Source organism: Phocoena phocoena, chromosome 11 (assembly GCF_963924675.1).
Source record: "Phocoena phocoena chromosome 11, mPhoPho1.1, whole genome shotgun sequence".
Classification (NCBI taxonomy): Eukaryota; Metazoa; Chordata; class Mammalia; order Artiodactyla; family Phocoenidae; genus Phocoena; species Phocoena phocoena.
Genome location: NC_089229.1, coordinates 8,901,141 through 9,028,139, shown reverse-complemented (window position 1 = coordinate 9,028,139; position 126,999 = coordinate 8,901,141). Strand labels below are relative to the sequence as shown.

Genomic DNA, 126,999 nt, shown 5'->3' with positions numbered 1-126,999 from the left:
TGGGGGAGGGGCTACCTCTGCCCCCTTCCTCCCCACCCCCGTTCCAGGCGCTTCTGAGAGGGCATCTTCTAGGCCCACCAGGGGGCACCAAGCAGCAGTTCCATATCCCTGTGCCCTGACTCCCCTTGACCTTGGGTGGGGAGGTGGCTGCCAGAAGCCCTCCTCTCCCACTTGCTGTCGCTGGCTCCAGACAGCCTGACCCTCGTGAGCCCGCAGCCAAGCTGGGAGCAGCTTCAAGGACCGGAATGGCTGCAGCCTCTCTGTGGTCCTGGACCCAGACCCACATCCTGACCCCGTGGGGGGTCACCTCCGACTCTCCTGCCCTTGTCCCCCTCCACTGCCATCTCTGCCACCCTCACCCTGTGCCCGAGTGGGGCTCCCCAGGAAAGTCCGCTTCTGGGCACCGCTCTGTCCCACCCCCAGCAGCTTCTGAACATGGTCCAAGTTGGTAACAGGCTCTTGAGGGCTCCTTGAGTGGCGCCTGTCTCCCCCTCGGCTGCCTTGTTCTCTGGGCGCCCAGCCCCCAGCTCAGGGTGCTCAAAAACCATGTCTGGAAAGAGAGGCTGCTGGGCTGGGCTGGGGCTGCAGGGGAGCAGCGCCCTCCTCCCCTCTCCCCCATCCTCTCTCCCCCTCTTCTCTTTTGTCCTCCTTTCCGGCCCTCTGCTCTCTCTCGTTCTTTGCTGCAGAATCTTTTCTTCCCGCTCGTTCCTAGGATGTGCTCTTGCCTTGTGCCCTCAATCCTTATGCCCCCAGGAGTGCTACGGCTGGGTTGGGGGCTCAGAGACAGCCCAGGGAGCTGGGAGCATGGTCTGTGAGCCCATGCTCCATGATCCGTGGTCTGTGGATCTCTGAATGTGTGAGTGTGTAGGTCTGTGGGTCTTTAGGTCCGTGGGTCTGTGGATCTATAGATCTGTGGGTATATGTTTCTGTGAACCTGTGGGTGTGTGGATTCATGGGTCTGTGGGCATAGGTTCGTGGGTCTGTGGCTCCTGATATCCAGAAAGATGTGGGCTGAGTCTCTCCCCCTTGTGGCTGCCAGTCTAAGGAGGGAAGAAAACAAATCTGATTTCCTGATTGCCTTCTCTCTCTTTCTCTTTTGTATTTGTTAAGCACCTACTATGTGCCAAGCTCTGTTCTAGTCACTGGGGGACATAGCAGTGAACAGAAGGGAACAGACAAAGTCTTGGTGCTTCTGTGCCCCTGGGAGCGGCCTGGGGTATCCCCTGTGCCAGGTGCCGTGTGGGCACATGGCCATAGGGCCTGATTTCTTCTTGTGCTCTCAGAAAGGAGAACCAGGGCTGTGTTTGATGCATGTGGGGAGGGGTGCTTTGGAAGCACGAGGTGTTTGGATACCCTTGGAGCAAGTGCTGGGAGCTTCTGGGGCTCCTTGTGCAGGAGAGGATGAGAGGGAAGTGGTTTCTCCAGGGTGGAAGCCACAGTCTTTTGGGGCCAAGGTCAGCACAGGCCTGGCCCTGCCTTGCAGACCTTCTTCTTTCATCTTGGAGGCCCTCCGTCTACCAAATCCCCCTTTCCTGCACTCTGGCCTGGGCAGTCTCGCTGATGATGCTATTTGAGAAGAGCGTCAGGGTTTTCCCTCTCCTCAGCCCTGACCACCGGCCCTGATGAGCAGTCAGGGCTGTGTTTCACTCATCGTTGGTCCAGGGACTTAGGCCTCCACCCTGGATCACTCAGCTCTTGTCCTGGCCGGGAGGCACATGAGCCAGTCCATGGTCACAGGCCTGGCCCTGAGGGGCAAGGCACTTAGCATCAGGGGAGCATCGGCTTCTCGTAAAATCGGGATAATAACTTGCACCTTAAGGGATTTTTGTGAGGCTTAGAAATGTCTCTACAGTGCCTAGCATGGGGCCTGGTACAGGGAGGCCGTTTTTCTTGCATTAAGGTGCTTTCTGAATCTCTTTTCCCATCTGCTGCCCCTTTTGTGAGGTCGAGAAAGGGTCCTGCTCTACATTTTGTACAAGAGGAAATGAAGCTTTGCTGAGACTCTACGGTGCAGAGAGGGTAGAGCTGGGACTCGAACCTGGGCCCTGAGGCTCCTGGCCCAGTGCTCTTCCTGCTAGAATACTCTCCCTCCGTCAGGGGCCATGTTCACCCTGATCTGTTCGCTGAAGTAAGACCCAAGGTCCTAACTGCTGCAGAGCGAGTGAAAAATGATCAGCAGAGTCACGTGCTGGGAAATTTTCAAACACACTGATCAAGATTCAGACACAGCCTCACTTGTCATGAGGCGGAGGGCCAACAAACAAATGATGATGTCTAGTGACAGACACATGGACAGGTACTGGGGGAGGGGGAGGGGGCTGCAACCTTCTGTATACAGCCTGGCCTGGACAACCCTTTAACAGGGAACCTTGGATTTGGACCTCTGAGATCCAAATCCCAGCTCTTTGACTAAGTAGCTCTTGACCTTGGGAAAATCCCTTAGTCTCTCTGTGCCTCAGTTTCTTCACCTATAAATCGGAAAGGGCAAAAGTGCTTACTTCACTGGGTTGTAATGAGGTGCCTGGCACATAGTAAGTGCTCAACAAATAATGTCGGCTATGAGTCTTGTTAGCCATCATGGGAGGGGTTGCCGATCCAATTCATTTAACACCGCAAGGCTGGGAGGGTGAGCTGTTGATTTTGGTGACAGAACCAAGGTGGCTGCAATACGTGGACAGGCTTAGCTGGCCAGACCAGAGCAAGTTTTGTGTCAGGTTCTGCACTTAGAGGCCAGATTTCAGCCATTCCTCTTTAGGCTAGAGGAGCCTTGACTTGGCTGCAGCTCCTCTGAAGAAGATCAGAGGGGACCAGTGGACCACATGCCCCATAGTTGCTTCAGTCTGACTGGGATGCCAGCTGGGCTCTGGGGCTCCCAGACTGCATCAAGAGAGATCCATCTCTGTCCCTGCAGAATCAGGCAGGTGACCTGTCTGCTCTACTCTGGGTGACTTGGTGCAAACCTGTCCCAGTCCTTGCGGAGGTAAGAAGGCAAACTTGCACATGACTGGGGAGAGGCCCCAAGGAGCAGATGATCTGGAAATTGCCACCCAAGGAGTGGATGAGGGAGCTGGTGGCAAGAGGCCTGGGGCAGATGAGGCTTGGGGGTGGGCGGGCTGTCGTCACGCATCTGCATGGCTGTCATGCAGAAGAGGGAGCAGACAGAGGGTTCCAGGGGCTCTGAGACACCGGCTGGAAGATTCTGGGAGGCAGGTTTCCTGCAGCCTCATAGAGACTTTTCTCCAGGCCTCTAGATGCAGGCTCTGCATTGGTGTGTGTGGTGTGTGAGTGGGTGCTGTGGTGTGTGTCTGTGATAATGAGCGTGTGAGGTGTGTGAGTGCATATCTATGTGAGTAAACGTGTGTGTGTGTGAGTGTGTGTCATTGTGTGTATCTGTGTGTGAGTTTGATCGTGTCTGTGATAGTAAGATGGATGTCTGTGTGACTGGGTGTCGTGTGAGTGTGTAATTGTATGTATGTCTCTGTGTGTGCTTGTGTGTGTGAGGGTGTGTGTGAGTGTGACTGTGTGATCTTTGTGCTGGTGAATGTGTGTGGTGATGACTAGGCCACTTCAGGGGTCCCAGTCTTTTCAGAGATTCCCTATGTAAAGATCTGGAGCCCACAGGGCCTAAAACCAGATGCTGTGTTTCTGGGATGCCTACGTTCCAGGGTTCTGGAATTCTGTGGCTGACGGCGCTCACAAGCGTGGGGGACCATCACAGGCTTATTGTATGCTGGCCTAGTGGCTGGTGGCGTGGTCAGGTGCCGATGTGTTACCCCAGTTCATCCTCCCAGCGAGCCTGCCGCGGGACAGCCGCCACTGTCATTTTATAGACAGGGTATCCGAGGTCCCTGCCAGGCTGAGCCATGTGCCAAGGTGGGCTGGTGTCAGAGCCGGGACTCTGACACAGGTCTCGGTTTCCAGTGCCTGTGCTCTGAAACGTACACTATAGAGTGTAAGGTGACCGTAATTAATATCTTGGGCCTCTAAGGTGCTGGGTGATTCTAAGATATTCTGATTCTGAGATTCCTGGATTCTAGAATTCCCAGATTGAATGTGTAGCTTGTTCTTCGAGCTGTGACATTAGCTGGTGTGTGGTTGTTGGCAAAGGGATAAACAAGTTGCTTATTACCTGTGTGCACCTGTGAACACACACACACGCACACATGCATACGGCCTGGGGTGACCAGGCCAGGCCTCAGCAGACACAAGCCTTCCCCATACCACGCTCTAAAGGCTCTGGAAACTCTGGGAGGCAGATTTCCCCATAGACTTGGGAAGACTTGGAGGGTCTTTGCCCACACTGGGGGTCTTGGCTGGACCAGCAGCTATATCTGTACTGCCTGGTGACTTAAGTGGGAGGGAAGGACTGGTTCCAGGGCACCTTTCCTTGTCCCAAAGTGGTGTCTGTGATGGTTCAGCGCTTGGGCTCAGGGGTTGCAGACCTGGACTGGGACCTTGACCCTGCCCTATACTAGTTGCGTGGTCTCGGGCACTGCCGGACTTCTCTGGTCCCCAGTCTCCTCCATGAAGTAGGAATAAGCATGGTCTGTACGTCATGGGACTGTGTTGGGAATCGACATAAACAATGCATAGAAAGCCCTCTGCCCATTGCCTGGTACAGGGTCAGACTCAATCAGAGCCTCTGTGATGCTGTGATGATGGTGGCGGTGGTGGTGATGGTGGAGATGACGGTGACGGTGGTGATGGCGGTTCTGGTGGTGGTGACGGTGGTGATAGCAAAGAGAGGGCTGGGTGGCAGCCCCTGGGGATGGCACAGCTGGCCCCATACACGCTTGGGCAGCCACCTTCGTGGGTCCTAGAGAGCCTTTCCATCGAGGTTACGTCACCTCTTCACAGGGGCCTGCAGAGGGAGGCAGGAGAGGAAGGCTGAGGCTCCAGGAGGCCAGTGGGGTCAGGAGTGGGGGCGGGTGTTCTAGACACAGTGGGGTCCTGTCCCTGCTCTTGGAGGCCAGTCGAGTTACGACACCACTGCCTGCGGGGCCCCCCAGGGACCATCTAGAGGGAGGAGGCTCTGGCTGTGGAAGCAGCTGAGACTCTGGGGCCAGATGGGCCTGAGTTGGAATCCACCAATGCTGCCACCTAAGGCACGTCCTCCGCTCTCTCTGAGGCTCCATCTGCAGACAGGTTGGAGCCCAGGGGGCCCCAGCTGCCAAATGCCCAAGAGCCTTCCGCTGTAGGCACATGGGCAGCTGGGGCCAGGAGCTGGGTTGCAGGCGTGGAGCAGAGGGAACTGGGAATGGGGAGCAGGCCCGAAGGCTGTCGCCTGGGCTGCTGCGAGGGGGCAGGTCAGCGGTAGAGGCTGGCTGGGCCCTGGGGAGTGGGTTGGTGGCTTTGGCAGTCGTGGTCTCTAGGAGCCCCGCAGCGTGTGGGGAGAGGTGTGAGGGCAAAGGACAACACAGCGTGACAGCTTTAAACGGGGCCGAGCGAGGCAAAGAGCAAGTTAGTACAACGTGGATGGAGCTTAGAGGGAGGAGAGGAAGCAGCTCTGTGTGGTCCCAGAGGCCACAGCAGCTCTTTCCACCTCTGCGGTCGCAGGCAGGACTTCGGCAGAGCTAGGTGCGGTGGCACGGGGGCCCAGGCGAGGCCAGGCTCTTCTGCCCGTAAAACATACCTCAAATCCACTGCCTTCCTTTCACCTCCACCAGCATCCCAGGCCAGCCCAGCCCATCTCTCCGGTCTCCTTCCGGCCGTCCTTGCTCCAGCCCTGCCCCTCCACCCTGTCTCCCTTCAGCCCACAGAGGGACGGCTTAAAACCAGAGACCAGAGCAAAGCACTCCCTGAGTAAAAACCCTTCTGTGGCTTCCTGTTGCGCTTGGACTAAAACCCGAGCTCCTTCCGTGGGCTCACAGTGGGCCCTGCTGAACTCTTCAGTTTCATCCCCCCCTTGCCCCTTGCTCAGCCACACTGGTCTCGTTTCCGTTCCTTAAATGCACTGAAGGTTCCAGCCTCCCAGCCGTTCCTGGTACCTGGAGGGCTCTTGCCCGAGACCACCCATGGCTGGTGACTGCTGATTCTTGTTTTTATCTTAAAAGGTCTTTCTTTAGAGAGGGCGAGGTGGGTTCTCCCCACTCCCATCTTTCTTCCTTGTTTATTTACTTCCCAGCACTTTTTATTTATTCACCAAATATTTATTGAGCGCCTAGTATGTTCCAGGCACTGTTTCAGGCTCTGGGGGATACAGCAGTGAATGAAACAGACCACAGTCCCTGCTCTCTTACAGCCTCCTTCCAGGTCGGGAGACAGACACTGAATCATAAATACATAAATTATACGGCATGTTCGGTGGTGATAAGAACTATGGAAACCCAGAGAGAAAAATGAATTGACCCGTGTGCCTCTTTCCCTTGCTGGAGTGAAGGCTGAATGAGGGCTGGCGCCCAGTCTGGCTTCTTCACCAGCCTAACCCCAGAGCCCTCACAGTGCCTGCACACAGTAGGTGCTCAGGAAATAATTGTTGGACAAATGAATGAATCGTCAGGGCCTGGGAGAACGGTGGATGGGAGATGGGGAGAGGGTGCTCCCGGCAGAGGGAGCCGTGTGAGCAGAGACCTAGGGGAGGCAGCCGCTGCCCTGGGACCTGACGAGGTGGAGCTTGGCGGGAGCGAGGGCCGGTGCGGGGAGCGGCGGACTTGGGCTGGCACAGCGGTGAGCACACCTGCAGCCATTCCGGGGAGGATGTTTTCCCTCCTAGTGGTTGACACGTGGAGGGCCGGGGTGCCTGGGAGCTTATGTAAGGCCCGTGCTGTTTTTCTAGAACCAAGAGCAAAGCCCTGAGCTCAGGAGAAAACTCTGCCTGTCTGACCAGCCGGGCGAAGTGGCAGGAGGCACCAGCTCCCGCCTGTTGCCCCCAGGAGCCAGAGAAATGTCCAGATGTACCAGCTCTGGGCAGCTCAGCTGACTGCCCAGTGGCCGCGGGCAGCAGCCGGGTGGGTGCCAGGGATCTCTTACTCTTAGTGCCCAGCCTGGCACTGCCAGGGTGCCAGGGCCCAGGAGACCCCAGTGGGTGAGGATTCAGGGATTGGTAACCTCTTGGGTGAGGTGCGGAGGGGCGGGCCCTGCCGTTGGCTGGCTGAGGAGGGGGCTAAGCAAGGTCACAGTCGGTCATCACTGAATCTGGTGGGCTGGTGCTGGGTTCTGGCCCCTAGACATGCTGTAGTTCAGTGTGTAGCCTTGGCATGCCCCTCCCTTCTCAGTTTCTCCATCTGCTAAATGGGCCTAATAAGGCTTCTGGGGTTGTAATGAGCATTAGACGAGGCCAGGATGTCAGGGTACCTCTGTGTTCAAGTCACGACCAGCCACGTGATTTGCAGGGCCCAGCGCAAAATGAGAATGTGGGACCCTCGGTCAAAAAGTATTAAGGATTTCAAGTCGGTGACAGCTGGGCTTTAAACCAAGCAAAGGGCCCTTCTGAGTGCTGCCGTGGGTGGGTGCCCAGGTGACACACCCAGGAATCCAGCCCTGGTGGAGCTCTGTCTCTGCTGTTACCTGGCTGTGTGTCCATCCTGTCCCTTCTCTGAGCCTCAGCTTCTCCATCTGTAAAGCAGAGAGGTTGGTGTGTGAGGGCTCTGGGTTCTCAGCTTTGTGGGGCAGTGGGTGGGGGTGCCTCTGGGCTCAGCTGTAAGTCTTGTCTCAGATGTCACTTCCTCGGGGAAGTCTGCCCTGATTCCATCCTGGCTTGCCCAGGTACGCTGGTATCTGGTCCCACGGCACCCCAACCTCTGCTTTGTAACACACATCACCCTGGCAGTAATGTCTGTCTTTACGATCACTTTCACCTTTTTCCTGCAAGTTTTCTTTACTTCGATGATGCAATAAATACACAACTCTAGTCTCATTGAAAAAAACCAACCAACCAACCAACAACTCACAACAATATCACAAGTATACTCTAAGAATGTTTTGTTCTCCCCACTTTTCATCTCCCCAAACTGAGGCTCAGCAAGGTTGACCAGACCTGCCCCAGGACCACCAGCTTTTTCCTAATCCTCACAGCCAGAGTGAGGCCGAGGGGCCTGAGGCTGGGCTGTCTGAGCCGTGTCCCCTTGTCGGGGGAGGAGGGTCGCGGAATGGGTGCCAAGCTTGTCCCCCGCCAAGTGCCATCTCTTTTTCTTCCGCAGGGCTCCCTGCTCAGTGCCGACATGGCCGAGAGCTCCCCACTGCCCTCCTCCCCTGCCGCAGCCCCGGCAGCTGAGCCAGGAGTCACGGAGCAGCCCGGGCCCCAGAGCCCCCCTCCCTCCCCTCCAGGCCCGGAGGAGCCCCTGGACGGAGTCGATCCAGACGTCCCTCACCCAGACCTGGCGCCCGTTGCCTTCTTCTGCCTGCGACAGACCACCAGCCCCCGGAACTGGTGCATCAAGATGGTGTGTAACCCATATCCTTTGTACGGCCTGGGTTTGTCTGGGTCCTGCCCCGGGCCCCGCTGCTCCCTCTGGTCAGGAGGCCTGAGGCTGCAGGGCTCTGGTGGTGGTGAGCCAACTCTCGTGCTGGGTCCGGGGACACCTCGCTCAGGCCGTGGAGCTCGGATGCGTGAGGACCTGGCGTCCTGCTGATGTGAATGTTCTGGGCGTTGCTGATGACAGTGGGGGTCAGTGCAGTGTCTCGCTGGCTCAGGAAGCCCTCAGGTGTGAACCTCAGGTCTGCGCCGGGACTGAGGAGGCAGAGTTTAGTCAGACCCTGGCCCGTGACCCAGCTCCCAGTGGCTGAGCCATTTGGTGGGTGGTGACTACAGGGGTTATGAGAGCCTGATGGGGAGCCCAGGGGCCTGGACCGGAGACAGTTGACCCCAGCACGCAGGGCGAGGCTCCACCCACCTTGCCTCCTACAGTTCTTCCTGCCTCCACCTGCTGCCTCTCATCTGCTCGGGTCACCCCTGCTCAAGACCCTTTCCTGTTTCTGTTGCCCTGCAGGAGCAGAGCAAAGTCCTAACCAGCCCCCTAAGCACGGCCTCGCTTACCTCGCTCTGCTTCCCGAGCTCTTCCAGGCCTCAGGGCCTTCTCACATGCTCTTCCTCTCGAAATGCTTTCCTGTCCTCTTCACCTGGCTAGGTCCTTTGTTGCATCCTTCAAATCACAGTTAAGTGCCACCTCCTCAGGGCAGCCCTCTGTGATTCCCCCTTAGCCCCTCCGTTTTATTAGCCCTTCCGTTTTAGCCAGTATGTGATTCTGAATCTAACACTTGCCTCCTCCAGGGTGCTATCAGGTGACCAGGACACAGACCAAGCCTGTCTTGTTCATTGCGGGACCCCAGCACCCAGCACAGTGCCTGGCGCACCACGGGTGCTCCTGTAGTGTTCGCTGGGGGCGTGTTGGCAGTGTCCTCACTGGGTCTCCAGTCGTGAATGGAGCGGAGGCTTAATCATGGGGCACTCAGGCTGGGCTTTCAGGTCTTGGGGTCGGGGGGGAGGGGGATGTCATTGATCAGGTGCTGAGGGTTCCAGGATTCTTCCTTGGCCAGAAACCTCCCTCCTGCCCCTCGTCCTTGGTAGGGAGCTCAGGGAGGGGGCAGTAGTACTCCTCAGTGCGGGCACGGTTGGCACTTTGGGTGTGACAGTGTTTTGTGGTCTGAGCTGTCTTGCACAGTACAGGACACTTGGTGTTCTGTCCTGGTCCCTAAATATTGGTAGGTAGTGGCCCTCAATCATTGTGACAACCAGAAATGACCCTTCGCATTTCCAGATGTTGCAGGATTCTGCTCCCCATCAAGAACCCGAAGGAACATGGGTGGACACGTAGGCATCGGGGTCAGGCCAGCGGGAATGGCTACCAGGACCAGCAGGCCTGGGAGGGGGCAGGGCAGTGTGGGAGGTCTGCCCCAGACAGACTGTCCTGAGCACCAGTGTCCCTGGAGCTGAGGGGCCCTGGTTCAGAGGTAGGCCCTGAGTCACCACCTGACTCACTGGAGAGCCAGGAGGCTGCTGGGACCCTCCACCACCTGGTGAACTGGGGTGGGAAAGGTCCGCTCACCCAAATGTCAGCACCACTCCCTGCCTGCCCGGCCTGGCCCTTGAGCATTGCACTGTCAGCAGGGTTTCAGCAGGGAGGACACTGGGTCTGAAATGTCAAGGGGTCCATGGTGCTCTTTGTTTTTTTTTCCCGTGGTGCTGACTCATGGGTAGGTGGCGTGTGGAAAGCATTGGGAACCGGGGTGAGACAGTCCCATGGGCTGGTTCTGCCTGTTGTTTGCTGTGTGACCATAAGCCAGTTTCTTAGCCTCACTGATCCCCAGTTTCTCCACCTGTCAAACGGCGGTGGTATTTACCCATTTCACAGGATTGCACTGCAGACCAAAGCAGTACGTAATGCGAAAATGGATCTCTGTAAACTCGAAAAACTGCCACACATGTGGTTATCACTCTTATTACCTGTGCCCAAAAGGTGAACAGAGCCCTCACATGCAGCTGAGTAAACACTGCTCGTGGTAGATTCAATAAGACATTGGGCATCAAGTCTTTAGGTAGAACATAATGCCTTCAGAGGACGTTGTTTCCAGGGAAAATCAGATTCTATCTCTGTGATTTAGGTACATTTGTGCCAGTTACGCTGCTAGTACCCATGCCCTCATCCGTGCAGACATTGCTAATCGATAACAGCATCCTCCAGCAGGGCACCCGTGGCAGCATGACCAATTGTTGGAAACCTATTTTCCACCCTAGATTAGACTTTGAGAGCCTTTCTTAGGCGTGTAACTGGCTGCATGTGGGAGAAGGGCCAGTGGGCTGTACTCACTCTAGTTCCCCTTCCCCGAGCTTTAGTTTTCTCATCTCTATAATGGGACGATTAAAGATGATTAGAGATGATTCCTGCAAAGCACCCAGCCGTGTGTCCGGCACAGAGGAGGGCTCAGGAGCGACGCTAACAAGAGCTGGTACTTACTGTGCTGAACCCTTTGCCTGAGGTATCACCTTTTAACCCTTATAACCACCTCAACAGGTAGGTGCTGTCAGAGGCTCAGAGAGGCTGAGTAACTTTATTTATTTATTTATTTAGGGCTGTGTAGGGTCTTCGTTTCTGTGCGAGGGCTTTCTCTAGTTGTGGCAAGCGGGGGCCACTCTTCATCGCGGTCCGCAGGCCTCTCACTGTCGCGGCCTCTCTTGTTGCGGAGCACAGTCTCCAGACGCACAGGCTCAGTAATTGTGGCTCACGGGGCTAGTTGCTCCGCGGCATGTGGGATCCTCCCAGACCAGGGCTCGAACCCGCGTCCCCTGCATTAGCAGGAAGATTCTCAACCACTGCGCTACCAGGGAAGCCCGAGGCTGAGTAACTTTTATCCAGGTTGTGCAGCCAGGATGTGGTAAAGCTGCCGTGAAAGCCTCAATTTCTCTGAATCCCCAGGCTCAGCTTTTATCCAGGACACGGCTGCCCCCTGCGGAGCCTGGAGACGAGGTTCTCCGCCCTCCACCGGAGCAGGGACGTTTGCTTTGCAGTCCCAGGTGGCCGGGCAAGGGTCTTCCTGGGTTCCAGTGTCTACCTTCGGGAGCCACCTCACTGTGCCCTGCCAGGGGCTGCCCGCTGGAGTAGTTCGCAGCCCCCTGCCTTCCGGCATGCTCCTGGCTGCTGTCTCCCCTGCGCCAGCCAGCGCTGAGTCAGCGCTTCTGCTGAGGCGCGAACCAGCCATGCACGGTGGAAGCCGGCGGGCTGTGAAGGCTGCCTCTCTGCTGGGCATGGGGAGGGCGCCAGCCTGGGCTGGGAGCAAGGAGCCGCCAGCTGCCAGTGACCTTGGATGAGTCACTTCCCCTCTCTTGCCCTCAGTCTCCCTGTCTGCATGTTGGGGATACTTGGGCAGTGAAGTCAGGAGAGGCTGCCTGGGGTGCCCATTTCCCTGCCGCCTTTGTCAGGCAGCATCGCGGTGGTGTCTGTGGGGGCGGGGCTCCGTGTTCCTGTGGGTGGGCTCAATCGCTCTGTGCTTTCATGGCTGTGATCCTGATTCTCATCTGCCGCTCTGACCCACTTCTGTTTGCTTCTGGTCCCCTGCCGGGGGACCCTCTGCTGCTAGGATGGGGTCTGTGGGTGCTCTTGCTTTGAAGTCCATCTGGCTTGCAGACCTTCTGACCTGGGTCATCACTGGGCAGGAAGAGAGCAGGGCACAGGGTCTCATCATAGCCCTGTGGTGCCAAGCCTTGTGCTGTTCATTGTGAGGGTTCAGTGTGTTGGTTCTGGGGGTGAAAGGGATCTTGTTCATCCATCCTTCACTCACGCATTCATGAGCTTGGTCAACAAGCCTTTACTGAGTGTGTGCTGTGTACCAGGCACGTGCAGAGGACAGCTATGGCCATTTGGGGCAGGAGAGGGTCACTCTGGCTCCCTTGGAGAGACGTCAGCCAGGAGACCATCATTGGAGGGGACCTGTGGGACGGTGACAAGGGATGATGGTGGCCCAGGGTGCTGGTGGGGCCTGGAGAGCGGGATCCGAGTGGAGGTGTGGCTGCTTTGGGGTTGGTGTTGGAAGGAGAGGACTTTTTTTTTTTTTTGCGGTACGCGGGCCTCTCACTGTTGTGGCCTCTCCTGTTGCGGAGCACAGGCTCCAGACGCGCAGGCTCAGCGGCCATGGCTCACGGGCCCAGCCACTCCGCGGCACGTGGGATCTTCCCGGACCGGGGCACGAACCCGCGTCCCCTGCATTGGCAGGCAGACTCTCAACCACTGCGCCACCAGGGAAGCCCGGAAGGAGAGGACTTTGAGGTGACCGCCGGGACTGTGGCTTGGTTGAGTGTGAATGATGACCTGCTCCTGGCTCCTTGGCCGAGAGGCCTTTGTCTTTGCTGACCCTCTGTTTGCTCATCTGTGAAATGGGAGCCTCTGTGACACCCCCGCCCCCCCTCCTCCCACCAGTTGGGAATGTCAGGGGGTCCACTGAGAATTCCAGGGCAAGCAGTGACCGACCGGGCAAACTGTTAAGTGCAGAGTGACAGCTCTGTGCACACTGGAGCTGATGATGGAGCTTTCAGAGTTAGGGTGGCTTGGGTGCCCTGGCTCAGGACAAGCGTCCTGAAGGCTGGCGGGGGACCTGGGCCCTGCGTCTTTGACGATGGTCTGAGAAGTTTGTGGGCTGGGCTGCCAGGGAGAGCAGTGTTGGTGGGGGTGGGAATGTGCGGACTCCTGCAGGGTGGAGGTGGGGAGAGGGCATGATGGCTGGGGAGTGAGAGGGGGGAAAACCTGCAAAGCCCTAACCATGGGGAGAGAAACGGGCCCGTCACCAGCAGGAAGTCCCCTCTCCCATCGCCCTGCTCCCCTGCCCTGGTCATTTAGTCCATCCCCCTGCCTCTGGCGGGCTACCTCTCAGTCCTGCTGCACCAGATGGGACCTTGGGCCTCCTGATAAGGACCTTTAGGGCCTCTGAGGGCTCTTGACTATCAGGAAGTCCTCCTTAATCTAACCCCCACCCCTCCTGTCCTGAGCCCTTTCCTGGTGTCTGGGCCCTTGGGAAACCTGGCCTTGTGTTCCTCTATCTCTTCCTGCCTAAGCAGGTGGCTCCGGGGATCTCACCCCTCCTGCCCCACTGACAGCTGGCGTCACCCTCCCTTTTCTTCCCTGCTCAGTGGAAAGAACACCCAACCAGGAGCCTAAAGCTCGGCAACCTGGGATGAGAGCCTCTCCCCTGGACCCCCTCTCTCCTCCCCACTCTCCTTCACCGTCGAGGGTCCTGGGGCTCCCAGCATGGAAGCGGTCCGTCAGGTACTGTTTCCTCCCTCCCCGCCTGCCTGCTTCCATTTGTTTGCTTATTCATCCCTCACTCGAAAACCTTCAGCAGCTCCCTGTCACCCCCAGCATAGTTTCACTTAGCTTGGATTCAGGGCCTTCCACGATCCACCTGGTTGGCCTCCAGCTGCCTTTCTGCTATTTCCCTTCACGCACTCTGCCCTGAAGCCCAAACAAGCTGCTGGTGTTTCCTGACACCCCTGCTTCCCTGACTTCGCTTCTGCTGGGTCTGCCCCCACAATGCCCTCTCCCCCATCTCCATGGTGCCAAATCCTGCCAGCCCCACCAGCCCCAGCTTCTTGGCCGCCACCTACAGGAAGTTTTCCTGGATCTCAGCTTTTTCCTCTCTAGGCTCCCTTAGCCTTTTATCAGTCCTTCCCTATCTTAGTTTCCTCCTGCCTCAGGGAATTGTTTGTTGCTGGCCTTGTCTCCTCCTCCAAGCGTGAGGCCCCCGGGGGCTGGACCTGTGGCTCTCACTTTACTCTGTGCCTCCAATGCCCAGGCCTGGCACAGATGGGCTTGCTCATCACTTTCCGGTTTACAAAGTACTTTCCCACTCGCCATGACCTCTCAGATACTCTCAACTCCTCCCATGCAGTGGCAGGGCTGGGAGTGTGCTAACTCCCCATTCTACAGCTGGGTAGACTGAGGCCAAGGAAGGGAGCGTGAACTGCCCGAGGTCACATGTTGAGTAGTCGGCAAAGCCAGGGCAGACCGGAGCCCAGGACTCTCAGGCCAGGGGCTGCTCGCAGCCAGGGAAGGGATTCTTTCGGAGAAGGTGTCCCCTTCTCCTTCAGCCCTGGCCCAAGCGGAATGCCCAGAGAGACGGCAAGTGTTGCTGGAAGAAGCAACACATGTCTGGGAAATTGTCCGTTTCCCTCCATCTGGTGTAGAGAAGGTTGTTTTTCTCAGAACTAAAAGTCAGCATCAAATTATGCCCTGGGGATGTTCACGGTAGTCAGAGTGGATGCTGCACGCTCATTGGTCAGCAGGGTAGACTGGACGGCCAGTTAGAGGAGCCTGGCTGGGCCAGGGAAAGCCTGACTCACAGGACAATCTCAGATACTGTCACCTGGAGCTTCATATATAAAGAGAGCTACAGGGGGCTTCCCTGGTGGCGCAGTGGTTAAGAAAACGCCTGCCAGGGCAGGGGACATGATCCTGGTCCGGGAAGATCCCACATGCTGTGGAGCAACTAAGCCCGTGCGCCACAACTACTGAGCCTGTGCTCTAGAGCCCGCGAGCCACAACTACTGAGCCCGCGTGCCACAACTACTGAAGCCCACGAGCCTAGAGTCTGCTCTGCAACAAGAGAAGCCACTGCAATGAGAACCTCACGCACTGCAATGAAGAGTAGCCTCCGCTCACCGCAATTAGAGAAAGCCTGTGAGCAGCAACGAAGACCCAATGCAGCCAAAAAACAAAAAAAACAAAAACAAAGAGAGCTACAGGTGCAGAAGCTGCCCCTGGCCCAGCCTGGGAGCATTAGTGAAGCCTACCTGGAGGGGGGACATTTGGCCTGGGTCTTGCTGCATGAGTAGGAGTTTTCCAGGAGAACAGTTGAGGGATGGTATTTTAGGCAGAGGGAATAGTGTAGAGAACAGTGAGGAGTTTAGTGTGGTTGTAACAGTGTGAGGCAGGGGCTGGATAGCCGGGTATGAAGTGTCAGGTTAGAGCTTGCTCTCCGTCTTGTGGGCACTGGGGAGCCATTTAAGGGGGTCCAGCAGGGATAGGACATGGGTAATTTCATTTATTAGAATGGTCCCTCCTGGAGCAGAATGGAGGATGCTTGAGGGAGAGAGACTAAGGTCTGCAGACCAAGCAGGAGGCACCTATAATGAAGATTGATTGATTGATTGATTGATTCAGCAAGTGTTTATCGAAGCCCAGCTTCAGTAGTGTTGGACACTGTTCCAGACTTGAGCGGAGGTGCCCCCAGGGCTGTTCAGCCATGTTGGGTGGGACCATGGTGTACCAGGCCTGGAACCCAGCAGTGACCCCTAGGAGTCCCCAGCCTGATGGGAGAGGCAGAGCTGCACCCAAATCATACTCCAGTGAAGAAAAATGGGGTAAAGACCGGGCAGAGGGACCCTGAGGGGCTGAGGGCACCAGGAGGCTGCGGTGGTCAGCCCGTCCTGACCGGGGATGCAGCAGGTGCCGTCAGTGGAGAAAAAGCAGGGCAGGAGAGACTTTGATGGGAAGTGGGCAGAGGGGCGTGGCAGCCCAGTTGTGGAAACAGCCTGGTCAAACGCTCCAAGCCAAGCTGGGGTCGCCAGGGCTGCTGATTATAGCCTGGGGTGTGGGTAGGGAGAAGACAGGAGTGGGAGCAGATTGCCCGTTTGCTAGTCGAGGCCAGCTCGTGCGGGCCACCCAGGCTGGCAGTGGCGGAGGCGGGTTGGGGGGCAGCCTGTGCGCCGGCCCTGTGAAGCCCGAGAGCCCAGACCAGGGGAAGCCTCCTCGTGACTGGTGCACTGCAGGAGGGTTGGAAAGAGGGCCGGCTGATGCAGAGTCAGCCCCCTCCTCGGGCATTTAAAACGTGATTGGATTTTTACTCGTCCGTCCTGCCTGGGCTGCAGCTTCGTGTCAGAAGCCAACTTTGACCTGTCGCCTCCCTCAGATCGCGTCATGGTCCCGTGGGGAGACAACTGGCCCTGTTTGTTTCCCTTGGAGAGAAATCGATATGTCTTTTTAATCAGCCAGAATGTCTTCCTGCTCAGCTCCCCTCCCTCCAGCCCCCCTATAGGGCTGCCTTCCACATTTCCGCCCCCAGCTGCCCTGTGGAGCTGTGCTCTGCTCCCCCCGTCTCCCTCGTCTCCCCCCAAGTTCAAACCCTGACACTGGTGCTTACTGCTGTGTGATGCTGAGCAAACAGCTGGATCTCTCTGGGCGCCAGTTTCCATCTGGCTCATCTAGATGAGAAAGCAGGAGGAGAAGGCTCGGCTGATGGTGAAGTGCTGTGTGAATGTGGAGGCGCTGGGCTTGGGAGAGAGGCCGAGCCCACGTGCAAGCCCCGTGACCTCAGGCCGGCCACTCCTCCTGTCTGCGTCTCAGTTTTCTCATCCCTAAAATTGTTGGTGAGGGAAGGTGGAGCTGTATCAACTGTGATTTTTCAGTCGGGAGTGATTTTGCCCTCGGGCCACATTTGGCAATGTCTGGAGATGCTTTTGGCTGTCACGGCTTGGGGAGGGTGTGCTACTGATTTCCAGTGGATAAAGGTCAAACATCCTACAACGCACAGGACAGCCTCCCGCAGCAAAGAATTATCCAGACCCAAATGTCAATAATGCTGTGGCTCAGAAGCGCTGGCCCAGGTGGTCCCTGAGATCTCTTGAAGCCCCAAGGAAGAACGGAGTTGAGCGTCTTGTGAGGAGGAGGGCTGAGACTGAGGGTGGGAATCCCTCAAAGAGGAGTGGAGGATGGTGCTGGGTCCCAACCGGAAGGGTTTCCTGTGGTCCCGTAGACTCGGGTTTGAGTCCTGGAGCTGCCATTTACTAAAGAGTCACATTCCCAGTCACCCTCCCATATGCCCACCCATCCATCTGTCCCCCATTCACCCATGCACCCACCCACCCATCTCCCCACCCACCTTTCTTTACTTCATCCATCCATCCATCCACCCATCCATGCATCCATCTTTTCATCTCGACATCCATTTATCTGCCCACCCACCCCCCATCCATCCAACTCTTACATCCGTGCATTCATTCACCCATCTTCCCAACCATCTACTCATTCAATCATCCATTCGTCCAGCTACCCAAAGGCCGCACCCCACCCTCCCACCTAGCCATCTGTCAGTCCATTCACCCATCCATCCATTCACTTGTTTGGCAGATGCTGGGTCCCCAGCTCAACCCTGTGTTGAGGGTTGACCCTGACCCTGTCAGGGTCCCTGACCAGGACCAGACAGGACCTGGTCAGCCCAGGGATGGTTGTCAAGGCTCTGGGAGAGGGTGTGGGGTCAGAGGATGGAGAAGGGACATCGGGGACTGGGGAGCCTGAGAAGGGCCAGCATTCAAGGGGTGGAGTCCACGAAGCAGGAAGGGCATCTGCTCAGGGGCTTGTGGTGTCCCCAGCGCCCAGGAGGAGAAAGTTTCTAGAACGAGGGTCTTAAACTAAGGTTTGTGAACTTGGATGGGGACAAGTTGCATGTTTGTTTTCGCTGACTTCTGACTGAAATGGAGCATTTCTATCTATTATGAATGGAGACAACCAAGCACGGTGGGGTTACTGGCAGTTCCTGTGACTGTCACCAGTAGCAGTCACCGATATTTAATGTTTCCGTGCTACATCATGGTCGTTGTAGAGCTCTCGGAATGTCATTGACATTCATCCCTGCTTCCCAGGCAGACGGTATCAGACCCGCCCCAGCTCTGTTTATCCGTTGTTTTGATAACGAAACACACCCCCATCACAAATTTGTTTTTCTAAAAAATATTTTGACAACTATTTTAACAGAGCTGGCTTCCTTCCTTTCTAATACTAAGCATTCTTTTAAGAACAATTTTGCACTTAAAAACATTACTCAAAAAAAAAAAAAAAACATTACTCTGAGAAAGGGCTCATGAGCTTCCCCAGGGAGAGAGTAGGTCGCTGTGCCCAGGGCTGCAGCCTGGGGGGCGTGGAGGATGGTGTGCACGCGAGTTAGCGCGTGTACGTGCGGGAGGGGCTACGGGGCTCCATGGGAGTGCACACGTGAACGTGTGTACGTGGGTGGTCAGGGGCAGGCAGGGGAGATGTGTGGTGGGGACAGGCCCCCAGGAGGCTGAGGGAGATTGTCATCACCCTCTGTCCAGCCCTCACTTTCTCCGTCTGTGTCTCCACGAAGTGTTTGCTCATGGTTTCTGGAGGGCAGGGACCATGTCTTCTTTATTTGGGGTTCCCGGAGCCACTGTGGGCCAGACAGAGGGGACCCTCAGTGAAGAGGGGCTGAATATATGAATAGTGAGTGATGGATATTAGAAAGGAGAGGAGGGGGAGTTCAGGGTGGGGAGGGAGGTTGCAGATCCCTCTGGTGTAGAAGTCCCTCCTTAGCCTCCTTGATGCCTCCAAGTGACGGGGACCTCACTCCCTCCTGAGGCCGCAGATACCCCTGAGCTGCTGCTCCAGGTGGACCTCTGGGCACAGAGAGGGTCGGATATGCTCTGCCCTTGGAGAGCACAGCCTGGTTGGGGGCGGGAGGCTAGGACAGACCACACCGTCATCAGGGGGACGTCCAAGCTGCCGGGAGGGCCCAGGGGAGGCATCCACACCCACTGCCTAGGACTCCAGGAGCCTCCCCTGCAGTACACCTTCTTTGTGGATGGGCTCCTGAGGCTGGGGCAGCTCACAGACAGTGGGGCCCTGGACCACCAGGGGCCTTCCCTGCCCTTCTCTTCAGCGATGGCTGAGGTGTGACGTCTGGAGAGGGTACTTGGCTGGAGCTTCTTTCCTGTGGACCATCCATCCCAGGTTTTCTTCCAAGCTGACGGCCCCAGTTCCCTCACCATTGCCTCCCCCACTCCAGCTGTCTGCACTGGGCACGGAGGCCTGCTGGGCATCTGGGAATCAGAGACTTTGGCCAAATTCAATGAGTTGTCAAATTACAGGGACTCTAAGAAGTGGGCTTGGGGGCAGGGACAAGGAAGGGAGAGCTCACTCCTTCTAAGGGATCTCAGCCCACTGAGACTCCATAGCTTAGAACCAGAACCAATCAGCCTGGGCAGGGCTGTGTGTCATGTGAGGAGCTCCCTGTTGCTAGAGGCATGTAAGTGGAGAGAGGCCTAGGACCATCTGCCCAGCGGGTCTCTTCACTTTGTGGAACAATTTTCTGCCTCAGCTCAACAACTGTGACACTTTGGGCAAGTCCTGCAGTCTCTGGACCTTCATTTTCATATCTGTTAAGTGGGTGTGTTGATGTCTGCCGTGCCTGTCTCCCAAGGCTGCCGTGGATTTGGACAGAGCAAATCTTTAAACAAAGACGGAATGGAGTGAGGTTCAAATCTGGTTCTGTCCCTTGTTGTGGCCTTGGGCAAGTCTGTGAAACAAGGATGGCACCCTTCTCTTGCCGGGCTGTGGTGAAGGTGCCCTGGGGGTCCATCACAGCTGGTGCCCCAGCGGGTGCTTGTGTTTTTTTAATTGTTGCATTTTATTTTTCCTTATAGCTGTGATTCTTTATCACTTTTTGTTACACTTTTTATTGAGATAAAGTGTGCTTGCAGTAGAGCTCACAAATCTTAATGTCCAGCTCAAGGCATTTTTCCATATACACACACTCCTGGGACCGCACTCAGGCCAAGAAGAACATCTCCAGCCCCGCAAGCTCCCTCACCCCCACCTGCGATGGACTCTCCCCCAGAGTTACCGCCGTACTGACCTCCTTCCCTATCGGTTTGCTTTGCCTGGGTTTTCACTTCGTGTAATTGGATTCAGACACTCTCTGCTCTTCGGCATCTGGCTCCCGTTGCCAGCGTTACGCCTGGCGGCTCCATCCATGCTGCTGCGGCAGTGTGCTCTTTTTCATCACTGGGTAGTATTCCACCAAAAGGACGTACCACAGGGTTTCTCAGCCTCGGCACAGTTGACATTTTGGGCTGGATAATTCTTTGCAGTGGGGCTGCCCTGTGCATTGTAGGATTTTGAGCAGCGTTCCTGGAATCCACCCACCGGGTGCCAAGAGCATCCTTTAAACCCCAGTTGTGACAACCAAAAATGTCTCCAGACATGGCCACATGTCCACTGGGGGCCAAAATCATCCCCAGTTGAAATCTCCTGCCCGACTCATTCTCCTGTTGACGGACACTTGGGTTGTTCCCAGGTTGGGGCTGTTAAGAATCGCATGTGCCTTTTTGTGGACTTATTTGGGCATTTCTCTGGGGTATGGACCGAGCAGTGGCACAGCTGGATACTAGCATAGGCTTATGTTTAGTTTGGTTTTTTTTTGCGGTACGCGGGCCTCTCACTGTTGTGGCCTCTCCCGTTGCGGAGCACAGGCTCCTGACGCGCAGGCTCAGCGGCCATGGCTCACGGGCCCAGCCGCTCTGCAGCATGTGGGGTCTTCCCGGACCGGGGCACGAACCCGTGTCCCCTGCATCGGCAGGTGGACTCTCAACCACTGCGCCACCAGGGAAGCCCACAATGTTTAGTTTTAATAAATGCTGCCAAGCAGCTTTCCAGAGTGGTTGCTGCTCATAAAGACCAGTCGAATGAATGAATGAATGAGTGAATGGATATCCTCTTTAAATCTCAGGACCTGGAGCATAGTTGACATTCAAAATGGTAACCACTTTTACGACGTGGCCTCACACCACGGCCGGTCCTGGAACGTGGAAGCACTCTGGACATCTCCCGGGCAGGAGTGAGCCTGGTTCATCTCAGTACAGTGATGCACAGGCCAGGTATACAGCAGGTGCTCCGTGGATGCTTGTGAACCTGGCCTCGGAGGATCAAAGAGCTGGCCCAGGAACAGGGATCTGGAGCCTCAGGCCCTGGTCTATGAAGGGCCGAGGCCTGCGTGCCCATCCCTGGACTCCCTGGGGATGTATATGGGAGGGATCCTGTATAAGGGCTGGCCCACTTTCCCTGCCTCCCTGGTCCAGGAGGATGCAGTTCCCGGCCCCCTTCCTCCACTTGATTTATTTAGACAACTGAGGTGCACCCTGGGAAATGGATCTGATTTCAGATTTGACAAAAATTAAAACAAACTTGGCTGCCCCAGACAAACCCAGCACTCCCACCCCCCACCCACCTTCCCAGAGCCCCCCAAATTACGGAAACCATGACTGTCAGCTGGGCCTACAGGATGGAGGGTGGTGGTTGCCATGGTAACTGTGCAGACCTTGGCTCTGGCTCCTGGAGAGGGAGACTGCCCTGAGGGGCCTGCTGGGGCTTTGGACACTGCCCAGCTGGTCGTTCTTCTCTTTGGGAAGTGGCAGGTTTGAGGGGGCCCCCGGCATTGTGGCTTCCCTGGTGACCCTGTCCTCCCAGATCGCACCCCGGCCTTCTTAAGACAGCAGCCAGGCATGGGGTGGAGATGGTACTGATCTAGCTCGGCTCTTACTGGGGGCCTTGAGGCCAGCACCCTCTCCTCACTGGCTTCCCCTCCTGCCATCTCCTGCGCACAGGTCCTTCCTTCCCAGCCATGGCGGGGGTGGACTGTCCCCCTTCCTGACCCCGCACTGCTGACCCAGGCCCAGTCGGGAGGAGCCAGTGTGGGCGAGAAGGGAAAAGCAAATACTCCACAGAGCACATGCCGGTCCAGGCCCTGTGCTCGGGGCCAGAGAGCATGTGGCCGAGAACAGGGGGTTTGGAGCCAACAGAGGCAGGTTCAAATCCTGCCCTTGCCACGTACCAGCCATGTGACCCTGGGTGGCTGTGGCTGGAGCCCTGGAGCCAGCACTGGTGCCTCAGTCTCCTTATCTGTAAAATGGGGGTAACAATAGTACCTGCCAGCTGGGGGGAGTTGGCTGAAGTTGCAGGGCGACTCTCCACGTTGTCAGGCCTGAACTGATTGATTGTATTTAAAGGCTGTGCGCGAACATTCAGCACTTGGAAGACAGCCGTTGTCTAAAGGGTTTGGGATGGGATCTCTTATTCTTACTCAAGGTCATGTTAAGTAAACCGCAGATAACAGCAGCCTGGGATTTTCAGTCCTTTGCTGGTGAGGTGGCTTTTTAAATTTTCCCCCCAAAGCCAAAGAATGGGAAACTCTGGATCCTGTTATAGAAGAGGTTGACAAGGACCGGGGCTTCCCCTGTTGCACACAGATGACAAGCCCCGGTCCTCAGTCCATGGCTACATGGGCTCTGTGTTCTGGGGCCCTGGGAAGAGGGCCTGGACTGGCATGTAAGGTTTAAGTGAGATAATACATGCTGTTTGATTAGAAAGCTCCTTGGCAGACAAACACTCAAGAACACTTGAGATGTGTTTGCCATCGTTACCACGATCGCTGTTGTTAACCTGGTGCTGGGCACACAGCAGGCGCTCAGTAGGTGCGCGTTAAGTCACTGCTGGGCTCTGAGGCCCCAGTTCTGAGGGCCATAGGAGGCACTGAGAGCAGAGCAGGGGGTGCGGGGAGATGGGCCTGGTCCTATCTGGCAGGATGGGGCTGGCAGGAGGTGGGGCTGAGATGGGGGCAGGGGTGGAGCTGGGAGGGGAGTGGGGACCTGTGCCTAGTGGCTGCTACACACGCAGATTTTTTGGTAGGGTTTGGAATCCAGCCGTGACTCACGGACCCCTGTGGGCGGGGAGTCTCTTGTCAGAGGGTCACTTCTGATCCAGGCTCGCCGTGTTGCTGGATGCTCTCTGCCCCTCTGTGTCCCCTCCGTGCAGTGGAAGATGGGATCAGGGGCTCTCTGCGGACCTGGATGGGGTTGTTCTGTGACAAACGTCACCCAGAGAGGGATGCAAGTCTGGGTGACGAAGTGGGGAAGGGGGCAGGGTCCTAACTGCAGAGCCTCAGGTGCCAGACAGGGGCCCTGAGCCTCGCTGTGGGAGGTAACGCAGGGCCGTTGACAAGCCACTGCCCTCGTGGAGCTGGCACTCAGGCCCCCTGCCTGCCCTGTTCCCCGGAAATCCCTTACCACCCTCTCTGGGCCTCTGTCCTCCCTCACATTGTCCCAGAGCCCCGGAGCTTTGCCTGATGGCTTTTGGAGCTCCTCAGTGCTTGTGACTAATGATGGCAACATTGGGCGTTGGGCCAGGCCACCAAGTTGCTCAGCCCGCGACCTTTACTCCCTCTGACGTTCTCCGATCCCGCACCGTGCGGTCTGGTTTAACTTCAAGGAGGGCCGGTGCCTTTGATCCCCAAGCCAGTGGGGAGCGTGTCAGGAACCACGGGCAGCGATGCCAGCTCTGGCCTGACTTCTGAGCCTCATGGTCTCCTGGAAAGGGCCCAGGCTGTGCCATCTGGGATTTCCCCCAGCGCCTCGGGGCAGGGCTGAGACTGTCCATCTCTGAGTGTCTGAAGCTGAGCAACCTAGAGGTGAAAGCCGTTCCATCGGCCCCTTCGAGGGATGAGCCACAGAGGCACCCCCGTGGCGGCGGCTCCCGCACCACTAAGTCAGACCGTTTGGGCCACTTACTGACTGTGTGACCTTGGACAGGTCACTCCAGCTCTCCAGACCGTTTCTCCACCTGCCCCCAGTGGGCTGTGATGAGCGTTGGGGCCGTGCCCCTAGGGGCCTGGCATGCAGTCGTCGTGATTACTGCCAAGTTCATTACTGTGATACGAGCTAGACCAGGTGGGTGTGAGCACTTCCGGAGAGGGTGCTGAGCCACCGCTATGTGCGTGGGGAAAGGTGCTTCAAGGGAAGCTTCAAGAAGAGGTGACAAGTGACCTGGGCTGTCACCTGAAGGATGAGTAGGAGTTTGCCTAGTAAAGATGGTAGAAGAAAATACATGCAAAGCGTATGCTTGGGGACAGCAGGAAGTTCAATGCATGCAAAGGCTGGTGGGAGGTAAGGCCAGAAGAGTTCAGTGAGGTCAGAAAGTAGGAGGCCTTGAGTGTCAGACCAGGGAAGGTGATGGAGAGCCATGGAAGTTTTCTGAACAGGGGAGAGGTAGCATCAGAGTTGTGCTTCAGCCACATTAATCTGGCAGAGATGAAATAGCTTGGGGGCAAGAAAAGCAGGCTCTGGTTTTGCATCCCAGCTCTGCCTTTTCCCAGCCGGGGTCCTTGGGCAAATTGTGTTCCCTTTTGTGGCTCAGTTTCCTCACTTGTAAATGGGGCTTATAACAGTGCTGGAGGATTAAATGAGGTGACACTTGCAAAGAGCTCGGATAGTGTTGGCCACACAGCAAGTGCCTGGGGATTGTGTGCAGGGCAGATTGGAGGGGCAGAGACCAGAGCTGGAAGCTATCGGGGACACTGTGCAGGGTCCAGGTGAGAGACGCTGAGGATGGGCTGAGGCCTCAGAGAGGGGTGGTGAAGACACAGGCAGAGATGGGCCCTCCGTTACAGAGGAGAGCAGGCCTGGTGTGAATCTCAGCACCGGTGCTTTCCAGCTGTGTGACCTAGGAGAGGCCCCTTGTTTCTCTAAGTCTCAGTTTTCCTCATCTGTAAAATGGGCCTGCTGACCTCCACTGCTCAGGGCCTTGGTGAGGAAGAAGTGGGAGTGCCAGGAAGACACCTGCCAAGTGCACTTTGAACATGAAACTGGTGGGAAGGGCAGAGGGAGCAGAAGAGGTGGCTGGAAGGAGAGCGAGCACAACAGGCAGGGGGGAAAGGCAAGGGGGTGGGGGACGTTCGCTGGTAATTAGAACTTTTGAACTTCAAAAAACTTAATTAATGATGAAGCTGCTGCTGGAGCGATGCTCAGGCTAGAAGGGGGCCTGGCAGCGACTGAAGTTAATTACAGGCTGTAGCAGGAGAGTGACAGAGGTTTGGGGGGGCAGGAAGGAGCAGGGCTGGGGCGAGGATGGTCTGAGGGGAAGGAGGGAGGGAAGGCAGCATCCCAAGGTGAGCAAGGGCCGGGGATGGGCGGGAGTTCGTTGCCAAGGAAACCAGGTCAGTCTTCCATCAGGCAAGAGGTACTCCCCGCCCCCTGCACTGGATGGGGTCTGGCTAAGGGTCTGGCCTCCGTAGCTACATCTGAGCTCAGGGCAAGGGCTTTGAAATTGAGGGTCCAGGGCTTTCATATGAGGACTCTCAAGAATCTTGGGTGTCAGAGTGGGCAGTGCCTAGAGAGATTGACTTAATCACAACAGACATTTACTGAACTCCTCCTAGATGCCTGTCCCTGTCAGGGCTGTGAATGTAACCCCCCGTCCCCCTGGAATGTCGGTTCTAGTAGTCGATAAAGACCATGAGCATGTCAGCAAGATAACTTATGAATGACCCAGGCCCTCAGGTCCCTTCGAGCTCTGGCCCCCCCGGTTCTAGGACTCTAGGTGGATTGGGAGGGGTGGGGCTGAACATCAGTGGGCTGTGTTCTAAGACCGGGCAGGAGCCAGTCAGGAAGGAGGAGGGTGTTAGTGAGGAGAGCAGCCTGGCCTGGGGAGCCCACTCATCTGGGTCCAAGCACGTGCCCCTGAGGCCCTGCCCAAGGCTGGTGGCTGCAGGAGACCTTCTGCCCGGACAGGCCGGAGGCGGCTGAGCTCCACCCCGCCTGGTGCAGGGACTGGGGAGGGCCTAGGCACAGACGTGCCTGAGTCTGGTCATGAGTTGTAACGCAGCCACAGGAGAGGAGAGAAGGACAGGGTGTCCCGCCAATCTCGGCCACACTGGGCGGGCCCTCTGCAGGCTTCAGCTCCAGGGGTCGGGCAGAGATGGCGGGGCCGTGGGTTGTGGAGATGAAGGATGGTCAGAGAAGGGAGGCAAAGACAGTCAGAGGGAGGTGGTCAGAGACAGAGTGGCTGGGGTAGTCCGGAGATGGCTCGCCAGCTGGGCCTCTGGGGACCTCTCCCTTTCTGGGTCTGAGGGGAACTCTCAGGCTGGGGCAGGGTGGTGGGGGCGTCCCGGCAGGCGGTTGCTTGGTGGGGTTTGGGTTCCCTGGTGGATTTGGCACATGTGGCCCTGTCTGTTGTGAGAGGGGTAGGCTGGCTCCAAGGCCTCCAAGGTCTTTGAAAATGTGGGCATTGACCCATCAGGGGAGGCACCTGTAGGGAAATGGGGTGGCCCTGTGTTTGTGGTGGGTGGTGCACCACGGTCCCCCAGCTGTTTTGTCCTTGACTTGGTGCGCACGTGGTTTGAATGTATCAGCATGCTGGTGATCCTGCTGAACTGCGTGACACTTGGCATGTACCAGCCGTGCGACGACATGGACTGCCTGTCAGAACGCTGCAAGATCCTACAGGTGAGGCCGGCTGCCATGCCCCGCCCCTCCTGCCATGCCCCGCCCCTCCTGCCATGCCCCGCCCATTCTTGCCATGCCCCGCCCCACCCTGCCCAGCCACATCTTCACCACGTGGCCTGCCCTCTCTCTTGTCCTCTTCTTCCTCACTCCCAGCTGGTCTTACCCGTTTCCCTTCCATCCTCTCTATCTCGAGGTCTCTGCCCTAGTCCACGCGCCCTTTATCTCCCACCATCAGCTTCCTCCTGTTCTCCCCACCCCTACCCCCCATCCAGTAAAGCACAAGTGACTGGACTCTCCTTGCAGAAAGCCTGCCCTTTGCTCTCAGTGCTCATGGAATAAAGGCCAAGCTTCATAACTCTGTCTATGCCTTTAGGAGTGGCCTCCTGGACCTCTCCTGTTCTCATCTCACCGAGGTTCCAGATGAAGGCCTGACGTTTGGTCCCTGTGGCACACGTACACCCATAGTTCCAGGTGGAAGCCTGACGTTTGGTCCCTGTGGCACATGTATACCCATAGTGCAGGGTGTTAGGTTTATACCCATTTTACAGATGTGTAAACATCCAATTCTGTCTCCCTGAGAAAGTCAGATTCCTCCTGCGAGGAATTGCCCTCTGCTTTCTGTGTTCCCACAGGACTCAGTGGTTCCCAAGTAGCCCAAAGCCTCAGGTTCCCTTGGGGCACTAGTCAAAGATCCAGACCCCTGACCCATCCCAAACCTGCAGAATTAGAATTTCTGTGGTGGGTCTGGGGTCCAAGTGGGTAACATGCTCCTCAGCGAGCCCCAGGGCCCTGGGTAGAGTGAGAACCAGTTAGCCTCAGTGGATACTAGGCTGGCTTCCCTACCAGGTGGTGAGTTTGCCGAGCACTCACCTCTGTGTCCCCAGCACCCAGCCTGTGTGCTGCCCACAGAAGGTGCTCAGCACCCATTTGTTGAATTGACTGTAGCCCTCATTGATCTTGGGAAGAGGAATTCCACCCAGGCCCCGTCCTCAGGAAATACACACTCACCTGAGCCCATGACTAGGGACATATTGGGGGCCTCCTTTCTGAGCGGAAGAAGGCAGCACCGAGAACTGTGCCCACTGGGGTGTCAGGCCTGTTTTGAGAAAGCTCCTTCCATGTAGGTTTTGGAGTCAAATAGACCTGAGTGTCATTTCTGGTCTGCCATTCACTGCTGTGTGACCTGTGGCAAGTTGCTTAAACAATCTGGCCTCCAGTTTCCTCATCTGTAAAATGGGAGCATTCATGGGGTCATTGTGAGAATTGAAGAGGTCAAGTGTCTAGCCCAGGGCATGGCGATTATCAGGGAGACCCCCTTTGCCCCACTCCCATCTGGGTCCCTTGTCATTACGCTTGTGTTTAGGGAACAAATAGAGTGGGCTGGATGACCCTGGGCAAGCTCATTCCCCATTCTGGGCCTCAGTCTCCTCGTCTGTGAAATGACTCCATTGGACGAGGATCTCTGAGGTTCTCTCCCTGCCTAGGAGAAGAAGTTTCCAGGTCTTTCCCTGGCCCCTCGTGTCCGTGCCCATGTTCCCACCTCGCAGCATGGCTCTGACCCTGGGTCCTGCTCCAGAGCCTCATGCTGTCCCTTGCTTCTTCCCTTCCTCCTGCCCCTGCAGGTCTTTGATGACTTCATCTTTGTCTTCTTTGCCATGGAAATGGTGCTCAAGATGGTGGCCCTGGGCATTTTTGGCAAGAAGTGCTACCTTGGGGACACATGGAACCGACTGGATTTCTTCATTGTCATGGCAGGGTAGGTCCTAGCCTCTGGTACATGCCAGACATAATTTGAATAATCCCTGGGGCTTCTTGGTAATATTGATGAAGCTGTGTGGTATTGTCTGGGTCCTTCCTGGACGCCTGCAAAGAAAGGAATTATGTCCCTTCCCTGAATGGCCTGGACAGACAGACATTCATACCTCCCCACTCGGGTAAATCATGCGTCTTCCTGCACTGTCAGCTGATACTGGGTCTGTTTTATACTAACTATGACCTTGAGAAAGCCACTTAACCTCTCTAAGCCTCAGTTTTCTCATCTGTGAAATGGAGATAATATAATGAATAGTAGCTACATCAAAGTGAACACCCAATAAATGTTAGCTATTATTATTTAAAATATTTATTTGTTTATTTGGCTGTGCACACGGGAGCTCCGTTGCCGCGTGCAGGATCTTTAGTTGCGGCATGCGGGATCTTTAGTTGTGGCATGCGGGATCTAGTTCCCTGACCAGGGATCGAACCTGGGACCCCTGCACTGGGAGCATGGAGTCTTAACCACTGGACCACCAGGGAAATCCCAGCTATTATTATTATTATATCAATCTAGATCACTCGGCAAGTCAGAGATCCAGCACAGACTCAAGTACTGTCTGACTCCAAACTGTGGTTATTTCTGCCAAGACTTAAGCTATAGTCAGAGAGAGGCCAGGTGACAACTCAGCTTGTTTGGAGCACTTTGGACTCTGCTCTGTGCCTTGTCCTTGCTTTCCTGGGTCAAACCAGGCTGGTGGCCCTTTCACACATTCATCCAACAGCCAGGGGTTGACTGAGCTCCTACTAAGTGTCAGCGCTGTCCTTGATGTGGGGTATGGAGGATGGCAAACCCAGACATAGGCCTTGTCCTTCCCAACTACCGTCTGGAAAGAGGCATCCAGCAGCCACATGGGTGAACGTGCCACACGCTGAGACCAGAGCTCTGGGAAAATGTTATGATTTTCTGAGAGCATTTCTGGGCCAGGCTGCAGGCTCGGGAGCTTGAGGACTTGCCTGAGGAGGTGACACACACATAAGAGCTGAAGGATGAGCAGGTGTTAACCATGCCCGGTAATGGTCAATATGGCAGAGGTGAGAAGGGGGGAGGCAAAAAGGCTGGAGGCCCACGAGTGTGTGTGTGAATGTATACACGTGTCAGTATCTGTGAGAGCATGTACATTTGCATATGTGTGCATGCCAGCATACGTGTGTGATGCCCTTGAGAAGGGGCAGGGAGGGTGGCCAGGCACATGGCTGAGATGGGGAGTTGCTATCACCAAGTATATGCTGAATTCCACAGATGAGTCCTGAAGGGCAGTGGTCCACTCTCTGGTGTTCTTTACAATGTGGCAGCTCTTCTGAGTATCCTTTCCTCAGAGCTGTATTCAGTTTCACAACCACATTATCAGCGATTATTTAGACCAAACTAGAGGTTAATGCTGGGGTTCCTATGCTGGGAGATGTGTCACCCCTTTGTCAAATTCTTCATTCTCATTCTCATTTTGGTTTGGCTGGAGGACATCCTTAAGTAGTTTTTTTTAAAAAGAAAAGGTGTTTGGATACTGTCAGTTTTCAGTCTTGCCTGTCCGAACATACATTCCTTTGATCTTTGTGGGTGAAGGGCAGTTTTTGTCTGTACTGTTCTAGAGTCATAGTTTTTCTCCCTCAGAACCCTGCCCATGATACCAGCCAAATCAACACCATAGTATTGCAGCTGAGGCCACTATAGATCTGGTTCTTTTTTCTTGGGAGACAGCCTGCTTTTTCCTTGCTAGAAGCTTGTAGGTTTTCTCCTCACCTTCAGAATTCAGAGATTTCACAAGGGCAGGTGTAAGTGAAGAACTGCTCCCTGTGGGGCCTTTTGGAACTCAAGACTCATGTATTCCTTCAAGTCAGAAAAAAAAAAAATCTTCTGTATCTTCTTTGGTGATTGCCCATCCTTCTCTGCTCTCTCCTGGAATTCCCAGTAAGCGGTTATTTCCCTCCCCTATTCTCTGCATTTTTCCTCATTTCTCTCACAGATTTCATCTGTACTTGGAGAGAATTCCTTGACTCGGCCTTCTGAATCTCTAACGATGTCCTTTTCTCCATTTACTGCCCCTAATGGAAGCGTTCCTCTCCTCTGTGTCTTTTTAATTCCCAGGATTGCTTCTGGCTCTTGCATTTATTTTTCAGAGCAGCTTATTTTAATGGATGCCTTATTTGCTCGTATCTCTTTATAGATACAAGTCAGCCTTCTTAAAAGTCCTTTCCTGATCCTAAAGTCAAAGTGTAATTTTCAAAAAGTTAAAAAAAATTACCCTCACACAAATCTTAGAAGGAACATGTATCACAGATTTATTCAACTCATTAATGAGGAACAAGCAGGATGGTAATCAGCAGAATTAGGAAGACAGGCACTGGAGAAAAAATGTGGGGACAAGAGGCAGTTAGAATCAAAGCTGGTTAACAGCCTTATAAGGTCATAAAACATAACCTTTGGGGTTATCTTTCATATTGGGCAGAAATCACTTACATGTTTGATAGAATTCACCTGTGAAGCTATCTGGTTCTGGACTTTTGTTTGTTGGAAGATTTTTAATCACAGTTTCAATTTCATTACTTGTGATTGGTCTGTTCATATTTTCTATTTCTTCCTGGTTCAGTCTTGGAAGGTTATACCTTTCTAAGAATTTGTCCGATTCTTCCAGGTTGTCCATATTATTGGCATAGTGGCGCTTGTGGTAGTCTCTTAGGATGCTTTGTATTTCTGCGGTGTCTGTTGTAACTTCTCCTTTTTCATTTCTAAGTTTATTGATTTGAGTCCTCTCCGTCTTTTTCTTGATGACTCTGGCTAATGGTTTATCAATTTTGTTTATCTTCTCAAAGAACCAGCTTTTAGTTTTATTGATCTTTGCTATTGTTTTGTTTCTATTCATTTATTCTGCTCTGATCTTTATGATTTCTTTCCTTCTGCTAACTTTGGGTTTTGTTTGTTCTTCTTTCTCTAGTTCCTTTAGGTGTAAGGTTAGATTGTTTATTTGAGATTTTTCTTGTTTCTTGAGGTAGGCTTGTATAGCTATAAACTTCCCTCTTAGAACTGCTTTTGCTGCATCCCATAGGTTTTGGATCGTCATGTTTTCATTGTCATTTGTCTCTAGGTAGTTTTTGACTTCCTCTTTGATTTCTTCAGTGACCTCTTGGTTATTTAGTAACGTATTGTTTAGCCTCCATGTGTTTGTGTTTTTTACATTTTTTTCCCTGCAATTCATTTCTGATCTCATAGCGTTGTGGCCAGAAAAGATGCTTGCTATGATTTCAATTTTCTTAAATTTACTGAGGCTTGATTTGTGACCCAAGATGTGATCTATCCTGGAGAATGTTCTGTGCACATTTGAGAAGAAAGTGTAATCTGCTGTTTTTGGGTGGAATGTCCCATAAATATCAATTAAATCTATCTGGTCTATTGTGTCATTTAAAGCTTCTGTTTCCTTATTTATTTTCATTTTGGATGATCTGTCCATTGGGGTAAGTGAGGTGTTAAAGTCCCCCACTATTATTGTGTTACTGTCAATTTTCTCTTTTATAGCTGCTAGCAGTTGCCTTATGTATTGAGGTGCTCCTATGTTGGGTGCATATATATTTATAATTGTTATATCTTCTTCTATAATTGATCCCTTAATCATTATGTAGTGTCCTTCCTTGTCTCTTGTCACATTCTTTATTTTAAAGTCTATTTTATCTGATATGAGTATTGCTACTCCAGCTTTCTTTTGATTTCCATTTTCATGGAATATCTTTTTCCATCCCCTCACTTTCAGTCTGTATGTGTCCCTAGGTCTGAAGTGGGTCTCTTGTAGACAGCATATATATGAATCTTGTTTTTGTATCCATTCAGCAAGCCTGTGTCTTTTGGTTGGAGCATTTAATCCATTCACGTTTAAGGTAATTATCAATAAGTATGTTCCTATGACCATTTTCTTAATTGTTTTGGGCTTGTTTTTGTAGGTCCTTTTCTTCTCTTGTGTTTCCCACTTAGAGAAGTTCCTTTAGCATTTGTTGTAGAGCTGGTTCGGTGGTACTGAATTCTCTTAGCTTCTGCTTGTCTGTAAAGCTGTTGATTTCTCCATTGAATCTGAATGAGATCCTTGCCAGGTAGAGTAATCTTGGTTGTAGGTTCTTCCCTTTCATCACTTTAAGTATATCATGTCACACCCTTCTGGCTTGTAGAGTTTCTGCTGAGAAATCAGCTGTTAACCTTATGGGAGTTCCCTTGTATGTTATTTGTCATTTTTCCCTTGCTGCTTTCAATACTTTGTCTTTAATTTTCGCCAATTTGATTACTATGTGTCTCGACGTGTTTCTCCTTGGGTTTATCCTGTATGGGACTCGCTGCGCTTCCTGGACTTGGGTGGCTATTTCCTTTTCCATGTTAGGGAAGTTTTTGAATATAATCTCTTCGAATATTTTCTCTCGTCCTTTCTCTCTCTCTCTCCTTCTGGGACCCCTATAATGCAAACGTTGTTGCGTTTAATGTTGTCCCAGAGGTCTCTTAGGCTGTCTTCATTTCTTTTCATTCTGTTTTCTTTAGTCTGTTCCGCAGCAGTGAATTCCACCATTCCGTCTTCCAGGTCACTTACCCGTTCTTCTGCCTCAGTTATTCTGCTATTGATTCCTTCTAGTGTAGTTTTCATTTCAGTTATTGTATTGTTCATCTCTGTTTGTTTGTTCTTTAATTCTTCTAGGTCTTTGTTAAACATTTCTTGCATCTTCTCGATCTTTGCCTCTATTCTTTTTCTGAGGTCCTGGATCATCTTCACTATCATTATTCTGAATTCTTTTTCCGGAAGGTTGCCTATCTCCACTTCATTTAGTTGTTTTTTGGGGTTTTATCTTGTTCCTTCATCTGGTACACAGCCCTCTGCCTTTTCATCTTGTCTATCTTTCTGTGAATGTGGTTTTTGTTCCACAGTCTGCAGGATTGTAGTTCTTCTTGCTTCTGCTGTCTTCCCTCTCAGAAATAACTTACAAATATTTCTGAGTTTACATGTAATTGCACAGCAGCCAAATTGTTAATTAATGGTAAAGAGTGAATCAAACAAAGGTATATTCCCCTAGATGATGAAATAATCCTTAGACAGGTCTGTTAAATAATGCTCTAAATGACATTGTGAGAAATACTGCCCTCCCTTTGCTGTATTTCCATGTTTTAGGATAATTTTTCTTAACTCCTGTTTCAGAGAAGTCATTTTTTTTTTTTTAAGTCAGTACTGCATGATTTATTTATTTTGGCTGTGCTGGGTCTTCGTTGCTGTGCACGGGCTTTCTCTAGTTGCTGTGAGCAGGGGCTACTCTCCTTCGCGGTGTGCAGTCTTCTCATTGCGGTGGCTTCTCTTGTTGCGGAGCACGGGCTCTAGGCACACGGGCTTCAGTAGTTGCAGCATGTGGGCTCAGTAGTTGTGGCACACAGGCCCCAGAGCACACGGGCTTCACTCGTTGCGGCACGTGGGCTCAGTAATTGTGGCTTGTGGGCTCTAGAGCTTGGGCTCAGTTGCCCCGCGGCATGTGGGATCTTCCCGGACCAGGAATTGAACCGGCGTCCCCTGCGTTGGAAGGCAGATTCTTAACCATTGGGCCGCCAAGGAGGTGCCCCCACTACGCCCTTTTGACTTGAAGAGTCTCCGCTATTGCTTAGTGACTCCCCCTCGCCGTCTGCTCATATTTATAAATAAAGACAAGGAAGATCTAAGCTGAGCAGAGTGAGGAGCTGGCCTGGCTTCAGCATTGTGGCGAGGTCTCCGTCTGATGTCTTCTCTTGGTCCTTGGGGTGGGGGTGGGATGGGGTGGGGTCCACAGGCCAGCATCCTTCTGGGAGTCAGGGAGGGCTGGGTGCATATGGAGTCCCCTAGGGCCCCATGCTTGCTTTAATGCTCTGCTTTCACCATTTTGAAATTCTTAATACGTTTTGAACAAGCGGCCCTACGTTTTCGCTTAGCACTGGGCCCTGCAAATTATGTAGCCAGTCCTGGCTTAGGGGGCGGGTTCAATGAAGACATTTTGTGAGTCATGAACAGCCCCGTGTGGGATGCTGGGAGCTCTGGTGACCCAGACCTACCCCTGTCCTGGGTCCTTCCTGTCCTTTGTGCCTAGGGATGGTGTGGCTGCAGAGGGCAGGATGGGAAGCCACAAGCCTGGACTCCAGAGCCCAACCCCCCTCCCCAGTCCCACCCAAGCTTGCAGCTATAAATGTCCTGTTTCCCGAGTAACCGGCCTGTCATCCTGAGGCTGATTTCTTCCTTCCTGCTCCTCCTCTTCCCCAAATTACTGGCTCCTTCTTCAAGCGATGGAGGTTCTGTACCCCTGTACTGGAAGGTTCCTTAGAGGTCAGAGCCTTCACCTCCACATCCATTCGGCCCCTGCTTGTGTGCTGCCACTGGGGGCAACTCACAAGGCAGCCGATTGCGAACTGGGACAGCCTAATGTGCTAGGAAGTTCTTTCACGAAGCTGAAATTTGTCTTCCGGTAGCTCCCACCTGATGGGACCATTCATTCACTTACTCATTCACAAAATCAGCATTTATTGAGCACCTACTACACGCCGGGTGCTGTGCAGCGGGGACACGAGAGGAACAAGACAGATGCTGCTGTGATTTCATGGAGCTCCCGATTTAGAAAATGGATACAAAACAGATAATAAAGTTCTAAATAACTTCGAAATTGGGACCAATGTTGTTGCAAAGAAGTATAGAAGGGCCATGAGGGTGTGGAATGGGGGCCTGATTTAGATGGCGGGGGAGGGTTAGTGTACGGCTTCCTGAGGAAGAGAGGCCAGGCCGGGGGCGGGGTGGGGAGGGGTGTGTGCAAGAGCTGACCAGGCAGGGGGTGGGGGAGGGTGTCTGTCAGAGCCCAGGAATCTGGGGCATGGGTGGGTGCTGAGAGATGAAGCCAGAGACGGGGGCAGTGGCCTGATCACACAGAGGGGCCTGGAGCGCGTGGGCAGGTGCCTCCCCGCAGACTCATGACAGCCTTCACTAATTGGAAAGCGGCTCATATCCTCCCTGAGTCTCCCCAGCATCTCCCATCATTTGTCAAAGGACAGGTGGGTGGCCTCACCTGCTGGACATACTTCAGGCTGTCTTGGTCCCTGGCTGGCGAGCAGGACCCCAACTTTCCAATGATGACTTATGGGGGGAGAGAAGGGACTGCCCTTGCCCCAGGGTCATGTGGGATCATGGTGACCTGTGAGGGGCTGTGCTACCTACCACCCCTGGGTCGTGCTCACTTTCCAAGCCAGGTCTCTCCCACCCTGGAACTAAACACAGTTGATCTTTTTTTAAAACCACAAATACTAAACTTTGCATTTATTGTTATTAATTTCATCTTATAGTGATATCTTGGAGCCTTGATTCAGTCACTCATTACATTTATTTCCTGTGTTTGATCAGCCCAGGACAGTGAGCCCTGTGGCACCTCACTAGAGCCTCTCTTCCAGTGTGTGACGAAGTCCCACTAATCCGTGGGTAATAGGTGAACCTACCTCACTGTCTTGTTTAAGCTACGCTTTTCTGCCTTATAGTCCATGAGGAGGCAGTGAAATATTCAGTGACGTTCTTGTTGAACTTGAGGTTTTCTTTATCTGTATATCTCCCTTGCTGCGTCAAGCTGGTAATACTACCGCCTCCCCTAACCAACAACATGAAGTGGCCGTTGACGTCTGTGGGGAGGGGCCTGGGTGCGTCTGTTAAAACCTTCCCCAAGAATTCTGATGACTGGTGTCTGTGGTGGGGTTGAGCCAGGGCTCTAGGGCTGGGCTGTAGGGACCTTTCCAGAATGAGGCTGAGCCAGAGCCCTTGCCAAGGGCATGGCTGGTGTGGGCCCCACCTTGGAAGAGTGCAGGGGACAGTAATGGCCTTGAGTCTGATGTCCCTTGAAAGCTTCTGACTATGATGGTATCCTGGAAAGGACCTCGGTGTAGAAAATGGAGCAGCTGAGGGATGCGCAACCTCCCCAATCCTCAAACATACGTTCAGCCTTGTACCCCTTCTTAGTGCTCCTCAAAATTCAGAGAGTGACAGGATTACTGGGGCACATGTTAAAATATAGATTCTTGGGCCTCACCCAAGGGATCTAGACCCAGCAGGTACGGAGAGCCTAGGAATCTGCATGCAAATGCCCAGGTGGCCCTGATGCAGGTGCGTCTAGTTCATTTGACCCTCACAGAGCCCCTCATCGGGAGTGCTTCAAGTGGAGAGCATGACTCCTTCTGGAAGCCGCAGGAACGGGGAGAGGCATGGGGAGGGCTCCATCTCTGATCTGTGTCCAGGATCTGAATTAATGCTCATGACAAGCAGATGTGCTGTGTCAGCGGAACAGTGGGGACTCCTTGTAAGACTTTCTATCATTGTTAATAATATTAGCACAAATAGCAGTAATGTCTGGAACTCTGCACCTTGGCCAGGGAGGGAGAAGGAGAAGCTGGACCAGGATCTATCCCACCCTGGAAACAGCCTCTCCCGAGAGTACGTGGGGAACAGCTTCTCCAGCCTGACTCTTCCAGGCTCTCGGGAAACAAAATGTCAGTAAGAATTGTTCCTTATCCCTGGACTAGAGCTTTCTAGGAAGATCAGGCAGACGTGTCCCCTCTGTGGCTGCTTGCTGGGAGTTCCTATTGTCCAAAGTGCCCCATCAGTGGGACTTTAAAAAGCAAAGGGAATTGAATCCTCTTAGGCATTATCCAGGTGATAAAAATAAGAGCATCTACTGCTTGCTGAGTACTCACCTTGGGCCCGATGCTGTGCATTATCTGGCTTAATCTTCAGACCAGCTCTGCAAGGGAGGGACTGTGGTCAGTTCCATTTCACAGATGAGGCACAGGGACAGGGAGTGACCTGCCCGAGGTCATGGACTGGCAAGGGGCAGAGTCAGGAGTTGAATCCAGGCAGCTTGGCTCCATGGGCTGGGACCAAATCCTGGTTCTGTGTAACTTGCTGGGTGTATTTGTCAGGGATGCATTTGGCTGCAAGTAACAGAACATATGAGCAACAGTGACTTGTGCAAATCCTGGGGTGTTTTGTCTGACATAGCATGATGTTCTGAGCTCAGTGGTTACCAGTGATGGCTCTGTGATGTGGGGGCTGATGTCCTTGTGATTTTCCAGGTCTTTCTCTCATGGTCACAGGTGGCTGTTGAAGCTGTGGGCATCGTGTCTGCACTGAAGGCAGGAAGGGTGAAGGGAGACAGGGCTATGCCAGCCGCACCTGTCTACTTGGATCTGGAAAACAACATTTTCTTTTCTAGATCCTTCCCCTGTCCCAGCATACTTGGCCAGAACTGGATCTCATGGCCATCCTTAGCTGCAAGGGAAGCTAGGAAAAGAGAAAACATCATTGAATTTGGGTAAATCAACCAAGAATCGTTCCCTGGGGCCAGACAAGATTGGAAGACGAGAGAATGCGTATTGGGTGGGCAGCTCTCCGGGTCTGCCACACGCCTCTCCTAGGGCCTGAGTTTCTTTGTCTGCTCTTGGCCAAAGCTGTGGCCCTACCATGTCTCCAAGTCCTGGTTGGAGCCTTGGGAGCACTACCTGGGCCGACTGTGGGTGCACATGATCTGTTGAGAAATCTAAAGTCAATTACCAACCTGTGCAAGCTCCACAGGGGCCCATGCCCGCCAGCAGACCCGCTGTGGTTACCAGCATCAAAGAGTCACCACTGGGCTGTTTCCAGAAGCCTTTGCTGCTGGCCTCCCTCCTGCATGGCTCTGTGTGCATGATCTCTGGGTCAGGGAAGCGCTCCACGTGCCAGCAGGCCCAGGGCATCCTCCTGGCTCTGCCACTGACTTTACACCCTGCTTTATCCTGGGCTCTACAGGTCTGTCTGCTCCAAGGCCTGCATGCTGTGGGGCAGGGCTGAGGCTGAGCCATCGACCTGGAGTCCCTGGAGCCTGGCCCTGAGCCAGCGTGGCGGAGAGGCTCCATGACATGTTTGTTTTGTATCTTTGTGTCCAGTCACTGCAGAGCTGGGGGATCTGGGGTCATTTTCTTGTAGCCGAAATGGCCCTTGGGTGGGTGTGGACCTGGGAAGGTTCCAGGGAGAATCCTGGTGTGGATGATTTTTCATCTGCATATGGAGAAAAGTGGGAGGGAGGGAGAGAGTGATGATCGCTGCTCTGGTCCGTTTCCATGGAAACAGGATGCTAGATGTCATGGGGGGCGGGGTAGGGGGTAAATCACTAGAGATTCTCAGGCTACAGGTTGACAAGCCAGACACCAGTCGATCATATATCATTCAGAATTCTCTCAGTTATATGGACAGGAGCCTGCCGAACCTTGTTTAAGGGAGTTTATCATCTCCTTTACTGAAAGTCGAGGGGTCTCTGACTTCAGGGCACGCTTAATCCAGAATCCTGAAAGATGTCACCAGGCAGCATGTCCTCCCGTCCCACAGCTCTTCTCATTCCTCTGTGTTGACCTCCATCCCTGGCAGCTTTCCTCTCAGTGGGGGGATGGCAGCGGACAGCCCTGAGTGCCCAGCCTCCTCCCTCTGGTTTAACAGAAAGACACCTTTGCTTTCTCAGCCACTCCAACGAGGGCGGAACAGAGCCTCCTTTGCTTGGATTGGCATGTGCTCATCCCTGAACCAATCACTGTAGCCTAAATGCGGGAGCACTCTGATTGGCCAGACCTAGGTCAAGACCCATCCCCTGGCGCTGGGTGTGGGGTCGACGTCTCTCATACCACGTGGCCTAAGAGTGGGGAGGATGGACTTGGAAAATCCCAGGACTGTTACCCTACAAGCAGAGAAGGGTGCTCTAGGTAGGCACAAACCACTGCTACTTAGGTGGGTTACCAGAACTAAAGTGTCCTGACTAGGCTGGGCTCTCTTACATCCCCACAGTCCAGAGAACTTGGGGTTGTTAACCTCATTTCCCAGATGGGGAAATGGAGGCTCAGAGAGATTAACAGCCTGCCTCAGGTCACACAGCCCGTATGGACCAGATCTGGGATGTGTTCAGGTACAGTCGTCCCCAGAGCCCATGCTCACTCACAATATGAAGGGTTTTACCTTATCAGAGGCCAAAATATTCTAGTTGATCTCCCGTGGAGGACTTGGGCAGCCTCACCGGCTCTCAGAAGGATGTGGGGTGAGTCTCGGAAGAGGGACCTTTCCCTCAAGCTGTGGTAGAGCCGAAAGAATCTCTGTCTGGTTTCCAGCAGCTGCGCCCAACTACCGTGGTGCCAAGACTACCCTGGAGTAAGGGAGCTGAATTTTGTGGGAGGCATATTTGGGATGTATGCTAAAAAATTATATTTCGTTGTTTGCCTGAAGTTCAGACTTAACTGGGCATCCTGTATGTATCTGGCAATTCTACCCAGAGATAAAGTCACTGGAGTGTTGTCACCTGAGTGGAGCCTTGTCAAGAGATGGTCCAGGGTCTCCTACTGCTGAGGTCCCCAAATTCTTTTGTGGCCCCCAGTTCCCCCTTTACTCTGAACTTGGCCTGAGCTGGTTTCAGTGCATCAGTTTCTTTGTCCAGCAGGCTAAAGAAACCCTGTTCTTCTGGTCTCATAGGATTTGTGTGAGGCTATATGGGTAAAAATGACCCATAAATCATAACACGCTGGCCAAAGTCAAGGGTTAATGTTATCACTCCCTAATTCTCTCTTTCCATTATTTCCTTCCTCTCTCCCTCCACTGAACACCTACTATGTGCTGGGTACCAGCACAGTAGCATAGGCTGGTGGTCTAGTTATCAAGCAACACAAGCCTGAGTCATCACAGAACTGCCTCCTGACAGATGATCTGCCATTTCCAGCATCTCAGCTTCCTTTCCATTAGCTACATCTTACGTTACATTTTAAGAAAGCCCCTGTGGGTCCCTTGTAAAGATTGAGGAAACACCCTATTTTTATCAGCAACACATAAGAATCATCTCCTGGGAGGGGTATTTCCTGGAAATATGTTAAGTCTCAGTCATTTTATGGTGCTTCTTGTCAGCTCCAAGCTTCTTTTTTTTTCTTTTCTGATCTTGTCCCTCAAGTTATTTGTTTGACAAGCTGGCAAGGGAGCCGCCTCCAAGCCAGGTCCTGGGCGGGGGGCTGGGGACTCGGCTAGGGCTCTGAGCTAGCCCCTGAGGAGCAGGGGCAACGACAGCACCCCTCAGGGCCAGAGCTGCCCTAGTAGAGGCACAGTGGGCCACAGAGCAGGAGAGTTCAGTTCTGCCTGGGGGTGGGATCTGGACAGCCGGGAAGGGCACTCCAGGTAGAGGGACTGGAGAGTGAAAAGGCGTGTCAGCTGGAAACAGCATGGTGCACTCTGGGAAACTGAGATGGTGGGTGTCTCTGGACTGCAGGGCAAACGGTGGGCAGTGCTGGGGTCATGGTCAGAGAACTTCCGGAGGCCCTTCCTGCCTGGGCTTTCCCCGGCAGGAGGTGGGATCCAGGGAGGGGTTTAAGCAGGCATCATGCGATTCGTGGGCCAGTGTGAACCGAAGCAGCAAATGAGGCTGTGATATAATAATAGCTGGCTCTTTCTTGTGCCAGGCCCTGTCCCAGGCACTGAACCCATATGTGAACGCATTTCACCCTCCCCACACCCCCATGAGGTCAATTCAGTGACTTGCCCAAGGTCACATGGTGCGCTAGCAGCAGAGCTGGGACTGGAAGTCAGGCTCCATGCTCTAACCGTGGGACAACACTGCCCCATGGATGTTGGCTCCACTCCACGTGCTGCTGAACCAGTTTACTGGTACTTACTGGCCACCTGGCCAGCTGTGGGAGGTGCTCACGCCTGGCCTGATGACTGATGAGGTGGGGAGGGGTCATGCAGAGCTCTTGGGTCCCCCACTACTCAGCTGGGTGACCTGGGTTCTGTCTGAGCCTCAGCTTCCTCATCTGCATTGGGCGCCGTCATCCCACCGTGGGAAGGGGTGTGAAGTGCTTGGCGCATGGCGAGTGCTCTAGAAACCCCTCTGAATCAGCAGGACTCTGAGTCGCCAGTGACAGAGACCCAACTCAAATGACCCCCAAGGCCCGAAGGGCAGGTACTGGCTCACGTGCCTGGGAAGACTACAGGGCAGCTCTTGGATTCGGGTGCAGCCGCAGGGAGCGCTCGAACCGTACGGTCAGGGTCCTGCTTCTCTCCAGTTCTGGCCTCGGCCTTCCTTTGTGTTGGCAGAACTCTCGGGCCACCACGGAGGCAGGATGGCCATTAGTGTCTCCGGGTTTCCTGGCGGTGGCTTAGCCAGGAAGAGCACCTCTTCCCTGCAGTCCCAGCTCAAGGACTGGCTGCCCCTCATGGCCCATCCTGAGCCAGTCGTGGTGGCCGGGGAATGGTTGTCCACTGGTTGACCAGGCCTGGGTCTCCGGGCCTGTGCCGGGAGCCAGGGGAGCTGGCAGTGGGGCAGGGTGGCCTCTCAGCAGGAATCCATGGGGAGGGCCCTGGAGAGCAGATGTCCACCCTGCCTGCCCACCCTGGCACGGTCCCCACCTCAGCACGGCCACATCCGAGCCCCTCTCTCCAGATGACATGCCACCCAGGAGCTGGGTGCAGTCAGCCTCCTCCTGGGGTGATGTCAGGACGAAAGTGCTCGCTTTAAAGCAAAATTACTTACCTAATTAGGCACTTGGGAGCTGGCAGGAGGCAGTGGGGGTTTTTGTTGATTTTGTTTTTAGACTTTTAGCACTGAAGCTGCACCATAAAGTAACTGTGTAATTAGGGATTAATTTCTCGCTCCCGCAAGTGATGTCTTACTTGGGGCCTAAGGGGAGTCAGCCGGGTGGTTATTCACCCGCAGAGTGGCCCTCTTCACCCTCTTTGTTTTTTGGAGGTGGGGGATGCTCCCTTAGCTTTCATCCAGCGGGGAGGAGGAGGAAGGAGGTGGAAGGTGGCTGCTTCTGTCACAGGCGTTCTTCATGCTGCACAGATTCCCGGGGCGCCGGCTCTGCGTGGCGGGCCTGGAGCGGGGTGCGTCTGAGGAGAGAGGAGCCGGTCAGCATCCAGCATCCAGCCGATCAGGCGATGGATAATGCTGCAGCCCCGCCCTCGCCGGTCCGTCTGAGGCACACAGCCCATCGGGGCCCCTGCTGGGACTGCAGCCCAGTTGCAGGGTAACCTGCCCATGACCAGCCCCTCGCTGGCTTTTCCCTCTCTGCTGTCTCTCTCTGTGCCTCCTGGGATCACCCCCCAAATAAGCGGCTGCTCCCAGGCCCTTGGCTGAGTCTGCTTTGGGGGAACCCAAACTAGACAGGAGGTGTGAACAGAGTGTGGAAGGAGCCAGAGCAGAGAGGGTTGAATTCAGCCTGCTGTGCAGGGAGGGCGTGAGCAGGGCTTCATGGAGGAGGGCGTCTTGAAGGATGAGAGCGAGGAGAACAGGCAACGCGCAAAGCAAAGGGGGCAGAGAATCGCGTGTTTGCTGAGCTCGGCGGGACTGGCCTGGTGCCCGAGGTGCATGGAGTAGGGGCAAGGGGTGGGGGGAGGGGGCCGAGGCCAGACCGAAGGGCCTTGAAGGGCAATGGGGAGCCATTGAGGGTTTAAGGCCAGGAGTGACACAACTAGATTTGAGGGGTTTTTTTTGGCTGCGTTGGGTCTTCATTGCTGTGCGCGGGCTTTCTCTAGTTGTGGCGAGCGGGGGCTACTCTTCATTGTGGTGCGTGGGCTTCTCATTGTGGTGGCTTCTCTTATGGAGCACGGGCTCTAGAGCACGTGGGCTTCAGTAGTTGTGGCTCGCGGGCTCTAGAGCTTGGGCTCAGTAGTTGTGGCGCACGGGCTTAGTTGCTCTGCGGCACGTGGGATCTTCCAGGACCAGGGCTCGAATCTGTGTCCTCTGGATTGGCAGGCGGATTCTTAACGAGTGCACCACCAAGGAAGTCCCTAGATTCGAGTTTTAGGAGGTTTGGACTAACGGAGGATGGGCCGTGTGGAGAGGAAGCAGGGGGCTGCTGCAGCTGTCAGCAGAGAGGGCTGGGTGCTGGAGCTGTCAGCGACTGTCCCGCGTTGGGCTTGTCGGTGTATGGTCACCGTCAGGACAGCGTGATCCCAGGGCAGAGACTTAAACCTGCAGTTCCTACCTCCCGGCTACTTGCTCAGCCCCTCTCTCCCCGGCCTTGTCCAATGTCCAGCTTTCTATCCTCTTCCTCTCAGGGAACGAGAACTACTGATTCCTCACTGCGCACTTGCTATTTGCTCTTTTTTTTTTCTTCTGGTACGCGGGCCTCTCACTGCTGTGGCCTCTCCTGTTGCGGAGCACAGGCTCTGGACGTGCAGGCTCAGCGGCCATGGCTCACGGGCCCAGCCGCTCTGCGGCATGTGGAATCTTCCTGGACCGGGGCACGAACCCGTGTCCCCTGCATCGGCACGCAGACTGTCAACCACTGCGCCACCAGGGAAGCCCCTATTTGCTCTTTATCACTGGAAGTATTTACAGCTGGTCTCGCTCCCCCAGATGGGAGACGCGGCTGCAGCAGGACACCCTCCCCCGCCACCCAGATAGGTTCATGAAGTATAGAAGAGAGAGTTAGGACCTGGGAGAAACGTTTAGGAACTGAGATCCTGCCAGCAGCGTGGTGCAGCCAAAAAACAAACAAACAAACAAAATCCCCCAAAGCCAAGATCGTTCATGCTGCTAAGAACTTAGTGACTCATCACATTTCTCTTTTGGACTCAACCGCCAGGAAGCTCAGAGCTAAGATCTTGACACTAAATTCTCCCAGAAATTTCTCTTGAGGGCTTTTCAGTGGGGACCCTGAGGGCTGATTAATTCTTAGGGGAATTTTTGTAGTAGAGGATCAGGTCAGAGGTGAAGGGAAGGGACTGGGTCACTGTGTCGCTCTGGGTCTGTCAGGCTGTGGCTGCTTCGTCCCCTTCAGAGATGGGGACAAGAGTCAGATCAGCCTCCCATGAGGTGGGGTCTAGGAGGCGTTCAGACCCTAAAGCTTACTAACTCTGGGTAACTGTGGGCCTCGGTGACACCCAGCCATAAGTTGTATCTCACTCAGGACCCAGAGGCCGGCCCCCCGCCCCACTTATTTTAGAGAAAGGAAGGTGAGCCTGAATCCTCACCACGGGACCTGACTACACAGCGCATCTGTAGTTTCCCATTCTTGCCTCCCAGCCTATCCTGGGGCAAGGGCCATGGTGGGTGCCCCCAACTTAATTAAGAACCAGTAGTCCCAGACGGTGGGCTATGGGTTCCTTGAGGGGAGATGGAGGGGCACAGAGCCCGTGTGGCTGAGTGGGGCGGGAGAGTCAGGGACCAGGCAGGGTTGGCCTGAGGGCTCCTGCAGCAGGCAGGCCCTGGTGTGGCTTGTAGCCGTGGGCCCGGCCTGGTCCAGGGCAGCAGAGACAGGGATGAGGTGGGATCTGAGAAATGTAGAGGGGGCTCGAGCAGGCTAACGCAGGTAACACACACAAGAGGCCCTCAAAAACCATTCGCTTTTCTGTCTACCCATCGTCTGTGAGGCATCTGTTTATCTCTGAGGTGAGACTTCACGGGATGGGAAGAAATCCTGGGCTGGGATTTGATGGATCTCGGCAAGTGTGCTCAGGGGCTCCTGGGACGCAGTACCTGGGTGGGTTCAGTCTGGCGTGGGCTGGGCTCTCCTACCTCCAGCACACCCAGCAAAGCATAAAGCGAGCCCACTGGCAGGAGGGAGAGAACCAGGCAGAGAAGGAAGAGGGTCTGTGTTTGAGAGGCTGGGGCCTGGGGGAGGGGCTGCCTGCCATGGGGTGGCTCTCCTAGGCCTGGTGTGTGTGTGTGTGCGTGCGTGCGTGCCAGTGTGAGCGCCAGTGTGAGAGCCTGTTTGTGTGCCCGTGTGTGCTGCCCCCGCAGTGCCTCCAATCTCCCTGGCTGCCTGGAGAGCTCTTTCTACCAAATACGAACATGACGGTGTGGCTCACCCACGCGTGGAATCCTTACGCCGCCCCACGCCTTCGGCGCCCCCTTCCCAGATCACCCACTACCCCTGGGCGCCTCAGCCCTCACCCTCTCTGCCTGGCTGCTGCCCCCACTGACCCTCCTCCTGCCCCCTCCTCGGGACCCCTGGCCTCTGTCTCCAGTTCTTAGGTCTCTGTCACTTTTTTTGTCATGTCCCTTCATCTGAATTTGGGCCCTGGTAGGAGTGAGTGTGGCTGAGGGTGTCCAAGGAGTGAGTGTGTACCTGTGTGCGCACCAATGGTTGTGTGCAGGTGTTTGATTCTGTGTTGCATTTGTGTGTGTGTGTGTGAAAAAGGAGAGAGAGAGAGCACACAAGCATGGGAGCCGGAGCCTGTGCCCCAGAAAGCTGGAAGATGGATGGAGGCATTGCAGGGAGACGGAGCTTTCACTCACTCTTCAAGCAGCGGGAGGGGGCGATGGCTCCACAACAATCGGACAGGTTTGCATGGTGTGTAGGAAAAGCCTTCACTTCCCGCTGATGGCGGCGACGGGTGGAGCTGGCGGCAGTGCCGGAGTCTCAGGGTGGGGGGCCCAGGTCCGGTGACTGGGATGTCTGGGGTCAGGCTGGGGCTGCAGGCCCCTGGGACCTGTCTTTCAGAGGGGGAAACGGGGGGCAAGAAGCAACTGAGCAGGAAGGGTCTGACGGACGTGCAGGAAGCTATAGAGGGGACACCGGAGATCTGCCTCCCCTGGAGATCCGGGAAGGCCTCCTGGAGGAGGCAGACTGGAGGGGGAGGGGACCTGTTTGGTGAGGCCCCGAGGATGAGAACTGAGGCAGTGGTGAGGGCTCCAGTGCTGTCTTTGCTTTTCGGTCTCTCGGCTGCCTGAGTGTGGACGCCTGAGGGTAGGGGCCGGTCTGAGTCAGCACCTAGACTGGCCTGGTTCATCATGGACACAGGTGTGGAGAAACTTCCAGGACTCCAGGGGCATCTGCACAGAACCTGAGGAAGGTTTCAGTGGACAGAGATGATGGAGGTGTTGCAGGCAGAAGGGACAGTGGGAGAAAGGCCGGGAGTGGGCCCCGCGAGGCTGGAGCCGGCCGCCTTGAGCGCCCAGGAGAGGGGTTATTCCTGCAGACCAAGTACAGTTTGCGCCTGGCCTCGTTGAGCCGGCAGCGGAGCTGGGAGTTGGGGAGTGGGGGATGGGTGTGAGGGGGTGGAGGGGGGCAGAACTGGTGTGACTCCTGGCTTGAGCCTCTACCCGTTTGCTGGGTGACCTGGGACATGTGATGTCACCTCTCTTACAGCCTCATCTCTTCATAAATCTGGGCGTCTAACCCTGGCTTGGGGGGCCCCTGGGGGCTTGGGGAGACGGAGGGACTGGGGCTCCACTCCGGCCTCTGCCCTCAGCAAAATCTTCGCAGATGCTGCTGCTGCTGTGACTGTGATGTCCAGTCACCGTCTGGGCTCAGCCTGGGGGTCTCTTGGCAGTTCCTCCATTCTCCCCTCTGAGGAATGGGGCGAATCCTCCCTGTTTCAGAGGGTGCCCTGGAAGCGGGGGCAGGAGCCGCCTGGCACAGTGCTGGGCATGCGGTGGGGCCGCAGGGTCTCTGCCCCTCCATTCCCTCTGCCCCTGGCCGCATCTACCGCGACCCTCAGGGCAGTCCACGAGGTGGATGTCACCTGCTCTGCTTACAGAGAAGGAGACGGGCCCACGGAGACAGCCCAAGGCCAGAGGGCTGACTGGGGCTTAGCCGGGTTTCTGACCACTTTTCTTACCCTGTCCAGGCAGGCGTGGGCGTGGTTGGCCTGGCCGTGGCCCTGCTGTCCCCGTGCTCTGGGCCTCACTCTTCTCCCCTCTCTTCGCAGGATGGTCGAGTACTCCCTGGACCTCCAGAACATCAACCTGTCGGCCATCCGCACCGTGCGTGTCCTGAGGCCCCTCAAAGCCATCAACCGTGTGCCCAGTGAGTTGGTGCCCCCTGCCCTGCCCCAGGGCACTCACTCACTCAGCAGAGACTGACCGGCATCTCCCCATGCCAGGCCTGTGCTGGGCACGGGATCCTTCAGTGACTGGACAGATGTGGGCCCTGATGCCAGGGGTTCAGGGGGCACTATTTGGGCCTGAAGATGCTGGAAGGTGGCCCTGGCGCCTCTGGGTCCCAAAAGGACTCAGACTGAAGCAAATACTGGCTTTTTGGGGACAAGGTTCCTTGTGGGAGGGCTGTCAAGGTGGCAGGTGTGTGAAAAGAAGCTGCTTGGTTTGAGGGAGGGCGTCGTGCGGCATTCCACTGGGGAGGGGCTCCCAGACCCCCCACTTGTGCTGACTTGGAGCTCAAGCTCCCGACCCACCCACTGACCCCCTCCATAGGTTTATCCCCCACAGGTCCATCCACCCACTCCCCCATCTGACCGGCTGCCCGTCCATCTGTCCGCCCACCTAGTATTGAGAGAGGTTATCTGATAACAAAAAACCCTGACACCTGCCCAGAATCATACAGCTTTCAAAGCTTTTCATCTCTGTGATTTCTTCGGAGCCTTACAGTCCCCCTGGCGGGAGGTGGGTTAGTCTCATGAAAAACTGAGATGAAAAAACTGAGACTTGGAGACTTGAGGTTACTTGCCCAGGAGGTCTCCTGACTCTTTCCACTGCCCTGTGTCTCAAATGGGATGGGGATCTAGGGAAGGAGAGGGGGAGGGCCCTGCCTGCAGGGAGCTTCAGGCCTGATGGGGAAGGTCGGGAACTTTTTTTTTTTTTTTTTTTTTGCGGTACACGGGCCTCTCATTATTGTGGCCTCTCCCGTTGAGGAGCACAGGCTCCGGACGCACAGGCTCAGCGGCCATGGCTCATGGGCCCACCCGCTCCGCGGCATGTGGGATCTTCCCAGACCGGGGCACGAACCCGTGTCCACTGCATCGGCAGGTGGACTCTCAACCACTGTGCCACCAGGGAAGCCCGGTCAGGAACTTTTATGAGCATCTACTCACCTCCTGTGTGCCAGGCTCTTGACATGCCGCTGGCTGACTTAACCCTCTGAACAACCTATGTGAGGCTCAGAGAGGTTAAGTGGCTTGCATAAGGTCACACAGCAATTCAGGGGCAAGGCAGGGATCTGAGCAGAGTTATGTCTGTCCTAAGCCCAGCTCTTTCCCTGGCTCTGTCTGACCCCTTGCTTCTCTTCCCTGCCTGAGCCTCAGTTTCCCAATCTGCAGAAGGTGAGAGGGCTCCTGGCACCTCGTCCTCCTCCACAGTCACCACTGACCCCACTCTGCCAATACCCAGGCTTGGGGCCTTGGGGGTCCCTGCCACTCGCCCTGCCCGCCTCTCTGCAGCCATCCGCTGTGAGTGCCTGCGGGGCCAGCCTGACTCTGGGCTCGCAGAGCGTGTTGGTCAGCCCGGACAGGCCTGGCTGGGCAGTGGAGGCTGTGCTCTGGGATATTCGTGGAGCAAGGTGACCTGGGAGGGCAGGTTGGCACAGGTTGGGTGAATTACATAGGGGGTCCTGGAGTGCTGGAGTCTCAAGGTCGCATATACAAGGTCACCTCCCCACACATGAGCCTTGACGTGATGGGAAACTCCAGGGGCCCCTGAGAGTTGCTGTGAAGGTCCTGAGGGGGGGCGTTGAGAGATGGGGGTGGGGCTGGGGGTGAGCGGTGAGAACCAAAGCTGTGGGAGAGGGGGGAGGGGCCGTTCAGCTATATCACCTTTGCCCCTCCCACTGTCCTGGGGAGACTCCCTCGGGGGCAGGGAAGGGACATCCAGAGAGGCCATCCTAGGTGGCAGACTGTCTCTGTTCTTCCCACTTGCCACCAAGCCTAGAAGTCTCCTTAAAGATTAACTTGTTCAAAACCATCTTTACCCCTTTTAACAAATGTGGAGAATGAGACCCAGAGAGGGCCATGACCAGCACAAGGTCACACAGCAGGTTAGTGGGAGGGACTAAACTGGAGCCTGTTTCTAACCAGCCCACCTTGCCCAGGGGTGCATGTTCCTCTCTCTCAGGCGCCACCTCCTACTGGGAAACTGACCACAAGGCAGACTTTGTTCCCTCAGCGCCCAGAATTGTGCCTGGTGTGTGGAAAGCGCTCAGTAAATAGGTGTGAAGTGGACCCGCTGGCCAAGTTTATCGAGTAGCTGTTCTGTGCAGTCAGTGCTCAGACGGAGGGGTGCCAGGCATGTGGAGCTTATGGGGGTGCAGGGAGGGGCAGAGTGGGGGGCACTGGGGGTCTGAGGTGGAGTCAGCTGAGACCCAGCGGAGCGTGGGGATTGACCTGGCAAGGGAGTGTTTTAGAAACGCCTGGCAGAAGTGGAGGAGTGGACACAGAGGATTGCTCTGGTAGTGTGGGTGAGCCGTGCCCGGGCCAGGCAGGGTGGAGAGGAGCAGGTGGGCAGAAAGAAGCCCTGGTCCCCACCCTGGAGAGTCACGGAGGAAGCCCAGCGTCTGGCCTGGGCAACCTCAGCAGGGAAGGCACCGGACAGGGGTTGCATCTTTCCTGGGTGCCCCCTTTGTGCTCCCCATTTCTGTTCCAGGGGAAGGCAGGGGTTGCCCTCAGGAAGCAGCCACCGTGTGGCCACTGTCATGCTCCTAGCCATGCAGCCCACAGGCCCGGTACCCTTTCCAGAGAGGCGGGTGCATGTGCCGGGGTCACACAGGGGCGTTTGTACACGATCTTGCATTCTGCATCCCCCGTCAGGTCTCGGGATCTGACAGGCATGGGAGCAGCGATGTGACAGGACATTTCAGAAGAGATGGTCTGGGTGGGGGGCAGACAGAATACACGCACAGGGTATGGGCCTCTCTCTCTCTGGGTGGGTTTCTGTATACCTGTGCGTGTGTGTGTGCGCGTGTGGGTGTTAGGGTCTCTGTATCTATGAGAGACCATGTGCTGTATGTATATGTGTGTGCACGTGTGCGGGGTGTGGGCCCATGTGCCTCTCCTCCCTGCCCTTTTTGCCCTCTCTCGCTGCCCACGTGAGGAGCTCATTTGCAGCTCCTGGCTGTAGGGGTCACTTCCAAGTCCCCAGAGCCAGTCCATTCACTTCTCTGGAGAAGGGCGGGGTTGGGCCCTGAGCTCCTGGAGGTTCCGATTTTGGAGGCTGGGTAGCCCCAAGGGCCCAGAGAGGAGTTCGGGTCTTTCCTTAGGGGCCTCTTTCCTTCTAATAGGCTTCGCCGGGAGGTCCAGGGTAGCCTGAGGTGGGCAGTTCTGTTTCCACTCTGAGCTGATTCTGTCTCTCAGCTGACAAATGAATCTCGAGTCTTGCTTTCTCAGAACCTGGAGGCACAAGGCTCCAGGATCCAAAATATAACCGATGCGCCCCCCTGGAAAGGGACCTTAAGATAAATCCATCTTCATGAACAACTTGATTAACAGGATCCTCAGGCTGTTGGAGCAGGTCCTCTGATCCAGACCCTCATTTACAGAAGGGGCAGCGTCCTTCCCAGGTGCCAGGAGTTCTGCCCAGGGTCACGGGGGAATGAGTGGCATGGGGGGCGGGGCACAGAGTCTTAGAAGTGTCTCTTTGAGAAGTTTGGTTGGTTGCCTTCTTTTTTCTTAGATGTTTCCGTGAACATTCCAGGTCCTCCCATTTACTTATCTTTAGAGCTGCTTCTGCCCTGGGACTCCTTTTCAACAATAGCCTGTAGCTTTCAATTTGGCCACTAGATGGCAGGCTAGAGAATTGGGACTAAGCAAAGTGAAATTATGGGTTATTAATCGCAAAGCTGTGGAGAGGGGCGTGGCTGCCTGTAGTTTAAAAACACGACCAACGAGGAAGACTCAGTTGGGTTGTCAGGGAATGTCATTTCTACTTCTTAGCTCTGCAGGGAGCCTGCTGTGTGACCTGGGAAGCCCCTGGGTGTCTCTGGGCCTCAGTTTCCCTATTTGCACAAAGGAGGAGGAGGGACTGATTAGATGTGTGGTTCTGACTTTGTCCAGGATGGTTGGGGCACCTGGGAGTCATGGTGCTCTTTACAGAACCTCGTTAAAAATATGTCCCTCCACCCTACTCCTGCCAGGTCTGTCCTGGCCACTGAACCATTGGTGGATAAAGGGCAGGAGATAGTGCATGGGAGGAGGTTAGGGAGGGAGGGAAGAAGCACTAGACTGCCAGTCAGGAGGCTGGGTTCTGGTTCCTCGCTGTGTGACCTTTCATAAGTTGCTATCCCTTTCTGGGCCTTGGCAAGATGGGGCTGGATTATCTCTGAAAGCGCCCCCTCCTGGCACCAGCGGACTCCAGGCCTCACCCAGCCTATACACCCCTCAATCAGCTGCAGTGCCTCCCAAAGCCCATTGGCCAAGCCATTTAAATATGAAAAGTGCTTTTTTTCTCCAGTAAGAAACTAGGACAGTTACTGCTAAAGCCTGAGCCGGCTGAGTCTGAGCTGCTGGCCCACATCTGCACCCTGCCACTGCACATCCCTGCCCAGTCTGTGGAGGGGGTTGGGAGGGAGGCCTGGGGAGCTCAGGGGCAGCTGCTGGGGATGCTGATCCTTGCCTGGGCCCCTGCCCCCTTCCTGGAGCCCAGTCCAACTAACAACCCCTGGGTCAGCAAGAAGCCACCTCTGTGCAGGGACCTCTGGGATGGGGCTGGGCTGGGCAGGGCCCAGGGACAGGGAGGCAGAGCTGACAGTGCTGTGGGTGAGGCTCCTGTCCGGCCCCAGCTGCAGGCAGAACTGGAGACTTTGTGCTGACAGGCCCCAGTTCTAGTTCTTTCACCTGCCTGTTGTGGGATGCTGGGCCTCTATTTCTCCAACGATAAGATGGGGTTAATAATAGCAATTTCCATATGGTTTTGTAAGGATGAAATGCCCTCAGGTGTGTAGAGAGCTTAGCACGGAGCTGTGTATGCAGTAAGTGGCCAACAGGTGCTACTATTATGAAGAAGGTGCTGGGAGCATTGGGGGTGGAAGGTGGGGGCGTCAGGACCTCTTTGCAGAGGCTGGTTTTGGAAGATGCTCAACAAGGACACAGAGGGCTGGGGAGGGTGGTCCCTGCAGATGGAGTGGAATTGCATGTGCCAAGGTGGAGAGCAGGAGCTGTCCTGGGTACAGTGGGGCTGGGCAGAGGACTGCGTGTCATGGGGAGGTGGAAGGTGAGCATTCCACATCTTCTAGGGATTTCCTAATAATGATAAATGGCTAAAATTTATCAGATGCTTTACATGGGCTGTATCATTTCACCTTCATAAGAGCCCTAGGATGTTGGTACCATTGTGATGCCCACTTTACAAATGCGGAAACTGAGTGAGAGAGAGGTTGAGTAACCTGCCCAAGGCCACACAGCTGGCTAGAGCTTTTTGCTCCTTTTCACAACCTCCTTCCTTTCCTTTTAGTGTGTAGCCATCTCAGCCGCCCACTCCATCTGCAGGGCATCAGGAAAGACCCCTGCCCACATCCAAGGTCAAAGTAGAAAGGCCTCGTGGGCTGAAGTAATGCCCTCAAGGCCCCTTCTCTTCCCATCTACCCCCAAGTTTGGTGTGCCCCAGACCTCCGAACGCCTTTCACTGTCAGGGTGCAGAGTTCTTGTGGTGCCAGGCCCCAAGCAGCCCGAGGGGGATGAGTCAGGGCAGGAAGGAGGATGGTGCAATGGTTAGTGCAGAGCATGGTGTCTGAGTCACCCTGCCAGCATTCAAAGCTTGGTCCTGTGTTAATTAGCTGCAGGACCTGGGGGAAGATTCTTCTTTTGTTTTGGACCCCTGTCTGCACAAGGGGGATGGCACACAGCACCATCATGTGGGTTAATCTGCAGTGCCAGGTGTAGAACATGTGCCCTGTGAACTGCCCCATCCCTGCCCTTTTCACAGAGGGAGGGTCCCAGTGTTGAGGCTACAGACTGCTGCATCCAGAGCAGTTAGACCAGGGCTTGTGCCTGGGATCTTGGCCAGTGGCTCCACCTCTCGGACCTCAGTTGCTCCATCCATAAAATGGGGTCCCAGCCCTTCCTCGCTAGGCTGTGGGGCAGCAAAACATCCTTATGACATCTGCTCCTAGAAGGTGCCCAGTGAAGGTGCAAACACCGTACGTTGATCACGTGGGGGTCTCATACTCCGCATCTATTGGCAGTGGGGCTGGGGGACTTTGAAACAGAGCTTGCATGAGAATCTCAGCACTTCCACTCTGTACGTGTGTTTAATGGGACTTGGGGTGCAGGACCTTGGACTTCAGACTGTCTGTCCTTGGATCCCACAAGGGTCCCCCAGCTGCCCTGAGGAAGAAAGGTCTGGCAGCCCCCAAGGAAGGAAGGGAAGGGAGGAGGAAGGTGGGGAGAGAAGAGAGAAGAGGCAGTGGAGGGGCCCAATTTCCCCAGGGCTGCTGCCTTTCAGAAGAGGTGGGGGTGGGCGGGAGAGCATCTGGCCAGAACATCTGATGAGAACCTGGCTTGCGAACAGTAAAGAGCAGCCAGGACTGTGAGAGGAGAGACGCTTGGGGTGGGGGTGGGGTGAAGGTGCCCCCACCCTCCCCACTGCCACCTCCTCCACCGGGGTCAAGTTCTGTTCTACAAATCAGGAAGGAGTGATTCGTGGACAGGACACAAGATGAAGGGAGAGAGGCACTGTGTGTGCATTCATTCATCCATTCATCCAATCATCCGTTCACCCAAAGTAGCATCCACTAAGTGGTAACGGGGTCATAGAGAAGACTCAGATGCCGCCCCGTCTCTGTAGGCAGACAGTCAAGCCAGGAGCTCTGGGCCGGGGGACGTGTGCTCTAATGGAAGCATCAGGGCCGAGGGGAAGGGCCACCGACGTACTTTGAGGAGGCTTCAGACAGGAGGGGGCACAGGACGTTTGAAGAATGAGTAAAAGGGCAGGAAGGTACCCAGTGGGGGGGTACCTTCAGTGGCACAGGACCAGGCCCACCCTCTAGGGAGTGAGCCCTGACAGCCTTGGGGAGGAAACCAAGGCCTCCCCTGAGGTGGAGGGTGCAGGGCTGCAGACTCCTTGCCTGGGGATTGTTTCTTATCTCAGGAGTGGGCACTGAGGGCCCTCTTCAGCCCACAGGCCCCTCCCAGGCTGGGCTGGGGCCAGTAGCTGTGTCCTCGGCAGCCCAGCCATATGCTGCCTGGCCCGGCCTCCCGGTACCCACTGTGCCCCTGATTAGTTGGCACTGGCCATGGCAGGGGCAGCACACGGCCTCTCCCGGCTGCTCAGCGCCCTCCGCTGACCTGGCCAGACCAGGGAGAGAGGGGAGCCCCCAGGCCAAGCACAGCCTCGGCGCCCCTTGCCCCGGGCCTGGCAGAGCGGCCCCGCTAATGTGGGCTGACAGTTCCTGTCTGCAGAGAGCACCCCGGACCCCCAGGGGAGATGCCTGTCAGAAAGCACACCCCCGTCTTCCTCCTGGCCCCCTACTGCCACCAGGGCCCTCTGCCTCGCTGCTGCCCAGCTTTCCTTAGGGCGGAGGGTCTGGTCTGGGGGGTCCCCGGAGAGAAGGGGTGAAAAGATTGAGCAGCTCCATCAGTTTGCCCACCTGTCATCCATCTCCCCCAGCTCCTGGCTTTAATTGCCACCTAGAGACCATTTCTACCCTGATGCCACCCACATGACGCTCCAGGCCATACTTCTCTCTCCTGAACCCCGGACCCTGAGATCTTACGAAGCAACTTCACATGGATGTACACCACGCACCCCAGACCCCACCCATCCCCGCGGACCCCCATCTTTACTGAGGGCCGCTCCGTGCCTCTAGTCTCGGAGATGCCTGGGTTCCTCTCTACCGCCCGCATCCACATCCCACCCCTCGGCTCAACCTTCAAGAGGTCTCCTGAGCCCAGCCACGACCCCCTCCACTGCCATGTCAGGACCAGCCACTTGTGCATTATCAGGATGGCAGGCAAGCAATGGCTGGGCCGGGCCAGGCAGGGTGGAGAGGACAGGTGGGCAGAAGCCCTGGTCCCCACCCTGGAGAGTCACGGAGGAAGCCCAGCGTCTGGCCCAGGCAATCTCAGCAGGGAGGGCACCAGGCAGAGGCTGCATCTCTCCTGGGCGCCCCCTCAGTGCTCCCCATTTCTGTCCCAGGGGAAGGCAGGGGCTGCCCTCGGGAAGCAGCCACCATGTGGCCACTGTCACCCTCCTGGCCTTGCAGCCCACAGGCCCGGTACCCTTTCCAGAGATGCGTTCTCATGTGCCAGGGTCACACAGGTGTGTTTGTAGACCATCTTGCAGGCTGGTGCCTCCTAACGGGCCTCCTTCCTCCTCCCTGACCCACACCGTCCATTTTCTCCCCAGCAGCTGGGAGACCATGTCTCTCTTCTGCCCACAACACTCAGAGTGAGTCGAAGCCAGAGTTTCTCATTCACCTGCAGGCGGCCCCGTTTCCCTCCTGTCTTTGCCCTGGCTGTTCCCTCTGCCTGGAGAGCTCTTCCCCCAGCTGTGCACACAGTTGCTCTATGCATCTTGCTGGTGTGGCCTTTCCTGGCCCCCATTTTATACCAGCCTGACCCCCGGCCCCAGCCTGGCCCTCCCCATCTGCTCCCCCATTCTACTTTTTGTGTTCGTAGCACTTACCACCCAACAAATGAGGAAATGTACTTACTTATTATGTTTGCTGTTTCTCTGTCTCTCCCTACCCCTACCTAGAATGTGTGCTTCACAAGGGCAGGGGATTTGGGGTGTGTGTGCGTGTGCGTGTGTGTGTGTTTCTGTGTTTCAGGCCGTGCCGCGTGGTGTGCGGAATCCTAGTTCCAGGACCAGGGATGGAACCCTTGCCCCCTGCAGTGGAAGCTAGGAGTCTTAACCACTGGACTTCCAGGGAAGTCCCTTTTGTGTGTTTTTTTAAACTGATGTATCCTTAGAGCTTAAAACAGTGCCTGGCACGTAGTAGGCCCTCACTAAACATTTGTTGAAATGATCCATCCACTCAGCCATCACTCCTACTTTCGTTCAAGCTGCCCTCCTCGGAGGGACCGCTCTGTGCCAGGCCCTGGGCTGGGTTGGAGGATGTGGAACACCCCGGTGGGCCTTGCCCTCCTGGTTTCCGGCGGGGAGAGGAGGGCAGAGCTGCGATGAAGGTCGACAGCGTAACAAGTGCTGTGACGGAGGGAGGACGGGGCTGTGGCAGCTCATTGCGGGAGCACGAGCTCAGCCTGGGGACCAGAAGAGGCGACCACGCAGCTGAGTTTTAAAAATGGAGGAGAGATGGACTTCTGGGCGACTTTGAGGGCCCGGCGGTGACCCAGAACCTGGGCTTTCCAGGGACTGAAGTGGGTCAGTCTGGCTCCAGCATGGACCCCGTCCTGCCGTGGGAAGTGCCCCCGGCATTGCAATAGCAAAGGAACCCCTGTGGCGGGGGTGGGGGCAGAGTGTGTGCGGAGGTGGGGAGTCAGGGTGCCGGGCGCGTCTGCTGTCTGGCTGGAGCAGCAGGTTCAGGTGTGGCATGGAGGGCGTGGGGGGCGAGGCTTGGGAGATAGACTGGAGCCAGGTTGTGGGGGCCTGTGAAGGGGGCATGGGGGGCAGTTGGGATGAAGATTTACACTTTCCCCATGGGGGTGGCTGGGCTGCTGGAGGCTTCTAACTTTGGGGGCACCCCACTCTGAGGTGTCCTGGCCTTGGGGTGTTTCTGAGGCTGGACAGGAACCACCGTCCTCTTCTGTAGATGAGGCCTCTGGGCCCCAGAGAGGGCAAACTCTGTTTCAAGGACGCCCAGCCAGAACTGGGACCCACATGTCCTGTTGTGGGTTGATGCTCTGGGTGCTCATCAGGGTAGGGGCTACATTGAATGTTCTGAGGACTCTGGGGTCCTCTTTCCCTTCTTAACTAGGGAAGCAGGGCCCTCAACCATGCTTGTGGGTCGCCTGCAGCCTGCCCTCACCAAGGCACACCTGGTCCCCACCCCAGGCTGAAGGCCTCAAAAGTCACACTAAGAGAGCAGAACCAGGTAAGCTCATCCTGAGAGAGGAAAAAGGAGAGCTATGGGGGAACTAGATGCAGGAAGCCTTCCTAAGTATCTGGGAGTCAGAATCAGAGAAGACTGCCTGGAGGAGGAGGCTTTGGCTGGGGGACGGTTTGGAGGGAGACAAGCAGGAAGGATGGTCCGAGGCAGATGGTGATGGGTCTTAAAGGCAGTCTCTCTCTGTCTCTCTTTCTCTCCATCTCTGTTCTGTCTACAGTTCTCTCTCTGTTTCACTTTCTGTCTGTCTCTCTCTCTCTCCTGTACACAGTGCCAGGGGAAATGAGGGCAGAGTGGAACCATCGGATTTGCCTTAGCTAATTACTTACTTGACCGTGGGCATAAAAGGAGGATTAGCTGGGCTCTCACGGGGTCCTCCCTGGCTCCCTAATCGCGTAGCCCCTGTTCCCTGGCACGGAAGTGATGAACTCGTTCTGAGCCCCTAATTAGCTAATTATGTGGTGGCTCTGTGGCCCTGGGACTCCCTGGGCCCCAGGGGGGCTGTGAAGTGAGCTGCGGCCCAGCTCAGCAGAGGGTGGCAGGAGGGGAGGAGGGACCAGGCTGCCATTCAGGGAAGCCAGCCTGGCAGGTTCTCAGGAGCATTTCAGAATTTCAATGTCCTGGAGAACTGAGAAATGTAATTAACTGAGCAACACAGGCTGGGCCCGGGGAGTAGACATGGAGAAGCGGGGCTGGGATGGTGCAGAGCTGCCTCCTGCAGGCCTTTCTGATCTCACCCCTTCTCACAGCTGCCACCTGGCCCTCCGTGCTTGCCTCCTGTCTCTGTCCTGTCCTCCAGGATTACTCCTTCCCCTTTAAAGCCCAGAGCTGACCAAGCGCTCGCCCTGTTTAGAAATCTGCCCATGGACCACCCTGACCAGCCACCTAACAGAGAGCCCCGCCCTCCTTAGACCCCCAAGCACAGTCTGGATGCCCTCTCTGAATGGTCACCCCTCTGCAACTTTGCCACAGCTCCCGGCATCCTGCAGGGCCCAGCTCGAGTCAGCCCCTCCAGGAATGGGCCTGGAGCTGCCCTCACTGCCCAGGCATGGTCCGTTTCCCCAACACTGTGGTCCCCTGACCCCCTGCTGGTAGACTGCAAGCTCTACCAGCAGGGGTAAAAAATGAGGGCGTAAAAAAATGAGGATTTTGGTTTCCCCATGTGCCCAGCACTGTGCCTGGTATGCAACAGTATTTATAAGTGTTTGATGAATGAATGAATGATGGGGCATCAGAAAGGCCTGCAACTGAATTAACATTTGGATGGATTGCAGGGTGCTTGCTCTGTTTTCTCGCTTCCCTCTTCTGCACACCCGCTGGCTACCCTGCAGTGGCGGGGGGTCAGACGTGGCGAGGTGGGGTATTGAGCCTTCACTCACCCTGGCTTGCTCTCAATTAGAGAGCAGGAGCTTACAAAGGAGCCCCACTGCCTTTCCCAAGAGGAGGCTGACCTAGTTTTGTGGGGAGGGAGGATGGGGGTGGGCATTAATTATTGATTGGAAATCACTCCATACAGAGCTTGTGATGCAAATCCCAAATAACTACCCTCATGAATAACCACCTCAGGGGCTTCCCTGGTGGCGCAGTGGTTGAGAGTCCTCCTGCCGATGCGGGGGACGCGGGTTCGTGCCCCGGTCCGGGAAGATCCCACATGCCGTGGAGCAGCTGGGCCCGTGGGCCATGGCTGCTGAGCCTGCGTGTCCGGAGCCTGTGCTCCGCAGCGGGAGATGCCACACAGTGAGAGGCCCGCGTACCGCAAAAAAAAAAACCCCAAAAAACAAAAAAAAAACTGCCTCAGCCATCACCCCTGGAATAAATAAAAATCTGGACAGGGCCACTGTTCTCCTTGTCACCATCCTTCCATCCTCCCCTCTCCAATATTCCACTCCCTCCCTATGACTTAGCACATCATTCATTCACAAGCAGTCATTCAATAAACGTTGGCTGAGCCTCTGCTCTGGGCCAGGACCTGCTGGGTTCCAAGAACACTGAGGTGACATAGACACAGGCCCTGCCCCCAGGAGGTTAGAGCCAAGTGGAAGAGACAGGAGGGTAAACAGATGACTACACACTAGGGTTAGAAGAAGATTGGATGTTGGTGTAAGTGGCGCCCCCAAGGTCGTGCAACCTGCACAGCAACTGGGCGTCCTAGGCTGGGTCAGAGGTGCTGAGGTTGCCCAGAACAGAGGAGACGGAGAGGGGGTAGAAAGGGCATGGGAAGCCTTCACAGAGAGAAAGCAGATACTTCACCGAGCTGTGGTGGCTGAATAGAGGTTTGCCAGGCACAAGAGAGACAGAAGAGTGTTCTAGAAAGAGGCAGCAGCATGAATAAAAAAGCATGGAGGTGTGAAATCCCATGGTAGCTTTATGGAACTTTAAATAATTTGATATTGCTAGACATAGGATGCACACTGGGGACGGAGGGAGGCGGAGAGGAAGATGAGGCTACAGAGGTAGGCAGGGTTCACAGGAATCACAGGATCTTGGGGGGGGGGTGTGCGCTCAAGGGTGACCCAGCAGCTCTTGACACTCTTTGGGGCCACAGACACTTGCGTGGACCTTCTTCCCAGAAAAATTCATGGCATCATACTTGCATACTTTACAGCAATTCCATAAGGTTCATGGACCTTCTGTAGTCCTTCCACGGACCTCCCCCAACCTGCCAGGGGTCCACAAACCACAGCTTCTGTAACTGATAAGAATGCCAGCACTTTTCATACATAGTGATGACATGCCCAGATTTGTGTTGTAGATTGTGTTATCAGGAATCACTACCTCTCTGTCCTGGGCTCTGCCTTCCTTGGGCTGGCTTCAACCCCAGGCAGGCATTATTCCCGGGAGGCAAATGGCCCCAGCAGCTCCAGGCTTAACTCCTCCCAGCTTGTAACCTCTGCAGAAAGAGAGCATCTCTTTTCCTGTAGTTCCAGCAGAAGTCTCAGTGCAGACTCTCATTGGTCCTGGATGGAGTCACGTGCGCATCCTGGACCAATCATTGAGGCTAGAGGAACAGGCTATGCTGATTGGCCAGGCCTAGATCATGTGATCTCCATGTCAACCCACCCAAACCACAGGACTGGAATGGGGGAATTGGTGCTGTTTTCTTAGGACTGGGAAAGGGAGCTGGGCAAAGCTACAGAGGTGACCCACCTGTCTGGGGCTTGCATTCCTGCGGATTCTCCAGTGACTGGGTTGGCTGGATCTTCCTGAGGAGTCAGGAGGGAGTGGGCGACATGTAGACAGTTACTGAAGCTGTGCAGATGATGTCACCCAGACTTGGGAAAGCTGGGTCCTTTTCACAGCTGGGGTACTGAGCCCGCGGGGAGAGAGAGGGCATGGAGGGTGCAGATGGGTCAGCCCAGGGCAGGAGGGGCAGAAGGGAAGGATGGGGAGACAGACGTGAAGGGTGGTAAGTGTGTGGAGCAGTGCCGGAAGCTGAGCATCTTCACTTCCTCTGTGGGGCAGGAGCCCCAGAGTTTGCTGAGAGTTGGGTGTGGGCCCTGAGCTGGGGAATCTTTGTAGAGTGGTTGCTGTCTTCTTGGGCCTGTCTGATGAGGGGCCTTATCCTCCAAGAGGGGAAGGGACTGGTTCAGGTCCCACAGGTCCCAGAGGCTAGCAGGTGAGGATTTGAACTCGAATCTCTCTAAATCTCTCTCTAAATCTCTCTAAAGCTCTCTAAAGCTCTATGTGCTTTCCACAGGCTTTCCCTACCTGAGGCATTTCAGGATGTCAGACCTCCCCAGGAGCACACATTCTGCCCCCCTTCCCATGCCTGCCTGAAGCCCGCTTCAGGTCACCCCCTCGCCCTCCCTGGGGATGTCTGTCTCCACTTCCATTTCCCCACCTTCTGTTTTGCCTCTGCCTTGGGTTGTTCATTACAGCTATTTCTTAGGAAAGGAAAAGTCCTCTTCCTCTGGCATCAGGCCAGGTCTGAGTCCCTCGGCTGGCCAGGGTTCTTCTGTAGGTGACTCTGAGAGGTCTGCCTGGTTCCATCATGCAGTGGGCGGGTCGGCAGGGTGGTTTTGGCTGGTACTGATGTGTCCTGGCAAGGTCAGGGAACCACTGACTGCCCCGGAGATGAAGGGCACTTATTAGTCTCCTACTGTGCCCATTCTGGGTGGGTGCTGGGCATAGGGAGATGAGCTGGCCTCAGTCCTAGGCCTCCGGGTACTTGGGGGTTGTGGAAAGAGTGCTAACTTGGTGTCAGGACACCTGGTTTAAATCCAGACCCTGCTGCTTCCTATCTGTGTGACCTTGGGCGAGTAGCTTCAGTTCTAGGAACCTCCAGTTGCCTCTTCTATAAAATAGGGATAATATTACCACCCTCACGAAGGAGATCATATTTGTGCATTACCCAGAAAGGCGATGGCACATAAAAGGTGCTCCATAAATGCCTGCCTATTCACCCAGAATCTAGTGTAAGTGTCGTGGGGCCCAGAGCCATTTCCATGGCCTCTGGGAGGAGGGGCAGGTACCAAGGAGGAAGTCTGTCTGGTGGCCACTGAGCAGGCTGAGGACAGTAAGGAGCCCCTGCCCACATGTCCCACCTCTCCTTTCACTGCCCCCTCTCTGTTCCTCTAACCCTGCTCTCCCTCTGTCCTCTCTGGGACCTCTGCCCCCGTCTGCCCATCCCTCCACCCTTCCCTCTCTCAGGTATGCGGATCCTGGTGAACCTGCTCCTGGACACGCTGCCCATGCTGGGGAATGTCCTCCTGCTCTGCTTCTTTGTCTTCTTCATCTTTGGCATCATCGGCGTGCAGCTCTGGGCGGGCCTGCTGCGCAACCGCTGCTTCCTGGAGGAGAACTTCACAATGTGAGTGCAGTCCCACCCCCACCCCGTACCCACCTGCCCCGGGCTCCTGGCCAGCTTTAGCTGGGGGATCAGTGGCGCTGAATGTTTCAGGGCTAGGAAGGTCTCCACATTGAGACCTGGTCCCGATCCTTATTTCCAGTGGTGCAGGGAGATTAAGGGATGTGCCCAGGTGAGTTGGTGGTAGGTCTCTCATGAATGGCTGGACACCAGAATGAGCACAGAAGCCCTCTGGGCTCTCAAAATTGGTATCCAAAAGTCCCAGTCCAAGATAGGCCCTTAGATGCTAATTCAGTACCTAGTGACTCTTACTTAACACCTAGTTTTAACTTACTTGGGAATTGGGACCAAAAGAGTGGAAGCAGCAAACGAGAAGGAGGTTGGGTAAGAGGAAAAAGGGCAGTTAAGATCCCAGCAGAAGTGAGGACAACAAGGAATAAAGAGACAGAAAACCTTCAAAGCAGACATGGAAACTGGCTTTCTAATTACAGCACAGACGTTCCTATCAGTGACTCTGAGTCATCAGGGAAAGGTCAGCTCGCATTCGGCCCACTTGTGTCTAAAAGCAGTGGGGCGAGCAACTCTTCAGAGAGATGATTGTCCAGAGCTATGTAAACAGAAATCAAGCTTTCGCTCTTGGAGGAGCTGCGTTGAGTTATCTGAGAAATGTGACATCTGCAGAATCTCAGCGACGAGGGATAAGCAGCGTCTCTGAGTGTACATACATGCCCATATGTATTTGGACATGGCTATACTTTCATTTTGTTTCACTAATATGCGTTAGCGCACTCCTGCTGTGTGCCAGGCCCCAGGGAGACTGAAGTAAAAAAGCATTTTCATTCATCCTCTCACTCGACAAACTCATCCAAGTGGCAGCTCTTGCCCAGCCCGTGCTCGGGCCGAGGACACAGCAGAAGGTGGAGTTCCTGCCCCTGGGGAGCGAGGACTGCAGGAGGGACAGTTCTTGTCCCTGGGGACACTGCACAGGCGTGGGCTGGGCCTCCCTCTTGGCCTGACTGTTGGTTGTGGGGATGGAGCTAAGCTGGAGAGCCAGGGGGAAGCCTGGGGAAGGGACTGACCCGCCCATCACTGTGGGGGAACAGTAGGGTACCTGGGTAGATCAGGGACAGGGCACCCTTGTGGGTAAGAGCCCTGTGGGGGGCAGGGGTGCCCTCACTGTGTCAGTCATTTGGAAGAGGTAGCCCCTGAGTCAGGGCCTGGGGCAGCAGGAGAGGAGGACCCTGCTTCTCCTGGTCTGGCCTTCAAAGATGGAGACGGGTAGGTATGAGCTCTCAGCTTTGGGTTCAGGTCTCATCCAGGCCCCTCCGTGCCATATGGATCTTTCTCTAGGTCATTCCAACATGGCCCCCTCCTCATTATCCCAGCTCAGCCCCGATGTCACCTTGTCCTGGAGGCCTTCCCTCACCACCCCCCTCCCCCAGACCCTCTATTGTCTTATCCTGCTTGATTTTCTTGGCACTATCTCTGTCTGAAATTATGTCACTTGTGAGTTTATTTTCTTGGTTGTTGGGTATCTCTAGACCAGTTTATTTACTTGGTTAGCAAGGATGAAGCGCTTCTGTGTGACAGGGGCCGTGGAGGTGATGCTTGACTTTTGATCCCTTGTGGAGACCAGGAAACGGAGGCTGAGAGAGGAGAATCTTGCTCCAGGGCACCCAGCTTGGCGAAGTGAGAGATAGAATTAGAACCTGGGTTCCCCTGACTCTAAAGCCTGCTGTGACTGCCCCCTAGGGAGTGTGCGCGAAGCATCCCTCCAGGCACATAAGCCCCTCAGGAGACCCCAGATGGTCACTTGGAGCGTCCGTGATGAGTACAGAATCAGGACGATGTCACCCAGCTAGGAAGTGGCAGGGCCCGGAATCTGAGTCCTGGTCTGGTGTCCTCTGCAAAGCATCTGGTCCCTTCTTGCCGATTCTGTCTAGGCATTAATGCACACACACGACTGTTTACACCCCAGACAGGTTTTAAAAATGAGAATGGCTCTGGCAGCGTGTCTTGAGTGTGTTTTTCATCAGTGTTTCTTATTCCACGAATGAATAAGAAGCTGGCGAGCCAGCTTCTGTTGATGGACCTTGCGAGGTTTCCAAGTTTTTGCTCTTACATACAAGCCTGCAGGGAGCCTCGTGTATGCTTGCAATCTTTGTGATCAATGGCTAGACTCATAATGTCTAGTCAAAATGTAAGGCAAAAAAAAAAAAAAAAAAAAATGTAAGGCATTCCTCAGAGATATCGCGGGTTTGGCTCCAGACCACCACGATAAAGCGAGTCATACGACTTTCTTGGTTCCTCAGTGCGTATTATGTTTACACTATACTGTCGTCTATCGATTGTGCAAATAATATTAAAAAGAGAGCATACCCCAATTAAAAAGTACTTTATTACCAAAAAATGCTAGCCGTCATCTGAGCCTTCAGTGATTGTAATAGTAGCAACAAAGATCACTGATCACAGATCACCACGACAAATGTAATAATAAAAGTTTGAAATATTACAAGAATAATCAAAACGTGACAGAGACACAAAGTGAGCAAATGCTGTTGGAACAATGGCGCCGACAGACGTGCTCGATACAGGGTTGCCACAAACCTTCAATTTGTAAGAAGTACAATAAAGGAAAGCTCAAAATAACCGAGGTATGCTCCTGTGTCCATTTCTTTTAGATACTTTTTTTGGTTAAGGTATAGATTACACTCAGTAGCAGGCAAGGCTATTAAGTGCTCAGTGAGGTTTTAACCTGGGTTGCACATCACTGTAAATCTACCCTGAGAAACTCACTGTCCCCGGCAAGGCTCCCTCCTGCCCTTTCCCAGTCACCTTCCCCCTCACCCCAAAGTAGCAGCTATTCTGATCTCTATCACCATAGATTCCCTTTGCCTGTTTCTGAGGTTTCTTTAGATGGAATCATATAGGCCGTTACCTTTTGTGTCTTCATCTTTGTCTCAGTGTCTGTGAGGTTCATCCAAGTTGTTGCTTGTGTATTTCCTTTTTTAAAAAAAAATCATCTCTGGATTACTTATTTTTTTTAAAAAATATTTATTTATTTAGGCTGTGCCAGGTCTTAGTTTTGGCATGGGGGATCTTTGTTGTGGCATGCAGACTCTTAGTTGCAGCATGCATGCAGGATCTAGTTCCTTGACCAGGGGTCAAACCCGGCCCCATGCTTTGGGAGTGTGGAGTCTTACCCACTGGACCACCAGAGAAGTCCCTCCTTCTTTTTCACTGCTGTGAGGATTCTGCTGAGTGAATATACCACTATGTGTTTTTCCATTCTCCTGTTGATCTGGGCAGTTTCTGGTTCTTTGGCTCTATGACTGAGGAATACTCTTGTCCATGTCTTTGGGTGGATATTGCCATTCCTTCTCTTGGGTAAATTCTTAGGGGTGGAATTGCTGGGTTAAGGGAGTGCATATGTTTATTGGCTTTAGTAGATTTTTTTTTTTTTTTTTGAGGTACGCGGGCCTCTCACTGTTGTGGCCTCTCCCATTGCGGAGCACAGGCTCCGGACGCACAGGCTCAGCGGCCATGGCTCACGGGCCCAGCCGCACCGCGGCATGTGGGATCTTCCCGGACTGGGGCACGAACCCGTGTCCCCTGCATCGGCAGGCGGACTCTCAACCACTGTGCCACCAGGGAAGCCCAGGATCTAACTTTTTTATTTTCCACATGGATAGAAAATGTCTTAACACCATTTACTGACTAGTCCTTCTATTCCCCATGGACCTCAAAAGGTGTCTCTATAATATACTAAGTTCTCTTCTATACCTGGGTTTGTCCCTGTGCTCTGTGATGTTCCACAGTTCTTTCTGTTCCTGTTGCAATACCACACTCTAATAATAATCATACTTGTAGAGTATTTTGTTCTTCTGTAGGGCTGTGCTCCACTCATCTTTATTCTTTTAAAAAATTGTATTGACTGTTCTCCCGTTCATATAAATCCTAGAACCATCTGGCCAGGTTTCATAGACAAAAGCATGTTGAGATTTTGATTGGGATTGCAGTGAATCATAGATCAGCTCTACAGGATGGGCAGGGCAGGCATTGTCATCTCTGTTTTACAGATGAAGAAATTGAGGTCCAGAGAGGGGAAGTGACCAGCCCAAGGTCACATAGATGGGAGAGGGTGGGGCAGGAAGGTATCTTACCTTCATCTGTTGAATCAGTAAAATTTAGCATTTGTATGTTAAACACCTACTCTGCTCCGACCACAGTGTGTGGGTGCTTGGGATGCTGAGACCCAGTCCTTTCCCTAAAAGAGCTCCAGCCTCCCAGGGGAGTTGGGTGCACTTTTCCCCAAGAGCAATAATGGGGGTGAGTGCAGGGCCCAGTCTTCCCTGAGGCTCCCCCAGGGAAGGCTCCCTCTTGGTGTTGGGGGGGACCCCGAAACTGCCCACAGTGGGCAGGTGGGAGTTTTGGTGACCACGGCAGAGGTGGGGAAGGGTGTCCCAGGCAGGGGGAACAGCCTGTGCGAAGGCCTGGAGGCGATGATGGCATGTTGGGCCAGTCTTGCCATGCTGTGTGGCAGTGACCCCTCCCCTTCTCCTCTTTCCCCACCATCACCTGTGGACAGACAAGGGGATGTGGCCCTGCCCCCCTACTACCAGCCGGAGGAGGACGACGAGATGCCCTTCATCTGCTCCCTGTCGGGGGACAATGGCATCATGGGCTGCCACGAGATCCCCCCGCTCAAGGAGCAGGGCCGCGAGTGCTGCCTGTCCAAGGATGACGTCTATGACTTTGGGGCGGGGCGCCAGGACCTCAACGCCAGTGGGCTCTGTGTCAACTGGAACCGCTACTACAATGTGTGTCGTACAGGCAGCGCCAACCCCCACAAGGGCGCCATCAACTTTGACAACATCGGCTATGCCTGGATTGTCATCTTCCAGGTAGGGCCCTCGGGCCTGGCACCGGCCCCCATGCTGGGTGGGGTGAGCAGCTTCACCTGGCAGGCGGGGCTCTGTGCTGGGGGTTTGCCACCCGTGTCATTGAAATCTGCCCGTCCTGCCGGCACAACAGGCGCTATCAGCCCACGTCAGAGCGACTGAGATTCGAAGAAAGGGCTGTAGGCCCTCAGGTGTATTGCCTGCTCTGTGCCTCAGTTTTCTCATCTCTAAAATGGGGGTAATAACAGGTCCCCCCCCGCCTTGAGTGGCTGAGAAGAATAAACCAGACGATGCCAGCCGAGCCTAGTGTGCAGTGAATGCTCAGTCAGGGTTGCCTTCCTGCTGTCGCCAGAAGGAAGGACGGGGCAGGTGCAGAGGGTGGTGGCTGAGAAGCCGCTGAGGGGTCTGCTTGGCACGCTTTGCTCCGGGGAGCAACAGGATCACAGAATTCAGAGCTGCAAGGTGTGATGTGATCACAGCCCAGCAGCTGCGTTTTGGGACCCTTCGGCCCCGAGAGGGTGGGTGGCAGCGACCTGGCAAACGCTCTGTGCATTTGCCAGAAGCGAACAAGACTGCGGTGCTGGGGGCGCCGGGCGTTCGTCTCGCCCAAGGCTCCTCTGCTTTCCTCTCTGGGAGAGCGCACGGGCGACAGAGTCACACCAGGCTTCTCACAGCCCCCGTCCCGGGCTCACCCGAGCTGCGCCCCGACCCTGCCAGGAGGGCTCTGTTGATCCCACACACTGAAGAAGCAGCCGAGGCTCAGAGAGTGGCCCAGGGGTGAGCTGGAGCCGCAGCCCAGGGCCCCCTGCTTCCAGTCCTTCTGCCTTGGTGCGGAAGACTGGAAGGTGGGGGGCTCTGGAGCGAGAGGCACCAGGTTAAGTCCCTGGTCCATTCCTTCCTGGCTGTGTGACATTGGGCAAGCGTCCTAACCTTCTGAGCCTCGGTTTCCCCACTTGCATGTTGGGGATGAGGATGGCTGCCCCGTGGAGCCCTTGGGAGAAGTACGAGAGGGGACGTGTGTAGAGTGTCCCGGCACGCGGTGGGGCTTCTGTCTGGGGCAGCTTCCCCTGTGCTGCCTGCCTTCCTGGAGGCTCAACCGTCTCAGGCTCTCTCTCTCCTCTTCTGCTCTGTCCTGCCTGCAGGTGATCACCCTGGAAGGCTGGGTGGAGATCATGTACTACGTGATGGATGCTCACTCGTTCTACAACTTCATCTATTTTATCCTGCTTATCATAGTAAGTGTCGGGGGAGCTGGGGCTCTCTGGGCAAAAGCTCAGGGACCCATGGGCCAGGGGACCCCAGGTTGGGGGCGGGGCTCTTTGGGAGTCCCCAGGGTGCCCCTGCAGAGCCCGAGTGCTGAGTGGGAGAGAGCGGGAGGGGCAGTTTGTAAATGCAGCCGAGCAGCCGGTGGCTGAGGGAGCTCGTCGGGGTGGCTGTGGAGGCATCCATCACTTCCGATTGCCTTCAGTTCTCATTTCTGGGCATTTAAGTCCACCCGCTGCTCCTGCCTGTGTTTCTCTGCCTCGTAGTCTCTGGGAATACATCCTTTTATGACCATAGCAGGGATGCAGCCTCAGGATGGAAGCGTCTCAAGGGCTCCAGCACCTCCCTCGTTTCCTGGGGCGGGAAGATGAGATGCTGTGAAACAGAAGCCCAGGGCTGCTTCCCGGGCAGGGTCTGGAGGGGAGGCTGAGCCTGGTTGTGAACCGGTAGAACTCCCTGAAATTCTCGGAGGGACTCCCAGCTCTCGGGCAGCTCTGTCTTGTGGGGGAGACCTGGAGATGAAGGGGTGTTCTCTCTGGCCCCAGAGAGGGCCCGCTGTCTGGCCGGCCCCTCCCGCCTTCCCCTGCACAGTCTCCCCAGAACGAGCTCATCCGCCTTGTCACGCCTGGGTGCAGCTTCAGCCACAGCACAGTCCCCAGATGTCAAGGTGATTCACTCCTGGGAGAGTCGCTGCTGGCTCCCTGCTGCTGCAGGGCTGGGATCTCTGGTTTCCTGGCTGTGGGAGAGAGCACGCTTGGGACTCCGGGGCAGCACCCCATCCTGGGCTGCTGGGACTTTGACCTGGGGGCTCAGAAGCCGACCTGAGACACCCCCGCTGTTGGCTTAGCTTTGATGCCTTCCTGGGGGTGCTGGGGCCTTGGACCCATGAGGAGACACCCTAGATAGAAAGAGAGGGACCCAGGCTTTGTTCAGCATTGCCGTCCATCCACTGGCTTGTTCATTCCCTAGCACATTCAGGGAAGCCTGCTCTGCGCCAGGCCCTGAGCCGAGTACTGGGTACTGAGCAGTGAGTCAGGCCCTCCCTGCCCCCTGGGAGCTCACAGTCTGTGGGGGAAGATGGGCTACAGCAGACAGGTACCAGACTGCATCTTAGGAGCCACCACCGAAGGAAGTCCAAGAGGCTGAGGGAGCCCACAGGAGGCCTCTCACCCGGCTTGGAGAAGGGATAGGGGAAGTGAGAGGCTTCCTGGAGGAGGGGATGCCAGAATTGAGCCTTAAAGCCTGGAGGGGGAAGAGCCAGAGGAAGAGCCTTCTGGGCAGGGGACGCCTCACAGAGACCCTGAGGCCAGACGGAATCCTGCAGTGGGGGGACTGTGAACCACTGAGGTTGCGAGAGGAGCCTTGAGTTCCAGAGAGAGGCTGGAGGACGCTTCATCTGCTTCTGATGGACTTAGGGGTGGAGTCTGGGGTTGGTAACTCCCAACATGACCCTGGGCAGGACCCTCAGCCCCCTGAGCTCACGGTGAAGCGGGAAACAGTGACGGCACCTGGCTCACGGGCCCTGGGGAGGGTTAGAGGAGACAGAGCCTGCGACTGCACAGCCCCTGGCACACAGTACATGCTCAATAAACATGTCCTGCTGCTATGATTGCTGCGATTATTGGGCCCCGGGGGGCCCTGTCACAGGAGAAAGGGTGAGGATGCTGAGTTTTCCAGGTGCTGGGAAGCACCCAGTGAGCAGAGGCTGAGTGACCGTGCCATTCTTTTACCCTCACAACCCTGGCCACGCAGGGTCACCTGCTTGTTTCCCAGCTGTGGACCCTGAGCCCCAGAGAGGTGAGGTGCCTGGCCTGGGCCACACAGCCGGTGAGGGGTCCTCAGACTTTGCACGCAGGTCCCCAGTACTCCTTCTGAGTGCAGAAGTCCTAAGCTCATCCGAGCCTTATGTTTTTGATGGGGAAATGGAGGTCCAGAGGGAATGGGGAGCTGCCTGGTCACCCAGGGACAGCAGCCACAGAGGCGGGCTGGGTAGAGGCTGCCAGGTGTGAGCTCCCAGCGGACGGGGTCCGTGACCCTCACACAGGCCTGCCGAGCGGGTCTCCAGGAAATGCGGAGAGAGCAAATGAGTGAGGCATCTTCTTACTTTAGAGGCAGGGGTTTTTCCCAGAGTCCTCTGGGCCAGGAAGCCCCCCCGCTCCCGCAACCCCTCCTGAGCCCCAGCTCCCCAGCTATGCTGTGGGGGAGAGGAAGGAAGGGAGATCAGTGACTGGGGCTGCGGCCTACAGGAACCTTCTGGCAGGCAGCCTGGAGTAGGGTGAAACGCACACTGCCCCCTTCCTCTGGCAGGTGAGAGTCTGCCGCTGAGTCTGTTCAAAGGCTTAGCATGTGCCTGGGAGGTGCCTGCCTCTGGAAACTGGGGCTCTTCTGCCTGCAGTGGCCCCTGGAGCTGGGCCCTGGGACTTGAGGTGGCAGAATTCCTAGCACTAGCCAGGTAGCCTTTCCCCATCCAAGCCCAGATAAAGATGCCCAGCTAAGCCCTTTCTGAGGGAAGCTTGTCTTTTCTTGTCTGGAGGCCCAAAGTCAGGGCCGTAGTGAGGGCAGGGCTGGGGTGCGACTCAGGGCTCGGGTAGCCTGAGGGGGGCTGTGGCTCCCACCCTGCCCTCAGCGCTGATGTCCCAGGTGGGAGGGCAGCCGTGGCCAAGGCCTAGGGGCCTGAGGGGAGAGGGCTTGAAAGCAGGCCTCAGGGGGGCCTGGGGAGCTGCCTGGGCCACCGCTGTCCTGAGCCCCGGCCTCCTCCCAGAGCAAGGCCTCAGCGCTCTTTTCCTGTCCCTATTTGTGCCCGTGCCTCTCCGTCTCTCTGGGCGCTCCGCCCTCCCCTCCTCTCTCCCTGTCTCCACCCGCCCCTGTCACTTTGTGCTTCCCACACCCTCCGTTTCTGTCCTCTCTGAGCCTGTCTCACTCTCCCCTGGTGTCCCTCTTTGCCCTTGTCTGTCTGTACCCCCCTGTCTCTGGCTGTCTCTTTCCCTGTTCCATGTCTGGGATCTGCCCCTGCCCCTCCTCCGGTCTTCCTTTCGGCCTCTGTATCCCTCTGCTTCTCGCCCTGCCTCCATCCCTCCATCTCCATCGCCGTCTCCCCGTCTCCATCGCCGTCTCCCCGTCTCCGTTGCCGTCTCCCCGTCTCCATCGCCGTCTCCCCGTCTCTCTGTCTCCTTCTCTGTCTCCCTCTCCCACCCTCCCGCCCCTGCTCCCACCTGCTCTCACCCCACCGTCCCCTCTGTCCCTGTCCTCTCCTCCCGTTGGTCACAGGTGGGCTCCTTCTTCATGATCAACCTGTGCCTCGTTGTCATAGCGACCCAGTTCTCGGAGACCAAGCAGCGGGAACACCGTCTGATGTTGGAGCAGCGGCAGCGTTACCTGTCCTCCAGCACGGTGGCCAGCTACGCCGAGCCCGGCGACTGCTACGAGGAGATCTTCCAGTACGTCTGCCACATCCTGCGCAAGGCCAAGCGCCGGGCCCTGGGCCTCTACCAGGCCCTGCAGAGGCGGCGCCAGGCCCCGGGGGCACCCGGCTCCACCAAGCCCAAGCCCCACGTCAAGGAGCCCAGGCACTACGGTAAGTGGCCCACCTCCCCTGACCTCCAGGGTGCCCCACGCAGGCCTCATGTGCCTCTAGCTGGGGACTCAGAAACGGCACTGTTTGCAAACGTGCCCTTTCTTCCCAGCACAAGCAGAGGTATCCAGCAAGTTCAGAACCCGGACCTTCCCCTGGTAGCTCCAGTCCACACCCCCGGGTTCCCTGCCCCCTTTCCTGACCACCTGCTGGTGCCTGGCCTGGGCTAGCCCTGCGCTTGGGGGACCTAGCCCTGCCCTGGAGGAATTTTCTTCGGATCCCATGTGTGCACAGGGACTCGGGCTCCGCCCTGGGAACCATGCTTGAAAGAATGAACAATAGTCTGTCCTTAGTCTTGTGAAACTATAAAATCCCTCCACCGCTGTAGCCTGTCTCCATTCTCACCCCGCTGATCCCCCATGGGTTCCTGTGGCCGCCTGCCTGCTTGCTAGCACACCTGAGCAGCGATGTCGGGCACCTGGAATGAAAGGGCCGTGGCCAGCCCTGCAGAGAGAGGCAGGGCATGCTGGGGACACACGAACACTGTGATCTGCTCCTGCCTTGGGGCCATTTCTCCTGCTCGACTGTGCACGGTTCCAGAGAGTTAGCAGCGTAGGCTTGAAAAGGGGTTTCCATTTGTTCTCTCATCTGTTCTAGAAAACAGTCCTGCGAAGGGAGCAGAGTGAGTAACATTAGCCTCAGCGTTCAGATGGAAAAACTAACGTCCAGAGGGATGAAGGGAGTCACTTAAGGTCACAGTGTCAGTGACCAAAGCTCGGCACTGAGGACGTCAGAGTTGCAGGCTCTGCTGAGCCCACCTCTAGCGGGACGTGAACCGCTCCCGTAGGAGGAGGCAAAGGGCCACAGGAGGTGGGCCCCACCCCAGGCCCGGTCCTGCCCCCAGGCGGTGCCCACAAGGAAGTCAGCCAGCGTCAGCCCAGAGTAGGCGCAGCTGTGACGGTGGATGGCCCGGCTCCTCGCCGTGGAGTGAGGATGAGGCCATGCACTGGGGGAGCCGGCCACCCCCAGGCCCTGCCCCTGCAGGTCTCACGTTCTGGGAACCTGAGGTTCTCGGAGGCAAGCTGAAGAATTCATCCTCAGAGCTGCCGCCCAGCTGCCCCCAGGGGGCCAGCCGTCCAGGCGTGGTCTTGGAGGCTCCAGGTGGCCCGTGGGCTGGCCCAGCACGTGGACAGGGGAGCTGGGGTCGGGCAAGGCTGGCACCCCATGTTCCTGGATGACGCGGGGAGGGGTGTTTACAGCTCAGGGCTTCCTGCTGCCGCCCATCGCCCTCTCCGTGGAAACCTCGTGGAGAGAAGCCCTAGACAGGCTTCTGGAGGGAGGCCGTGCCCCCTGCCCTGGGCCTTCGTGCCTCCCCCATCTCCCTTCCTTGGGAAACAAGTGTTAGGGGGCCCAGCCCCATGTACAGTCAGGCTGGGAAGGGCTTTGCCGTGACCTCCAGCACTGAGGTGGCCCACCCTTGGGCTTCCGGCTGCCCCACCGGTCTAGAGGGTGACTGAGTCAGAGCCTTGTCCAGACACAGGGAGGTGTTTGGAAGCAAGTGTGGAAATGGACGGTAGACATTACAGGTTTTTCTTTCCCTTTAACGTCGTTTATTTATTTATTTATTTTTTGCTCCGCAAGCCAAACCTGTGTATTCTAGGAAAACACAGACAAATATAAAGAAGGAACCAAACTATCCAGAAAGAGCCTCTCTGACACCCCTTTTGAAATGGTTCACAGATCACAGAACGTGGGTCCAAGACCGGCCCAGCTTCTCGCACTCTCCCTGGGCAGCTGGGGGGATGACAGCTCCTGCCCCCTCCCAGGGTTAACCCTGACTCAGCTGTGTCGGAGGGAGTCGTAGGGGTGGTGCTTCTAGAGCAAGGGCTTGCCCCTGCGCCGGCTCCACGCTTCCTCCTTGGTGATAGGCCCCCCACACGGGCGGGAGAATTGAGGAATGCCGAGGCCACCTTGGCTTCCTCTGAGGGGTGTCTACCCTCCACAATGGCCTTTTCAGCCGTTTTCCAAGCTCCATGATATCATGAAGCAGGACGGTGGGGAGGGGCTGGGGTTCCTGGAGGGTCTTTCAGTGACCAGACTGGGGCCACGGGGCGGGAGGTGACAGGGCGAGGACACAGCTCTGGGCTCATCCCGCGTATTAACCACAGGATCCGCCCCGTGGCCCCGGTGTGTGGGTGTTCCTGGTGCAGCTTTTCCTCGGGGGCCAACAAAGCCCAGAGGGTGAAGCTGTTTCCCCAGGACCCACGAGCCCCTTGGCCTCCAGGCAGGGCTGGCGGCTTCCAGGCAGACCCTGTGGGCACATGCGAGTGGTAACCCAGGTTGGGGCGGGCCTAGTGCGCGCGGGGGCCGTCTCCTGCGGGACCCGAGGCACCAACCCCGGCCTCGGCTTCTTTTCCAGAGCTGTGCCCCCGACACAGCCCCCCGGACTCGACGCTCCACACGCTGGTGCAGCCCGTCTCTGCCATTCTGGCCTCCGACCCCGCCAGCTGCCCCCGCTGCCAGCACGAGGCGGGCCGGCCGCCCTCAGGCCTGGGCAGCAGCAACTCGGGCCAGGAGGGCTCAGGCTCCGGGGGCTCGGGCGACGGCGAGGACGAGGCCGGTGGGCACGGGGCCCGGAGCGGTGAGGATGGGGCCTCCTTGGAGCTGGAGAAGGAGGACGAGGAGGGGCGGGCGGACGGGGCTGCCTGGCTGTGCGGAGACGTGTGGCGGGAGACGCGAGCCAAGCTACGGGGCATCGTGGAGAGCAAGTACTTCAACCGGGGCATCATGATGGCCATCCTGGTCAACACCATCAGCATGGGCATTGAGCACCACCAGCAGGCGAGTGTCGGGAGGCGGGGCCCACGGGGGCCTGTCGAACGCCGCCGTCTGTCTGTCTTCCCCTGACCTGCGGCCCCTTCAGCCACGTGACCTCAGTGCCCAGCCCAGGGCCAGGCACAGAGGGGGCGGAGCTCAGGGTCAACAAGTGACCGAATGGCCGCTTGGAGTGTGGACGGGGGGATGGGGTTCCTTTCCCTCTGAGCCTCCCAGCGTGGACACCAGGTCCCCCACGACCCATCCCCCGCCAGTCCCTGCAGACTCCTAACTTCCATTTGTCGCCTCTCCATGTGACCCTCCCGTCTCTTCTCCCCAAAACGGCTGGAGTGGTCTTTCCAGAGGCTGGGAGCGCCCCTGCCCCCAAACTTCCAGAGCCCCCGCTGACCTTGGCACAAAATTCAGATTTTCCACTGATATTCAAGGCCCTTTGTGCTCCACCTGCGGCATATTGATACCTTCCGCAGGTGGGACGTCCTCCTGCCCCTCACGCCCCCGACTTACTCCCCGCCTCACCACAGCCCCACGGCACTGAGGGGCCCCAGGGGTGCCCTGCGAAGGCTGTCCCCCATCTCCCTTCTTGGCCAAACCTGTGGTTTCTTCTGTCTTCAGCTCTGGGTGCGTGGGGCGCAGGGAGGGTGTTGGCTGCGTTGATTGGTGTGTCCCAGGCCCCCTAGGCCATCGGGGGTACTGCTGGGGGTTCACAGGTGAGATGAGTTCAGAGAAAGGGTCCCCAATGGGGGATAGCACATGGAGGAGGGCATGGCTTCTGGGAAGTAGCAGGAGCACAGGGAGGATGTGTACAAGAAGGTCTTTGTGGGGACACAGAATGGAGGGCTCTGGGGGCTTCGCACAGATGTCCCCAATCCATAGGTCACACCCTGGGTGACAGCCTGGACAAGTCCAGCCCTGGATCCATTTGGAAGAACATCATTTTCTGCCTCCCACTGTCCCCCGGCTGCTAGGTGGGGTCCCTCCCTTAAGCTGTACCCCTTTCCTATGGGGCACTCCACCTGGCAGTTGGCGACCCTGAGGCCCAGGGAGGGGATGTCACTGGCCCAAGGTCCCATAGCCAGTCAGGGGCCGAATTTGAACCCACATCTTTGTGTGGCAAGACTGACACCACCGCAGAGTTTAGGGTTTCGACGCCTCCTTGGCTTCCCCGTGGCCCTCTTTCTGCAGCCCCTCCCCCCTGTGCCCCATGTGGGCCACACTCTCACGTCCCTCTTCATTCGCTCACCAGGCACAGGCGTCATTCAATTTACTTAAATGCGGCCCCTGGGGCTGCCGCCACACTCTGCGTGGAGCTGCCTGTTTGCCAGTTATTCTGGCTTAACTAAGTGTCTCTGGGGAGGGCTGGGGAGGCTTTCTGCAGGGTAAAGCTGGTGAGACAGGCAGGCTGGACCCCCTCACCTAGGGTCCAGCCTTCTGGCCTTTGCCTGGCCCAGCATCCCCGGGGAAGGCCCCACAGGGAACCTGCACTGTTGGGGTGCTGGCTCTAGCTTCTGGGTGGGGCAGCACCAAGGGCGCCTGTCACAGTCCTGCTACACCAGGGCCTGAGCACCATCCCTGCCAGTGGCTTGTGGAACCAGCTCGCCAGAGCCAATTTTCTCATACTCAAGGATTTTGCGAGCCCATCGTTATAAACAGTTGGTAGCTTGAAACTGGCCATGGTGGGAGTATTTACACCATGGAAATTGACATACGCTGCAAATCAGGGCTGTATTTTTCAGAGGCCCGTTTGCCAGTGTACTACTGGTTCCTGCCTTCCCAGACATCCCTCCATGGCCAAACACGGTGGCCAGGGTGGCTCCAACCTCTGGGTCCAGCTTCTCCCTCTCTCCGCAGCCCCAGCCTCAGGCCAGGCTATAGTCCCTGCCCAAGCCTCCTCAGGGTCTTCCTGCCTGGCCTGTCCCCCCTCACTCCTTCTGCCCCGTCCTTTTGGGCAAACTTTCTTTTTTTTTTTTTTTTTTTTTTGCGGTACGCGGGCCTCTCGCTGCTGTGACCTCTCCTGTTGTGGGGCACAGGCTCCAGACGCAGAGGCTCAGCGGCCATGGCTCACGGGCCCAGCCGCTCTGCAGCATGTGGGATCTTCCCGGACCGGGGCACGAACCCGTGTCCCCTGCATCGGCAGGTGGACTCTCAACCACTGCGCCACCAGGGAAGAGGGCAAACTTTCTAGCCTCCGGACGGGGGAGCCTCTTCTCTCTGGCACCGTAGGACCCCTCTTGGTCCCCGCACTGGGTTGCCCTCAGCAGGTGCTCTCTGCCCCTTCAAAGGATCCTCCCTGGCCTTCTCATCCACATGCAGGTGCCCTAACTTCGTGCCCTTTCCGTCATAAGGATTGGCTCCCTGGCACCAAGTGCCAGGCCGCGAGCCAGCCTGGTGTATTGAGTCCTCACAACCATCCTCAAGACAGGTATTAACAACCCCCCTCCGCCCCCCCCGCCCAATCCCAGCCACACTCTGAAGACCACCGCCAGAGAGCTGCAATTTGCCGCTCCAGGTCTGGGCTCCATCCCTGGTTCTGCTGTCGGCTGGTAGGGTGGCCTTGGGCAAGTCACTTGGCCTCCTTCGGCCAGTCCCCCATCTGGAAATGGGCACAGAGACCCCCTACTCCCAGAGTAGCTGGGAGGGTTCGATGCATTCAGAAGCCTGGCGCATAGTAGGTGCCCACTCGTTAAGAAAGATTTGTGACTCTTTTGTTGGAGCCTTACACCACCACCCTTGGGGTAAGTTTACCAGCTGGCGTCTGGAGCCTCAAAGAATTATTAATTAAGGAAAAAGTGAGGGGGAGGGAGAATTTTAAAAATACTCTCTTTAAAGCAGCTCTGAGCGGCAGCCATTGTTTGGCCAAGCTCTGCACAGGGCCTGCTTGTGGGGGGCGCAGGAAGTTCTGCTCCTCGCCCCTGGCTCCCAGACGCTGCTGGCAGGAAGCCCTCCGCCCCTGAGGTTGTTCTGAGCAGCCCCTGAGGTGCTGCCTGCAGAGAGAGGCGGCCCAGGGCTGCCAGGGGGCAGCGAGAAAGGGGGGAGCTGGAGGAGAGGCCGGTGAACGCTCGCAGCCCCTCTCCCGCAGAGCAAGTGACCGCAGAGGGAGGCATCGTGGCGGCCCCTGCCGGCAGGGAGGTTGGTGTGGCCACCGGGTGGGGGCCCGGGGGGGCCGGTGGTGAGGGCAGGACAGAGCCTGGGCATTGCTTTCCGGCTCCGTCTGTGAAGTGGGGCCACCCCGGCCTCTGTGGTCACAGGTGCTCGAATGAGAGGTGAGACTGTGGGTGCCCGTGGTCTTTAGGTGGCCACTGCTGCTAAAATCACAAGGGAGTGTCACCAGGTTCCTCGTGGCCACAGCTACTCCTTGCAGGGACTGGCCTAGGAGGAGGTGACAGGGGAAAGTGGGGGTCAGCCAGGCAGTGGCCTGTGTGTGACCCATGAGGTGTTCAGATGTTGCAGAAGTCAGCATAGCCCTGGAGGGGAGTGGGCCCGGAACAGTCTGTGACTGAGGCTGGGTGACAGGCAGGTGGGCGGGGTCGGCTTGGGCAGCCAGATTTCTCTGTCATCATTTGCTGTCACATATCTTACCGGTGTGATCCCCTCGGCAGCCCCCGGGGCAGGCGGGGCGAGTGTCTTGTCCCCACTGGGCAGATGGGGAAACCGAGGCTCAGAGAGGCGGACTGGCTTGCCCAGCGTGATGCGGTGAGAAGCTGAGATGCTGAGGCTGAATTGGAGGTTCCAGGAAGCCGACGGGAGGGTGTGGGGAGGCACTGCTCCTGGGAGCAGCCTCTCTCAGCCCCTCCCTCTCCCAGCATTCGCCCGTCCCGGCCCATGACTCCTCCGGAGCTGTACCAGGCTGTCCTGGAGCTAGAGGATGCTCACCACGTCGGACAGCAAAGAGAGGGTCAGGCTTTATTCTCTTTTCAGCAGTCTCAGCAAGTCACTGCCAAGCCAGATCTGGGGTGACTCTGGGAAGAGGAAGATGGAGTGGCTCAGTACCTGACATTCCAGCTCTGTGAGGACTTAGGGGAGAGAGACACCAACATGAGCTGCAGTTGGGGAAGGCTTCCTGGAGGTGATGGCACTGGAGATGGATCCTGAAGGACGACTGGGATTTCATTAGACAAAGAAGGGACAGATGCAGGAGCATGGGCATTCCTACGAAAGACCCTGAGCCCTCAAGGAGGATGTGCACCTGGGGCAGGGCAGACAGCCCAAGAGGCCAGGGGCTGTCAGACCATGAAGGGTCTTGAGACTGGCTTTATCCTTAGGGCAGTGGGGAGCCGTGGAAGGCTTGTAAGCAGGGCAGTGACCTGTCCGTGCTGAACTGGAGGCTGAAGTCAGAAGAGTGGTGCAGGTGAGGGCACCTGGGCCATGGGGAGGTGGGGCGGGCCAGAGGGAGGAGACCTGGGTTTGAGATCGGATTTTACCGCTGCCTGGCTGTGGCCAGGGACAGTCACTTCTCTCTGAGCCTCAGGTTTCCTGGCTGTAAAATGTGGATACTATAGGGTAATATTTGAGCTTAGACGGGATAATCCGTGGAAAGTGCTCAGCACCGCCTGGCACATGGGAGGTGTTTCAACACCAGCTGCCATTGTTATCATGAGAATGATGTTGGGCTCAAGGGGTTCCTGGGGGCAGCTTAGAGACCCCTGTCCAGCTGGGCCCTTATCTGGCCCTGCAGAAGTGGCCAGAGGCTGGGTAGCTGGGCCTCCCAAGCCTGGCGTCCAGCAGGAATGAGCTGGTCCTGCCCCTGCCCCATCTCCCTCTGCTTCTGGCCTCACCTTCAGGTTGCAGCCCCTCCTCAACGGCCCTCTATCCTCCTGCCTCTGGCTTAACCTGGTTTTTCTGCCCTTCGGCACCTCCTCTTCCATGGGGTGGGCCTTTGCCATCTCCAGCCACCTCTCTGCAGTCTCTGCCTGTCCGTCTGTCTGTCTGTCTGCCTGCTCTCTCACTTTCTGGCTCTGTCTCTGACTCACAGTGTCATGATCTTGGTCTTTCATTATGTGTTTATCTCTGTTTTTCTCTCTCTGTCTTGTCTCTCTCACACCCTGCATTTGCTTGTCTGTCTATCAGTCCACCTCTCTTCCGAGTCTCTCTTTCTCCATCTCTCTCGTGGCTGTCCTGTCCCTCTCCACATACCACCCCCTTTGGTCTCTCACTCACTGTGTATTTGTCAATCTCTCTCTCCTGCTCGCCGTCTCTCTCATAAAAATGCTCGTAGGAGTGATGGATGGTCCATTAGAAAAAGATTAACAGGTGTGCGCTCGACTAGAGAAACAGCTCTTGCGAGGGAGGAGGGGAGCAAGTGGGTGACCTACCTTTCGGGGAGAGCAGAACTGCAGGCTCCGCATCTGTGTCAGGTGGGCGGGAGTGTGTGTGCAGTGCGTGTGGCCCTGAGCAGGGCGACTGCCATTACGGCCTGTCAGCGTCCAAATCTTTCACCTCTGTTTTGGGGGGCTAGGAAATTGGTAGCTCTGAGGAGCGCCTGGGCCCCGGCTCGGCCGGGGATGCCGGGCCCCAGCCCCTCCCCCACTGGGGGCCTCTCTCAGGGTCCCACTCCCCTTTTGGGACCATTTTGTGAGTCAGATGTAATTACAGATGGAAATGGTGCCTTCTCCTTTTATCTGGCCTTGAGAGGAGCCGGCAGTATTATTAGATTTCCCAGGCACCAGGCGGGAAGCGGGAGGGCTGGGTTGTTATTTTTTTCTCTTCTCCTTTTGGCCCAAGTGGAATCAAAGTCAGGTGCCTGAGGCCCTGTTGCTCGGTGCGGGGGTGGGGGGGTGGGGCGTTGGGGGCGGGTGGCTGGGCTGGGGTGGGCGGTGCTGATGCTGGGAACTCTCCCGCCTCCCAGCCCGAGTTCGGGCTGGTCTCTTTGCCTGGACAACCTTCTCTTCTCCCTGTCACCCACTCCCCCTCTCGGCTTTGAGGTCTCCCCGAGATGTCACTCTCTATAGGAAGCTGCTCCTGACTCCGCTGCCCTGTTCCCCCAAACCACCCTCAAGTTCCCTCTGTTTTTGTCACCGCCGGGTGGTTTGTTAACTCGCACGATGGGCTTTGCCGGCGGAGACTGCACCTCTCAAGGGCAGGAAGAACGCGCTGATTCATTCACCACCGCCCACCCTGGGCAGCACAAGCCCGGCCCCTGACGGATGCTTGGGAGGCCTGTGGAGTGCATGCAGTGATGAACAAGTGGATGATGGATGGACGAGTTTGGGGAGGTGTGGGTGTGGATACCAGGAGATCAGTTTGGAGTCTGACTTGGTGGCTCTGCCACAGCCTTGCCGGGTGGCTCTGAGCAAGGCAGTTCCCTTCTCTGAGCCTCAGTTTCCTCATCTGTAAAATGGAGTTGCTAACAGTGGCCTCACAGATCGACTGTCAGTAACTGTGTTGGGGTCGAGCTCAACACGGGCACATGTTCAGGCCTAACAAATGGCCCTTCCCTTCTCTGTGATTCAGGCGGGAACAAGCTGGCCCAGGGTGAGCAGAGACCAGGCACTTCACCAGTCCTGGCGGGGCCAGGGCTGGGGGAGGGGCAGGGAGAGAAGGGGCTGGAGCCTTGTATGGCCCTCATCTTACGCCATTCCCTCGTTTTATGGATGAGGAAACTGAGGCCCGGGCTGTTGCGGGGAGGACCTGTAACCCCACCCCCAGTCGTGGCCAACAGGGTGGCCTGTTTCATACACTGGGGTTCCTTGGGTGGTCCCACTTGCAGGGGTGTCACCTACTGCTAATAACCAGCAAGTAAATAGCTCCAGGGGCAGAGGTTGGGTCTGCGGCCAGAGGGGCCAGTCTCCCTCTGAGCAGCTGGTGACTTTGACCCTTAACCTCTCTGGGCCTTCGTGTCCTCCTCTGAGAAGCGGGAGAAGTAAGCCCCACTGACCAGGTGGACAGGTGGATTGAGAGCCGTGGTGGCACACAGTAGGTGCACGGTCTCTGTCCTCCCTTCCCAGGGCAGATGGTCTCCAGCCACCCGCAATCCTGAGATGCCATTGCTAAGGAAGGAAGGAGGTGAGGGGAAGGCTGTGTAGGGAGGTCTGCACAGGCAGGGGTTAAGGGTGGAGACTTGGAGCCAGGCTGCCTGGGTTCAAACCCTGGCTCTGCCCCTTACTAACTGTGCAGTCTCGGGCAGGGGACTGGCCTTCTCTGAACCTGCTTCATATGCATAATGGACTCTCGTGAGGGACTAAGTTACATGATGCCTGTGAAGTGCACAGGGCAGGTCCTGCACGTGCTCCCAAAATGGGTTAGGGTCGTGGGCAAACGGGGTTTCCGCAGCCACTGGTTTGCCTCCTTGTCTTGCTCTGTGTCTAGCCATGTAACCTCTGGCTTGTTTCTGAGCCTTAGTTTCCTTATCTGTAAAATGGGTATCATAATGTGACCCTTAGTGTGCAGTACCAGCATCATTGCCAACTTGGTGGAAGGTTAGCCCCACGTGTTCCCATCTCAGTGGACCTCTCAAGACAGCAGAGATGAGGCAGAGTTGTAGGTTTCTTGAGGCCAAGTGCAGGGGGAGGATGGAGCTCTGGCAAGGACACTGACCTGCAGGTCGTGGAGCCGGGGTGGCAGAGCCGGGCCTTCCCGGAGGTTCTAGAGCTGATGGGTATCCCGGCAGCCCTCTGGCCTGACCGGGTCCCCGTTCCCTTCCCCAACACCCCCATAGCCCGAGGAGCTGACCAACATCCTGGAGATCTGCAACGTGGTCTTCACCAGCATGTTCGCCCTGGAGATGCTGCTGAAGCTGGCTGCCTTCGGGCTCTTTGACTACCTGCGGAACCCCTACAACATCTTCGACAGCGTCATTGTCATCATCAGGTGCCAACCTCCCCCGCCGACCCCAATCCCGCCCCTAGCCTGTGGGCCTAGAAACAGAACGGGGTGGGAGGGGGATTGAATGCACTGACCCCAGCCAGTAAATGAAGTACATAAGATCAAAGGAAGCTAATTACACTGAAATGCAGTTATCAAAAAATTTGAAAATTTGTGATTTAGCAGTGTATGCACTTCTGGATTAATTCATTAAATAGCAAGATCCAGCAGTGGGTCCGTGACTACCATCATTCCAAAGAGAGGATGAGTATAAGTGATATCTGGAAACACGTGTATCGGCTGTCATGTGGTAGAAAAGTGTCAGTGATTTCGATTGGCCACGAGGCCACAGGAAGTGCTAATTCTCTGCCACGAGGCCACAGGAAGTGCTAATTCTCGGCCACGAGGCCACAGGAAGTGCTAATTCTCTACCACGAGGCCACAGGAAGTGCTAATTCTCTGCTGTTTGTTGCTGACGTTCATAATCAAAAGAATGTTAAATCTCAAAAAAGAGGTCAGTGATATTTACGCGCCATAGACTTCTTGCGGGGGGTGGTCCATGGAATCCAGGTTCAGAGCCCCGGCTTCAGGGTGCCGCGAGCCGCAGTGACCCGTGAAATAATACCCATTGGATGAATGAGTGAACGAACGGAAGCCGTCCGTCTCTCCGCCCACCTGGCCCCTCCTTCTCGCTCTGCCCTCGTCTCCTGCCGGCCTCGCTCTGACCCTTCCTGCCTCTCTCCCCCGCCCACCCCGCCCGGCGGGCTGCAGCGTCTGGGAGATCGTGGGGCAGGCGGACGGCGGGCTGTCGGTGCTGCGGACCTTCCGGCTGCTGCGGGTGCTCAAGCTCGTGCGCTTCATGCCCGCGCTGCGGCGGCAGCTCGTGGTGCTCATGAAGACCATGGACAACGTGGCCACCTTCTGCATGCTGCTCATGCTGTTCATCTTCATCTTCAGGTGAGTCCCGCCCACCCTGGGGCCACACCTGCGGGGGCTGCCAGGCCCCTGGGGGAGCGTGGCTGGTTGAGCTTCTCCGGGCAACAGCCCAAACCTGGATACGAATCCTGGCGCCATCACTTAATCCCCTATGGCTCCGGGCGAGTACTGCCCCTCTGAGCCTCTGTGTTCACGTCTGTAAAATGGGACCAACGCTGGCCCCTCCCATCTTAGTGGGTGGTTCTGAGAATGAAACAAGGTGGGTGGGCAGAGAGCTCTGTGTGTGTGAGTCCCTCGAGCCACCTCTGTCTCTCCCCCAGCATCCTTGGGATGCACATCTTTGGCTGCAAATTCAGCCTCCGCACGGACACGGGAGACACAGTCCCTGACCGGAAGAACTTCGACTCCCTGCTGTGGGCCATTGTCACGGTGTTCCAGGTGAGCCCCCGCATGTGTCCATGGGTGTCTGGGGAAGGGAGTTCTCCCAGGATCACTTTTTGGAGGTGCCCCCAGCCTCAGAGAATCCAGGGGAGAGCAGTGGCCTGACAAGGAGGCCCCTCAACCCCGGCCTCCAGTGGCCAGGCTGGCGCAGCGCTGGCTCTGGGAGCTGGACTGATTGCCCGGTGCCCGTCCCCACCCCCTCGCTCCTGCCCTGAGACCGTGGGGTTAGGATTCTTCCCTGAGACTGTTTCCTCACGTGTGCTGTGGCCATGGTTGAGTGGGTGTGTACACACAGGTGTGGTGGGGGCAGAAGGAACAAGGGGAGAAGGCAGGGGGGCTTGTGCCCTGGGTGGTGGGATACGGTGCTGAGAGGGTGGGGCTGGGGAGCAGCCAGGAGGGAGCACCGGTCCGTGGGGCGCACGTGTCAGGGCAGGAGTGTGTGACATAGGCCTCGAGGGTATGGGCGGGCCGGGCAGCAGGAAGAGGTGTGTGTGTGTGTGAGCACACACACACATGCACGTGCATGATTCTGCGGCTCTGCCCCCAGCTAGGGCCATGGTTTTCGAGGACCCTGGGTGTGCCCGAGCGTGTGTGAGAGGATGCTGTAGGTGCTCATGGGCTGCGGCGTGCCTGCACCTAGGGCACCCAGTGGGCTGGGGGGCCTGGAGATACTCAGGGGCTGAGCTGTCATCCCCCTTCCCTGCACAGATCCTTACCCAGGAGGACTGGAACATCGTCCTCTACAATGGCATGGCCTCCACCTCCCCCTGGGCCTCCCTCTACTTCGTTGCCCTCATGACCTTCGGCAACTATGTGCTCTTCAACCTGCTGGTGGCCATCCTGGTGGAGGGCTTCCAGGCGGAGGTGACTGTGGCCCTGGTGGAGGAAGCACCCCTCTGGGGCCTGCACAAGACTGGGCGGGGGGTGGTCTGGATGGAGGAGGACTGCGATTCAAACATCTAGCAGGCAACAGGTCTCCAGAGGAGGGGGTTGCCAGTGAGGTGATGAGCTTCCCATCACAGGAGGCATGCAAGTGGGGGGGGATCTGCATCTAGGATCCCTGCCTCTCCCCCAGGGGTGTAGGCCTAGGCTTCTCCATCTGTGAGATCCTAAAGTCCCCAAGATCTGGGATTCTGGATCCTGCCTCCTTCATTTTCTGAGGCTTTGGGGACACTTACAATCAGGCAGATGTGGGTTTGTGGCCTAGGTCCTCGTTAGCTTCTCGCTTCCATTTTCTGAGCCTCAGTTTCCCCATCTGTAAAATGGGGGGTGGTGAAAACACCCATTGAAAAATTCAGGAGGGAGGGAAGGGCTAAGCTGACTTTTGTTCCAACGTGAGGGACGGTCTCCCAGGGCGACGCCAATCGCTCCTACTCGGACGAGGACCAGAGCTCATCCAACATGGAGGAGTTTGACAAGCTCCAGGAGGGCCTGGACAGTGGCGGAGGTAAACGGACCTCCACTCGTCACCTAGGAGGCCAGGACTCTTCCCCAGATCTAGTTGGGCAGAGGGCACAGCATCTGGTTTCCCCTCAAGCCAAGGCTCAGGACTGCTAATTCTCTATGGTTTGTTGTTTACATTTATAATTGAAAGAATTGCTAAATCGCCAAAGGTCAGTGACATTCATGGCTCTCCTGAATTCTAGCCACAGGGGTGGCTGCAGCCCACCCTCACCCCTCCATACCGCTGGCCTGTAGCGAAGAGCCTTGGGCTTCAGCATGCCTGGGTTTTGTTTAGCACCACTGCGCAGCTTGGAAGAAACCTCCCAGCCCACGCTGTGTCCTCAGTAACGGGGCTAAGCAGGCTCTGCCTTCTTCCCGCACTGGGCATGGGAGTGAGGTTCCTATGTTGGGTGAAGCTCGGAGCTGGCCCTGAACACAGAAGGCAAGGGGTCCACTCATCCAAAAATAAAGCTGAGAGCCTTGCAAATGGGGCAGAGGGGAGGCACGTGTGACGGGGTCCAAGCAGGAGGACTTCCTGGTGGAGGAGGTCTCTCCAGAAAAACTTCATTTCTGTTACTGTCCCTGTCTGTTTCTTTGTCTCATGGCTTCTTTTGCTCTTGTTCTGTCCTCTTGTCTGCTCCTCCCTCTGTCTCTATCTGAACCCTCCAGATCCCAAGCTCTGCCCAATCCCCATGACCCCCAATGGGCACCTGGACCCCAATCTCCCACTGGGTGGACATCTGGGCCCCACTGGGGCTGCAGCATCCGCCCCCCGCCTCTCGCTGCAGCCAGACCCCGTGCTAATGGCCTTGGGCTCCCGCAAGAGCAGTGTCATGTCACTGGGGAGGGTGAGCTACGACCAGCGCTCCCTGGTGAGTCCTCATGGGGTGCTCTGGTTGGCTACTCCCTGCTGGGTGTGTGCTGAGGGACCCTGAGAAGTGTCTGCCAGTCCAGCCTCAGACTGGTACCTAGGCTTAGGGCACCAGACTGCCCAGCCAGAAACAGGCAGGGACCATGTCTGTTGCATTCCTGGGTGCCCAGGGACAGAGCAGGACCTGGCAACAAGGAATGAGTGAGTGAATGAATGAATGAATAGTGCCAGTGGGTCTGGTGTAGAGAGGTGGGTTTTTGTTTTAGCAGCTATGTGTAGGGTTGAGAGCTGGACCTTGGGGTTGGGCAGACCTGAGCTTGTATCTGGCCTCTGCCACTGCCAAACTTTGTACCCATGACCAAGTTACAGCCCTTCTTGAGCCTCAGTTTCCCTTCCTGTAAAATGGGAAGATGCCCTGACTTACTGTACTGTTATCAAGGGAAGGGAGGTGGCAGGAGGGACATAGCCACACAGTGGAGGTACCCGTGTGTCTGTAGATGTGGATGGAGTGAGAGGCAGAGCAAGGAGAGGACCTCTGGGGTCTAGCCCCTTCTGTCGCCCACTGGCCAGGTGGGCAGCCCTCTTTGGGCCTCAGCGGGTGTGCAGGCTCCCTTCAGTCACAACCGTGGGTGTGTGTGGTGGCGCTGACCGGAGCCCCGGGCTTCCTCCCAGTCCAGCTCTCGGAGTTCCTATCACGGGCCGTGGGGCCGCAGTGGGGCCTGGGCCAGCCGTCGCTCCAGCTGGAACAGCCTCAAGCACAAGCCACCATCGGCGGAGCACGAGTCCCTGCTCTCGGCGGCGGAGCGCAGCAGCGGTGCCCGGGCCTGCGAAGGTGCCCGGGAGGAGGCGCCACTGCGGGCCGCGCCCCCGCACGCCCTGCACGCCCCGCACGTCCCGCACGCCCACCAAGCGCAGCATGGTCCCCACCTGGCGCACCGTCACTGCCACCACCGCCGGACGCTGTCCCTCGACACCAGAGATTCGGTGGACCTGGCCGAGCTGGTGCCCGCCGTGGGCACCCACCCACGGACTGCCTGGAGGGCGGCAGGCCCGGTCCCCGGGCACGAGGACTGCAATGGCAGGATGCCCAGCATCGCCAAGGACGTCTTCACCAAGATGGACGACCGCCGGGATCCCGGGGAGGACGAAGAGGAGATGGACTACGTGAGTGCGCGAGGCTCTGGGGGCCACGGAGGGGACCACGAGGAGGTCAGCTGGGATGCAACGGGGAGTGGTCGAGGGGTGGCGCTGGAGTGGGAGGGACCGACAGGGGTCCCGCCTAAGGGGGACCCTGGCCATGGGGAGAAGGCTTCAGGTGGGTGAACAGGGGACGGGGCCGGAACACCTCTGAGCTGGGCCCGCCCCTGTGAGAGAAGCCCTCCCTGACCGCCCTGGGTGGGGTGAGGGTTCTGGTCTTGCTGGGAGAGTTCGGAGGTCATCCAGTGGCCCCACTTTGCTGGATGGTCAGGGTGGGTGGATATGAGCGGCTCTGGGCAGCGCTGACCCGCCAGCACCCCGTCCTCCCCTTGCCAGACTCTGTGCTTCCGCGTCCGCAAGATGATTGACGTCTACAAGCCTGACTGGTGCGAAGTCCGCAAGGACTGGTCTGTCTACCTCTTCTCCCCCGAGAACAGGTGGGCAGGGCCAGGCTCAGGGTGGCGTTAGAATAGGGGGTTGACAGGTTTGGGAGGGAGAGATTTCTGCCAAGCCAAGCAGGGCCATTGGCAGGGCGCGGTGGGGAGGTAGGGGGCGGGCGGGTGGTTTCCCATACCCCAGAGGGCCTTCCCGGCCCTGTAGTGGAGGGTCTGCTGGGGAGGAAGGGGTTCGTGTGGGGGCTTTCCCGGGCAGCTCCTCTAGTCTAGGCCATCCTGTGCTGGGCACCAGGTTGGATAAATCTTCCGGTAACCTGGGGTGCTTCCATCTGGAGGGGGGCATCCGAAGGCTTCCTGGGGGAGGAGGCCTTTGTGCTGGGCTTTGGAGGCAGATAGCGTTCTGTAGATGAAGGGGTGGTAAGGAGGGGGAGGCTGGTCCAGGTGGAGGGAGCAGCCCGAGGGAAGGCCTGGGGGCAGAAGCTGAGGGTATCAGACAGTGTGTCCACGCAGCCAGAGGACAAGGCTTAGAGATTCGGGCCAGTGTTTGGAAAGCTTTGCCGGGGCTAGGCGGGTGCCAGGAGCTTGCAGTGTGGTCAGCAGAGGTGGCTTCAGGTGGGCCTCCTGGGCAGAGACCTAAAGCCGCCACCTGTTGAGTGGCCAAGAGAAAAGAAGGGTCAGCTTCCTCCAGGCCACTCTGGTCCTCATGTGTTCCTGGGGCCTTCCTCCTGGCCAGGGTAAGGGGCAAACTGACACTCACGTGGCTCCCTGCCCACCCTGCCCAGGTTCCGCGTCCTGTGTCAGACCATCATCGCCCACAAGCTCTTCGACTATGTCGTCCTGGCCTTCATCTTCCTCAACTGCATCACCATCGCCCTGGAGCGGCCCCAGATTGAGGCCGGCAGCACCGTGAGTGGCTGGGGCTTTCGGGCGGTGGAAGGAGTGCGGCAGAGGGACAGGTCCCCAGGGCCTGCTGAGGGACAGCATGGTGGGCTGAGAAGGTTGGAGAGCCCAGCGAGACCGGATGCCATGGAGGGAGATGTGGCCGGGAGCTTGCCTCTGGAGAGGGGGCCGCCTCCTTGGACTGTGAAGTGGCGGCCTCTCCTGGGTGCCCCTTGGCTGAAGGCAGAGGCTGACCGATGCTGGGAGACCCTGGATCCACGGCATCTCCTGGTTCTTTCAGGAACGCATCTTCCTCACTGTGTCCAACTACATCTTCACAGCCATCTTTGTGGGCGAGATGACACTGAAGGTACCTGGCTTCACCTGGGACCTCTCCTCCCCCTGGCCCAGCCCCGCTCAGCTTGTCACCCACCTGCCCCTCAACAGCATTCCACAGATGGCCTTGGAGGCTCACCCCCACTTGGTCCCAGCCACTGGGTTGGGCTCCTAGGACTGGGGAAGGCGGGATGCGGTCAGCTTCGTGCCCGCTGCCCAGGAGCTCACAACCCATTTCCAGTGTCGTGGAGGTACCTGCTGGAGGTGCAGGGCACAGCGGTAGGGTTCTATCTAGGATGCTTCCCAGAGCCCATGGCTTCAAATTGGGTTAACCAGATGTGCGGGGAGAAGGGAATGGGGTGCTTCAGGGAGTGGCTCCCTGGGTAGAGGGAGACCTATAGCCCGCCTTCAGAGGGGGCGGCAGGGCACGTGTCCACTCCAGCCCACTGCTCCCGGCTCTCCCACGCCTACCTGGCTCTGCCCCTCGCCCATCTGATCTCGCTCCACCCTCCCGAGGAGTCTGGCTGACCCCACCCATCGCCCCTCCCCCAGGTGGTGTCGCTGGGCCTGTACTTCGGTGAGCAGGCGTACCTGCGCAGCAGCTGGAATGTGCTGGATGGCTTCCTTGTCTTCGTGTCAATCATCGACATTGTGGTGTCCCTGGCCTCGGCCGGGGGAGCCAAGATCCTGGGGGTCCTCCGGGTCCTGAGGCTGCTACGCACCCTACGACCCCTGCGGTGAGGACCCTCGCATCCGAGGATGGGGGAACCCTGCACTGTCCAAGGAAGCCCCCAGGGTCTAAGTGAACCCCTCAGTCTGGCCACCCACACCCACTCAGTCCTGCATAGCATGTGCCCAACACCAGCTGAGCAGGGCCAGGGTCACACCTGTGGGCCCCGCTCCTGGGGGAGGAGCCTGGAGCAGGTGCTGGAAGGCGGGGGCTGAAGGTGGCCCCCAGGGCTGCTACCCACTCCCTGTGTGCCCTTGGTGGCTCACTGCCATCTCTGGGCGTTAATATCTAGAGGAGGGTGTGGTGTGGATCCCAAGGGGTTGGGGTCAAAGCACAGTGTCTTGCTGTTCATATAGATCTGGAGCCTGGGAGCCTCTGCTCTGGTGACTCTGGGCCTAGCAGGGGTTGTCTACAGGCCTGGCTGACGGCTGACGGTACCCTTGCCCGCTTCTTGCCTGCAGTGTCATCAGCCGGGCACCTGGCCTGAAGCTGGTGGTGGAGACGCTCATCTCCTCCCTCAAGCCCATCGGCAACATCGTCCTCATCTGCTGTGCGTTCTTCGTCATCTTCGGCATCCTGGGGGTGCAGGTGAGGGGCACCCAGGCTGGGCAGGGCATGGCGGGGGGCTCTGCAGTCGGGGAAGAGGCTCCACACTCCTGCCCAGTTCTCCAGACCTTGTGCCAGGCGGCCCTAGTGGAGCAGCCATGGTCCCTGCCAGCAGTTAGCTCCCATTCCAGGGAGGGAGACAGACACGGCCCAAATGGCTGACTGCAAGGCAGGCTGGGTAAATGGGAGCACAGGGGTGGGCTGGGGACAGTGGGGAAAACGCCTGAAGGAGGTGGCCTTGGCACTGGGCCTTGAAAGACAGGAGGTTTGGGCAGGTCACGGTGGGGGGAAGGTGTGTCAGGGGCAGATGGGCAACGTGTGGGGAGGCGGGACCAAGCAGGGCACGTGTGGAGAGAGAGCCCCGGGGCTACGGCTGGCATGGAGAGATGAGCCGGGCCGAGTGGGGAGAGACCTGGAATGGCAGCTAAGGAGTTGGGGCTTGGCTCCTCTGGGGTAGGGGTCATGGAGGGTCTCTGACCCAGGCAGGGCCTTGAGCTGACTCAGATGTGGGGTTGGGGCCCAGCCCGGGTATAGAATGAGGCCTCGGGGAGGGACGGCGAGTAGTGGGGCAGATCACAGAGTGTGTGTTGGGGGGTGGCCAGAGTGACCTGGGCCTTCTGCGGTCTGAGCTGCTGCTGAGACCCTATTTCTTGAGGGTCTGAACCCTGTGCTGAGGCCCCCAGGCTCCCCACCTGGTCCTGTGTTTGGGGCTGTAGGTTTGGAGGAACCCCGTGCACAGGTGTCCTTTGGGGTTGCTGAGAGATTCACAGCGTGGCCTCCTGGGCAGAACGGCTTGGTGTGGACCCTGTGTGGACAGTGGCCTTGTCGCTTCCAGGCAGTTGACATGGAGAGGGCTTGGGTCCCTAGAGAGGGTCCCTTTACGTCTCTCTGTCTCTCGGGGATGTACAGGCAACTTTCTCGCGTGGAGTCACTGCCCGAATCCCCAGTGTGGGTACTGGTGTCTGATCTCTGGGGTCTGTGGAAGAGCTAAGAATCAGACAGACCAGGGTGTGAAGCTTGGCTCTGCTCCTTCTTAAACCTCAAATGACTTTGGGAAAATCGCCCGACACCACTGGGCCTCAGTTTCCTCACTCGTGAGATGGGATGCGAGCAGCCCCGCTTCCTGCTGGGGGACTTGGAGAGACGGTGGGATGGAGTGGTTGGCTCAGGCCGTACAAGGAGGAAGTGACCCCGAGGGGCGGGGCCCTCTTCTGATTTGCACTCCCCCCACCACCCCCTGGGAGCACTGGCAAGATGGTCACTAACCCTGTGACCCGTGTCCCTGCCCCCAGCTCTTCAAGGGCAAGTTCTACCACTGTCTGGGCATAGACACCCGCAACATCACCAACCGCTCCGACTGTGTGGCCGCCAACTACCGCTGGGTCCACCACAAGTACAACTTCGACAATCTGGGCCAGGTGAGTGCCCCCTTCTGCTCTTGACCGGACCCATCCCCGGTGGCTGGGGTGACAGCTCCTTGGTGCCGACAGCCCTGGGATTACAGACCAGGCTCCAGTACCCCCCTGCCAGGGCTTCTGCTTTGCAAGCCTTGATTTCCTTTTCTGCAGAATGGGTAGGGGTAGAACTCACTTCACAGGTAGTGTGAGGCTGAGGGACCGTGAATACAGAGTGTCCAGCAGGTGCCTGGCGTTTAGGAAGTGCTTTAGTGGACATTGGTTCCTGGCCCCCACCCCCTACCCAGGGGGGCCCTGACAGGCATTTTTGGAGTCAGCCAGACCAGGTGTGAATCCTGGCTCTGCCACTTACTGTAGGTGTGGCCCCTCTGAGCCTCAGTTTCCCTGTTGGTAAAATGGGAATGTTACAGGCCACCATACAGGCTGTGGCAGAGACTAAAGTGTATCAAGCCCCTGGCCCAGGGTGGGTTTCTTCTGCCATCACCCATCTCCTCTGGTCCCTGCTCCAGCTGGCAGGCCGGCCCCTGCCCAGTTCCTGCTTTGCCCTTGGTCCCCTCTCCTGGGGGCCTTCCAGGCTCGGCCATCTGTGTCGTGTCCCAGATGAGAGCCTCCAGCTGGCTGCCTCCAAAGAGCTCCCCCCCACCCCCGAACTGCTCCTGTTTCTTGAGGGCCCACCTAGGTGACTGGGTATGACCAGCCTGGGAGTGCCTTCCCCAGTTCACACAGGAAGGGAGCAAGGATCCAACTCTGGGTGGCCCAGGGCCCGGGCCTCTCTGCTGAGGACCGTGCAACTGTATCCACTGAAGCGCTCATCCCCATGACCAGGGATTCCACTCCCCGGACCCCCTGGGAGAGGAGCTGTGGGGCCTCAGAGGGGCAGTGAGTGGCCGGGAAATGGGGTCAGAAACTGGGTCCCAGTTACCCCGCCCCTCCAGATTCTCCAGAAGTAGTACATTTTCAAGTTCTTAACAACTCAGTGATTGGTAAGACAATGTTTTATTTTTTTAATTTAAAAGATTTTTATTTTGTTCTAAGTTTTAATTATTCATTTGGCCGCACCACACAGTATGTGGGATCTTAGTTCCCTGACCAAGGATCGAACATGCGCCCCCTGAATTGGAAACGCGGAGTCTTAACCACTGGACTGCCAGGGAAGTCCCGAGACAATGTTTTAAAAGAGATGTTCCAGGAGCTGAGGGAAAGCCACTGGGGGCCCTTTATGATCGTGCTCCCAACTCCCTGGCCTCAGCGCCAGGCCCAGGCCTGGCTGCTATGGAGCATCCCCAGCTCTTTCCCATTCTGGGCATGCTTGATGCCAGGCTGATGCCCGGAGACACCTGAGTAGGGTGTTCTCAGCCTGCAGAGCCACGTGGGAGGTTACGGCATGGCCTGAAACCTTGGATTCCTTGTTGGGCCACTTATCAGCAATGTGTCCTCAGGCCAGTATTGACCCGCTCTCTGCTTCAGTGCCCTCATCTGTAAATTGGGATCAGTGACAGCTGGTCTGTGATTCCAAGGTCCCAGGCTGTCTGTACTTCAGGACTCTGTGATCCAGGGGCTCACGGGGACGTTTGCCCCTTTGTGTGTGAGGGCTCCGTGTGCCTCCCTGGCCTGTCCCCTGCCCTGCCCTCCTCCTGGGCCTGAGCCCTTTCCGGGCAGCCCTCAGCACCATTCCCGCCTGGAAGGGAAGAGGATGGGTCTGGGCCCTGGGTGGGCAGGAAGGAGGGGCCGATTCAGGGCAGGAGACCTATCCTGAAGATGCTTCGGCCTGCCGTCTGTGTAGGAGCCTTGGCTGGCTGTCTCCTGGGCATCACCTCTGTTTCTAAAATCTGTTAGTTGGAGCAATTATTGCCATTTACAGGCAAAGAAGCCGGGGCCCAGAGACATTAAGTCACACAGCCAGTGAGTGGCAGAGCTTGGGCTGGTCCTGATTTCTCTCACGAGCTCCTGTTTTCAGGTGCCAGAGGCAAGCTTGGCGTGATGGTGGCAGGGCCCCACATATTTGTCAGGAACCTTCCAGTTTAAAGTCTCCGCTGACCCTCCCAGCCAGCATGGCAGGCAGTCACTGAAGTGTTAGCGCGTTCCGTGGGTGAGAGGAAAAGGCCTCGTGAATTTTCTTGTGCAGTTAATTTCAGAGCTGAGACTGGAGCCCAGGACTCCCCGCCCAGTCTCACTCTCTTGCAGCAGTGCCTGCAGGGCTTACGGCAGGCCCACAGGGCACCCTCAGAAAAGGTTTTTTGGTTGAGGACACAGCTCTGCCCTGGACTTGGGGAAGGTCTCGTCCCTCTGCCTCCCAGAGCTATGGAGGAGGCAGACGCAGCCCGAACTGCCCGCGCCCATTGCCCCTGTACCCTTTCCTCCCGGGTTCCAGGCCCTGATGTCCCTCTTTGTGCTGGCCTCCAAGGACGGCTGGGTGAACATCATGTACAATGGACTGGACGCCGTCGCTGTGGACCAGCAGGTGGGCGCGGCTGGGCCAGGTCCGGCCTGGGCAGTCGGGGAGGGACACGGTGTCTTTGGGGCCCCGGGGTCTGAAGCTGGGGTTTCCCACTGTCAGCCACAGCCCGCCCCTCCTCGTCCTGGCCTGCACCCTGCCCCACGAGGGCCGCTCCCTGGCTGGTGTAAGTCACTGCTCTGTCTGCCTCACTCTGTGTCGGGCGAGCGCTGCAAGCTGGCCCTGCCAGGAGGGCTGCAGAGCCCGTGTGTGGAGCGCTGAGGGTGTGGGAGGAGGCGGCTGGCGCGGGGAAGCAGGGTGGGAAGGTCAGGAAGACCTGCGCACGCCTCGGGGGTGGAGCGTAGCTGAGCACAGTGGGTGTCAGTGAAGGGGTCAGAGCGAGGTGAGCTTGCGGGAGCTTCCCGGGGCTGCTGGGTGAGGATGGATTTAGGAGTGGGAGGGTGGAAGGGGTCAGGGAGGAGGCTGGGCCCGAGAGGAGGCCTGAGCCCTCGCTCCCAAGATCCCCCTGAGAGTGGGGATCCCCTCTGGGGCTAGGCTGGGACTTTAGGCAAGACACGCGGCTGACCAGGGTTGGCAGTGTCATGGCTGTGGGGGCCATGGGAGAAGGAGCAGGGAGATGCTCTTGGTCACGACAGGGCCCATTCAGTGAAGGAGTCGGGGCTGGGGGCAGCGCCTAGGCCTGTAAGCAGGCTCGGGCTCTTGGCCTCTCGGGCCTCACCCCGTAGACTCTAGAGCTGGAGGTAGAGGTGGGACTTGGGGATGTGGGGGGAATAGAGCACGTGGAGACATCCTCCTCCACTTCTTAGTCTGTACCCTCCTGCCTGCCACCCCTACCAACACACACACACACACACACACACACACACACACACACAGACTCCATCAGGGTTGCGCTCTCTCCTCTGCTGGCTGCTTTGCTTCCTGCCTTGTTTCTAGATGGATGAATAAATGGGTGAATGGTTGGATAAATGGACGGATGGTGAGTGGATGGATGGGTAGATGGAGGGATGAGTGTATGGCTGGAGAGGTGGGTGGGTGGATATATGGACGGATGATGAGTGGACGGATGAATAAGTGGATGGGGGACGGACGGATGGTGGGTGAGAGGAAGAGGACAGATGGTGGGGAAGGGGAGGGCTCTCTCTGCTGAGAACCATACTTGTGCCAAGCAGGGTGGGCACTTCCTACCTCTGCCTCCTTCAAATCTCCCAGCTGCCCAGGAGGCTGCTGCTGGTGCCCCCACCGCACGGAGGCTCAGCGAGGTGGGGCGCGCCCCGCACGGTGGGCCCCCGCTGCCCGAGCAGCCTCCCTCAGCCCCATCTGGTCCCCGCAGCCGGTGCCCAACCACAACCCCTGGATGCTGCTCTACTTCATCTCCTTCCTGCTCATCGTCAGCTTCTTCGTGCTCAACATGTTTGTGGGCGTCGTGGTGGAGAACTTCCACAAGTGCCGGCAGCACCAGGAAGCCGAGGAGGCGCGGCGGCGCGAGGAGAAGCGGCTGCGGCGCCTGGAGAAGAAACGCCGGAGTGAGTGGGTGACGCGGGGGGCGGGGCTCAGGGGCCAGGGCCGGGGCGTGACCCCAGCCACTGGGCCTTTGCAGCCAGAAGGGAACAGAGAATATGGCCCCCAGGCCCCTGGCCTTGCCCTTCCCCCAGCATCCACCTGTCCAGGTGACCTGACTCCTCTTGGTGTCCGCCCGGAGTCCGATGGTGACCCCACTGCCCACCTGCACGAGACCCTGGCAGCTCAGTCCAGGAAGAGGGCAAGGGCAGAGCCTTGATGCCCCGCCCCCAGCAGACCGGACCCCCCACATGGGCACGATGGGGAGAATCAGCGCCCTCTCTGCCACCTTCCCTCACGTCCTACCCCTTTCCCTCAAGGCGCCCTGGCCTGGGGGAAGAGACCTAACTCTGATTCCCAGGGTCTGGGGCGGACTGGCACCTCTCCCCCTTGCTTCCTCCTGCCCCTCCACCTCTCGCTCCGTGTGCTCTGCCTCCACCTTGGCCCCAACCCTCTGTGGTCTGTGCCGCTCTCCCCCCTGCCGCCCCACACCCCCTGCAGAGGCCCAGCGGCTGCCCTACTATGCCACCTACTGTCCCACGCGGCTGCTCATCCATTCCATGTGCACCAGCCACTACCTGGACATCTTCATCACCTCCATCATCTGCCTCAATGTGGTCACCATGTCCCTGGAGCACTACAATCAGCCCACGGTGAGCCTGGCCTGGCCTCTGGCCCGAGATCGCGTGGCAGGGTTGGGTCCTCAGCAAGACCCCGCCCCAGGGATGGGGTGGGGCAGGGTCTGAACTGTCCCCACTGGGGGTCCTATGCTCAGGAAGCGCAGGGCCTGGCAGGACAGATGAGAGAGAGGGAGAGGTCACTCGGTCCTGGTGAGTGGGGTGGGGCGGGGGTGAGGGTAGGAGGGATGGCATTTGGACCCAGCCTTGAACATGGGTGATGGTAGCTGTGGTACGTTCAGTGTGACTCTGCAGGGCACACTGCAGATATTAACTCTCTAATCCTCACAGCAATCCTAAGGTGTGTCTGGGGGAGGTTTTTGTGGATGAGGAAACCGAGGCTCAGAGAGGTAAAATGTGCTCAAGTTACTCAGCCAGTGAGCGGTGGAGGCAGGACTGGAGCTTTGATTTGCATTCAGGGCCTGCCAGCTGGCTCCACCACTACAGGGCATATGGAGCCTGGGGGAGGGGCAGGACCGCTGGGGGCGAACACTGTGGTAGGAGAGGTGACCAGTTCCCAGCTAGTTGCAGGCAGTGTGCGTGAGGGACGCGTGAGGGGTACGTAAGGGCAAGTCTTCTTAAAGACTTACTGGAGTGGGGGAAGGAGGGGAGAGCAGAGCCTCCAGATGAGGAATCAGTATCTTATTTTAAATGGTAGGAGAGGAATATTATGAGTGCAGGGAAAAGGAAGGCAACCACTGGTGGAATGGAACAGCAATTGTAGAACTTCTAAATTAACATGAAGAAATGGAATAATAATAGCTCACATTTACCAAGTATTTATTCTGTCCGGTCTTGGGCTATTACCTCATTTAATTTTTATAGCAACTTTCTGAGGGGGGTGCTATTATCATCCCCAATTCATAGATCAGAAAACTAAGTCCCAGAGAGGTCAAGTGACTTGCCAAGGTTACACAGTGAATAAGGAGTAAGTGCTGAGTCTGGATTCAAATCTAGGCAGTCTGATTCTTAACCACAACCCTTAACCATTACCCCATACTGCCTCCATAGAGTGGCAATTGGACCAAGCCAGCAGAAATAAGGAAAAGAAAACAGCAATGTAAAGTAAATCGTACACACTAAGTAAGGTGGAAAGCATGAAAGTAGATCTGTAAATCATTGCATTAAATGTGAATGGAGTAAATTTTCCCCTTAAAAGGCAGAGATTTTCTGGCTGGAATAAGGTGGTGGACAGGTCATGGGGCCTGGACCATGCTTCTCTTTGCTGCCCCTGCAGTCTCTGGAGACAGCCCTCAAGTACTGCAACTACATGTTCACCACTGTCTTTGTGCTGGAGGCTGTGCTGAAGCTGGTGGCATTTGGTCTGAGGCGCTTCTTCAAGGACCGGTGAGCAGCTGGGCTGGGGCAGCAGAAAGTGGGCTGCAGGATGGGGAAGCAGTCCTGACCTCTGGGGAAGCCTGGAACAGCTGGAGGAGGGGAACCAATAAGTGTCTGGCCACTGATGGCCAGGGACCCCAGGTGTGTGCTGCCTACAGCCCTGATGGGTGCAGGGCATTCTGCCAGGCCCTCCTCAGCTCATCTCTTGTGGGTCTTCCATACCCCACAGGCAGAGCAGGCCATATCTCATGCTAGTCCTTTTCAGAGGGAACACATTGGGCTCAGAGAGGTTGATGGACTAGCCCAAGGCCACACAGGGGGAGCATCTGGCTCAAGATTCAGACCTAGGAGTCAGAGCCCATTCCTCTTTCCCCACAGAGGCCAGAGATGTTCATTTAGCCTGGTCAGCCTCTTGAGGGATCAGAGGCTGTGGGGGGCAGAGAAGGAGCTGGAACCATTGGGATCTGGAGGGGCTGTTAGGGATCCCCTTGGGCCACGGCATGAGGGTGGAGAGCTGGGAAGTTCCTCCCAGCTGGGGCGTATCTAACCTCGAGCGCCTCTCACCCTGCTTCTCACTCCTGCCCTCCTCTGCCCGGCCGTGAAGGTGGAACCAGCTGGACCTGGCCATCGTGCTGCTGTCGGTAATGGGCATCACGCTGGAGGAGATCGAGATCAACGCGGCGCTGCCCATCAACCCCACCATCATCCGCATCATGCGGGTCCTGCGCATCGCCCGGGGTGAGGGGCGGGCGGGGCACCGGGGGGGACACGTGGGGGAGGGCTGCGGGGCGCACGGGCCTCCTGCTGAGCAGGGGGATCAGGAGCCGGGAGGAGCCCATACCTGATGCACACTCAACCCACCGTCCCGTGGGCACACACGCACCCTTGTCCTGACAGCTCTGTACTGCACCCTGCACGCCCCCTCCATATAACACCCTGGTCCTTGTGGTCCAGTCTCAGGTTCGGTTCAAAGGAACCCAGTGCAGCTGGGAAGACACTGGGTCCTCACCAGCATTTCTCCAACACTGCCTGGGATGCGCTGTCCTTGAAATCCTCTTCCTTCTCCCAGAAGCCTCCCTTTCTCCCCAAGGCTGTCCTCACACTTCTTTCAAAAACCTCCTGCCTCAATGCTTACCCTTCCACCTGCCCTGCCTGTTGCCCCCAGATTCTGAAGTGGTGAGGGGTCAGGTGGAGAAACTCAGCAGTAACACTGGGGCCCTCTCCAGCCAGAGGAAAAGGGAGAGACCCCAGGGCCACTCATGCGTCAGTCATTGTGGCCTCATCGCGGTGAATTACGCACTCACTCACACACCTAATGTCCCTCCATTCCCACTGTGCCTGCCCCCCTTCTCTTGGACTTTTTTATTTTTATTTATTTTATTTTATTTTTTTTTGCGGTTCGCTGGCGTCTCACTGTTGTGGCCTCCCCCGTTGCGGAGCACAGGCTCCGGACGCGCAGGCTCAGCGGCCATGGCTCACGGGCCCAGCCGCTCCGCGGCATGTGGGATCTTCCCGGACCGGGGCACGAACCCGCGTCCCCTGCATCGGCAGGCGGACTCTCAACCACTGCGCCACCAGGGAAGGCCTCTTGGACTTTTTTACACCAGCGCCCCGACCTTGGGCACACATGTTTTTGTGCACCGCCCTGTTCAGCTGAACCCACGTGCTTGTAGTACGGCATCGCAGAGCTTGATTGCACGCTCCTCCACTCTCTCACCCTCCTGCACTCACACACGAGCGCGTGCATGCACACGCCTGTCCGCTGGCCCGGGCTGAGTGCGCCGGGCTGGGTGTCGCCCACAGTGCTGAAGCTCCTGAAGATGGCCACGGGGATGCGGGCCCTGCTGGACACCGTGGTGCAAGCGCTGCCCCAGGTAAGAGCTGCTCCTGTGGCCCCTCTCTGGGGCCCTGGGGGCCATGGGCCCTGACTTCCCTTCTCTCCAGAGCTGCCCGGAGCCAGGGCAGAGTCCCACCTCCAGAGAAGCAAATGTGAGCCAGGGGCTGTGAGATGGGCGGGGTCCCCTCTGCTTCTTTCTCCCTGACTCGCCAAGCGCTTGCCCACGCCTGCTGTGTACCGGACCCTGGGCTGCCGCTGAGCGCCCATGTTCTGCCCTCAGGAGTCACCAGCCTGGAGGGGAAGACAGAGGCCTCAGGGCGGTGTGGGGAGAGGCCCTCACACTGGGGAATCAGGGAAGGCGTCAGGGCACTTTGAGCTTGACCTTGTAAGGTGGCTTGGTAGGAGAGGTGGTGATGTGGATGGAGAGGTGACAGAGATGACATTCTAGGAGGAGACAGCATGAAACCCTGACCTGGGTGAGAACCCTGGGAAGTTAGGAAAGCCCCCCACGTTGGTGACCGGAGGGAAGATGGGTCAGGGCCACACAGGGTGCATCTTTCATCCTCCTCGGAATTCTGCAGTCCCAGGCTCCCCCTCCCCGACTGTCCTGACTACTGATGGCTCCCCTTCTCCCTCCCCTCAGTGTGGTCTCACCTCACTCTGAGGTGAACCTCATATACATTCATTTATTCACTATGACTCACCTAGTCTTAAGGAACTTTAAGTGTCTTAAAGTAAAAGGCACGGATAGAGCATGCTAAAAATGAGGATAAAAGATTAACAGCCCAGGGCAGGTGAAAGCAAAGCTAACTCTCTCAGGAAGCTGGCTAGGGATGTTAATGAGTTCCGTCCTTGAGTTTGGTGTGAGCTTCCCAGCAGCCTAGCTGCAAAGGGAAAGTGACACAGCTTATAGCAGGTCTGAGTGGAAAGCAAGGGCCTTCATTCAGAGAGCTGTGGTCTTTCCTAACATGAAATCCCTTCAGAGGAATTTGTCTCATGGGAGATGGGGGGTGAGTGCTGGGCTGGGGGGTTAGGGTGTAGACAGGAAGTGGGTTAGAGCCCAGACTCAAGCCCTTTTGACCTGTGGTCAAAGCCTCCTATCCGGCGAGAGCCTGGGTGTGTGACTCAATCTCTCGTGCCTTGGTTTTCTTGCCTGTGAAATGGGGGATGATATCAGCGCTTACCTCAAAGGGGTGTTGTGAGGTTTAAAATAGTTAAAGCTTATAAAGCACTGAACGGTACCTGGATCATAGGAAGTGCCAGGTAAGAGTCTGCTAAGGATGGAAATGGGGGTGGCAAGTGTGTGCCCCCAGCCTGCCTGGCCTCCTTGCCCCTTCCCCTACCCCTTTCCCCTTGTTCTGACCCCTGGGCATGCTAGGGTGGCTCCCAGGCCAGCACTGAGTTGGCATAGGGCACGTGGAGATGCCTAGGAGGTCCCAGCCTCGAGTAGGAGACACGTGACAGTAATTATACTTTAAGAGATGCGTGTGCCAAGAACCATGTGGTATTGGGGTGAGGGGCTTACCCCTCACCATCTGCTAGCTGACCCTGGACATTTCCTTGGTTCTATGTAAAGTGATATGAAAATGAAACTTCAGCCCCATCCTTCCAGACTTTGCCTCAGGCACTCAGAGGGAGGAGGCATCAGGGAAGGCTTCTCAGAGGAGGTGACCCATGATCTGGGTATTGGGGGTGGGGAGGAGGCATTTAACAGGCAAAGACAGAGAGAGGGTCTTCCCTGCAGAGGAAACAGAATATGCAAATGGAGTCTGTTTTCTGTGTGGTCGGAGTCGGGGTGGAGAATCAGGCTGGGAGAGGGTCCGCAGGGCTGGATCACACAGGCCTTAGATGTCAAGACAGCAAACCTGGGCTTTGTCCTGTGGGCAATGAGAGCCACGGGAGGGTCTGGATAAGGAAGGCCTCAAGCAGAGCTGCCTTTAAGAAGGTTGCTCTGGTGACCGTGAGGAGAATGGATTGAGGGAGAGGCTGGAGGGAGGGAGGCCGTTGAGGAGGCTGCTGTAGCCGTGCAGACTCGGAGATGCTGAGGGCAGGGAAGAGGGGGAGCTGGTAGGAAAGGTGAGGTTGAAGAAACGCTGACCTGGGCCCGCACAGGGTGGGAAGCTGCGCTGAGGCTCAGGCCCTGCCGGATTCCTTCCGGCAGTCGGGGCCTCACATCTGGCCTCAGAGGTACTCAGTGAGTGCTTGTTTCATTAATGAATGAGAATCATTTAATTAGTCAGACACTGTTGGTGTGATTGTAGCACAGATTGGAAGGAAACCCTTGTCTGCAGCAGAGAAGCATTAAGAGTCTGTGATTAACGCGGTTTATTTTTCAGCAATTAATGCAAACATCCTCGGATTCGACTCATGTAGGTCTTCTGAGGGTTCTTGGAGATACTTCATTTCTAGGGCAGGAACATTTTTGAACCTTATCTCATCCATAACACGAATTAAAGGCGGTCTCTGGACTATGGATAGATTTGAAATAGGTTTGGAATCTGCGATGTTTTTCTCCCACAGGAGCTGTGGGATGGGGGTGGCTGTGTTTGCAGGAGGCTTCTGGGGCCCCCAGTCTTGCATGATTCCTATGTTCACTCCGCTCTGTGGCCGGGGCCCATGCTGGCCTGAGGAAGCAGATCTGAATTAATCCAGCCATGTCTCTGCTCTCAAGGACTTCCCAGACTGGCAGAGACAGTGACAGGGACACACCAGTTACTCTCATGCTGTCAGACTGCATCCTGGTCTGCCTGAAGGCATCCAGGCAGGCTTCGTGGAGGAGGTGGCATTATTGCTGCGCCTTCCTTTCCTCTCTCTCTCCATTCATCTGTGGGATGGTACTAACCACACACAGGTGTAGCGACTGTGTGCATGGACCATGGGGCCAGCCTGCTGGGCTTGATCCCGGTCCTACCACTTATTAGCGATGTGGCCCTGGGCAAGTACTTCACCTCTCAGTACATCTGTTTCTTCACCTGAAGAATGCGGGTAAAAGAGAGTTCATAGATCCCTGTGTGCAGTAATGAACGTGGAGTGCTTGAAACTGGGCCTCTCACAGCAAAGGCTCCACACGTGTTTTATTATTGTCCTGTGCTCTGTGCCGGACCTGGCCTGCCCTCCAGGAGGTCGTGCAGGGGTGGCAGACACAGACACAGAGTCTGGTGAAATGTTACAGCTGCCCCGACCCTCAGGCTGGTCCTTTGCCTGGAGCCTGCCGCCCGCCACCTCCCCAGGCCCTGCCCAGTCCCACCTGCTGTCTCCACAGGTGGGCAACCTGGGCCTCCTCTTCATGCTGCTCTTCTTCATCTACGCTGCCCTGGGAGTGGAGCTCTTCGGGAAGCTGGGTGCGTGACGCCTGAAGCAGGCCTGGGCTTGGGGGCTTCGTGGAACAGGTCTGGTGGAGGACCTCAGCAGGGGTGGGGAGGCCTGAGATACACTCCCCCACCAGACTGTCCCGTCAAGGTCTTTGTACTGGGGAGATGCCCCCAGAGCAGGCCTGTGGGGGGGATGGATGGGCGACCCTCAGCCATCCACGTGCCCCTCCCAGTGTGAATAGCAGCTTTTGAGAGACGCTAGCCTGGGTCCGCAGGCACAGCCAGGCCTGTGCAGTGGACCGCCGACTTGGGCCCCCCCAACTGTCTGGCCTCTCAGGGATGCCCCTTCCGGCTCCACCTGCCGGTGCCCATCCAGAGCCAGTGCCGCCCCAGCAGGCAGAGTGGCCAGGGCACAGACCAAGGGCAACACAGCCCACATCCAGCCCAGCCCTGCACAGGGCTGGCTCCAGAAAGTGGGGCTCCCTTGGGCATTGGCCCTTCCCCACCCCATCGTCTCTCTCAGGAATTGATACCTGGGTGGAGGGAGGAGCCAGGCTCACCGGAATTTGAGTCCCAGCTTGTGTGGCATCTCCTCGAGCCTCAGTTTCTCCATCTGTGGGCTGGGCACAGTCCACACGCACCTCTGAGGCTGTCGTGGGATTCCGAGATGATGCCGAGAGGCAGTGCAGGGCGGCCCGGGCTGACCCCACTCTCCTTCCAGTCTGCAATGACGAGAACCCCTGTGAGGGCATGAGCCGGCACGCCACCTTCGAGAACTTCGGCATGGCCTTCCTCACGCTCTTCCAGGTCTCCACTGGCGACAACTGGAACGGGATCATGAAGGTACACGTGGGTGGGCTGGGGAGGGAGAGTTGGGCTGGGTTCCAGGTCCTGACAGCCAGGGCTCCCGGGCCCTCTGCCTGCCCAGTGCCCCGTCACACACGGGAGGGGGGTGCAGGGCACAGAGAAGCAGAGGGACCTGCCCGGGACCCTGAAGCACAGTGAGGTGGAGATGAGGCCAGGGTCTCTGTCTGCCCCTAAGTGCTGCTCTGGGGTCAGTGCTCAGATTCTAGGGGACAGGACTCCGCCCAGGGCCAGAGGGTCCTGGGGGCCCACAGCCAGGGCCAGGGGCTCCGGGCACCGCTCCTCCGGGTGCCAGGCCCTCGGCGTTGGCCTCACTGCCCATCACCCAGCGCAGGCTCCTCGGCCCTGGCCCGCGGTCTGGCCTGGACTGGGTGGGGAGGGACTCGTGAGGACAGAGGTGAGGCCTGCGCCTGGAGGCCCCCGGGCCTCACCACTGCCTCCCCGCCCCGCCGGGTGCAGGACACCCTGCGGGACTGCACCCATGACGAGCGCAGCTGCCTGAGCAGCCTGCAGTTCGTGTCGCCGCTGTACTTCGTCAGCTTCGTGCTCACGGCCCAGTTCGTGCTCATCAACGTGGTGGTGGCCGTGCTCATGAAGCACCTGGACGACAGCAACAAGGAGGCCCAGGAGGACGCTGAGATGGACGCCGAGCTGGAGCTGGAGATTGCCCACGGCCTGGGCCCCGGCCCGCGGCCACCTGCCGGCTCCCCGGGGGCACACGTGCCTGGCTGCGGGCCAGGAGGGGCGGGTAGCGCGGGCGACGCCGAGGGCCACCTGATCCGAAACTGCTATTCGCCAGCCCAGGTGGGCGGGGCCCGGAGAGGGCAGCGGGGTCGCAGAGGGCTGGGAGGGCAGCTGGGCGGGGGCCTCGGGCAGAAAGCTCTGTCGTTTCGGGCCCCACTTGGCTCGGCTCCACTGAAGGAGCGACCCTGTGATGAGGGGTCGGGCCCAGGCCACGGGCAGAGAACCAGGAGGGCAGCTGTGCCCACCCGCCCCGCCATCCCGACCCGGCCGATAATCCCGCCTGTCCCCACCCCGTCCCCGTCCGCCTAGGAGAACCTGTGGCTGGACAGCGTCTCTTTAATCATCAAGGACTCCTTGGAGGGGGAGCTGACCATCATCGACAACCTGTCCGGCTCCATCTTCCACCACTACTCCTCGCTGGCCAGCTGCGAGAAGTGTCACCATGACAAGCAGGAGGTAGTGGCAGCCCCGGAGGGAGCTGGGGCCTCGGGGTGGGGGACCAGCCGGAAGGGAGAGCGGCTCTGGGCGGAGGCCTGGCTGGGCCGACTTGGCCGATGCTGCCCGGGGGCTGTGGCAGACCTGCCTCCCCGAGCCCGGGCTGGCCTGTCCGTCCGCTCAGTGCAGGCCTGTGGCGTGGCCTCAGGAGCTGCGGGGCCCCTCTCTGTGTCTGTACACAGTGGGTGCTCAGAAAGGGCCCACCTTGGTGGTGGGCTGCTGGGGCCAGCAGGAAGCCCGTGTGTCACCTCTGGTGCAGTTTGCCTTTTCTGTGACAAACTCCAGGTGGAGTTTCCCGGATGGGCATCCCAGGGCATCCAGTGGCCTTGGGCCTGTCTTGTGCAGGCTCAGGAGGGCCCTCTCCCCTCTCCCCAGTGGGGCCCTGAGCTCCTCCCCAGGGGTGTTCCAGCCCCTGGGAACCCCCCTAACCTGAAGTGGCTTCAAATTCCCCAGGGTCCTCCGGGCTTGCAAACACCTCTGCACGTGCGGTTAGCCTGCACGGGGCCACGGGTGAGTTAGACCCAGCCAGCCTCGAGTGGCACTTGGCCTGGGGGCAAGCAGACCAGCTTTGGTTCACAGCTCACGGCAGCTCACCTGCCCTCCAGCCCAGCCCAGGCGTGGCACTCTGCTGGCTGTGACGCCCTCGTGTCATCTCCCACCCCCTGCCCAGGCTGGGTTCCTGCACAAGGTGGACATGCTGTCTGTGCTCAGATCTCTGGTCCTCTCTGACCACTGCCCTGCATCTTTCTGGAGGACCGGACTGCCCCATCCCAGCCCCAGGGAGGACCCGACGCTGCTGCCTCTCCCTGCAGGTGCAGCTGGCCGAGACAGAGGCCTTCTCCCTGAACTCAGACAGGTCCTCGTCCATCCTGCTTGGCGATGACCTGAGTCTGGAGGACCCCGCAGCCTGCCCACCCGGCCCCGGAGACAGCAAGGTGAGCGCCCAGTGGGCTCCTGGGCAGGTGGATCTGTCCTTGAGCCTGGCCTCTGCCTGCTGTGCCAGAACACTCTGCCTTCCTGGCTCACCACTTAAGTGGCACCCACTGTGTGCTGGGCCTTCATCTCCTGTTGATCAGATGAGGGCTGGGAACAGAGAGGTGGAGTGATTTACCTGAAGTCACACAGCAATGAGGCCAGCCAGGGCTCCAATCACAGCATCCAAGTGGCCTTGGCCACTCACTGTAGCTTGGATGTGTTTGATCCATTTAATGGGAGTTGTCCCTGGTGGGCCAAACTTACAAGGGGGCCTTGAGGCTGAAGAGTTGAAACAGGTGCAAGCACCTACTGTGTGCCAGACTTTACTTGCACTCAGTGTGTCCATTCCCCAGCTCTGTGTGGCAGGGATAATGTGGCTCCATTTCACATGTGAGGACATGAGAGCTCTGAGAAGTGAGTTAGCTTGTCCTGTCACACAGCCGGGCAAGGCAGAGCAGGGAAGCCAGCCCTGGGGCTGGTCCCCAACCTCTGCCCTAGAGGTGGTCAGTCTGAGGAGGCCAGGAGGGCTGGAAGGGCCACTATGTTCATCCTGCCGACTCAGGCAGGGGAGGTCTGCCACCTGGCTTGTGACCTCAAGGCCAAGTCGTTCTTGCCCCAGCTCAGGGATGAGAGAGGGAGCCCCTGGCCTGAGGTTGGGGTGCAGTGGCCCTGCCCTAAGAGAGCCTCGGTCCCCCTGACCCCTGACTCCTGGGGCAGCCTGGGTTTGGCACCACTGCCCCCCAGGGCTGTCCTCCATCAGCTCCAGGAAGGCTGGGATGGGGGGAGTGGATCTTCCCAGCCCCTCCCTGCCCCCCTGTCCCCTCCCTGAGAGCTGACAGCTCCTACAGCTCCTGGCACCCATCCCTAGCCCCTTCCTGTATCTCCTGCACCCCTGCACTGTTTTCCACACAGGATGTTGGGGTGCACAGTTTCTAGGGCCTCGTTGGGCTTAGATGGGTGCTGTTTTATTAGGACTCAAAGGACAGTTCGTAGGGGGCTCATCCGCCTTGGAGGGGACATTGAGGCAGCTTTTGAGGAGCTTACTGTGCAGAGGTCGCCTTGGGCTGCAGGGTTGAGAAGGGTTAGGGCCCAGGGAGTGCCAGGAAGGAAGGCTGGCAGCTTCTGGGTGCCAGGCCCCAGAAGGAGGGGTTACTCTCTTGTTTATGGCTGTAAGAATGGAGGCTCAGCCACAGGAAGGGACCTGCCCAGGGTCATGCTCACAGGGAGGCCCTGCAGCCGCTTGGCCAATCTTCTGATGCCTTCACCCGCCTAGACTTGGCTTTTTTACTGACCAGGGTCTGAACTAGGCACTTGGCTACAGAGACAAGGAAGACCCTCAAGGATCTCAGAGTCATGAGGGGAGTGAGTGGGAAACTGCTACCTGCCTGGGACATCAGAGAGGGCTTCCTGGAGGCGGGGCCCTTTCACCCAGGATTTGGAAGATGATGATTGCTGGCCAGGTAGCCGAGGCGAGAAGGCCATCCCAGGCAGTGAGAGCGACCAAGCAAAGGGCTGAAGAGCAGGGGCATGAAAGCAGCTGTGGCAGGCTGTCCCGCCTCCACCATCCTGCCCCTTTCACCTCCCTTTTCCTGTAGGGTGAGCCGGACCCACCTGAGCCGATGCGGGTAGGGGACCTGGGTGAATGCTTCTTCCCCTTATCCAACACGGCTGTCTCGTCGGATCCGGAGAACTTCCTGTGTGAGATGGAGTCGATCCCATTCAACCCCGTTCGGTCCTGGCTGAAACACGAGAGCAACCAAGGTGAGGGGTGGGAGCCCTGTCAGCTCCCCACAGCCCTGATCTCGGGTGTTGGCTTCAGAGGGGGCGGGCTGAGTTTTTTCCTTGGTGTTTTTGCCTAGACTATTATATTGAGTCCAGAAAGAACCAGGTGGATAACTGATAATAAAAGATAGGAACCTCAGGCCTGATAGAAATGAGATCATAATTATACCAGAAGTCTAGGCTAGTGGAAGATTCATGCTGAGTGTCCTAGGAGCTGTGGTGAAAGAGGAAACATGTTGGCACACAGAGCTCGTCAAGCAGAATGAAAGCTGCCTAATTATTGAAGGGTTTTTCTAGAGCTGAATTCGAGAGGTGTTTGTCCCACAGATCGTCACACAAGGTGACGCTGAACAACAGAAAGCCTGTTGTCCTCAACAGCCCTTTCGTACAAAGCCCCACCCTCAGCATCCTCTGTTTGTGCTTTGGGCTTGTGGCTGGGTTCTGGGCGGGAGGACGGAGGACTCAGTTGACTGGTCCATCACGGACTTATCTTCACTTCCAGTCCCGTTGGAGGGTGATGGGATCTGGCTTCACAGCACTGGCTGGGGAAGGGGGCAGAGGGGTGAGCTCAGCAGAAGAGGGGCCCCCAGACCCTGAGCTCACCCCAAGTGCTATTCTGGGAGGCCTGGCCCTGAGCGCTTTCCAGGAGCTGGGGGTGGAGTGACTTCCGAGGACCTTCCCTAAAGCTGACGGCCTCTGGACTGGACATGATGGCTGAGGGGCCAAGACCCCAGACTTCCTGAACCAAAAGTTGGGGCACAGGCCCCAAGAGACGTTCTGATCCAACGAAATCCCATCTTCTTTACCTAACCGTTCATTAGCATTTTTCTTACATAATAAGACATAGATTAGGAATCCCCCTACCTGGAGACATTCAGGCTTTCATCTTCATTCATCCTGGAAGGCACTGAGGGGACCGTGGACAGAGGTTGCCCCCGAAGACTGGCCCCAGCTCTCATTTACCCCATGCCCTCTCCTTGCCCCTCTCCATCCCCAGCACTCTGTCTGCTCTGCCATCCTGCCTGCCGTCCTAGGGGGGCCCCCAGGCCTGGCCAGACCTCCTGGGTGTCAGGACCTGGGGGGGTGACTGTCACAGTGAGCAGTGCTCTGCACGGGGCTGGGAGCTCCACAGCTGCCTCTTGCTCTTAGAGCCTTCTCTCCACTCCTCGAGGTGGGCAGCTGGTCCCCATTTCAGAGACGAAGGAACCCAGGGGGCCTTGAGCCTGGGTCTGCTTGGCTCCAGAAACTGTGCCTTTGCCAAGTGCCCATCCTCCCAGGACTCACACGGGCAGGCTCAGTGTTCCTCTCTTGCTTTCACAAAGGGGACACCGAGGCTCAGAGAGGGAGCCCGCGGTCTCACAGCCAGTTTGTTAGGTGGCCGTTTCCTGCCAACCCCCCTCAGGGGCCTGAGCCTGCTCCCCAGCTCCCTCTTCTCCCTCCCCAGCAGCGCCGCCGAGCCCCTTCTCCCCGGATGCCTCCAACCCACTCCTGCCCATGCCGGCTGAGTTCTTCCACCCTGCTGTGGCCGCCAGCCAGAAAGGACAGGAGAAGGCCGCTGGTGCCGGGACACTCCCCAAGATTGCCCTGCAGGGCTCCTGGGCGTCCCTGCGGTTGCCAAGCGTCAACTGCACCCTCCGTCAGCAAGTATGGCACCTCCCAGCTCTGAGAGCTCTCCTGTCAGGGGACATCTGAGGGGGCCCTTAAGTCCAAGGTGGAGGAGGAGGGGATGGGCCCAGCCGAAGGCACGGGGCACGGCAGTGCTGGGGGCACTTGGGAGAGTGAGGGGGTAGTGCTGAGACTTGAGGGAGGGAGGAGGTGGCCCTAGAGGCTGATAAAATGGGCAGAGCTGGGTCCCAGGGCATCTGGGGACAGAAGAGGGTGGGGCAGGCCCTGAAGGATGGCCATGGGGTGTAGCTTGAGGGGATGGGGAGGAGGGGGCGTTGGGAGGCTTTGCAGGGGGTGGTGGAGCTCTGAGGGTGTTGGGGTGTGATTACTAGGAATGGAGATGGGGGGCAGGTCTGGGCCATGGCAGGTCTTGGTCTGCAGGGCCACCTGTATTGGATTGGCCAGGGCCATCACCTGGCCAGCTGCGCGCCTGGCTGTGTGCTAGGCTTGCAGGCTACAGAGGGTGGCACGATGACAGAGTCCCTGCCTCCTGGGGTTTACAGTTTAGTGAGTTGCAGGGATGTGGGAGGAGAGAAGATACACCAAAAGAAATGCATGGAAAGTACAGTCTGTTTGATAGTGATACGGGCCAGGGAGAACGCTGCACAGGGAAGGGGGCTGTGCGGGGAGCCAGGGCGCAGAGGGGCTGGGAAGGCTGTGAGGGGTGAAGCGGGTAGGTATCAGGCGGCAGCCAGACCAGAGGTGCGGGTGGGGGTAGGGCAGTGGGGTGGGGCCGGGAGGATCCCGGTGAGCAAGGGGGAGGGTGGTGGGAAGTGAGGTCCCAGAGGGGTGGGGTGGGGCCCAAGGGTTTTACCCCCTGTGAGCACGGAGCCTACGCCACCCGTGGGTGGGGGGGCAGGGTCTGATGGGGTCCGAGAAGGATGACGCCGACTGTCCCCCGAGGGTCGGGGAGTGGGGTGGGGCAGGGGGCCGGGTCGGAGGGCCACCCAGGAGCTCAGACCGGTGGTGGTTGGGCGAAGGGGAAGCCCGGGATGCCGCGTGTGATCCGAGGGAGTTCCTGAGGGCTTGGAAGGAGGGCTGGACGTGCCCGCGTGTCACCGGGAGGGGCGGGCTGCGGGACACCGGGCGGCCCCCCATCCCCTGTGACCTCCCCGCAGGCCACGGGGAGCAACACGTCGCTGGAGGGCAGCCGCAGCAGCTCGGCGGGCAGCCTGCAGACCACGCTGGAGGACAGCCTGACCCTGAGCGACAGCCCGCGACGCGCCCTGGGGCCGCCCGCGCCCGCCTCGGGGCTCCGCGCCGGCCCGTCGCCAGCCGCCCGCCGTCGCCCGAGCCTGCGGGGCCGGGGCCAGTTCAGCCTGAGCGGGCTGCGGGCGCATCAGCGCAGCCACAGCAGCGGGGGCTCCACCAGCCCGGGCTGCACCCTGCACGACTCCATGGACCCGTCGGACGAGGAGGGCGCGGGCGGCCGGGCCGGCGGGGGCGCGGGCAGCGAGCACTCGGAGACGCTCAGCAGCCTTTCGCTCACCTCCCTCTTCGGGCCGCCGCCCCCGCCGCCCGGCCTCCCGCCCGCGCGCAGGTTCAGCAGTACCAGCAGCCTGGCCGCCGGCCCCGGCCGCCCCCGCGCCGCCGCCCGGCCCCAAGGCCTGGCCCGCAGCCCCTCCTGGGCCGCCGATCGCCGCAAGGACCCGCCGTGCCAGGCCGATCCGGCCGCCGCCCGGGGCCCCTGGGCGCCCGAGCCGCAGCCGCCGCCGGGGGAGCCACAGCCCGGGGACGCCGCGAGCCAGGGGAGGAGATGAGGGCCGCCGCCCGCCCGCCCCGTCTCACCTTCTTTACCTCAGGAGCCAGGGGCAGACAGCAATACTTCGTCCGCGACCTGGCCGCCGCGCCGAGCCGCCGGGGCTGGGGGAGGAGCAGGGTCCGGGTTGCCGAGGCTCAGATGGGCTCAGCGTGGTCCTGCCCGTGCATATACGTGTATACATATGCATATACATAGAGACAGACATATATATTTATTTATTTTTTCTACTGAGAGCTTATGACTTCCAGAAAGTGCTAAAGTTGGGGAGTGTGGGTCCGGGCCCAGACGGGGCTTTCGCCTGATGTTTGGGACCCAGGCCAGACCCACTCCAGGGCAGAAGGTCCTGCCGGGGCGTTGGCAGCCGTGATTTCTGGCGTCTCCCCTGGGCTGAGAGTAGCTTGGAGAGGGCTCTCAGGCCTCCGAGGGCCCCGTGGCCAGGGAGACAGGCCCAGAAGAAGAGGTGGGATTCAGGGTGCATTTTTTTCCTTTAAAGAAGAAACGCTGCTAAGATCCCACCCGTCCACGTGTTGGGGTGTCTGTCTTGTTCCCGAGCGTCTAGTTGCTGTGACAGTCTTTTGTAGATGCCCCAGGGTACACAAACTCTCTTAGTCAACCATTTAGGTGTCTTTCTTTAGAAAAACCAGGGGTGAGTAGTCGTGTTTTTTTAGGGCAGGGGTGGGGGGAAGGGCATCTCCAAGGCTGGGCAGGGGCCTCTGCCTCAGGTGAGGTCCTTGGTCTGGGTGACTTTGCCCCAAGGAGGCTGAGGGCAGCAAGGCTGCAGGAGGGAGAGGACAGGTGGAGGCATTAAGTAGATGAGATGCTTCAAGGTCAAGGGAACCCGCCTGGTCTGTGCTGGTTGGGCTGCCCCTGGGGCTTTTGGGCTCGGGCGGGCAGTCAGTGGCTGGTTACTTATTGCCTTTTATCCCCCAGGTGGTCCCTGAGCCACGGCCATTCCAGGAGGTTGTACCGCCCCCTCCCCTCACAACCCCCTGTCCCCTGAGCTACTCTGCTGCCCCTCTCCCCACCCTCCATGGAGTTCAGGGTGAAGCAGATCTGACAGGATTCTAAGCAGGGGTGACGCCCAGCCTGACACCTGGAGACCACATCCTTCCCCCTCCCGCTGCTTGTGTCTGGGTCTCTGTCTCATACCCATCACCCCCACTTTCCCAAAGCTGCAGTGCTTCCCAAATGGGTCACGGACGGGTATTTTTTTATTTGACTAGTTATGCATTTATTTTAGTATTTATTAGAAAAAAAACGGTACACTGACCCCATGATTTCACAGACATATTGCTGAGGTCAAGGCTAGTTTCTGAGCAGTGAACGGACTTGAAGTCAGTCTGAAGAAGGTTGGGAAGTGGTGGTGGAATGGTCTGCGGACACGCAGGGGTCATGGGGTGGGAAAGGCTGGGACCCACTGTGCTTCAGGAATAACCAGGCCCTTTGCCTGTGTGAGATCGTCTCAGTGGCTTCAGCTGGGCCCCGCTGAGGAGCCCTTGACCTTGTTCCCAAACCCTGACCTTAAAGAGTCTGGCTTTGGGCTGGGCTGCAAGTTGTGGGGAGGGTCTGCTTGACGGACTCTGGGTGTCTTCTGGGCAGCGTCGGGCCCCCTGGGGCCTGGGTATCGTGCACAGGGAGAGGGCAATGTGGCCTGCAAAGCCTTTCCCCCAGAGCTGGTGGGGGGAAGGGTTGCCAGGCCCACTTTACACCTGAGGAAACCAAGGCCCAGGGAGGTGAAGGGGCCACCCCAGGATCCCCCGGGGCCTCGGGCACCTGAGTACCTGGAACGTGAAACTGACCCTGAATTTCAGAGCAGGTGGATTCAGAAGCCATAGCCTGGCGGCGCGCCTCTTGCAGGGGGGCGCGTTGAGACCTGGCTTTGCCCCTGAGCTTCTGGAGCCCCCCTCTCCTTGCCCAGAAGGGCGGTGGTGGGCAGTCCTCTTCGAGGGGTCGCTATGAGGACACACAAGGCGATGCCCAGACGCTGTGCTCCTCCCCAGGACGGGAGCCTCCAGAGTCGGAGGCTGGCTGGGCCTGGGGTCGTGTCCCCTCCTGCCCCCAGTGGCCTGTTGGCTGGTGAGGGAGGCCGGGCCCAAGTCCCAAGCTGCCTGCCTGCCCCAGAGAGCCTTGCGCTGGCTGCCATTGCCACGGCCATGGCTTCATCACCGGGGGGGGGGCCGCTCGCGCGTCTGGGGAAGAGGAGGGCTCAGGCAGCCTGCCCGGCTCTGCCTCACCCTCCCTCCCAGCTCCATGCTGGCCCCAGCCATCGAGGTGGAGGAGAGGCCACGCACACAGTGGCTGCGCACGGCAGCATGTTCCTGGAGGGACGTGTGTGCCGGGGGCCGGAAGGTGGCCAGTGGGACCTGAGAGGACCGTGTGGAGGGTGGGTTGGCGTCCAAGGGGATGGCATGTGACACTGGTCAGCGGCTTCCGTCTTCTGGGCTCAGGTGTCATCCTGTTTACTCTGCATGGTGGCCCTGAGCCGTGTGCACTGCTGCTCCAGGCACAGACCAGGGAAGTGACTTTCTCGGTGACTTTCTTGGTGTCACCGGGTTATAAGTGGCTGGGCAGGGAACACATCCCGGGCGAGTCTGACACAGAGCCATCCTTTTACCCTGAACTGAGTGACCCCAGAACCAGCACACACGTGGGAAGAGTGACCCAGGCATCGCCTGAGCGATGGTGTGAGGGCTGGACAGAGCAGGGTGTGTCTGGAGGTGGGCATAGCTGAACACGAAGCATAGAAGTTTTGCCTGAGGGAGTTGTGGGAGATGGGGCTGGCTCCTGGAGGGTCCCAAATGCTGACCCCAGGCACTTGGCCTTTTTCCTGGGAGCTACAGGCGATGGGGGACCAGGGAAGCTGTGATTGGCCAGGAAAACCCCAAATGGCTAAGGGTTGGGTGAATAGCCCCTCGGCCCTCCCTGATCCTGTGGCCTGTCCATCACAAAAGCACAAACCTACCCTAACCCACATGGCCTGGCCCTGCGGAGAGTGAGGACCCTGGTGCTGGACACCCCAAGCTGTCTGTTTGCAGGCTTCTGCAGCGTGGTGGCTGGTGGGCCCCTCAACACCTGTACAAAGGGACCCAAGACCAGATGGGGCATAGTCTACCCAGCCAGACCCCTTTCCTGTCCCCTGCCGGGCCTCCTCCTGCACCAGGCAGCCCCCTAAAAGTGGACTACGTGTGCACAGTATCAGCCTGTCTGCCCCCCACATCTTCCCACTGGAGCTTTCTGTTTCCAGGGCCACCTCTGGCCCCCTTTGCTGCGCTGTGTAAGGGCTTGGGTTCTTAGAAGCCGCTGTTTAGCCCAGGTACACATACTCTTTTTGTCTCTGTGCAATAATCAGTGTTCCTGGCAGAGCCCGGGCCGTGCTGGGGTTTAGGGAGGAGACAGAGGCCACCTCCTCCTGGAAGCCCTCGACCCAGCCCTGCTGCTGTGACTATCGCACTCCCAGTCGCTGTACAGTTTCTATGGTGTGAATAAACTTCCCTCCTAGTTGCTGATGGCGCTGGTACCTGCTGGCCCAGATGGCCCGGGATAGAGAAACCAAGCGGCAGCCGCCACCAGTGCTGTTTTGAATAAAACCCAGAAGCTTATTTCAGAATTTCTCCATGTGTCTGTGCTGTTCTTTCCCCAGTGGGGTGGGTGTAGAGTTGGGGGGCTTCCCAGTGGGTGGGGTGATGATGTGTTCATCATGCCCAGGTTGTGGGGCCTGGGGTGTCTGTGACTTAGAGACACCCATGAAAGTGTCCTCTCATGGCCGGGGTAAGGGTTGGGGACTTGCTGGGCTGGGCGAGGAAGCAGGGCCTGGCTCTTGCACTCTGGTTCTGTAGCTAAGATGCTGGACCTGGGTGAGAGGGTCACAGAGAGTAATAGTCTACTCACCTGGCACTGTTGCCTGAAATCATACGATGGGTATTTTCAGGACTGTTTTGGCTGCAAAGGACAAAAACCTGACTCAAATGAAACTGAGAATAAAAAAAAGAAAGAGCCAGAAGAGAGGAAAGGAAGGGACGGTGGAAAGTGAGAAACAAGAAGGAAATAACTTAGAGGCTCAAGTAGCTAAAAAGTCCAGAGGTGGCATTGCCTTCAGGTGCAGTTGGATCAAGAGCTCCAGCTATGTCGCTAGGATGAAGCCTCTCCACCTCTCGGTTCTGCTTCCTTCTGCATTTGCTTCCCTCCTCTCCTAGTGGCCACCAGCAGCCTTGGCTTTGGGCCTGTCTGCCTATTCCCAGATGAAAGAGAGCTCCTCTCCCTGACAGTCTGGCAAAGTTCACGGAATCTTATAGGTTGACCGGGGTACGTGCCATGCTCTGATTGACCAGGTCTGAACTCTGGGATCCAGGGATGGGGGCGACCTACCTGCATCACGGCCTGAGAGCCCGGTAGGGAGGAGCTGTCAAGGAGCACCTATGTGCGCTTGTTGGAAGGAGGGGATGAGGGCTGGGCAGGCAGCCAAACCTCACCTCGGGCTAAGCTCCCTGCAGCTTCGTCCCTGGGAAGAGCGCTCTCATCGCCGCCCTTCAGATGAGACCAGGGGCCCAGAGAGGTCCAGAGACTGGTCACCTGGACGTCAACAAGCTGTGGGAGCAGAAGACCCAAGTTGGTGGCTAGAGGGCCTGCCTGGTCCCCACCAGCCTTTGCTGGGCCTCCCATCCCCCCAGTGTGCGCTGTCTTTCCTCAGGGGCTGACCGGGCTCTCGGCATGGCCAAGGGAGGGACACAGGGATGTCGCGTGTGACCTCCAACACTGCACCTCCCTCTCTGAGGCCCCACCCACTCTGGAGAACAAGGTAAGCTGAGGTCACCGCACAGACAGGCCTGTAACCCTGGCCCTGCGTGATCCTGTCCGCTCGCCCATGCTTTCCCCGTTTCTGCTCTGTGATCCCTTTCTGGTGGGCCCTGCAGCCCTGGGAGGAAACAGAGAAATCACCGCAGCTGTCTAGGCCTCTCTGCATGGTGCCCACGTGGACGCTCCCAGCCGCCGGCTGTGATGCTCGGAGTGCCAAGTCTTCCCTGCTCCGGGTGTCTAGAGGGGCCTTTCTACCTGGGCGTCGGCCTCACGGTAGACAGAGCGGTGGGGGCAGGGAGAGAGGTGACACCTGGTGAGGGTGCTGTGCACGCGCTGTGTGCACGTGTGCCCGCCACGGGGCTGCCCCTGCTCCTGGACGGCCTGCCTCTGTCCAGAGAGGGGTGTTACCCTCATTTTCAGCTGAGGAAACTGAGGCAAGCAGCCTGTCCACAGAGCAGGCCACGTGCAGGTTCAGGCCCCAGCCTGAGCCTCATTCATCACCTGTGAGACCTGGTCTAGCTGCCCAGCCTAGGACCTCATGGCCGAAGGGTGCAGCAAGCCCTGGCTCCCTGGGGAGGACCCCTGCTCCAGCCCCACCTCTCCCAGCCCCTTGAGGCAGACCTGCTGGGCTCCACGTGTCCAAAATCTCTAGATCGCTGTCCCCAGACACCTATCCCTCCCTGGAAGGCTGGGTGTCAGCCTGGGCTCCTCCCTTACCAGGGACCCTGGCCTGAATTGGGCCCACCTCACCCTTGCTTCCCTCCTGCTCCCAGGCCCAATCTCCTCCTCAGCCAAACACCTTCGTCCCCTCCCAGCCCTCCCTGCTGACCCCCAGGGCCACGTCCCTCAGCCCAGCAGCTCACCCTGCTGAGCCCTGTGGAGGCAGCTGTCACTAGGACCATCCCTCCTTCTGGAACTCTCTCCTCCCTCCCAGCCCCCAGCCTGTCCCTGCCTCCTGGTTCTCACAGGAGCCTTGGGGCCAGGCCCCTCCTCGTCACCCTTTCCAGGCCTCGTCAGTCTCTCTCACTCTGCAGACCACCCATGTGCTGCCAACCCCACGCCTCTTCCCCAGTGTCCTATAGGACGAGGCCCACCCTCTTGACCCCCCTGTTCCCTTTCTCCCCATCCCTTGGCTTATCTTACTTATCACTTCAGGTCTCAGCTCAAACGTCACTTCCTCCAGGAAGGCTTCCTGGCTGCCCCATGTCTTTGCCCCCCAGCTTCCACTTCTCCTCCACACCAACGCTTTTCCCCAATGTCCTTGTCTGTTTCCTGAGCCCCCATCACACTGCATCAGTTGGAGGACTGCAACCATGGTCCCTTCTCCCAGCCCAGAGCCTGGTGCCTGGTTGAGCCTCAGCACATGTCAGCTATATGTCTATGTTTTGGAAGCAGAAGGGATTTTCAAGACTAACTAAGCCCTTCCCTCATTTCTCTACCTGAGGAAACTGAGGCCCAGAGAGGCGGCATGGCATGCGCCAGGTCACACAGGGAGACGGTGCCAGGGGTGACGGTGACCCGCACCGCTCCTTCGATGGCCGGGGAGCTAGCGTCCAGCTCTGCCCTTGAGGCTGGGGTGCGGGTGAGGGGCCCTGGGGAGCAGAGCCGTGCTGTGTTTTCCTGCCCCTTACCCGTTTATAATGGGATTAAAAGCAAGCTGCTGTCAAGGAGAGAGGCTGACTTAAAAAAAAAAAAAACCCAGAACATTTTAAGAGAATGAAAAACTTCGGCCATCAGCACTTTTTATTTAGACCTGAATTCATGAATTTTAACCAAATAAACACTGGCATGTTAGGTACTAATATATGGACGATTATGCAAAACCACTATTACGACTGTAGTGAGAATTAGATTCTGACCTGGAGGTGGTGTTCCAGGAGGGACGCATCCTCTGGTTTCCAGTGCTGTGACCTCGGATTGCCGTTGCCATGGTAACGGGGCTGCCCTAGGAGTCTGTGGATAGGAGGCTGGTCCTGTGGGGAGGGGCGGCCAGCCCGGGCTGGGCTGGGCCGGTACAGACCTCCAGGCCCCACCTGCGGGCTGGGCTCGGTCAGCTCTGTCCTCTGGGCAGCCCTGAGCCTCACAGGAAAGGGGACAAGTCACCAGCGGGAGGGGTGCGGTATGAAAAATCAGCAAGTGCATAGTGCCCCAACGTCACCCACATCTTCTCACTCCCCTCCCTATGGCTCCTCACTTTCACCTTTCAATAGATGTTTGTTGAGCACCTATTATGCGCTAGGCCTGTGATAGGTGCTGGGGATACAGCATGGATGGGTCTGCATCTCAGAGGGGGAGACAGAAAATAGACAGTGAACAGACACATGAGTGGGGTTGTTTTAGAGCCTGCGAGGGCCAAGAAGGCTATGGCCAGGTGGTCAGGGGAGGCCTCTCTGGGGAGGAGTCCTTTGAGCCAGGGCCTGAAGGACAAGAGGTAGACAGCCATGCAATGCATTGGCCACCCCTCAGAGAGTCAGGCTGCCAGATAAAATCCAGGACACACGGTTAAATTTGAGTATCACATAAACCACGAATAATTTTTTAGTGCAAGTATGTCCCATACAATATTGGGGACGTATTTACACTAAAGTTATCTGTGGTTTGTCCGAAGTTCAGATTCTTTTCTTTAAGTTCAGATTCTTAATTGTTAAATCTGCCGAGCCTATCAGAGCGATGAGGTGACTTGCCCAGGTCCAGAGCGGTGGAGCTGGGCCCACACCCTGCCCAGTGGCCTGCCACCCTGCCCTGCTCCTCCTGGAAGCCTGCTTGCAGCCTCTCTGCCAGTCTCGACCTTGCAATCTGTTCTCACTGTGAGCCCTCTGAGCCCACCTCTGCCTGCCCCACCCAGTTCCATGGCTCACTGCCCGGAGGCCTGCTGGCGCTCTGGTCCTCGCCCTCCGACCACTATGATGACCGCACAACCTCCCTGCCCTTCACTTGGTCATTGTTCCCCAGCCTTCAAGCCCCAACTCGGGAGTCACTGCCTACAGAAACCTTCCTGCAACTCCAGGTGGTCTCCACCCTCTAAAAACTATCAGCTCTTCACTTTTTAAAAAAATTAGCTATGTATTTTTTGTGTGTATGGTAAAATATACATAACATAAAATTTACCATTTTAACCATTTCTTTTTTCATCATAACCATTTTTTTTTTTTTTTTTTTTGGCGGTGCGCGGGCCTCTCACTGTTGCGGCCTCTCCCGTTGCGGAGCACAGGCTCCGGACGCGCAGGCTCAGCGGCCATGGCTCACGGGCCCAGCCACTCCGCAGCATGTGGGATCTTCCCGGACCGGGGCACGAACCCGTGTCCCCTGCATCGGCAGGCGGACTCTCAACCACTGCGCCACCAGGGAAGCCTACTGTAACCATTTTTAAACATGCAGTTCAGGGGCATTAACATTCACTGGGTTGTGCAACCATCACCACCATCCATCTCCAGAATTTTTTTATCATCCCAAACTGGAACTCTGTGCCCACTCCCCCTCCCCCTCCTCCCAGCCCCCCGCACCCATCATTCTTCCTTCCACGAAGCTGACCACTCCAGGTCGCTCATATAAGTGGAATCGTACAGTATTGGTCTTCTTGTGACTGCCTTATTTCACTGAGCATAATGTCTTCAAGGCTCATCTGTGTGTCAGAATCTCCTTCCTTTTAAAGGCTGAATCATATTCCATTGTACAGATACAGAACACTTTGTTTATTTGCTGTTGGACATCTGGGTTGTTTCCACCTCTGGCTGTTATGAATAGCGCTACTGTGAACATGGGTGCACAAACATCTCTCCTTTCTCCTGGGCGCAAATCTAGGAGTGGAATTGCTGTGCCGTCTAGTGATCTTGTGTTAAATTTTTTGAGGAACTGCCGTGCTGTTTTCCACAACAGCCGTACCATTTTACTGCCCCCTCCGCTCCCCGCTTTTGTGTGAGGCTTGGCTAACGTTTGGATATATTATCTATAGATTCTGCCTCTCCTTTCCCATCTTCGTTTCCTTTCCTCTCTTTTTAGCACACTCTGGCCTCCTGGCCTCAGGGGAGGTGAGCGGCTTAGATGAGTGTTCTCAAGACTTCCTGACTTTTATTTCCAAAACACAAAGGAGAACTTGGAGAGTCTGGGGAGGGAGGAGGAGAGAGCTCCCAGCCAGGAGGCGGAGGGGTGGGAGTGGGGGTGGGGAGGGGGCGTTGCCCCGCTGCTCCAGCAGAGTCCTGAGCTCTGCTCCGCTGGGACTGGGGTCTGACCCCAGGAGGTGTGGCCGTGTGGAGCACCTGCCCGGCCGAAGCATCCCAGGGCCACACGCGGCTCACAAGCTCCGGGGGAGGGGGAGGGGTCTCTAAGGCCTGGACACCGCTGAGGCAAATCCCTGGGTGGGGACAACGCCCGAGGACACAGAAGTGGCATTTCGGGCCTTTCTGAGCTCCTGGGCAGGGAAGCCTCCCTCCACACACGTTGCACTGACCCGTCCATCTGTCCGGTGTGTGTGGGTTTGCAGTGCCCTCCCGGCTGTGCCCTCTCCCAGGGTCAGGTCTGATCTCCTCCCGAACAGCTGCCTGGGGTCCCTGTGCCCCGCCGGGGCCAGGCTGGCAGCTCCTGGGGTCTCCTCAGCTATGATCCAGATGTAAGGTCCTGAGGATAAGGCTTCTGGGTCTCCCCCGGGCAATGCAGGGCACTGGGAGGAAGGTCTCCCCCCGTGCTGCTGCCGACAGCCCCGTTCACTCCGTTTCAGCCCGTTAGCGTGGGCCTTCCAGCCTCACGTCCTGGTCCCTCTGTCTTCTCTGCTGCTCTCCCTCCCTCTCTGCCCCTCTCTGTGTATTGTCTCTGCCTGTCTCTCTGTCCATCTCTGTCTCTCTGTCTTGTCCTATTTCCCTCCATCTCTGGTTCTCTGCTGACTTCCTGCCCGTTTCCCCCTCATATTTGCAATAATAGAAAGTACATCACCGGCCAAGCGGCCACCCCAGGCCCTCTGTGTTCACCGTCTGTGGCGGGAGGATGCTGTGGTCACCACATGGGTTGAGGGCTGAGTCACGGCCTGGACCTGATTCTGTGCTCTTTCCTCCTCACGTGGTGCATTTTGAGTGTGCTCTCGCCTCCTGAGTCTCAGGTGATGGGAAGGGCGCTTAGGTCAGCGTCCCTGTCCTGCCACTGAGTGACCATGGCCCAGAGTCATGCTTCTTGGGCAAATCAGGGGACAGCCTGCCATGCTGGTGCTGAAAATGGCCAGCACCGTCCCCAAGGAAAGGAGAGCCACCAGAACTTGTCAGCTAAATGCAGAGCTGGGGGAGTTCTCATCACCACCCCAGGACACCCCAATGCTACATGCTCCCCGAAGGGGTATTCCGCACCAGACGCTCCTTCCAGGAGGACGGAGAGGCAAAAGTCAGGAGCTCAAGGCCCCAGTCAGCTTTGGGACAAGAACGAGGCCACCTGCAGCCATGGAGACAAGCATCTTCCACCCAGGAGGCCACGCCAAGGGACACAGGCACCATCACCGTGGTCATCTCTGGGAGCCAGAGGGGCATTTGGAGAAAGAGCGGCCAGGAGGGCCATTCCCAGCTGGTGATGGGCAGGCCCTGGGTGTCTTGCCCAAGGGTGCTGTGGCGGCAGCTTCTCAGATGGCTCTCAGTGACCCTGCCTCCTGGTACTCATGCCCTCGTACAGTCCCCACCCCTTGAGTGTGGGCTGGACCTAGTGACTTCCTTCTAATGGATAGAATATGGCAAAAGCGATGGATGTCACTTCTTTTAATTAATTAATTAATTATTTTTTGACTGTGTTGGGTCTACCTTGCTGCGCACAGCTTTCTCTAGTTGCAGTGAGTGGAGGCCACTCTTCCTTGTGATGCCCAGGCTTCTCATTGAGGTGGCTTCTCTTGTTGTGGAGCACGGGCTCTAGGCACATGGGCTTCAGTAGTTGTGGCATGTGGGCTCAGTAGTTGTGGCTCGCGGGCTCTAAAATGCAGGCTCAGGAGTTGTGGTGCACGGGCTTAGTTGCTCCACGGCATGTGGGATCTTCTTGGACCAGGGCTTGAGCCCATGTCCCCTGCGTTGGCAGGAGGATTCTTAACCACTACGCCACCAGGGAAGTCCAGGATGTCACTCTGAGAGCAGTCGGCAAAAAGTCTGGCTTCCATCGTTCTTGCCCTCTCTTGACCCTTTACCTCCGTGCTCTGATGGAAACTGGCTGCTATGCTGTGGGCTGCCCTGTGCGAGGCCCACGTGACGAGGGATAGAAAGATGCCACTCTCAGGCCAATATCCGGGGGGACGAGGCCCTGAGTCCAACAACCTCCAAGGCACCGAGCCTGCTGACCCCCACTCCAGTGAGCTTGGAAGCTGACCTCCCTCAGCGGAGCCTGGAGATGAGACTGCAGCCCCAGCCGGTGTGTGGGTTGCAGCCTTAGGGGACCCCAAGCCAGAGGGTCTAGTTAACCCGTGTCCAGGTTCCCATCCCACAGAAACTGAAATCTTAGGTGTTGTTGTTTTAAGCTGCTAAATTTTGGACTAATTTGTTACACAGCCACAGATAACTGGTACAAGTACATACTATACTGTGTTATGAAATCATGTCCTGTATTATGTGAAATTTTACAACAGGAAGATTAACCTATAGTGGAAATCACATCAGAACAGTGGTTGCCTCCTTGGAGTAGGGGCAGGACTGCCTGAAAAGAGGCATGAAGAAACTTTCTGGGGTGATAATCCTGTCTTTTATTCTGATACAAGTTTGTGTTACACGTTTATATGCAAATGACTTGTAAGGTTTGTGCATTTCATTGTATGTAAATTTCACCTCTCAAACAGTTAACTATGAAGCATTTAAGGGGAATTGGGCTGATATCATCAACTTACTTTGAAATGCATCAAAAAATAAGATGGATTGATGGATGGATATTGCTAAGGCAAGTATTATGAAATGTAAACGGTAGAATTCTACTGTTATCGTATCTGGGTGTTCACTAAAAAGTCTTTCAACTTATCTGTGTGTTTGAAATTTTCATGATAAAATGTTAAAAAAAATCACTCATTTAGCAAATACAGAGTACTTAATGGGAGAAAATGAGAATAATAGCATTGTGGCCTGGACACTAATTCTAATCCAGGTTTATCATGTTAGGCATTTGATGAGGCTCTTTCACATGTGTTATCTCATTTCATTCTTAGGGCCAGTGCACAGGAAGCAGTGATGATTCCCAGTGTATAGATGGGGAAACCAAGGCACATGGGAGTGTCTCCATCAAGGTCATGCAGCAAGGAAGCCACAGAGCTGGGAAATCCCCGGGTCCGAGTACTCAGGAGGTTTGCGCTGTGCCAGCCTAGAAGTGTCACGCCCTTCTGGGCCTCAGTTTCCTAGTCTCTGAAGTGGAGATGGAAACTGCTACCTCAGGTGAGATCAGGTCACTGTGGCCATGTTTCTCAAGGGCAGCTCCGCACAGGTTCGGTGTTGTGGCCACGAGAAGCTGTGGAATGCACTGTGAGACCCTTCAGTGCATGAACTTCTCCTCTGTGGCCCTGCTTCCTCCACCAGGGATGGCGCACAGTAGGTAGCTCAGGACAGGGAGACGCATCCTTCCTTAGAGGCTGGCCTCCTCTCCTCTGCGGCTCCCACATTCGGCCGGGGATTTCTGGGGCCTCACTCCCACGTGGTCAGATCCCACAGGGGATGTGACTTGCTGTAGAGGTGATGATGCCTCACAGCGCCAGGGCTCCATGGGGCCTTCATCCCCATCCCTCCCTTCACAAGGAGGGAGGCCGCTCAGTCCATCTGGAGCCCTGGCCTGAGAGGAAGCCTCCAAGCCCCTACTTCTGAAAGTATCAAGGGGCACAGGAAGCGCCCCTCAAATGCCTACGAAGCCCACATTTTGTCTTGGGCTTTGCCCACGCCCTTCCCCACCTGAAATCCCTCCCGGCCTTCTCTGACCCCCCATCTGCCTCTCACCCCGGAATCGTGTTAGTTGTTACATGTCCCGTGTCCCCACATGCTTCTGCAAGCAGGGACAGAGGTGGAGCTGGGGGTCTGGGCACAGAGCGCCGGATGCCGGCTGAGCACTTCCATGCGGCCCTTCACTCTCATGGCAGCCTGGTGAAGAGGATGCTATTATTCCCACATCTGTGGACAAGGAGATGGAAGCTCAGAAAGGTGAAGTGACCAGCCCAGGGCCCTCCACCAGTCGGGGGCAGCACCGGGATTCCAGCTCTGACCAACCCGCACCGAGGTCTGTGTTATTTCCGGCTGGCTCCACAGGGTTTAAGATGTAAGTGAAAATGAACTACACTTCCCAGTTGTCTGTGGGCTTCTGAGTATTCTTTTTTTAAAAAATTAATTAATTAACTTTTGGCTGGGTTGAGTCTTTGTTGCTGTGTGTGGGCTTTCTCTAATTATGGCGAGCAGGGGGGCTACTCTTCGTTGCGGTGCGTGGGCTTCTCATTGCGGTGGCTTCTCTTGTTGCGGAGCACAGGGTCTAGGCGCACGGGCTTCAGTAGTTGTGGCTCACAGGCTCAGTAGTTGTGGCTTGCAGTCTCTGGAGCGCAGGCTCAGTAGTTGTGGCTCACGGGGGCTTAGTTGCTCCGCGGCATGTGGGATCCTCCTGGACCAGGGCTCGAAACCGTGTCCCCTGCATTGGCAGGCGGATTCTTAACCACTGTGCCACCAGGGAAGTCCCTCCTGAGTATTCTTAACAGCTAGTTACTGGGTTCACCTGTGCTCACAGCTTTCCCACTGCTCTTTAACCCTAAAAACCCAGAGGCTCTACGCCAAGGTGGGGTAAGCAGAGAAGGAAGGAGCAGAGGAGGAGCGCTTTCCTCTGGAATGCAGGGCAGTGACCAAAATAGTGCCCATCAAGGTCGGAGGGCTGGCCCAGGCTGCAGGATATGGGGGGGGTTGACAGGGATGCCCTGGGCTGATGGCGACCCTTTGCACCCCATTCCCACAGGGCCTTCACCTGCAGCAACAGATGTGCCGGCCTCCTCTTCCCTCTGGAATTTATGACCTGTGGAGCTCGGGATGGGAGGGGAGTAGAGATGATGGGTTTTTAAGTGGCATTTTGTTTCCCAGGAGCCTGGCCTCCCCGTGGCCGCGGAGTGAACCTGAGCAGGTGCAGCCCACCGTCGATCTCCTGAGGCAACTTTGCAGCCCCGGGGCGAGTATGCGGGGCTTCTCTGCCTGCTAAACTCTTCTGGGAGCGAGGCTGGGCCGGGCGTCCCTGCCGTCACCCCCTCCCGTTCCGGCAATTCCCCCAGGTGTGGGGTGCGCTCAGACATTTTATTTTGGGTGGGTGGGAGTCAGGCCCAGGATGGAGGTGGGGAGGCCGGCACGACATTCCAGAGCAAAGTGCAGAATTCTCAGCCTGTCCCTCAAGGCTTTTCCCAGACTGGGCCATCTTCCCCGAACCTCTGGCTGGGATCCCATCCTCTGGGACATGTCAGGGTTCGCATCGTATATGAGTCTGAATCCCCTGCGAGACCCACCAGGAACTGAAAGACAAGGGCTGCCCCTCCGTGTCTGGTGCACAGGAAGCTCTCGAGACTGTGGTTTGGTTGAGAAGGCTGAGAGGCAGGGGAGAGAGAGAAAGAGAAGGGAATTGAGAGACTGATTTTAAGAACTCAGCTTGCATGACTGTGGGAGGTGGCAAATCCCAAATCCCAAGGGCAGGTGAAAGCTCAGGCAGGATGTCCGTGTTCTAGTCCTGAGGCAGAGTCCCTTTTTCTCTGGAAAGCCTCAGGTTTTGCTCTTAAGGCCTTTAATGGATTGGATGAGGCCGCCCACATCATGGAGGGCCAACTCCTTTACTCAAAGTCAGCCGATTGTAAATGTCATCACACCTACAAAGTACCTTCAGAGCAACACCTACACAGTGTTTGACCAAGTGTCTGGGCACCATGGCCCAGCCAGCTTGACACATAAAATCGACTCGTGTTCTTATTGGCTGGGGAGCTATGGACACTGCTGTTACCAGCAGCTGGGAGGGGGAGAGGAGGGGTGTGTGTGTGTTGGTTCCCAGCGGGGGGCCCTTCCTTGTCCCTCCAGGCTGTGAGCTGTCCAGTAGCCCATGGGGGTCCAGGGGCTACTGGGGTCCAGATGGGGTCCAGTAGCCCCATCCCCTGGCCTGATGTCTCACTGTAGACGCTATCCCGACAATGTCACCAGCTGACCAATCAAGGTGTCATTAGGGCTGTGGAAACAAGGTTTTCCTGCCCAGGGTGGCCTCGAAGTCCTGCTGGCTCTGGGCCACGTGTCCACCTCCAGAGCATGCCCAGGTCCCTCCCTGCTAGGTGGGCTGTGCTGCCCTCTGGAATCTTGCCTACTTGGATCAGGGAGAGGCCTGCCTGATTCTCTGTCTCCATTGACCTGGACCACAGGGTCCCTGTGACAGGCGCTGCCCAGCCAGGCCCTGGAATCTCAGTCTGAATGGGCCACTGCCTGAGTCATCACAGCCCCTCAGTCCACTACGACCATCATCTTCTTGTCCCAGGCTTGCCTGTATCTGCATCTGTGTCCCCAATACACAGGAGCTCCTCAAGGGCAGGGCCACGCCTGGGACTCAGTGGCCAGTGCAGGGCGTGGCACAGAGCCGTGACAAGGCAGGGAAGGGAAGGGAAGGGGGATCTTTCTCAAACCATAGTCCCATCTGCAGCTCCAGTGAGCCCCTCAGGCTCTGTGACCCATTGTCCTTCCTCCTGAGAGCCAGGCCAGATAAATACCCTTGAAGCCCCTAAGGCGTGAAAGGATTATGTGGGTGATACTAAACTGTGGGACAATTCTAAATGAGACTTTAATTCTGGCAAATGGTGGACCAGTGGAAGGAACGCTAGCTGCTGTCACAGATAAACCCCTAAGTCCCAGGGGCTTTTTTCCTGTTCATCTAACATCTGAAATGGTAGGCAGTTCTCCTTCAAGCAGTGATCCGGGATGCAGGCCCATCCATCCTGTGGTTCTGCCATCTGCCGCTGTGCATCGTGTGGGAGGCTTTCATGAGCCTGACCTGGAAATGGTCCCACTGGACGTGTCACCATGCTTAGCTGCAAGGGGGGCTGGGGATGTGGTCTAGGTGTGAGCCCCAAAGGAAGAAGAAATGGTTTGGTGAACAGTATCTGTTCTGCTATAGTCAGATCCCCTGGGCATTGCGGGGACACTCTTGGTATAATAACACCTAAAAATGCAGGTTCAGTTACCACAAACTTCTTCATACAATGCACAGCTAAGTTTGCAAGAAGGTAAGGGAAATTCCTGAGAGCCAGTAATGATGCTGGAGCTGACACCAGAACAAGAAGCAAATGTCAGTTGACCTTTGGATGCCCTGAGGCGTTTGCTAACAGGAGCCTAGAACTTTGGGTTTTAACTGCAATGCAGACACTA

The 126,999-nt window shown here is 57.1% G+C and overlaps 1 protein-coding gene and 1 non-coding gene across 2 annotated transcripts; one reads left to right on the top strand and one right to left on the bottom strand.

The window, feature by feature from the left end:
- Positions 1-8,159: 8,159 nt before the first annotated feature.
- On the top strand, positions 8,160-110,864 carry CACNA1I (calcium voltage-gated channel subunit alpha1 I). The gene is made up of 36 exons (XM_065886708.1): positions 8,160-8,392; positions 26,377-26,488; positions 28,111-28,244; positions 46,963-47,060; positions 61,629-61,788; positions 66,374-66,689; positions 67,829-67,921; positions 71,217-71,523; positions 73,940-74,361; positions 82,007-82,158; positions 82,924-83,109; positions 83,409-83,526; positions 84,238-84,393; positions 84,883-84,976; positions 85,642-85,844; positions 86,516-87,007; positions 87,377-87,477; positions 88,218-88,341; positions 88,616-88,684; positions 89,203-89,387; positions 89,842-89,968; positions 91,279-91,404; positions 93,773-93,862; positions 95,190-95,382; positions 95,918-96,069; positions 97,331-97,440; positions 98,036-98,169; positions 99,235-99,305; positions 102,531-102,609; positions 103,301-103,422; positions 103,903-104,247; positions 104,497-104,643; positions 105,495-105,617; positions 107,253-107,418; positions 108,887-109,083; positions 110,223-110,864. The coding sequence occupies exons 1-36, from the start codon at positions 8,160-8,162 to the stop codon at positions 110,862-110,864; spliced, it is 6,579 nt and encodes a 2,192-aa protein (XP_065742780.1).
- On the bottom strand, positions 28,711-28,783 carry TRNAW-CCA (transfer RNA tryptophan (anticodon CCA)). Its single transcript has one exon. It is a non-coding gene; the product is annotated as a tRNA-Trp (tRNA).
- Positions 110,865-126,999: the final 16,135 nt, after the last annotated feature.

Coding starts and splice junctions, on each gene's coding strand:
- CACNA1I (XM_065886708.1), top strand. CDS start 8,160: ATGGCCGAGAGCTCCCCACTGCCCTCCTCCCCTGCCGCAGCCCCGGCA. Junction 28,245..46,962: donor TTCTTCATTGTCATGGCAGG/GTAGGTCCTAGC, acceptor CTCTCTTCGCAG/GATGGTCGAGTACTCCCTGG. Junction 61,789..66,373: donor CTGGAGGAGAACTTCACAAT/GTGAGTGCAGTC, acceptor ACCTGTGGACAG/ACAAGGGGATGTGGCCCTGC.